Raw genomic sequence first — 144,179 nt, 5'->3', positions numbered from 1 at the left:
CAAGCTCCTCAAGGAGAAGATGTTCCCCAACCTGGCGAAGGAGAAGTTATGGTATTTACAGACCATCTTCTCAGAGGTTTCTCTCCGTTCGGGTCAAAAAAATTCAGGGACGTCTTAAATTTCTTCAATCTTCACCCTCAAGATCTTGCCCCAAATTCCATCTCTAACCTGTGCCAATTCCAAGTTCTTTGCGAAGTGTATCTACAAATGGAGGCCATTGTTCTTCTTTTCAGGGAATTATTTTACCTTAACCGCCAATCTAAGTGTGCTGATGGCCCCAGCCTAGAACTTGGCGGGGTCTCGATTCAGAGGCGAAGAGATGTTTCCTTCCCTCCAGTTACTCTGCCAAGTCACCCTAAAGGATGGGTCAAGACCTGGTTCTACTGTAAAAACACAGCTCCTGCTGATGAGAACCCATTGTCAGGTTATAGACTCCACCGTCTAGCGACCACCTTTGGACTCCCTGGCTAGGCTCCTCCAGAAGAGCACGCTCAAGTAACCTCCATATATCCAAAGCTGAGGGCTTTGCTGATGAATGGCTTAACCGGAGTTGATCTAACCCGGTGCTGGGTTTCCTGGAGGATCCCGCCGTTAAGCCGCCGAGCTGGTTTAATGTGCAATTACTCGGGCGACTCAAATGACGCACAATGGTATAATCCTACTGACTTGGAAGCTGATGACATAAACAAGATTGTGAAGAAACTACTTGGGGAGACTCAAGAGAGCTCGACCAAGACGGGGCTGAAACCATTCTATGCCCTTAACTCAGCTCCTCCAGTAAGTACTCTTGTAATTAACTGTGCAGCTCATTACTCTTCAACTTAAACTCACTTGTTGGACTTGTTTAAAACTGTGCAGGCCAACTCTCTATTCTGGAATAGGAAAAGGAGAACATAGGCGAGCAAGTCTAAAGCTGTGCTGGCTCAAAAGAGGAATAAACCCACTGCTATGAATGAGCCGACAGCTAGAGGCAAATCACAGGTAGCTGATAATTAGTCGGAGGTAGAACTTGACTCCCTTGGCTGTCTTTTTATTGAGCTTGCTAACGCCTCTTATTCTCAGGGTGATGCTGAAATGTGCCAGGCTGATCATGTTGAGGTAATTTCAATTTCTTATGGGTCAGAGCCCTTGTCTCCGTGGAAAACAAGGCGGGTCGTGTTGAAAGTAATATTTTCTCATCCATATGCTCATTTGGATCCAAACTTTATTTTGAAGAAATACCAGCATGAATCAAGGCGGCAGACTCGGATCAGCTCTGGAGAACTGGTGGCCAGCTTATCTGACAAAACAACCGCCCACAAGCGGTGTAATGAGGCGCCTCATAGTCGAACCTCTTCTCTTCCACAAGTCGGCCTTATTAGGCAACCTCTTAACCCTTCGGATTCAAAATATCAGGAGTCACCACCTTCGTCTGGAGACTCGACTATGTCAAAGCTGCCACCCCTCGTCATCAACCAAGGGTAAGTGTTGTTTAACTGAATCATACTTTATCCTGATCATTACCGCATATATTTTAACATGATTATCTTGTTTGCAGGGCCAAAGCCAAAGCCAAGAAGAGAAAGGTTGGCGAGTCATCAACAACTCCTGAAATTCCAGAGTCAGGGGACCCAAACTTGGTGACCCCGGAGACTCATACTGAGACACTAGAAGGCCGTCTTCATGATCAGACTGAGCTGCCCCCAGAAAATGAACCAGAGACTACTGAAGCAATGGACACCCAGGCTAATCTTCACGACGCAGTAGATAATATTAACCCGCCAAGTCCGGCTCAAGCTTTAAGCCGCGCTAAGGCGACTCAAGACATCCCTCCTCCTGAGAAGAATAGTGATGAAATTACCATTACTGGGGAGGCTTATAAAACTCCAAAAGTCTCCAATGTGCTGACCAAGCTCACAACAAAAGATGAGATGCCCTTGTCTAAGAAGGGAAAAACAAAGCTTGAACTGCCCAATTATGAAGACTTCAGCGCAGAAGAACTACACGCGGGCTACCTGGCTCGCCTTTCTACCAGCCACGACTTGGAAGCCGAAATGGTAAATATGTTGAGGAGGAAATATGAGGTATGAAGGCACTTAATCCTCTTCCATACTATATACCCTCCCGTAGCCCCCAAGTTTTAAACATAGGAAACCTTGAGTATGTAGAAGACTTAGATGTAGAATCTTCAAATCTTGTAATGTAGTCCCCAAGGGACGGGTTATCATGTCAAAGATAAGCCAGTTCTTCAAATATATGTGTTAAAAGAAAATCCATGTAGCCCCCAAGGGCCGGCTCATATTTCTGAGATGAGTCGAGTCTTTCAAATAAAGAAACTTTGAAGAAATAACATGTAACCGCCAAGGGCTGACATATTTTTATGAACTGAGCCGGGTCTTCTTGTTTTATTATAAGGAAGAAAAAATGGCATGCATTAGCCCGAAGGGCTAAGCATATTGCTTGCAAACTGCTAGGGACTTCCCAAATAAAATTGAATTGTCATAACCCCCAAGTACTAGGTTGTACATTGTTGCCGGCTTGGTTCAAAAATTTGTAAGTAAATTACCTCATTATCTTGCGAGAAGCTTTGAACATAGTCGAGTCAAATTTGACTGGCTTGAAAATTGAATTTGAATCTGAACAAGCTCTATGATGCAAAGTTGAATCAAGCCTGCAGTCTTCTTTGGAAGAACTGGAAAAAAATCAAGGCGGCTTTCGAAACAGAAATGACCACCTTTGAAACTGAAAAGGCGGCTCTGATCAAGCATGCAGAAGCCACCGAGAGCGTACTGAAACCAGTTACGAAAGAGTTGACTGGGCTAAAATGCCACATCTCCCAAATGACCCAGGCTATATTTGGTAAGTGATTCCATGAGCTCATGCTAATAACTCGCCTGACGAGTCATGTATAAGTAATAACTCGCCTAGCGGCTCACACGTTGTTAATGTTGTAGGCAATAGAAGTCAGAACCTTCAAGATGACAACATTAAGAAATTGAAAGCGGTATACTCTCTTGTGGAGAAGTTATATGCTGGAAGCATGTATACTCTCAGGGTTGTAATGGGTGAAAAAGACCTTCTGCAATTCATAAGAGATGTGTTGAGGCGACTGTCGACCATCCCAAAGCAGATCGAAGAGCTGAAGAGATCAGCCGCCCAAGCAGGAGCAATGACCTCGCTAAGCCGGGCAATAGCTCATGCACCAGAATTGGATCCTTTGGAGATGGCCAGCGGGTTCCCACAATATAGGATGATGGGACAACATTTTCATTAGCTGACTATACTCGTTGTGTGAGGGAGACTCGAGTGTTGGCGAGTCAACTTCTCGCGGAAATGGACTTGAAGAAATATCAGGCGGCTTATGACGACAACAACACGCGGATTCATCTGCCAGCATTGGAAGCTTTTGATTTGACTCCACAATGGCATAAGCATCTCTTTGCACCTGATGTTGACCCGTCTCCTATCCAGCATGATGAAGCGATCTTTCAAGCCTTAACCGATGTCAACTGGAATCTAGACAACCTTTAGATCAAAGATGTAGAAGAGTCGCCATGGGATAACCCAGAAGCATCAGCTGCTAGGGCCCAACAAGGAGCTAACCTGGAGGAAAACAACCTAGATGGCACAGACGCCAGCTTGCAGGAGTAGTGTATACTCCATAAAAACATTATTAAATATGTTGAGATCAACTAGAGCTTTGTAATAGGCCTTAGCAAACACTTCCTGCGCCGTCATGCCTTCGTGCATTTTTTACTTGTGACCCAAGACTGGTTTATCATTTGTAGCAACTTTGTTTATGCACCAACTTTATGTGGCTACACAAATTGTACCAAATAATAGCTAGTTGTGAAGTATACCCGACATTTTTTCCATCAGTGACTTTTTAGTCATGATTTATTTTGAAAAAAAATGTGGATTTATAACCCCCATGACCCATGGTCGATTAAAGCTCAATGTTGATCATAAGTAACCCGTAGACTCATCGTTATTGTAATAATGTGATCAAGAGCAGAAAATTCCTGCAAAATTGAAATAAACAATAACCACATATATAGTGAATGAATTATAAGTCGACTTTTGAGGCTCGACAAAAAAGACTGGCTTTCAAGGCTCAAGTCTTGCTTCAATGAAGCTGGCATGATAGCCTTGGTTTATCCTTACTTCCTGTAAGCCGGTTTTCACATGGCTTAAGTCATCGTTTTAACCTTGACAAGTTTAGGGTCATAAAGATTGACTATCAAGAGTACAACGGGTCATCTTTTCGGAGTAGCATCAAGCAGACATGAAGGTTTAACCAACATATTATGGCGTTTTTGTCGGGTCAAGAGGGTGAGAAAGCTAAAATCGGTGAGTTGGAAGCCCCCAAGTGACCTATGACCAATAAATAAAAGACTCATGCACAATATATGAGATGAAATGACAGAGGGACCAAGTTTCGAGGATGCCGACTTTATTATACTTGATCATAAAAAGGTATATAGATCATATAGATATGTACAATGACTGGAGCCAGTGGCTCAAGTGTAGTAAGGCCGAAGATGAGCAATGTTCCAAGGCCTGTTGGTCTCCTCCTCAAAGGTACGTGACTTGTTGTGTTCACGTATGTTGATGAACTAATATGACCCATGTTTGAGGTTTTTTCTAACCACAAAGGGCCCTTCCCGAGGAGGTGAAAGCTTATGCATGCCTGTCTGATCTTGAATCAAACAGAGCACTAAGTCACCCTCATGGAAAGTGCGGCTTCGAACCCTACAGCTATGATAGCGATGCATATCTTGTTAGTAAATTGCATATCGAGCCGCCGTGAGATTACGTTCTTCGTCCAAGGTGTCCAAAGAATTTTGATGAGCCGTCTCATTGTCCACTTCAACGTAAGCCGCCACTCGAGGCGAGTCATGACTGATATCACTTGGAAGAACTGCCTCTGTGCCATAAACCAAGAAGAACGTCATGTACCATGTTGATCTGTTGGGGGTAGTCCTTATGCTCCAAAAAACTATAAGATCTTCAATGCAACAACTCGGAGTGCGCTCCAAGGGAACCATGAGTCGATGATTGATCCTCATAATATCTCCTGGTTAGCATGCTTGGCCTGGCCATTGGACTGTCGATGAGCCACTTATAAAACAGCAAGTTGGATGTGTTCCTTCTGACAGAACTCCTTCATAGCTCCTTTTAACAGATTTGTCCCATTGTCGGTAATAATACTATGAGGATAAACAAAGCAGAAGATCAGCTTTTTCACAATGCAGTCGTTGCTTCGCAATTGCTGACTGGCTCTGCTTCAACCCACCTGGTGAACTTATCAACTGCAACCAAAAGGTGAGTCTTTTTATCTTTAGATATCTTGAACGGCCCGACCATATCAAGCCCCCAAACTGCAAATGGCCAAGCTATCGTGATCATCCGTAATTCTTGAGCAAGCACATGAGCTTGTCATGCAAATTTCTGGCAACCATCGCACCTGCGAACAAGTCCTCTGCATCAGCATGAGTGGTTAACCAGTAAAAACCATGTCTGAAAGCCTTTGCCACTAGATATCTTGACCCGGCATGATGACCACAGTCTCCTGCATGAATTTCTTGCAAAATTTCTCAGCCTTCTTCGGGGGAAACACAACGTTGAAACACGCTAGTCACACTGCATTTGTGTAACTCGCCATTGACAATTTTCATGGACTTAGATCGTCGAATGATTTACTAAGCAAAGATTTCCTCCTATGGAAGCTCACCCCGAGTTAAATAAGCCAGATAAGGCACTGTCCAATTTGGAATAGCATATAAAGCTGCCACCAACTGTCCTTCCCGGTTAAGGATAGCGAGATCCTCTTTTGAAGGTAACTTAACAGAAGGATTATGTAGCACATCAAGGAACACATTGGGGGGAACCGGCTTACGTTGAGAACCCAACCCTGAAAAAGCATTAGCCACCTCATTATGCCCGGTCTATGTGATCCACTTGATATCCTTTGAAGTGACTAGCAATGTTAGTAACTTCTTGATGATAAGCCACCATGAGCGCGTCTTTAGAATCCCAAGTCCCTGAAACTTGCTGTGCAATGAGATATGAGTTGCCCAGACATCTAACTTGGCTCAAATTCATTTCCTTAGCCATACGAAGCCCAAGTAGCAAAGCTTAACACTCAGTTGCATTGTTAGTACAGGGAAGCATAAGGCTTAATACATAACAAAAAAATTCACCTCGAGGGGAAGGTAAACTAACTCCAGCCCCGAGCCTTCCAATTGCCTGGATCCATCAAAGTGTATTGTCTAGTACATGTTATCCAGCCTCTCCTCACGTGTTTGCAATTCTGTCTAATCATTGACAAAATACACTAAAGCCTGAGACTCGATGGCGGTCCTGGGCACATATTTCAGATGGTGTGGTCCAAGCTCAATTTCCCACTTAGCAACCTGATACGTCTCCAATGTATCTATAATTTTTCATTGTTCCATGCTGTTATACTATAATTCTTGGATGTTTTACAATCATTTTATAGCAACTTTATATCATTTTTGGGACTAAACTATTGACATAGTGCCCAGTGCCAGTTGCATTTTTTGCTTGTTTTTTACTGCGCAGAAAATCAATACCAAACGGAGTCCAAACGCAGCGAAACTTTTTGGAGATTTTTTCTGGATAAGAAGACACATGTTGGGCCAAATAAGTACCAGAGGGGGGCTCTGAGGGGAGCACAACCCACCAGGGCGTGCCTGGTGCCCAGGTGGGTTATGCCTACCTCGATGGCCTCCCGCACCACCTCTTTGCTTTATAAATACCCCAATATTCCAGAAACCCTGGGGGAGTCGACGAAAATCAATTCCAGCCGCCGCAAGTTCCAGAAACAACAGATCCAATCTAGACACCATCACAGAGGGGTTCATCATCCTCATTGGTGCTTCTCCGATGATGTGTGAGTAGTTCATTATAGACCTACGAGTCCGTAGTTAGTAGCTATATGGCTTCTTCTCTCTCTTTTGATTCTTAATACAATTGTCTTTTAGAGATCTATTTGATGTAAATCTTTTTGCGGTGTGTTTGTTGGCATCTGATGAACTTTGATTTTATGATCAGATCTATGTTTTTATCCATGAAAGTTATTTGAGTCTTTTGATCTCTTATATGTGTGACTACTTATAGCCTTGTATTTCTTATTCGAATCTTTGGTTTAATTAGGTTGACTAGATCGATTTTCCTTGCCATGGGAAGAGGTGCTTTGTGATGGGTTCGATCTTACGGTTCTTGATCCCAGTGACAGAATGGGAAACGACACGTATATATCGTTGCCATTAAGGATAATAAGATGGGTTCTATTTCTACATAAATAGATCTTGCCTACAACATGTCATTGTTCTTATTGCATTACTCCGTTTCTCCATGAACTTAATACACTAGATGCATGCAGGATAGCGGTCGATGTGTGGAGTAATCGTAGTAGATGCAGGCAGGAGTCGGTCTACTAATCTTGGACGTGATGCCTATATAATTAATGATCATTGCCTGGATATCGTCATGATTATTTGGAGTTCTATCAATTGCCCAACAGTAATTTGTTTACCCACCGTATGCTGTTTTTCTCGAGAGAAGCCACTAGTGAAATCTACGGCCCCCGGGTCTCTTCTTTATTATATTTGCCTTCGAGATCTATTTTTATTTGCTTTTATTTTCAGATCTATTAATCCAAAAATCCAAAAATACCTTGCTGCACATTATTTTGTTTTGCATTTATTCAAGATCTATTTATCCAATCTATCATATTTTTATTCCGTCAACTCGACAATTTCTGGCCCCGTTACCCGAAAGGGATTGACAGCCACTTTAACACGTCGGGTTGCAAGTATTTGTTCTTTGTGCGCAGGTACTATTGACGTAGCATTGCGTGATTCTCCTACCAGTTCGATAACCTTTGTCTCATCACTAAGGGAAATACCTATCGTTGTTGTGCTGCATCATCTCTTCCTCTTTGGGGAAATACCGACGTAGTTCAAGCCGCATCTAATGGGGTTTCTGGCGCCGTTGCTAGGGAGACATCATAACCATCTACTAGGTTTCTAATCGGAAATCTCATCTCCTTGCAATTTACATTGTTTGTCATTTCCTCTCATTTTCATCTCTCCTACTTCACAAAATTTGACGTTTTCTTCGTCCTCTTTCTTCTTCGCCGTTTTCTCGTCAGATCTATTCTTTGCTTTTTTTGCTTGTGTTACCAAGTGCCTTCTATTTGCTTGCATCTTCGCTTGCTAAAAATCTATTGATATGGATCCTCATCCACTTGCTAATCTTTTTAAAATATCCAATTATGATGAACCAATTGCTAGTGATTTGAGTGCACTAGATTATCTCTATGAGGTTTTGCTTGAAATTCATGAATCTGAAAATTGTGATGAAGTGCTGAAAGAAGAAATTTATGAAGTGATTGAAGATAGCTCCTTGAATGAAAAGCATGATTACAATGGTGTTAATATAAATTATATTATTGTCAATTGTGCTAATAATATGCAAAACCCCAAGCTTGGGGATGCTAATTTTGCTATATCCACTACTTGTTGCAATGATCATGATTGGGGTGATATTGATTCTTATGATCTTGAAAATTTATTTAAGCCTCATGATGAATATGTTTGCGATAATATTGAAAGCGGGTTTGGAAGAGCGCCAACTTTAAGTAAAAATAATCCCACATATTTGGAGAGTGTTCAATCTTATGAAATTGTTGATAAAAGTGGGTTTGGAGAGGTCATGACTTTAGTTGATGAGAATCCCACTATATTGGAAGAGTGTCAACTTTGCATGCATGTGGATCATGTAGAGAATATGTTATGTGATATCTATATTGTTGAATTTGAGTATGATCCTACATGTAATTATTATGAGAGAGGAAAATATGGTTGTGGAAATTTTCATGTTACTAAATTACCTCTCGTTATGTTGAGATTTTCAATGTTTTATTCCTCTCCTTTTGATATGCTAGATATTTGCTGTCTTAATAATTTGTTTGCCTATAAAATTCCTATGCATAGGAAGTACGTTAGACTTCAATGTGTTTGCCACATGTTTTATGATGCTCTCTTTATGTTTCAATTATTATCTTTCATGTGAGCATCAATAAAATCTTATGCCTAGTTAATGGCATAAAACGATAGCGCTTGTTGGGAGGCAACCCAATGAATAAAATTTATTTTTCGTATTTTCCTTTCTGTTCTTGAGTGTTTGCACAATTATTCTACTGTCAAGATTGTGTTTTTCTTATGTTTTAATTAGTGTTTGTGCCAAGCAAAGCCTTTGGGATCATGTTGGGTGATAGTTGATTTGATCTTGTTGAAAAACAGAAACTTCCGTGCCCAGAAAAATAATTCTCATTTTTAGCATAAGCATGATATAATAGTGATTATTTTTATATAAGATTAATATACAAATTGCCTACGTTGTCCTAATTTTTCAGAATTTTTGGAGTTATAGAAGTATTCAACATTTTCAGATTGCTACAGACTATTATGTTTTGATAGATTTTGTTTTCTTTGCGGTGTGTGGTTATTTCCATGAGTCTATGGTTCGTATTGGAGGGTATAAGCTATAGCAAAGTTGGAATACGGTAGATATATGGAAAAATAAAATATTAATGGGTTTGCAACAGTACTTATAGTAGTGATTTGCTCTGTTATACTAACGGATCTCAGGAAGGTTTTGTTGAGTTTTGTGTGATTGAAGTTTTCATGTTTTGGGTGAGATCATGATGTATGAAGGAATAAGGAGTAAGAAGAGCCTAAGCTTGGGGATGCCCATGGCATCCCAAACCATTATCTAAAAAGAGAAGCAAGCAACTAAGCGTGGGGATGCCCCGAGTGGCATCCCCTCCTTCTATCGACCATCGGTATTTTACTTGCAGCTATATTTTTATTCGTCACATATCATGAGTTTTTGTCGGTGGGAACGACACCTATGGGATCACAAGAATCCCTACTACGGTTGCGGGGCGCGGGGTCATGAGAAGAGCGGATCAAACAGATAGCACACGGTTTGTTTATCCAGGTTCGGGCCACGAGGATGCATAAAACCCTACTCCTGCTTTGGTGGATTGTATATCTGTGTTCTTGAGCTAGCTATGGGGCGTGAGGAGCTCCAAAAAGCCAAATCCTCCTCCTGGTCGCCTCGGGCCTCCTTTTATAGGAAAGGGGTTGCCACAGTGGCACACAGGAGGTGGAAAGGGTACAGTGATGTGAGGTTATCCCTTGCATTACATGACAAGGCACATTTAATGCGTCTTGCCTAGGTGTCCTTACTTTATCGGGGACGGGGGAGAGCCCTGTCTCATCCGTCGCTGCTCCCTCTCGTGTCGACACGCGCCCTGGCCAGCGGCGCCCGCGGTGCCATGTAGGCAGGCAGGCAGCTGAGGTGGCACAGTGGTGGGTCTTCACGAAGATCCGCATGCCGCCACGTAGGTGCCTGCCCAGTTGGGTTGGTCGGAAGCTGCATGCGAACGGTGGTGGAGGTTTGACTGGCGTGGGCCTGATGGTGGCCCTACGGGTGTCCTTGGCAAGGGCCTTGCCGGGGCCCCGGCAAGGGTCTTGCCATGGCGCCTGCTGTCATCCCCGGCAAGGCTCTTGCCGGGGGCCTTGTGGTCCTCCTTGGCTGGGATGCCGCCAAGGATCATCATCTTCTAAAGGGTGTATCTGATCTTGAATGTCTTCACAAAGATCTGGATGCCACCACGGGGATGTCTCCCGAATCCTTGCCCCATGGGGGCAGTGGACTCAAGGGTGACTTACTCCGTAGGTGTGGGGCGAGATGCCACGGCAAGGGTCTTGCCGGGTTTGCTAAAACCACCTCCCGACAAGGATCTTGCCGGGGGGGGGGGTCCGCTTCATCCCCTTTGCTCGTTGTGGTCTTGGTCTTGGCGTCGTTCTACTTCTCCTGAGCTTCGGCCTTACCTTGGCTCACCTCCCTTGCCTTGCTCAGTGTGGTGGTGCTCGTGGCTCCGACTGCCCGTGAACAGTTATAGGGGTACAAAAAGTGTACCCCTCTTTTTATACACCGACAGGAGCTCCCGGGCCTGGGCCACACGTAAGCGCAATCTCGTCGTTGGGCTAGGCCCAAAAATGGTGCGCGGGCAGGCGGGGCAGTTTTTACCGCGGTAAGTCTCTTCGCACGCTGCGCTTCCCATGCTTCCCGCATGTGGCGTGGCGTGGGGAGGCATGTGTGACGTGGGCGGCGTGCGTGGGGCTGAGCTCTGCATGCATGCGTCACGTCGTAGTAAAGGGGGTGGTTCGCGCCTTCCCCATAAACGGAGGGAGGCGTGGAGGCGCGGCCCATTTACTGAACGGGGCAGAGGCATGGTCTTCAAGGCGTCCACTCCCCATGATCACGGGGTGGGGAGAGGTCGCCTCACCCATTGCCTCGGTCCTGCATGCCTGCCATGTGGCTCTCATGCGCTTGGGGTGGCGAACGGTGGAGGCGGGAAACCGGGCCGCCGCGGGCTGGGGCGGCGGGTCGGTCCCAGTTCCCTGCGCCTTCCGCGTCTTGATTGGCTGAGCGGGGCGGCTGAGCCCCCACCCCGTTCCTTTATAAAGAGCGGGAGGGGGGGATGGCGTCCCGCATTCCTTCATCTCCTCCTTCCTTCAGCTTCTGCTCCCCCCTCCATCCGCCATGGAGAGAGGGAATCCTGGTCCTTCAACGGTGGCGGCGAGGGTCACCGCTCGACAATGCGTCCCTCCTTCTCCTGCACCCGTGGTGGCAGAGCCAGCCGCGAGGGGAAGGGGGAGGGGGCGAGGCCATGGGCGAGGCCGAGGTGCTCGGGGAAGAGGAGGACGGGGCGGCGCGCCGGCCTCGCCTCCACCAGCAGTTCCTCCCCCCATGGAGGGCCACGTTGGGCATGACCCTTGCGAGTTCTTCGTCAGGCTACGCCGGCCGCCTCGCCGTCGCCTTCGTCTCCCTAATCCATTCGCGCGGGAGATGGAGTTGGATCCGCCGGAGTCGTTGTGGCTGCAGATGAGGGGCTGCGGGATCAGTGGCCCGCGGGCCCGCGTCGACTTCCCCGCCCCTCACGTGATGTATCTCCGTCGGGGATGGAAGACGTTTGCCCATATCCACAGCTTGACAGAGGGGATCACTCTCCATTTTAAGCTGATGGAGGGTGGCCTTCTCTCCGTCAAGGTCTTCGGGTGCCTTGGGACCCGTGCAAGGTGCTGCGTGGAGAGCTCTTCTGATAGTGAAGACTCCTCCTCGGGCGGGAGTGACGAGGAGGACAGCGGCAACAACGACGAGGGTAGTAGACGGCAGGATGACGGGTCCGATTAGGTGTCGGGTGCCGCTCCGCGCGGCACCGGCGACCCCATCATCCGCGTCGCCGGCTCCCTGAACTTGTCGGGGTAGTCTCCTTGGGTGGCTGGCGTTGGGAGGCTGCGGAAGAGGAAGAGGGCGGGTGGCAAGGCCGTCAAGTCGGAGTACGCGGGCACCGACACCTTCGACGCGTGCTGACGTCTTGCCGCCTCGTCTTCGAGCTCTGCTTTCGGCACCGCCATCACCATCCAGCCTTTGGACGGCCACCAAGATGTTCTCTTGGTGTCTTCTGCCACCCGTAGCTCGCCTAGGCGCCCCTTTTGCCCTTTTCACCTCCTTGACCTGCCTCCCGAGGAGAGGGACAAGAAAGGGATTACGGGCACCTTATCTCTTTTTAGTTTGTAAGCCTTCGGGCCTTAGCTGAATTTAAAACTTGTAATCCCATCATTCATGTTTTTCATTCCCTATGGACTGTACCTGAGTGGAATGTTTTTAATGAAAAAGGGATGCTTGCCGGGTCATTTGTTTGTGGGTAGAACCCACAACAAGGAGTAAATCCTTGATATCTTTAAGATAAACATTTCCTTGCCCGGCAACAGGCCTTGCCGTCTCCCCACTTCGCTCGACCTTTCTCACACCTTTGGCGGAGGCAGGGATGAGGTGGGTTCAGGCTCCTTGTTTCATCCTCTTGCTGCCACGACTATGACCAAACCTGGCCCCAGGAACGAGCCCTAGGGCCTAGAGTTAGGGGAGCACGGTAGCTTTAGGAAAAAACAAGGTTTCACAAACCTCAGTCCATAAGGGAATGCATGATAAGGGATGAAGAACTTATCTGAAGCTGTAGCCCCCGGCAACTCTGGTTTGCCGTGGGTGAATCTTTGCTCTTGCAGCCCCCGGCAATACTGGCTTGCTGGGGTCTAGATGCTGGTCTGTCCCTCTTCTCTTTTTCGTCCTCAAGTGATCCAACAAGGATATCTGTGAGTCCTGCGAACCAAAGAAGACGAAAGAACGACAAAGAGACGCACACTCGACCTCTAAGCTAGGGGTTAGTCGCTGCTAAGCACTATCAACCCTAACCAAGGACGAGACTCGACCTAGCATGCATGCTATAAATTAGGGCGCCAACGCTTCATTTATTTATGCTAAGGGTCTGCGCCTGGCTTTGTACAAAGGGTTACATGCATCATCGGCAATGCTTGTACAAAAGGTGGCTTGGCGGGGGGCCCGACAAGCCGCGCCTCATGGGTAAAACTTGCGAAGATACTCAATGTTCCAGGAGTTACTCATCGGAACGGCATATTCGGTCTCCAGGCGGACTGCACCGGGCCTAGCGACTTGTATTACCCGATAGGGGCCTTCCCACTTTGGCGTCAACTTGTTGGAATTCTTGGCCGATTGAATGCGCCGAAGGACAAGGTCACCTTCCTCAAGGCTTCGGGCATGAACCTTGCGGCTATGGTAGCGGCGCAAGGCTTGCTGGTAGCGTGCTGCTCTCACAGCCGCCCGAAGACGATCTTCCTCAAGGAGCATTGCGTCATCTTGCCGCAGTTGCTCTTGCTCAAGCTCATCATAAGCGAGCACTCGAGGTGACCCGTATATGAGTTCAGTGGGGAGAACTGCTTCTGCCACGTATACTAGGGCAAAGGGTGTCTGGCCGGTGGCTCGATTTGGCGTTGTCCTGATCGACCAAAGAACCGTCGGCAACTCATCAATCCAGTGCCTTCCACTCTTGTGCAGCCTGTCAAAGGTCTTGGTCCTTAAGCCTCGCAGTACTTCAGTGTTTGCCCTCTCAGCTTGACCATTGCTTCATGGGTGAGCAACGGAAGCGAAATAGACTTTGCTGCCGAGGTCTTGGATATATTGCATGAAGGTGCGGCTTGTGAACTGCGTGCCATTGTCGGTGATGACCCTGTTGGGTGTGACCTTCCTCACTACCTCCACCTCCGGCCACTTTGTGAACTTGTCGATTGCAACGTACAAGTACTCAAAGCCCCCGACAGCGCGGGGGAAAGGGCCCAGTATGTCGAGCCCCCAGACCGAGAAGGGCCAGGAGAGAGGAATGGTTTGAAGGGCTTGAGCTGGCTGATGAAGCTTCTTTGAATGGAACTGACACGCTTCACACCTGGTGACTAGTGTCGTCGCATCCTGGAGGGCGGTGGGCCAGAAGAAACCTTGCCGAAATGCCTTGCCGGCAAGGGCCCTTGACCCGATGTGGGATCCACATATGCCTCAGTGTATCTCCGCCAACAGCTCCAGTCCTTCCTCCCAAGGGATACACTTCAATTTCACACCGTTCGGCCTCTTTCTGTACAGGACGTCATCGACGAACTGGTACATGGTGGAGCGACGGGCTACTTTTTCCGCTTCTTCCTGCTCTTCAGGAAGTTCCCCTGTTTGGAGGAATCAGACGGTATGCTGTGCCCACGCTGGATCCTGGGGCTCGGTGGCGAGGACTAAAGGCATTTCCTCCGCTATAGGAGCGGCTATCTCGACGGCAAGAGCTTGACGCTCCGCCGGAGCTAGCCGTCCCGTGGCAGGCTCAGTGTCCCCGGCAACATCCTTGCCGGCGGCTCCGGGGAGCTCGGCGGGAAAGTACTAGCTGGGTCCTGATTTCCTCCTCTTGTTCTGCTCTGTTGATGGATCAACGGATGGCTGAGTTAGATGGAGCACAAAGGTACCTGGTTCCACATGTAGCTTGAGGGAAGCGCGTTTTGACAGGTAATCGGCGATATCGTTCTCCGCTCTGGGAACATATTCAGCTTGTATACCATCGAAACGCTCTTCCAGCTTTCTCACTTCATCGACGTAGGCCTTCATCAACGGGCTCTGGTAGTCCTTGTTGACTTGCTTGACGATGAGCTGCGAGTCGCCCCTGACGATGAGCTTCTTGATTCCGAGGTCTGCCGCGATCCTAAGACCGGCAGGCAGCCCTTCGTACTCTGCCGTATTGTTTGTTGCCACCTCCCTAGGGAAGTGCATATGGATCATGTACTTGAGGTGCTCCCCGGTGGGCGCGACAAGCAGTACGCCAGCCCCGGTGCCGTGTAAGGAGAAAGCTCCATCAAAGTACATGATCCATCTGCAACTTGCCTCCTTGCCGGGGAGAGCAGTCTCTTGGGCTTCTTCGTCAGGCGTTGCGGTCCATTCTGCAATGAACTCCGCCAGGACTCGGCTCTGAATCGTCCAAGTACTTTCAAACTTGAGGCCAAAGCTAGACAGCTCCAGTGCCCATTCCACAATTCTTCCCGTTGCATCTGGATTGTGCAATATCCGTTGCAGAGGGAGGCGAGTGACGACAGTGATCTCGTGTGCCTGGAAGTAGTGATGCAGCTTCCTCGAGGCCATAAGAAGGCCGAAGAGTAGTTTCTGCACGCCGGAGTACCTTGATCTATCTCCCTGCAGGAGGGAACTAACAAAGTAGACCGGGTGCTGCATCATTTTCTTCTTCGGTGGCACTTCAACTGGCTGTGTCGTCTCTGCATTGGTGGTGTCGGGCTCTGTCACTGCCATTACCTCGTCGTCAACCTCTCTTTGCGCCACTAGTGCGGCGCTGGCCACCTGGTTTGTTGCCGCCAGGTATAGCAGCAATGGCTCCTGTGGCCTAGGCGCAACTAGTATTGGCGCGGAGGAGAGGTACTTCTTCAAATCTTGCAATGCTGCTTCGGCTTTTGGCGTCCACTCCATTGGGCCCGCCTTTTTCAGGATCTTGAAAAAGGGAAGGGCGCGCTCGGCAGACTTGGAAATGAATCTGCCCATGGCGGCAACGCAACCAGCAAGCCGACGCACATCCTTGATTCGCTTGGGGGCTTCAATCTGCTCTACAGCTTTGATCTTGTCCGGATTGGCCTCTATCCCACGCTGTGACACAAAGAACCTGAGAAGCTTGCCGGATGGGACACCAAAGACGCACTTCTCAGGGTTCAGCTTGAGATTGATCTTGCACAGGTTTGCAAATGTTTCTTGCAAATCCGATATGAGGGTTGCCCTGTCCTTGGTTTTGACCACTATGTCATCCATATAAGCTTCCATATTTCTATGGAGCTGGGGTTCAAAACCAATCTGGACCGCCCTTGCAAACGTCGAACCAGCACTCTTCAGCCCGAAAGGCATCCGCATGAAACAATACGTACCACATGGGGTGATGAATGCTGTTTTCTCTTCGTCTTCTCTTGTCATGAAGATCTGGTAGTAGCCGGAGTAGGCATCGAGGAATGACAACAGATCACACCCAGCTGTGGAGTCAACAATCTGGTCGATGCGCGGCAACGGGAAGGGGTCCTTAGGACAAGCCTTATTGATATCTGTGTAATCAATACACAGCCTCCACTTCCCATTAGCCTTGCGCACTACGACCGGATTGGCCAACCACGTTGGATGGAGCACTCCCCTTACCAAACCCGCTGCTTCTAGTTTCCGGATATCCTCTGTGATGAACTCTTGTCGTTCCAAAGCTTGCTTTCTGACCTTCTGCTTGACGGGCCGCGCATGAGGACAGACATCAAGGTGGTGCTCAATCACCTCCCTGGGAACGCCGGGGATGTCAGAAGCTTTCCATGCAAACACATCGACATTCACCCGTAGGAAGGTGACGAGCGCGTCTTCTTATTTGTCGTCAAGGGTGGAGCTTATGGTGAAAGCCCCTCCCGTGCCGTCCTCATTGACAGAAACCTTCTTGGTTCCCGACGGTATGGCCCTAGGCTTCTTGTTTCTACCGGTGGAGCTCTCTGGCACGTCCTCGACGGGAGCGCTACACTCCGAAGAGGTGCGCTTGCCGGAGTGGGTGTCCGAGGTCTCACCGGTCTTCTTCTTCTTCTTCCCTCCCGAGGTCCCAGCGGCAGGAGCAAGTGCCCTAGTGGCGGCAGCTGCTGCAACTGCTTGCTGGTATAGTTGGTCAGCGCAAATCAGCGCATCTTTCTTATCGGAGGGGATGGTGATGATCATCACAGGTCCTGGCATCTTCAGGGTGTTGTAGGCGTAGTGTGACGCCGCCATGAACTTGGCCAGCGCTGGGCGGCCAAGGATCCCGTTGTAGGGCAAGGGGATCTTGGCAACATCAAACACGATCCTCTCTGTTCTGTAGTTCAGATCACTTCCAAAAGTCACGGGCAGCGTGACCTTTCCCTTAGGTTGGCTTCTTCTTGGGTTGACCCCCTGAAACGTGCCCGTCTCTTCGAGGTCTCCATCTCGAATCTGCAGTTTCTCGATCACGACAGGCGAGATCAAGTTCAGACCGGCCCCGCCATCGACTAGCATCTTTATCACCTTGAGGTTGCGTATTGTTGGTGAAACCAACAATGGCAAGCACCCGACCACAGTAGTGCGATCAGGGTGATCCTTAGTGTCAAAAATGATAGGTGTGCTGGACCACTTCAGCGGCCTTTGGGCATCAAACGACGGCTCTGCCGCTGTAATCTCTCCTGCCCACTGTTTAAGCTGGCGGTGAGAAGTATGCAGCGAGGCGCCGCCGTCGACGCACATGGCCTCTGTAGCTTTCTGAAACTCTTGGTCGCCGGATTTGTCGTCCTCTTCATGATCGTCGTCTTGCTTTTTGTCACGGCCCCGGGCGGGCCTCTCCTGTTATTTATCCTTGCCGCAACGGCCCGCCTGGCCGTCACGCTTCTTGCCGGACCCCCTAGCACCATCTTGGCCCTTCTCCTTGTCCCGCCTCTCATATTCAGCCCTCTGCTTCTCAGCGAGGAGCTCAACCTGTCGGTAGTCTTGGAGAGCATGGCCTTTGGTGCGATGGATCTTGCAGTATCGCTTGTCGGAGTTTCCTGGCTTCTCGGCAACCGCCAAGGCCCGGCAGGCGACACATCCGGCAATTTCCTTGCCGGGGTCATCTGCCTTGGTTTTCTTGGTGGAGCCGGTGTCATCAGATCCCTCGACGGCATGCACGGCTTTACCTTTGCGCTTCCTGTTGCCGTGCTGGCCCTTCTTCGCTGGGGCGGCAGTATCTTCATCTGAGGAGTCGGTTTCCACGCCGGCGTCTTCGCCGGGGTACTTCCTTCCCTCTTTAGCCCGGGCACATCTGTCAGCAAGAACATAGAGTTTTGCTACATCTTTCACCTTGTTCATTGCCAGCTCTTCGTGCATCTTGCGGTTACGCACGTTCTGATGGAACGTGCTGATGATGGCGGCAGGGTGAACATCAGGGATATTGTACTGTATCCGGCTGAAACTCTGTATATACTTGCGGAGACTCTCGCCTCCCTTCTGGGGAATGACGTGCAGGTCGCTCGCTTGGCCATGGGCTTGGTGGCCTCCAGTAAAGGCGCCCACAAACTCATGGCACAAATCCGACCAGGAGGAAATAGAGTCTATCGGCAAGTGCATCAACCATGACATGGCATTGGGTTAAAGAGCCAACGGAAAGTAATTCGCAAGCACCTTATCATCGCGGGCTCCGGCAGCTTGCATCGCAATGGTGTAGATGCTGAGGAACTCGGACGGGTGGGTCTTGCCGCTATACTTTTCGCCCACGTCAGGTTTGAAGGTGTGGTGAGTGGGCCACTGGAACTGCCGCAGCTCACGGGTAAAAGCCGGACAGCCTACCTCGTAAGGTAGGCCTCCAGGGCTCTCCGGTGCTGGGTGGTTCACAGCAGGCCCTGCTCGCCTGTCTGACTGGTGGCGCACTCCGCGCCGGCGCTCGATAGTGGTTCGAGCATCTTCATGTCCTCATTCCCGAAGGACTTGGCGCTGGTCATAGTGGGTCCGCGGGTCGGACGACGCTATGGAGATTTCGTCGCTGGTAACGTCGCGACAAGCTGGCATCTGCGGTAACGGGCAAGGAGGAGGCGAGTGCACCGTGGTCGCGGCGCCGCCGGCTTTCCTGCCACTAGTGCGTGGGACTCCATCGGGGCGTCGACCCGGGAGCTCCACCGGACTCGGTTCGTCTTTGTTGGCCACCGCAACAAGGCTTCGGATAGTGGCTCTCCATTCATCGAGTTTCCCCGTAGTGGGAGGAAAATCGAGGAGCAACTGCGCACGCGCCAGGGCTTCTACTGGCGTTGGTGGCAGCGAAACCTGCACGGATCGCGACGCGCTTCGACTTCTGACCATGTCAGAAGGAGCTCTATCACGACCCCACGGTCGCATGCCATCTTCACCAGCGCCTCGGCGAGCGGGCAGGTCTTCTACCTCCCAGGAGTGGCGCTCGGGGCTCTTCCCGCGGCGATGCCCGGGGTCTTCGGCGTGATTACGCCGTTCGTCGCGCGCCGCTTGAGAGGAGCACGCCATTGGCGCCGGCGTGGGAGTCTTGGAGGCCCTCGCATCGCCTTCGGGCGGGGTAGCAGCGATCTTGGAAGGCCCCGCGCCACCCGCGGAGGGCCTGGCTCCGTCTTTGGATTTGGCGGCGTGCGGCCCGTTACCAGGCACACGAACATCGCCGCCTCCCAAACTCCGGCTGCTGGGACGGTGTTAGTGTTCGTGAATGGCGCCCCGGGTCCTTTCTGCGACCGGTCCGCTGCTCGCCCGCGTCGGGGCGGGATGTCCGGCTTCCGACGGGCCAACCGCCACCGTCGTCTTCTTCTTGGGCGCCATGACGATGAAGAAGCGTCGAACTAACTGCTAAAGCCGATTCTCACAACTGCGCCCCCTACCTGGCGCGCCAAAGATGTCGGTGGGAACGACACCTATGGGATCACAAGAATCCCTACTACGGTTGCGGGGCGCGGGGTCGTGAGAAGAGCGGATCAAACAGATAGCACATGGTTCGTTTATCCGGGTTCGGGCCGCGAGGATGCGTAAAACCCTACTCCTGCTTTGGTGGATTGTATATCTGTGTTCTTGAGCTAGCTATGGGGTGTGAGGAGCTCCAAAAAGCCGAATCCTCCTCCTGGTCGCCTCGGGCCTCCTTTTATAAGAAAGGGGTTGCCACAGTGGTACACAACAGGTGGAAAGGGTACAGTGATGTGAGGTTATCCCTCGCATTACATGACAAGGCGCATTTAATGCGTCTTGCCCAGGTGTCCTTGCTTTATCGGGGACGGGGAGAGCCCTGTCTCGTCCGTTGCCGCTCCCTCTCGTGTCGACACACGCCCTGGCCAGCGGCACCCACGGTGCCATGTAGGCAGGCAGGCAGCTAAGGTGGCGCAGTGGTGGGTCTCCACGAAGATCCGCATGCCACCACGCAGGTGCCTGCCCAGCTGGTTGGTTTGGCAGCTGCATGCGAACGGTGGTGGAGGTTTGACTGGCGTGGGCCTGATGGTGGCCCTACGGGTGTCCTTGGCAAGGGCCTTGCCGGGGCCCCGGCAAGGGTCTTGCCGTGGCGCCTGCTGTCATCCCCGGCAAGGCTCTTGCCAGGGGCCTTATGGTCCTCCTTGGCTGGGATCCCGCCAAGGATCATCATCTTCTAAAGGGTGTATCTGATCTTGAATGTCTTCACAAAGATCTGGATGCCACCACGGGGATGTCTCCCGAATCCTTGCCCCAAGGGGGCAGTGGACTCAAGGGTGACTTACTCCGTAGGTGCGGGGCGAGCTGCCATGGCAAGGGTCTTGCCGGGTTTGCTAAAACCGCCTCCCGGCAAGGATCTTGCCGGGGGGCGGTCCGCTTCGTCCCCTTTGCTCTTTGTGGTCTTGGTCTTGGCGTCGTTCTGCTTCTCCTGAGCTTCGGCCTTACCTTGGCTCACCTCCCTTGCCTTGCTCAGTGTGGTGGTGCCCGTGGCTCCGACTGCCCGTGCACAGTTATAGGGGTACAAAAAGTGTACCCCTCTTTTTGTACACCGACAGTTTTGCTTGGAGCATCTTGTATGATATGAGTCTTTGCTTGTTTTGCTTTATTTTTTAAGTCATCTATCCTTGCTCGACACACCTATTTTAGAGGGCCAAAATTATGCTATGACTTGTTACAATTGCTCTCTATGCTTCACTTAAATCTTTTTGAGCTATGGAATTACTCTAGTGCTTCACTTATATCTTTTTAAGCACAGTGTGCTTTATTATTTTTGGAGAAATTCTCATGCTTCACTTAGATTTATTTGAGAGTTAGTAAATTTTGAAGAAATTCTCTCATGCTTCACTTAAATTATTTTGAGAGAATAAAATTTTTATGCTCATGTTCTTCACTTAGATTTGTTTGAGCAATCAAAGCAACATATGAAATTAGTCCCAAGTGATAGATATTCAAGAGGGATATAATAAAAACTTTCATGAAGATCATTGGACAAAATAAACTTGATTCCTTGTAATAGTTTTGCGATATGTTTGATATAATATGTGAGTCATGTTGATGAGTAATTGTGCTTTAGTAAGAATATTGGTGTTAAGGTTTGCGATTTCCTATGCAAGCATGAAAATCTATAGTCTTGCTATGAAATTACATCCTACTTATGGTGCACTATTCGGTGTTATTTATGCTTAATGCTTGCTTATGAGATTTTTTGTTTCTTGGTTGGATGCTTGTCAATCTTTTGCTAGCCTTCATTTGCACTAAGTATGATCACTACTTGTGCATCCAAAATCCCTAAACCCAATTTCGCCACATGAGTCGGTATTCTTCTGCCGTTCTAAGCAAATTTGTATGTGCTATCTATAATTTTCAAAATAAATTTCTCTTTTGTGTGCTTGTACCGCTCATGAAACGGTAGGGGTGGCGGATATATTTCCATGCTAGATGTGTTATTCTCAAGAAGAGTGTTTATTCACTTGCCATTGCCCGAGAGTACGACAAAGGTATTATGGATGCCCAGTCCTGAAATGAAAAATGAATTCACTTTATGTTGTCAAATAATAAATTCCTTGGAAAGTGTTGGTATGGACGGCACCTGTGGATTCGGTTAGCCGTGGAATGTGAAAGTATGGTGGAAAAAGGAATAAACTATATTTTCTGTTTGGGAACCGCCTATGATATATCTTGCATGGAAAGTATTGGGAACTACTCGATCATTTTCGTTGGCAGGAAAAGCATGCCACCCAAAATGTTTTTATCTCAATCTTTTTCGCTTTGAACTCTGGCACCTATACAAATCTCAACTTCCCTATACGAAGGGCCTTTCTTTTACTTTATGCATTATTTATTTTTACCCGAGTCTCCATATTCTCTTATAAAGCACCAACTAAGGGGCACTATAACCGTACATAAGCATTGGGTGTAGCTAATATGCGAGTGTTTTTCATGAATGGATCAATGAATGAGCATAATGTGCTAGGGATAACTTGCTTTAGTGTTGATATTTTGAAATACATGGTTGCTTGTTGATATACTTGAGTATTGAAATGTTCATGTCAAAATTAGACTATTGCTTTGAAGCATATAAAAGTCCAAATGTCCATGCTACAAAGAAAATAATATGTGATGAACATGTTAGGTAGCATTCCACATCAAAAATTCTATTTTTATCATTTACCTACTCGAGGACGAGCAGGAATTAAGCTTGGGGGTGCTGATACGTCTCCAATGTATCTATAATTTTTGATTGTTCCATGTTGTTATACTATCATTCTTGGATGTTTTACAATCATTTTGTAGCAACTTTCATTTTTTAGGACTAACCTATTGACATATTGCCCAGTGCCAGTTGCTATTTTTGCTTGTTTTTTACTTCACGAAAAATCAATACCAAACGGAGTCCAAACACAGCGAAACTTTTTGGAGATTTTTTCTAGACTAGAATACACATGTTGGGCCAAAGAAGTACTAGAGGAGGGCTCTGAGGGGAGCACAACCCACCAGGGCGCGCCTGGGGGCCCAGGCACGCCCAGGTGGGTTGTGCGCACCTCGGTGGCCTCCTGCACCGCCTCTTTTCTCTATAAATACCCCAATATTCCAGAAACCCTAGGGGAGTTGACAAAAATCAATTCCAGCCGCCGAAAGTTCTAGAAACCACAGATCAAATCTAGACACCATCACGGAGGGGTTCATCATCCTCATTTGTGCCTCTCCAGTGATGCGTGGGTAGTTCATTGTAGACCTACTGGTCCGTAGTTAGTAGCTAGATGGCTTCTCTCTCTCTTTTGATTCTTAATACAATGGTATCTTGTAAATATATTTGATGTAACTCTTTTTGTGGTGTGTTGGTTGGGATTGGATGAACTTTGAGTTTATGATCAGATCTATGTATTTATCCATGAAAGTTATTTGAGTCTTTTGATCTCTTATATGCATGATTACTTATAGCCTCGTATTTCTTCTTAGAATCTTTGGTTTAGTTAGTCCGACTAGATAAATTTTCTTGCCATGTGAAGAGGTGCTTTGTGATGGGTTTGATCTTACAGTGCTTGATCGCAGTGACAGAAGGGGAAACGACACGTATATATCGTTGACATTAAGGGTAACAAGATGGGCTATATTTCTACATAAATAGATCTTTTCTACATCATGTCATCATTCTTATTGCATTACTCCATTTCTCCATGAACTTAATACACTAGATGCATGCTGGAGAGCAGTCGATGTGTGGAGTAATAGTAGTAGATGTAGGCAGGAGTCGGTCTACTAATCTTGGACGTGATGCCTATATAATGAATGATCATTGCCTGGATATCGTCATGATTATTTGAAGTTCTATCAATTGCCCAACAGTAATTTGTTTACCCACCGTATGCTGTTTTTCTCGAGAGAAGCCACTAGTGAAATCTACGGCCCCCGGGTCTCTTCTTTATTATATTTGCCTTCGAGATCTATTTTTAGTCACTTTTATTTTCAGATCTATTAATACAAAAACCCAAAAATACCTTGCTGCACATTATTTTGTTTTGCATTTATTCGATATCTATTTATCGAATCTATTATATTTTTATCCCGTCAACTCAACAATTTCTGGCACTGTTACCCGAAAGGGATTGACAACCACTTTAACAAGTGGGGTTACAAGTATTTGTTCTTTGTGTGCAGGTACTATTTACGTAGCGTTGCGTGATTCTCCTACTGGTACGATAACCTTTGTCTCATCACTAAGGGAAATACCTACCGTCGTTGTGCTGCATCATCCCTTCCTCTTTGGGGAAATAACGACGTAGTTCAAGCCGCATCCAATGGGATTTCTGGCACCGTTGCCGGGGAGACATCATCAACATCTACCAGGTTCCTAATCACAAATCTCATCTCCTTGCAATTTACATTATTTGTCATTTTCATCTCATTTTCATCTCTCCTACTTCACAATATTTGACGTTTTCTTTGTCCTCTTTCTTGTTCGCCGTTTTCTCGTCAGATCTATTCTTTGCCTTTTTGCTTGTGTTACCATGTGCCTTCTATTTGCTTGCATCTTCGCTTGCTAAAAATCTATTGATATGGATCCTCATCCACTTGCTAATCTTTTTAAAAGATCCAATTATGATGAACCAATTGCTAGTGATTTGAGTGCACTAGATTATCTCTATGAAGTTTTGCTTGAAATGCATGAATCTGAAAATTGTGATGAAGTGCTGAAAGAAGATATTTATGAAGTGATTGAAGATAGCTCCTTGAATGAAAAGCATGATTACAATGGTGTTAATATAAATTATATTATTGTCGATTGTGCTAATAATATGCAAAACCCCAAGCTTGGGAATGCTAATTTTGCTATATCCACTACTTGTTGCAATGATCATGATTGGGGTGATATTGATTCTTATGATCTTGAAAATTTATTTAAGCCTCATGATGAATATGTTTGCGATAATATTGAAAGCGGGTTTGGAAGAGCGCCAACTTTAAGTAAAAATAATCCCACATATTTGGAGAGTGTTCAATCTTATGAAATTGTTGATAAAAGTGGGTTTGGAGAGGTCATGACTTTAGTTGATGAGAATCCCACTATATTGGAAGAGTGTCAACTTTGCATGCATGTGGATCATGTAGAGAATATGTTATGTGATATCTATATTGTTGAATTTGAGTATGATCCTACATGTAATTATTATGAGAGAGGAAAACATGGTTGTGGAAATTTTCATGTTACTAAATTACCTCTCGTTATGTTGAGTTTTTCAATGTTTTATTCCTCTCCTTTGGATATGCTAGATATTTGCTGTCTTGATAATTTGTTTGCCTATAAAATTCCTATGCATAGGAAGTATGTTAGACTTCAATGTGTTTGCCACATGTTTTATGATGTTCTCTTTATGTTTCAATTATTATCTTTCATGTGAGCATCAATAAAATCTTATGCCTATAATGGCATAAAACGATAGCGCTTGCTGGGAGGCAACCCAATGAATAAAATTTATTTTTTGTATTTTCCTTTCTGTTCTTGAGTGTTTGCACAATTATTCTACTATCAAGATTGTGTTTTTCTTATGTTTTAATTAGTGTTTGTGCCAAGCAAAGCCTTTGGGGTCATGTTGGGTGATAGTTGATTTGATCTTTTTGAAAAACAGAAACTTCTACGCCTAGAAAAATAATTCTCATTTTTAGCATAAGCGTGATACAATACTGATTCTTTTGGTATAAGATTAATATACAAATTGCCTACGTTGTCCTAATTTTTCAGAATTTTTGGAGTTAGAGAAGTATTCAACGTTTTCAGATTGCTACAGACTATTATGTTTTTGATAGATTTTGTTTTCTTTGCGTCGTGTGCTTATTTCCATGAGTCTATGGTTTGTATTGGAGGGTATAAGCTATAGAAAAGTTGGAATACAGTAGATATAATGTAAAAATAAAATATTAATGGGTTTGCAACAATACTTATAGTAGTGATTTGCTTTGTTATACTAACGGATCTCAGGAAGGTTTTGTTGAGTTTTGTGTGATTGAAGTTTTCATGTTTTGGGTGAGATCATGATGGATGAAGGAATAAGGAGTAAGAAGAGCCTAAGCTTGGGGATGCCCATGGCATCCCAAACCATCATCTAAAAAGAGAAGCAAGCAACTAAGCGCTCGGCCTCCCTCTAATGACCATCGGTATTTTACTTGGAGCTATATTTTTATTCGTCACATATCATGAGTTTTGCTTGGAGCATCTTGTATGATATGAGTCTTTGCTTTTTTTGCTTTATATTTTAAGTCAGATATCCTTGCTGGACACACCTATTTGAGAGGGCCAAAATTATTCTATGACTTGTTAGAATTGCTCTCTAATGCTTCTTAAATCTTTTTGAGCTATGAAATTACTCTAGTGCTTCACTTATATATTTTTGAGCACGGTGTGATTTATTATTTTTGGAGAAATTCTCTCATGTTTCACTTAGATTTGTTTGAGAGTTAGTAAATTTTGAAGAAATTCTCTCATGCTTCACTTAAATTATTTTGAGAGTAGAAAATTTTTATGCTCATGTTCTTCACTTAGATTTGTTTTAGCAATCGAAGCAACATATGAAATTAGTCCCAAAGTGATAGATATTCAAGAGGGATATAATAAAAACTTTCATGAAGATCATTGGACAAAATAAACTTGATTCCTTATAATAGTTTTGCGATATGTTTGATAAAATATGTGAGTCATGTTGATGAGTAATTGTGCTTTAGTAAGAATATTGGTGTTAAGGTTTGCGATTCCCTATGCAATCATGAAAATCAATAGTTATGCTATGAAATTACATCCTACTTATGGTGCATTATTCGGTGTAATTTATGCTTAATGCTCGCTTATGAGATTTTTTGTTTCTTGGTCGGATGCTTGTCAATCTTTTGCTAGCCTTCATTGGCACTAAGTATGATCACTACTTGTGCATCCAAAATCCGTAAACCCAGTTTTGCCACATGAGTCCACTATACCTACCTATATGCGGTATTATTCTGCCATTCTAAGCAAATTTGTATGTGCTATCTATAATTTTCAAAATAAATTTCTCTTTTGTGTGCTTGTACCGCTCATGAAAGGGTAGGGGTGGCGGATATATTTCCATGCTAGATGTGTTGTTCTCAAGAAGAGTGTTTATTCACTTGTCATTGCCCGAGAGTACGACAAAGGTATTAGGGATGCCCAGTCCCGAAATGAAAAATGAATTCACTTTATGTTGTCAAATAATAAATTCCTTGGAAAGTGTTGGTATGGACGGCACCCGTGGATTCGGTTAGCCGTGGAATGTGAAAGTATGGTGGAAAAAGGAATAAACTATATTTTCTGTTTGAGAACCGCCTATGATATATCTAGCATGGAAAGTATTGGGAACTACTCGATCATTTTCGTTGGCAGGAAAAGCATGCCACCCAAAATGTTTTTATCTCTATCTTTTTCGCTTTCAGCTCTGGCACCTATACAAATCTCAACTTCCCTGTACGAAGGGCCTTTCTTTTACATTATGCAATATTTATTTTTACCCGCGTCTCCATATTCTCTTATAAAGCACCAACTAAGGGGCACTATGACCATACTTGAGCATTGGGTGTAGCTAATATGCGAGTGTTTTTCATGAATGGATCTATGAATGCGCATAATGGGCTAGGGATAACTTGCTTTAGTGTTGATATTTTGAAAGACATGGTTGCTTGTTGATATACTTGAGTATTGAAATGTTCATGTCAAAACTAGACTATTGCTTTGAAGCATATAAAAGTCCAAATGTCCATGCTACAAAGAAAGCAATATGTGATTAACATGTTAGGCAGCATTCCACATCAAAAATTCTGTTTTTATCATTTACCTACTCGAGGACGAGCGGGAATTAAGCTTGGGGGTGCTGATACGTCTCCAACATATCTATAATTTTTGATTGTTCCATGTTGTTATACTATCATTCTTGGATGTTTTACAATCATTTTATAGCAACTTTGTATCATTTTTTCGGACTAACCTATTGACATAGTGCCCAGTGCCAGTTGCTATTTTTGCTTGTTTTTTACTTCGCAGAAAATCAATACCAAACGGAGTCCAAACGCAGCGAAACTTTTTGGAGATTTTTTCTGGATCAGAAGACACATGTTGGGCCAAAGAAGTACTAGAGGAGGGCTCTGAGGGGAGCACAACCCACCAGGGCGCGCCTGGGGGTCCAGGCGCGCCCAGGTGGGTTGTGCGCACCTCGGTGGCCTCCCGCACCGCCTCTTTGCTTTATAAATACCCCAATATTCCGGAAACCCTGGGGGAGGCGACGAAAATCAATTCCAGCCGCCGCAAGTTCTAGAAACCACAGATCAAATCTAGACACCATCACGGAGGGGTTCATCATCCTCATTTGTGCCTCTCCGGTGATGCGTGGGTAGTTCATTGTAGACCTACTGGTCCGTAGTTAGTAGCTAGATGGCTTCCTGTCTCTCTTTTGATTCTTAATACAATGGTATCTTGGAAATATATTTGATGTAACTCTTTTTGTGGTGTGTTGGTTGGATTGGATGAACTTTGAGTTTATGATCAGATCTATGTATTTATCCATGAAAGTTATTTGAGTCTTTTGATCTCTTATATGCATGATTACTTATAGCCTCGTATTTATTCTTAGAATCTTTGGTTTAGTTAGTCCGACTAGATAAATTTTCTTGCCATGGGAAGAGGTGCTTTGTGATGGGTTCGATCTTACAGTGCTTGATCGCAGTGACAGAAGGGGAAACGACACGTATATATCGTTGCCATTAAGGGTAACAAGATGGGCTCTATTTCTACATAAATAGATCTTTTCTACATCATGTCATCGTTCTTATTGCATTACTCCATTTCTCCATGAACTTAATACACTAGATGCATGCTGGATAGCAGTCGATGTGTGGAGTTATAGTAGTAGACGCAGGCAGGAGTCGGTCTACTAATCTTGGACGTGATGCCTATATAATTAATGATCATTGCCTAGATATCGTCATGATTATTTGAAGTTCTATCAATTGCCCAACACTAATTTGTTTACCCATTGTATGCTGTTTTTCTCGAGAGAAGCCACTAGTGAAATCTACAGCCCCGGGTCTCTTATTTATTATATTTGCCTTCGAGATCTATCTTTATTTGCTCTTATTTTTAGATATATTAATTCAAAACCCCCAAAACACCTTGCTGCATTTTATTTTATTTTGCATTTATTCGTGATCTATTTATCCAATCTATCATATTTTTACCCGTCAACTCGACAATTTCTGGCGCCATTTCCCGAAAGGGATTGACAACCCCTTTAACACGCCGGGTTGCAAGTATTTGTTCTTTGTGTGCAGGTACTGTTTACATAGTTTTGCATGATTCTCCTACTGGTTTGATAAACTTGGTCTCATCACTAAGGGAAATACCTACCATCGCTGTGCTGCATCATCCCTTCCTCTTTGGGGAAATACCGATGTAGTTCAAGCCGCATCACAACCCAGCTTGTGGCTTCTCTGTTTTGGTTAATATCCCCCAGAGGAGCTGAACTGACCATAGTTATTCGATGCCCGCGGAAATATTGCTTCAACTTGCGGCTAGCCATGAACACCCCAAACATCAATTTCTTCCAATGTGGATATCATTATTTGGACTCCATCAAGACCTCACTGACATAATAAACCAGCTGTTGGACTGGATACTCCTTTCCTTCCTCCTTGCGCTCCACGACAAATGCCACGCTCATGGCTTTATTATTAGCCACCACATACAGGAGCATAAGCTCTCTGTCTATCGGAGCGGCCGAGATGGGTGGCTCAACCAACTGCTTCTTAAGTGTCTCAAAAGCCTCATTAGTAGCATCGCTCTAGACAAAATTATCAGTCTTTTTTATCATCTGGTACAAGGGAATCGCTTTCTCACCTAGGCGGCTTATGAACCGGCTCAAGGCTGCAATACGACCCGCCAAGCGCTGAACGTCATTAGTATAGGCCGGCTTAGACAAAGAGGTGATAGCTTTGATCTTCTCCAGGTTAGCTTCGATGCCCCTCTCTGAAATGAGAAAACCTAGTAACTTTCGTGCAGGTACACCAAAAACACACTTAGCTGGGTTAAGCATCATCTTATATACCCAGAGATTATCAATGGTTTCCTTCAAATCATCTAGCAAGGTTTCTTTCTTCCTTGACTTAACCACCATGTCATCAATATAAGCATGAACAGTGTGTCCAATCTTCCCATGGAAGCAATTCTGAACATAGTGCTGGTAAGTCGCCTGAGCAGTCTTGAGCCCAAAAGGCATAAAGACATAACAGAAAGCTCCAAAAGGCATGATGAAGGTTGTTTTCTCCTAATCCTCAACTTCCATCTTAATCTGATGATAACCAGAATAAACATCCATGAAACATAAGCTCTCGCAACCCACCGTGGCATCAATGATTTGGTTGATACGGGGGAGAGCGAATGGATCAGTTGGACAAGCCTTGTTAAGATCTGTGTAATTAATCAACACACATACGCCAAGTGCCATTCTTCTTGAGCACAAGCCCAGGATTTGCCAACCACCGAGGGTGAAAAACTTCAACTACGAACCCAACAGCAGAAAGCCGGGCCACTTCTTCTCTATTGGCGTTCTGGGAACCAGGGCACCCAGACTTGCCTGCCTGCGGCCCATGGTGTGGCTCCATCGACGGCCTTGTACGGCCCATCTACGACACCTCCAAGACAAGACCCTCTTGAGCACTGCGTTGGTTTTCCCTTGAAGAGGAAAGGGTGATGCAGCAAAGTAGCGTAAGTATTCCCCTCAGTTTTTAAGAACCAATGTATCAATCCAGTAGGGGTCCACACGCAAGTCCCTCGTACCTACACAAACAAATAAGAACCTCGCAACCAACGCGGTAAAGGGGTTCTCAATCCCTTCACGGTCACTTATGAGAGTGATATCTGATAGAGACGATAAAATAATATTTTTGGTATTTTTATGATAAATATTAAAAGTAAAGATTGCAAAATAAAATGTAATAGAAATATCTTGTTGACGGAAGATTAATATGATGGAGAATAGACCCGGGGGCCATAGGTTTCACTAGTGGCTTCTCTCAAGATAGCATAAGTATTATGGTGGGTGAACAAATTACTGTCGAGCAATTGATAGAAAAGCAAATAATTATGAGAATATGTAGGCATGATCATGTATATAGCATCACGTCTGTGACAAGTAGACCGACTCCTGCCTGCATCTACTACTATTACTCCACACATCGATCACTATCCAGCATGCATCTAGAGTATTAAGTTCATAAGAACAGAGTAACGCATTAGGTAAGATGACATGATGTAGAGGGATAAACTCAAGCAATATAATATAAACCCCATATTTTTATCCTCGATGGCAACAATACAATACGTGGCGTTTCCCTTTCTGTCACTGGGATCGAGCACCGCAAGATTGAATCCAAAGCTAAGCACTTCTCCCATTGCAAGAAAGATCAATCTAGTAGGCCAAACCAAACTGATAATTCAAAGAGACTTGCAAAGATAACCAATCATACATAAAAGATTTCAGAGAAGAATCAAATATTGTTCATAGATAGACTTGATCATAAACCCACAATTAGAAGATCAATGAGAACTTTGTATTGAGATTCAAAGAGAGACAAGAAGCCATCTAGCTAATAACTATGGACCCGAAGGTCTGAAGTAAACTACTCACACATCATTGGAGGGGCCATGGAGTTGATGTAGAGGCCCTCCGTGATCGATGCCCCCTCCGGCGGAGCTCCGGAAAAGGCCCCAAGATGGGATCTCTTGGGTACATAAGGTTGCGGCGGTGGAAATAGGGTTTCGTGGTGCTCCTTGATGTTTTCAGGGTATATGAGTATATATAGGAGGAAGAAGTAGGTTGGTTGAGCCACGAGGGGGGAGGGCGTGCCCAGGGGGTAGGCGCGCCCCCTGCCTCGTGGACTCCTCGTTTGTTTCTTGACGTCCACTCCAAATCCTGTGGATCACGTTTGTTCCAAAAATCACGTTCCCGAAGGTTTCATTCCGTTTGGATTTCATTTGATATTCCTTTTCTGCGAAACATTGAAATAGGCAAAAAACAACAATTTGCACTGGGCCTTGGGTTAATAGGTTAGTCCCAAAAATAATATGAAAGTGTAAAATAAAGCCCATTAACATCCAAAACAGATAATATAATAGCACGGAACAATCAAAAATTATAGATACGTTGGAGGCGTATCAAGCATCCCCAAGCTTAATTCTTGCTCGCCTCGAGTAGGTAAATGATAAAAACAGAATTTTTGATGTGGAATGCTACCTAGCATAATTCTCAATGTAATTCTCATTATTGTGGCATGAATATTCAGATCCAAAAGATTCAAGACAAAAGTCTAATATTGACATAAAAATAATAATACTTCAAGCATACTAACTAAGCAATTATGTCTTCTCAAAATAACATGGCAAAAGAATGTTCATCCCTACAAAATCATATAGTTTGGTCATGCTCCATTTTCGTCACACAAGAATGCTCTCATCATGCACAACCCCTACGACAAGCCAAGCAATTGTTTCACACTTTAGTAATCTCAATTTTTTTTCAACTTTCACGCAATACATGACCGTGAGCCATGGATATAGCACTATGGGTGGAATAGAATATGATGATGGGGGTTATGTGGAGGAGACAAAAAAGGAGAAAGTCTCACATCGACGCGGCTAATCAATGGGCTAGGGAGATGCCCATCAATTGATGTCAATGCAAGGAGTAGGATTGCCATGCAACAGATGCACTAGAGCTATAAATGTATGAAAGCTCAACAAAAGAAACTAAGTGGGTGTGCATCCAACTTGCTTGCTCACAAGGACCTAGGGCATTTGAGTAAGCCCATTGTTGGAATATAAAAGCCAAGTTCTATAATGAAAAATTCCCACTAGTATATGAAAGTGACAAAACAAGAGACTCTCTATCATAAGGATCATGGTGCTACTTTGAAGCACAAGTGTGGAAAAAAGGATAGTAGCATTGCCCCTTTTTATTTATTTTATTTTCTCTTTTTTTGGGACAATGCTCTATTAATGATGATCATCACCCTTCTATTTATTTACAACTCAATGGTTACAACTCGATACTAGAACAAAGTATGACTCTATATGAATGCCTCCGGCGGTGTACCGGGAAGGGCAATGAATCAAGAGTGACATGTATGAAAGAATTATGAAGGTGGCTTTGCCACAAATACAATGTCAACTACATGATCATGCAAGGCAATATGACAATGATGAGGTGTGTCATGATAAATGGAACGGTGGAAAGTTGCATGGCAATATATCTCGGAATGGCTATGGAAATGCCATAATAGGTAGGTATGGTGGATGTTTTTAGGAAGATATAAGGCGGTTTATGTGTGACAGAGCGTATCATATCACGGGGTTTGGATGCACCGGCGAAGTTTGCACCAACTCTCAAGGTGAGAAAGGGCAATGCACGGTACCGACGAGGCTAGCAATGATGGAAGGGTGAGAGTGCGTATAATCCACGGACTCAACATTAGTCATAAAGAACTCACATACTTATTGCACAAATCTACAAGTCATCAAAAACCAAGCATTACACACATGCTCCTAGGGGGATAGATTGGTAGGAAAAGACCATCGCTCGACCCCGACCGCCACTCACAAGGAAGACAATCAAATAACACCTCATGTTTCAAATTTGTTACACAACGGTCACCATACGTGCATGCTACGGGACTTGCAAACTTCAACGCAAGTATTTATCAAATTCACAACTACTCAACTAGCACACTCTAATATTACCACCTTTATATCTCAAAACAATTATCAAGTATCAAACTTCTCCTAGTACTCAATGCACTTTTTATGTAAGTTTTTATTATACCGATCTTGGATGCCTATCATATTAGGACTAAATTCATAACCAAAGCAAATTACCATGATGTTATAAGGGACTCTCAAAATAATATATGTGAAGCATGATAGATCAATATATTCTATAAAATAAAACCACCACCGTGCTCTAATAGATATAAGCGAAGCACTAGAGCAAAATTATCTAGCTCAAAAGGTATAAGTGAAGCACATAGAGTATTCTAATAAATTCCGCTTCATGTGTGTCTCTCTCAAAAGGTGTTTACAGCAAGGATGATTGTGGTAAACTAAAAAGCAAAGGCTCAAATCATACAAGATGCTCCAAGCAAAACACATATCATGTGGTGAATAAAAATATAGCTCCAAGTAAAGTTACCGATGGATGAAGACGAAAGAGGGGATGCCTTCCGGGGCATCCCCAAGCTTAGGCTTTTGGTTGTCCTTGGATTTTACCTTGGGGTGCCTTGGGAATCCCCAAGCTTGGGCTCTTGCCTCTCCTTGTTCCATAATCCATCAAATCTTTACCCAAAACTTGAAAACTTCACAACACAAAACTTAAAAGAAAATCACGTGAGCTCCGTTAGTAAAAGAAAACAAACCATCACTTCAAGGTACTATAATGAAATCATCATTTATTTATTTTTGTGTTAAACCTGCTGTATTCCAACTTTTCTATGGTTCATAAACTCTATTACTAGCCATATATTCATCAAAATAAGCAAACAACACACGAAAAACAGAACAGTCTGTAGTAATCTGTAGGTTTCGAATACTTATGGAACCCCAAAAATTCTAAAATAAATTTATGGAAGCGAGGAATTTATCTATTAATCATCTTCAAAAAGAATTAACTAAATAGCACTCTCCAGTAAAAAATGGCAGCAAATCTCGTGAGCGCTAAAGTTTCTGTTTTTTACAGCAAGATCGCAAAGACTTTCCCCAAGTCTTCCCAAAGGTTCTACTTGGCACAAACACTAACTAAAAGCATAAAACCACATCTAAACAGAGGTTAGATGCATTATTTATTACTAAACCGAACCAAAAAACAAAGAACAAAAATAAAATTGGGTTGCCTCCCAACAAGCGCTATCGTTTAACGCCCCTAGCTAGGCATAAAAGCAAGGATAGATCTAGGTATTGTCATATTTGGTATGCAATCCATAAGTGGCCCTCATAATAGATTCATAAGGTAATTTAATTTTCTGTATAGGAAAGTGTTCCATGCCCTTCCTTAACGGAAATTGGAATATAATATCCCCTTCTTTCATATCAATAATTGCACCAATCGTTCTAAGGAAAGGCCTACCAAGAATAATAGGCCATGATGGATTGCAATCAATATCAAGAACAATGAAATCTACGGGCACATAATTCATATTTGCAACAAAATTCCTAGTTGCGGACCAAAGGATAGAAGCGTGTGCGCTTCCAGCTCCACCGCGTGAAGACCATGTGCCACCAGAGGCGATGGCGTGCGGGCGTCAAAATCAGGCTCCTTCTCAGCGGCTGGCTCCCGTGAGTGCAGCAGGCTGCCGTGCATTTACCTCAGAGCTGCACCGCGTCGTCTGGCCCGGCAAGTTCAAGCCGAATCTTCCTCCATGCTACGATGGCACCCCTGACCCCGCTGAGTTCCTCCAGCTCTACGACCTGAGTATCAAGGCGGCCAACAGTGACGAGAAAGTCATGGCGAACTGGTTCCCCATGGCGCTCAAGGATGGCGCACACTCATGGCTCCTGAACCATCCGGTGGGGTCGATCTCCTCCTGGTACGAGCCCCGCGAGCTTCGCGAGAGCTTCATCGCCAACTTCCTAGGCACTCGTGACCATGCTCCTATGGTAGGCGACCTGCGGCGCATCAAGCAGTAGTCGGGAGAAACCCTGCACAAATACATACAACGCTTCACCAATGTTCGCCTCAAGATCCATAAGGTGTCGAACGAGGCCATCATTTTGGCATTCACTGACGACATCTGGGGCGTCAAGATGAAGGGAGAGCTCTCCATACACGAAGACATGTGCTCGGCTCTGGAGATGTTCAACATGGCAACCAGATGTGCCAGGGTCGAGGAAGGTCGCCTCTCCCACGTGGAGCTCCCGGAGGCCAATCCTGAAGACAAGAAGGTCAAGGCCAAGGACATGAAGCACAAGGGCCCTGCGGTGCTCGCAGCCAAACCTGAGATGAAGCACGGATACGACCATGCTAAACCCTCCAAGGGCAGCCGCCCCTTCTGCATCTTCCACAACGTCCACAACCACAACACCAACGGCTGCCAGGAGCTCAGGGCTATCTGTGATGGGCACGTTGGCCACCGTCTCGAGCGCAATGACCATGGCTATGGCTACGGAGGAGGCCGCGGTGGAGGTCATTGGGACAACCGCGATGCCCGCTAGGACTGGCGTGGTCAGCTACATGAGGACCGCTCGCAGGGCCAGCCTCGTGATGGCCCCTGGAGGGACCAGCCTCGTGAGGATCGTCCTCAGGGCAATGATGGCCTCCCTCCGCCACCGCCACCACCAAGGAGGAGTGGAGATCACCGCCAGGATGATGGGGCTGGGGGCTTCTAAGAACCTCGCACCATTGCCTGCATCCTGGGTGGCGGTCAGGCCCCCGCCTCCCATCGCGTCTTTAAGCAGTTTGCCCACGAGGTGAATGCAGCCCTCCCCAAGCTCGAGGCGTCGCGTCCCCTCAGGTGGTCCAAGTACGTCATCACCTTCGACTCTACGCACCATCTCAAGTGCTCAGCTGCCATTGGCGCGCTCCCAATGCTCTGCTCGCCGACCATCAGCAGTGTCCTCGTCACCAAGACACTCATCGACGTTGGCGTGGGACTCAACGTCCTCTCTTTCGAGACATACGAAAGGCTCCACCGCCCTACGACCAACTCCTCCCCACCAAGCCTTTCTCATGGGTGACTAACGGCTCCACCGCCCCCCTGGGGCAGATTCGTCTCCCTGTCACCTTCGGCAAGCACGACAACTACCGCACCGAGCTTATCGACTTCGACGTAGCTCATATTCGCCTCCCGTACAAAGCCATCCTCGGGTATCCGGCCCTCGCCAAGTTCATGGCAGCGACTCATCACAGCTACAATGTTCTCAAGATGCCAGGAAGTGGCGGCATCATCTCGCTCGCCTGTGACGAGAAGCATGCATTGTGCTCCCTCGAGCGTGCCTACCAGGCCGCAGTGCTCGAAAACTCAGATGACAAGGGCGCCATCCGCCCTCCTGAGGCCATCTCCAAGAAGAAGAAGTAGCTCCTCCTCAGGGCCCTCAGGAAGCTAGGGCGTCCTACGACCGTGCCTCGGGCCCCATGCCCACTGCTGGGGAACCTTTCCCTCTCGCATAGGAAGGCATGCCCGGCGCCCCTCTCAAGACGGGCTGGGGGGCTCTCATCTGGAGGGCCTCTTACATAACCAGCTCCACGTCTGTGTCAATATCCCAAGCCTCAACAGGGCTGCTTCTCAGGAGCTCTTCTGGCCGTCCCGCGTCAGCCAGAGTGGGGGCTGCCCTCGCAGCTATGTGTGCAAGCCATTTGGCCTGCTAAACATGGCTGCCACGCACCAGCGCTTCATGCAGGGCGTCCTGACAGCTCATGAGGCCAGGCACCAGGCGGTCCTGACGGAGGAGATTCCTGACCCTCGCGAGCCTCCTGGACCTCCGGAGTCTCCCAGGACTCAGGAGCTGGCCGACTCGTGAGGAATGACCTATGTAGCGTGCATCTTCAGCTACTCCAACACTTCTACAATGACGGTGCCACGTGACTTTTTGGTTTGTTCATTTGAGGGCGCCCCTCAGGCTGCATCATCCTCAAGCTGCTAGGGCTAGCCGCTGCAGCTGCATCATTTTGATTCGTGTATTCCAGACCAGTTATGCATGCTCAGGTTATTATGGTTGTTAATGTTACTCCTGCCGTCTTGTTATCTATGGAGTTGCCCATCGTGGCCTCTGCACATAGCTAACCCGCCTCTTGCTCATCCCACAATGGGAGCTGCTGGCACGACGCCTATCCTGTTGACATCGCCCCAGTGATGGCCCCCACCGAGGATGAGGAGATGGCCCCCAGAGGGATGGGATCCCCGGTGAGCTGCACAAGGTAAAAATAATGGCCTACCATAGTTGTGGTTTTTGATTATTTGCAATGTGCTTGCTAATATGTTAGGGTTGTGCAGGTGCCAGTGGACGTCCTTGATGATTCCGATGTCGCGGCCCGTCCTGTGGACAACACCCCAGAGATCGTTTTCGATGTCGCGGTCCGTCCTGTTGACATCGCCCCGGAGATCGATTCCGATGCCGCTGTCCATCTTGTGGACATCGCCCCAGAGATCGATTCCGATGTCGCGGTCAGTCCTGTGGACATCGCCCCAGAGATCAATTCCCATGACGTTGTCCGTGCTATGGTCATTGCCCGAGAGATCGATGACAAGAAATAGTTGCTCGCGCTAATCCTTCAGGGTAGTTTGCATTGCACTGTGCTTAATTACCAGAACGATGCGTGTTATCAAACCATCTTAGGGCTAGTGCACTGTCTTGTGTGGGCGGTACTTTCTACTTTTATTTTATAGTGAATCATGCGAACCCTCTCCGAGTTATGGAACCAGATGTATCATCACCAGCTTTTGATGTAATATATCGCATTCTTAGATGTAGGTTCGAACTGTTTATCATATCAGCAGGGCTTGTTTGATGATTCTTGATGTTCATAGGCTAGCTACTGTGCCAGCTATAGTACTTGCAAAACACTCACCGAAGAGAAACGTTGGGCTGATGAGCTCGTCGTACGCTTATACTTATCCGTCGTCGATCGGCCAATAGTCCAAGCTCCTAAAATTGTAGGCTTAGCGATCGATCAGACAATAGGCGACACAGATACATTCATGCCTCATTTGGTTCATAGGGTAGGAAAATCGTAGCAAGAGTACAGAGACGTACAACACAAAATCATAGCAGTACAGAGACATACTCTCTCCGTTCCAAAATAGATGACTCAACTTTGTACTACTAACTTTGAAATGGAGGGAGTACAAATCCTAGGCGGGCTAGTTTGGCCTAGTGGGTTTCAGTGATATGACGTGGTACAGTGCCGTCCAGTCTTCGCGTGTGGTAGCAGTATTAAGGGTACAATAAGTTTTCTTGAAGAAGCGGAATTCAATGAAGTCATGATGGTTCCTTCGTCTGACCAACTTACAGCAGGAAAGGTTGGGCCTGCGCTACGACCGGGGTGGACCAGGATAATTTTGTGCATGGCAGGTGGACCAGGATGGTCGACGTCCCACATGTCGGTGAATGGAAAGTATTCTTTTACGATATAGAGGACAAGCAACGGGTATTCATTGTTTATTTTTGATGAAAGCTATTGTCTCCACTGTTACGATGGAGGACTGTGAAACATGGCAGCCCAGTGAACTTGGCATGTGCACCACTCCCTCCTTCCTCATGTAATACTACCATAGTGTTGACTATAAGGTTGGCTATAAAGGTTACAACTTTTTCTCACTTTCTCTCTATCTATTTCCTCTCAAATGTTTTTTACCTTTCTTTTTTAGACACAATTGTTTCTTATGCCTCTTTTTAGAATTAGTTTTTTATACCTAGGAGCACGTGCAGAGACAGGCTCTTGCAGAGCCCACTCCATGACTTTGTCAATGCCTCTCTCTCCTCCACATAAGTGGGCTCATAGGCCAGTATTTTACTAGTACTAGTTGCTATGAATGCGGGCATCTAGCGTCTAAGGGGGGAGGGCTTGGAAGCGGTCCACACTCCCGCATGGCCCACCTCACATTATCACCATATATTTCTTGGAGTCCGTGTGCGGCGGGCGGGCGATCTCCTCTCCCTCCCCCATCTCTCTCTTCTCAGCTGACGCCCGCCGAGTGATTAGATTTTGGCTATCGACGGTTTATTCAATTGCATCCCGCATATCAGTGAAATTGCAAGACAACGCGTCTCCCTTCTGGTGAGCGGCGTGCGAGCGGGACTGTCGGGGGTGCAACCCGTACGAGTCGTAAGTGTGCCGCCTTTTCTTTTGAACTTGCAAAGCAAAACATTTTTGTGCGATCGATCGATATAAATCCAAAACAAAATGACGTGGGCGGTCCTTTCCTGCGCGTTAGGCGGGCTAGTTTGAGTGATATGACGTGCTACAGTGCCGTCCACTTGCTCCATTTTTATGTAAGCAAGAGTTTACACTCTTACGTGGGAGGAGTGCGAAACAAAGCGGATCTGATTTTGATCGAGGGATAACTGTTCCCTGCCAAATAATGGAGCACTGTTAATCTCTAGCGCTGGCCCACAAATTTACACCGACATCTGTCCGAGGACACTGCTGGATGCCATCCAATGCTGCCCGCATACCTTTCGACAACTATATGAACTAACCGAACGAAATTCGTGCAAACAAAGCAAATTTCAAATTAACCGGATGAGATTCATTACATTTCGAAAACTTTTCCTACAAACTGGACGAAATTCATTACATATTTCACACAAACCGTACTAAAACCTACTGTAAACCTAATCCAAACGATCGCCGGCGCTCGACCACCATGTCCGGCCATGAACCCGAGAAAGCCGGCCATTGCCTTTGCCTCATCCTCATCTGCCTCGATAACCTCCTCCTCCGGAGCATAAGGTTCTGAAGATTTCCGCCTCCACATCGCCGTCAAGCGGCTAATCGACCGCTGATGTTTATCCCACCAAGCTTGGCGTCGATTGAGTGGAGGAGCGGTGGCCTTCCTGGGACCAGAGCAGCGGTGACCTACCGTTCACTACTCTTCCTCGCTACCGGCAGCGCCCGCACACGTGCGCCGGCTTCGTGGTAGTGGTGGTGGAGGGCGGATGGGGGGAGCTGGCAATCTCCTTCGTCTACTCCTGCGACAGTACGTCCAAGAGAGCTTTGAAGCGCGACCGGAGCGGAGCCGCCGATGTCCTTCGTCTGCTCCTGCGACAGTACGTCCAAGAGAGCTTTGGAGCGCCAGGAGGCCATGGTTGGAGTGGTGCCGACAGAAGGAAGGGACCGGAGGAGATTGAGTGTGGGTCTTTGGCTATGGTTGGGAGCTGGGGCCCAAGTTAATTTAGTGGGTGAATGGCAATGAGCCGCGACAGCCAGATGGACGACTGAAGCCGGAGTAGGTTCATCGGGCGTGAATGCGGACGCTGCTTCAGTGACTTAACTGCAGGTGCGTTGGGTCACCGACATGTGGGCCCAACGGGTATCTGGCCCGCATGTGAGTGACACGTCAACTGCACCTATAGTTAAGTCCAGTGAATGCGACATTGACGTTCTGTAGAGATGGTGACCGTTTCAGGCGGGAAGCGCGCGCTAGCGATGGAAGGGGTTTCGGTAGGCCAGGTCGGTCAGACGTTGGCGTGGTGGTAAAATGTGAACTCATGGATGACGAGCCTTTGAAGTGTATGCGGCACGTATTGACTACCTGACGTCCATGCAACTGGTCTTGTCGCAAGCTAGCCTTCGACGACCACCATTAGACACCACACAACCATGCATAACTTACGAATATTGGACGAATCGATCAGACACACACTCGTGTGCAGTGGCACTATGATCGGTCACTCATGATAGTACATACTCCGTACCATAGTACCATCTCTAGCTAGGCTGTTTTATATATTGTCGTTGAGATGGACGATATACATGAGCAAGGCGCCGAGTCCCGAGTATGACCGTTGGTGTTGAGCCAGGTGAATACATGCTCGGCATTCCCGGAGGCCTCCATCAAACATCTAAACAGTAATGTTAGGCACCACCGGGGCGCGCAGGTGACGGGCTTGCTGTTTGCGTTGCACCATGAGCAGGAATTTGATTGAGAGGGCGACGTGCATGCATTAGCATGGTTTGACAGTGTGAGCGTGAGTGTCTGCACGCGTACATGCTACTTGCCTCTATGGACGGTGTGCGCTAATGTGTGCATCACGTCTATAATATAATGACCAAAGTGAGTTATCAACACAAGTTCGATGACCACCAATGCATTTTACTCGGTAATAAATGACTAGGATTGAAGGGGAATCCAAATTTCCTTCGTCTTCTGTCCTTGAGCTCTTGACAAACCAATGCACTATACAGTTGTCCGGCCACTCCACCCTAGAGCTCTGACCAAGCATCGTTCGTTCATGCCACCGCGCCACACACTAACCAGTAAGGAAGCGATGGCATCCCGCCGCGCCTTGTTCCTCGCTGCCCACGACCGCACACAAAATGGTAGGGAAGTGATGACATCCCGCCGTGTCGAGTTCATCACCGCTCGCGACCTCACACCTATGTGGGCGGAATTTGAAGCTGCCAAGGCTGAATGGGTGGTAGAGAAAGAGGCGGCCAAACCCGCACAGAGGGAGCAGAGAAGTCAGAAAGCACTCAAGAAAAGAGAGGCCCGCCGCCGCAAGAAAGAAGAGGAAGCCCGCGCTGCCACGAAGAGGTTTGCGAAGATCCAAGCACGGTGGGATGTCGCCGACAAAGCCGGGAAGGAGAACGACAACATCTGTCCAGCATGTGAGAAGTAGTAGTACTAGTAGTTAGTGTGTGTGTCTGTGTCTGAGTACGAGCATGTACCAGTACTACTATTTACTACTGCAGTTTTTAGAGCAAATTGCCAGTACATTAGCCCAGACTCGATGGAAAATTCCTATCCTATGCATCAAATGGCATCTCTTTCTCTATAGAAATTGAGATGCATGTCATCTCACTTCCTATGATTTTCATATTCCTATAAAATTCCTATCCTATGAACGAAAGGAGGCCTCTGCTGGAGTAACTACTGTAGCTAGCAGTACTATTGGTACAGTAGTTTTCTTCAAGAAGCGGAATTCAACGAAGTCATGATGGTTCCTTCGTCCGAGCAACTTCACAGTGGGAAAGGTTGGGCCTATGATTTGACGGCTCATTAGTCATTATTACTGCGGCGCGACGATCGGGGTGCCTCTTCCTTGGAGTTCAGCGTGCATGGCAAGTGAACCAGGATGGTCGACGTCCCACATGTTGGCGAACTAAATTATTCTTTCCAATATCGAGGAGCAAGGAAAACGTGTGGTATAGTATCACTGCCGATTTTTTTCCTGATGAATGCTAGCGTTTCAACTCTTACGACGAAGGAGTGCCAGACACGGCACGTGCTGGATGTCCCACATGTAACCAAAAGGAGTGGGACATGAACATCATGGTAGAGCGTCTCCACTTCTTCAACTTCTGGGTCGGAGACCACACGTAGTAGTACTAGTGGTATGAACGATACAAAGTGTGACCCGGAGAGAAAGACACGTCTAGTTGGAAGGTCTCGGGGCATACATATAAACAAATACAAAACCTAATATGTGCCTCCAATTAATATAGTAGTAGTAGAGTACTTAGGCACGTACTCCATAACATCACCGTGCATTACACGTGCAACATTTAGTGGTACGTAGTAAGAGACAAATGCCTATATGCCACACATGTTCATACTATTTGTGCCTTCCTACTTCACTTACTGCGCTACATTACTCAGGTTCGTACGTCCACTCCTGGGTACATGTCCGTCTCATAGTTCCAGTCCCACGTGTACTTCATAGATGGAACGACCCATGTCATCACGGTTAGTGTGGCTCCCCACGATGGAGACTCATCCAAACTATGGCCAGCCTTGACGCGGAGCAGTCACATGCACCGGGAAGCGGCGCTCTCTCGGCCGTCGTGCTGCTTCAAAGCCAGCGCCAGTGAGAGGTCACCTCCGCTCTGGCCGGGCATTAATGCGGCACTGACGCTCCAGGGCGACGCTGACTGTTTCACGCGGGAAGCGTGCGCTGGCAAGGGACTATTGGTTTTGAACCGTTTGAGGTGTAGTACTGGTAGTTACAAAACTATTCAATTATTGCACTTAGTTTCCTAAGAAATTGTGGTAAAAAACGTTACTCCACAGCCCGCTTCCCTTCTCCTTCCTCTTCCACTGCCCGCGCACGTCCGCGGGAAGCGACCGGTCAACCCTTATATGGGAGTGCTAGCACAAAAAGATGCATGCATGACCACTAAAATTTCCAGATTAAAGCGCCATGCCGTTACCTTCGGCTGGGCCATGCCTACTGGGCGACGGCGACCAGAGAAGAGGCGGCGGGAGGGGAATGAATGTAGATACTGTTTGGGTTTGCCATCTGGCTTAAATAAATGCGCACCATCATGTGTACCCGCGGGTGCACAAATTGTAACATACGTGTCTGCTTAAGTGGGTGTCACGAAACTGGTGTGTGTGTGAGATTCTGAGAGATAGAGTGCGTGTGTGTGACTCTACTCTTCGGACATGTACTCAACCTTTTGCATCAGGATATAAGTATAATGGTATTACACTTTAGCTAGTGATTTATGTGGCCATGTTAACATGGTTGTGTAAAAAAAATGTCACTTCCTGCTCGTGATTTGCATTATATAATTACAAGCAAGATGCTCGTGCATTGCACGGAACGTCAATATGCATTTTTTACAAAACACCTGTTGTGATTAACCCATGCAGGAGTAATCCCATGTGTAAAAACTAATGATATCTCGAGAATTTTATCGGAAAACTGGTATCTCAAGAATGTTATCGAAAAAAATGAAAGATGAGAGATAAGGTGAGGAGGAGTGGAGCGTGGTGGTGACTGGTGGTCGGACTGGGCGGAGGCATGGGGATGGACGGCGCCGGCAGGCAGCAGCGGCCACCATGCTAGATTGTTCTAGAGACTTCCTTTTTTAATTGCTCAGCAATGAGGTTGTGGGAGATAAGGATGTGGAGAGAGGTGCGGGTATCTTTTGTAAAATTATCATAGTTTGCTTTCTATCCATCAGATATAGATCGGACGGTCTATATTACAAGATGGCAGGCACACCATCATCACCAACTCGTTTTTCTATAAGAGTAGAGATGATAAGTTTGCTAACTACTAAAGTAAAGTGGAATTTGTCCATGTTATACAAGTAAATTAAGGTGATTGTTTATCATAAGGGTAAGGTTGGACGATGGGTGGTAGGAACAAATGCTCCGCCTAGAGGATGTGTGTGTGAGATGGAGTCTTAGTGTGTGTGTGTGTCTGGGGCGTGGGTGTGTGTGTGTGATGGAGTCTTAGTGTGTGTATGGGGGTGGGTGGGTGCGTGCATGTGTGTGTGTGTGGTGTGTGTGTGCGACGCGGGGTCCTTGGTGGCGGATGTAATTTAAGTGTGTGTGGCTTCATCATAGAGAGGTGATGTGTATGGCAGAGGCCACCAACGATGAGGTGCGAGAGAGAAAAGGCCCGTAGAGAGGGAAGAGAAGGTGTGTGCGTATGAGAGGAGTCAACATCGAGAGAATGTGTTTGTTCGGGAGACACCGAGGAAGACTCTCGATGTCGACTCCTCTCACGCGCGAGGGATGGTCTTATTAGTTTCGGGGATATAGGGGAAGAGTGAGAGGGGGTAGCTAGTAGGAGATTGTTAAGTGTGAGTGTGTGTTTTACCCATCCGGACGGAAGTTATGTGCACACAAGAAGAGAACGATTCGATGTGGCATTAGGGTTGAGGGTAATTAACTATGTATGGAGACATAGAGACCTTGAATGTGCATGTGCGAGAGGTATACATGTATACGCGGGTCTATGTGTGTGCGCGCGCATGATCGAGATAAAAGAAAGAAGACATAAGTCATAAGATCAATGGCAGGGGGAGAGACGAATCTGTATGACAATATGCATGCATGTGAGAGTGCATGGAAGAAGGCCCGACAATTGAGCATGTGTTTTGTCTTTAAGAGATAGTGGTGTGGGCTGGAGCATGCATCTATGGCGAGAAGAGGGAGTGAGACACGACGATTGTGCAAAGGAGATCAACCTATAAATGCATGTATGGTGAGACATATATAGTGTGGGTGATAGGAAGCAATAGTGCGTGCGAGAAAGAAATGTTGACGGAGAAACTGCAGATAGATACAGAGATGGAAATGCTAGATAGAGGGACATCGGCTAGTTTGAGTGTTGGAGATGACCGCCAGGTGGTTCAGAGGGTGAAGTTATGTGTGTGAGAGAGAAAGAAAAAAACAGGGCACTTGATTGCATGTAGAGAGAAACATACACAGTGTGCGTGATAGGAAGCAAGAGTGAGGGCGAGAAAAAAGGTTGATGGAGAAACAGATAAATAGAAAGATAAAGATGCTAGCTAGTGTGCGTTAGAGATAGGAGTTGAGTGGATCAGAAGGCTGATTTATGTGTGTGGGTGTGAGAGAGATGGAGAAAGGGTGCATGTGACTCACATACAAACAAATATCGGAGAGAAATGAGATCCCGAGAGACGGAGTTTTGTGCCCGCGAGAGAGAAAGATATTTCACAACAAGAGTGATAGCTAGAAAGACATATAAGGGAACACAAGATATCTCTAGGGAGAGAGAGTGTGTGTGAGCGGCATACAAGAGAATGGTGGAGAGATATGAGACCCTGGGAGACAGAGTTTGTGTTTGTGTGTGAGAAAGAGATATTTAAGACATCTCTGTGTGACAGGCTGTGTGCGAGTGGCACACAGGGGAATAGTAGAGAGAAATGAGATCCCGGGAGACAAAGTTTGTGTTTGTGTGAGAGAAAGAGATTTGACATGGAGAATCATAGTTAGAGACACATAGTAGGGAGCGAGATATACTTAGAGAGAGATAGAGTGATGGAGGTCAAGGGAGAGAGTACCGTCAGTGTGTTATGAAGATAAAAGATCATTGTCTACATACAAGTAGCACGAGAGATACTCGAGAGACGATGAACATGTACAGGTCTAGAGAGATACTCTCCTATAAGCATGAGTAATAGCTATGTGAGACGAATATCTGGATTAAAGAGGATTCAAATATTTAAACTAGAGATCACGACATCGATAATATCATAACACAAATTGGTGTATCAAACATGCATATTGATTTGAATTTATGGACACGTGTAATGTTATATAGTTTATCAATATTAGTGATCTATAGATTCTTTAATTAGAGACAATGCATGGTTTATATGCAATTAATGTCTAAATGGGATTACACTATATGTTGCGTGTGTGAAACACATTATACATGTTTGAGAAGTAAAAAAATAAAAACCCGCATGAAACACCCATTAATTGGAGACAGTTGGCGAGGAATGCATACATTGGATTTCAACATAAAGTGGTTTCAAATATTTGAAAATCCAAATTAAGATGGATAGAACCTTATGAATCTGAGATCATGCCATTTGTAAACCATATTTATGTATAAAGTGTGTTGTGCTTTTGAAAGTATATATATATAAAATGATGTATATAGAATTTTATTTCAATCGAAACTGGATCCTGCCCAAAAAAAATAGAATACAAACTGGATTCGAATTGAGTTGGCACGGTAAACGTGCACTCTTGCTGTGCAAAAATTTGAACGAAGCGGGGAAAGTTGCAGTAACCGCCCGAAACCAAAATCCGTGAGATGGAAATTACTGCCTATGCCTGCCACGCAAAGCCTATCAACTCAATTTTTATAGGTTTCGATAGGGGTAGGTTTGTAATTTCACTCAAACGAGACATAAACGCCTCTCACCTGGATTCATACACGGTGGGTGCCAAAACACAGTGTCTCCTCGGCCGAAATTGACTCCCTCCTCGATTCATACACGGTGGGCGCCAAAAACAAACTCCCATCGGCAAATATTCGGTGTATGTGAGATTACCGTCCTATCCCCAACCGACTAATATTGCTGTGATGTAGGAAATTTTAAACGGGGGCTAAGTTTGTTAATTTCCTCGCATTTGAGACAAGCGCGCCCTGAATACATGGTTCCCCTTCCTCTCTCCCTCCATTTCCCCATTCGTACTCCGTGTGCGCCAAAATACCCTCTCCACCCCAGCCTCCTCTGTCCGCCACCCCATCCACCGCTGTCCTCCTCCACCATGCCGGAGCTGATACCCCGACGTCGTCGGCCATTACGAGAGATCGACCTCTCTCATCCACAGCTTCGGACTGGGATCCTTGCATCCTGTCCTCTTGCATCATCCCCGCCATCGTCCACCTTGCCTGCGCCGCTCCCATGACCATCTCGTCCACCGCGCCCCGCCGCCAGTGTCTACCCTCCTAGATCTGCTTCCACGCCACCGATAGCCATCGCTACCGTAGCACCGTCAAATGCTCAGCAAATGCATACACGGCGCCGCACCAGAGGCGGTACTCTTTCGTATCTGCTCAACTTATTTATCGCAACAAGAAAATAGATCGCCACTGCTTTACTCTGATTTCTTGTCCATCACTTACTTGTTAGTTGAAATCAAACATTGGTTGCGAAGTTGCCTTTGTCCGGTTTGCACCTTCAGATCCGCCATGGCACACTCAACACTATACTCGCAATGCTTATGGTTTTCCGCTTTTATATTCCACACTAGTTAAATGACAGTGGACTAAATTTCAAAATTGGGTCAGTCGAGTTTTGAGAGCTCGCCGGAGTTCGCCGGTGCGAAGGAAGGGGCTCGAGTGGGGACGATGGTTGTGGGTGGTGGTGGTGGGACCTCACCAAACAAAGAAAACTCGACATGGGTGGGGGCGGGGGTGGGGCTGGTGGAGGGACACAGGCGGTGGGGGCCGGTGTTTCGGCGGCTCGTGCGGTGTTCTGTATGGGAAGAACAGTATGTTCCTTGTCAGGAAAGCGAGCAGGGACATCTTCAGTCGACACCTCTATTGGGCTGGTTCTCCTAAATGATTTCGCACTTCGAGTTGGTCTGCCATAATACCCCGGAAATGGTGGGAGCCGCGCGGTCTTTGATAGACTAAACTGATAGTAATAGTTGTGCGCCTTCAGATGAATAGAGCTAGCCTGTAGGTGGTCGATAGGCTGCATATTAGTAGCGGCAAAACCCTATGTTTTCCAGCCAGTTCCGCTTTCCCGATTTATTTATGGTGGTTATGATGTACCCCTATTATCTACACTACGATCTGCCTACTGGCTCTGCGCTCTCGTTATCATGGTTTGGCAATAAATTTTCTATACGGTATATTATGAACCTATCATCTACCAACTATCCTTACATCCGGGGGCCCCAACAGGGAGCCTATTTTTTTGTGTAGTTGTGCTAGATTATATTAATCTACTCACCACATTACAGCACACATGGGCTCTCTCATCAGAATTCAGTGATAGTACACAAGGGTTTACAGGGAGCCTCTATTATATTACAATATCCTCTACATTACAAAGATAATCTCACTACTATTTGTGTTTTCATGCCTTATATATATTGTACGTAATCACAACGAATATAAGAATGCACACATCAGAAGAATATTGCGGAAAAGGTCAATGGGTAACAAACTTGACATCAAGGGATTGAGGTCCATTGTGGATGCAATGAAACCCATATGCTCCCGACCTATAGATTCGTATTCAGAATATGATCCTAATGACTATTCTGAGCTCAAAGAGTCAAAGGCAGATGGCCTATCCTGTTCACCCAGTAAGGTGCATGTTCAACTTTGGCAAGGTTTTATTGGTTGCACATATCTTGCATAAGGTGTCTTCCATTTCTTTTGCTTCGTTGCACCGCCATCTGCTTAGTTTACTCATGATATATGTGAAGATGCCATGCCCATCCATTATCAACACCTATTCCATTTGTCACCATACTATGTTTTTCCATTCAAATGTTGTTAATGTGTTTCAGACATCCAAAAGGAAGAGGGTGATTGCAGAACCTGAACAGTACAAGCAAAGTTCTTGAAAAAAGTGGTGCTACCAGAGAAATCACATAGCACCCAACGTATATTGGCGATAGAACCAGCGCCGCAAAACCTAGGATATCACAACTATGTTGGTCGCAGCTTTGCTCTTGTGAGTACCTATTATCCTATTGCTGTCCTTACATTCATACCTGGTGGATTATGTGACATCATTGTGCATTATAGATTGCTTATCCATTGTTCGCTCCAAATTATCAAATCTATATTAATGCTTAAATTAATGTAGAATAAACCCAATGCCTATGAAGAAATTTTGTTCTGCGTTGTTCTTGTAAGTATCTATTGTCCTTATATTTGTCAGCTAGTTCTTCATGTACACTTTGCAGCTTATTTTCCCTTGTCCTCCATTTTTCTACACATCAGATCTACGTTTACTCTTGCCAAAATATTGAATAAAACCAATGTTACTGAAGAAGTTTAGCTCCGCATTTCTCTTGTCAGTGCCTTCTGCATCTTAAGTTACTGAATAAAACCAATGTTGTATTTACATTTGTACTCTGCATCTTAAGTTAAATAATCACCATTTGTTCCTATATTTTCACATCTATATTTACTCTTAACAAAATGTAGAATAAATGCAATACTCGTGAAGAAGAGTGTGAGGTAAACTTCTTGAATCCCCCCCATCAATATGGACAAGGCCTTTATAGAGTCTGTCTTCACTACTAATGTAAGTTTGTTCTCCTCGAGCCTTAAAACTTTGTTGTTTATATTTGGATAGCTATGTGTGAAAATGCTGTTTATTTTTGTCGTCTGCATCAAATTACGTGTTCAAAGTTTATAAAGTAGAAGTACATAAACATAAATTTGTCGTTCTCAATTTCAGTCTTTAGTTGTACAATCTAGTTCCTTATTCGTACCATGTAAATTGAACTAAACATAGCAAGTTATCTTCTTTAGCACTATGTGTATGCTTGTGTTCTTGATTTGTAATCCAGTGGTGTGGTGAGAATACCAACAACAGCACAATGTCATATCCTGCTATGTCTCAACTATGAACAATGCCATATTATATTAATGTTATTTAAATCGTGTCTCTTTATTTACCAATCTGAAATGGTATAAATTGACAGTACACTCACCATTCATGCTTATACGTTGTTTAGAACTACATCTATGTTTGTGTTCTTGATCTGTAATCCAGTGGTGTGGTGAAGCTGGCCGCTCCTGCATAATGCCATTTCCTGCCGTCTTAACTATGAACAATGCCTATTGTGTTAATGCTATTTTAAACCGTGTCTCTTTATTTCTGACAAAGAAATGAGATGAATTGACAACGCTGATGCTTATACGTGCAAAACCTGTTATCTACCTACTTGTTTCTCTTTCAGGGTGACAACACTATTGCTAGGAAGAACTGCCACAAAGATAGTGAGACGAACCCATTGTTTGTCCCTCTAACATATATTCTAGAGGAGAAGGAAAAACATATTGAGGGTAGGGATACAACCACAAAGTCACATCTTGATGTAGTGTCAAACTTACTCAGTGACACAAGCTCGACGAAGTTGCTGCCTGAATCTGTTCGACTTCTTCAGTCTGAAATTCAAGCAGAAATACATGCTTTCGCTCAAATATGACTGGAACTCCAATCTCTATGCAACATTAACCATAAGTACATGACGTTTATTGATGCTATGCAGCTTAAGTTGGTGGATATGAGCGCCAAAGAAGCATAGTCTCATCAGGTTGCTAAGCTGCTTGTGCTACAGCTGCTGGGCCGGGCTAACCTTTCTTGAACTGTGTTGAAGTGCTGTCGGTTCTGTCTATTATTTTGTCCACCTGTTAACTTCCACTGGTGGCGACCTGCCCAGTTTATGTAATCTGTTGTCTGGTTGCCCTTTATTATCACTGGCACCGAACTTTGATGCCGAGGGGATGTAAATGATGTAATTTCTTTGTTGTATGGTCTAGGTTTATTCTTGGTCAGTATGCTGTAATTTAGGCGGAAGGTTCTGTGGATCTCAGTGTTGTCGGCCTTCAGGGTGGCCCATTACACATATGGGCCAGAACGTGGGCCTATAATCATCTTGGGCCATTAGCAGGTCTAAACCTTATGGTTGTTTCCCGCTTTTAACAGGCCGAGTAAAGTTCTGGCCAGCTGGGCCAGAGAATACAATGGGCTTTTAAGAGGCTAAAACCTAGATTGGGCTAGCGTTGAGCTGAAAAATTCACGGGCCAATACAGGACGAAACTGCCTAAGGCCCATGTTTGGCCCAAATAGGACGAGCAGTTAACATGCCAAAATATATCTTAGGCCCGTTTGGCCCAATAAAATTATGGGCTTTAAGCAGGCCGGTATCTACGCAGGCCATAGGCCTAAAAGTGTCACGAGCCATTATCAGATGGGCTATAAGCAGGCCGTATTCAACGCGGGCTGTAATTAGGCCCAACTGTTACACGAACCATTAACAAGCTGGTAGGCCAGTTGGGCTGCAATTTATCCACGAAGACTACGAACCATTAAGAGGCCTAAAGTTACGTCGGACAAGAAATAGCCCAGTGCTTGCATGGGCCATTTAATGGCCTAAAGTTAAACCGGGCCGACAACGTCCCAGATGCACCACAGGCCGCTAATAGGCCAAAACTATTATCGGGCCGAACTGGTAAACGTGCATTTAACAGGCTGAAATACAAAGCTATCTTGAAATGGGCCCAAAAGAACAGTGGCCTGTTAACGGGCCTGATCCGATATGGGTCATAATTTGGCCCAAAACACGGTAGGATGTGAACGGGCCTCATCTGGTATGGGCCTCAATTTGGCCTAAAACATGGCAGGCTATTAACGGACCAGCCGACTAGTGCCTGAAAAAACATGGTGGGCCTTTAGCTGGGCTGGCCTTTTCACCGGAATGGGCCTCTGTTGGGCCATGCCACGTGTCGACGTATCATAGGCGCCTCCTATCCAATGAGTGGATGACATCTGTCCCAACGGTGAGCAAACACGTGTTTCCTACGGCCAATGAGTATTTTACACGTGGAAAATCCCCATTGGTCTGGGCTATTAACGGGTTATCGGATCCAAAATCGGACCCGATAGCTTAACGGCGTTCCGTTATGGTGGATGCCGCGTGTCAGTCACCCTTGACGAAAGCACTTCTATGACACGCGATTTATCATCATGGAAGTGGACACTTCCGTGATGATAATTTTGGTAATGTCATGGAACACTTCTACGACAACACAGGTATGACTATCTTGATTCTGTCATAAAATTGTCATGGATGTACATGCATGACAGAAAACGTGACCTACTGTGACAAACACGTATCATCACGGAAGTGTCTTTTTTTTTGTAGTGCATATCATGGAACTATGTACTTATGGTTGAACTATGCTTGTGTACATGTACGCTTATTATCTATGTCTGAGTATGTTAAATCTATGTTTACTTATGTCTAACTGTGGGATATGGATGCAATCAGTTTGGTTGATGGAATCTACCCCCATCCTCGTTTATTGGTCCCCTTTGTAATTTGTGTTAAATTTTTACCAAAGATTTAACTCACAAAATGTTAGTGCAGGTCAGCAGAAATTATACCGTTGGATGCATATTTGAACATAGTTCAATGATATAATTTTTGGTGACATGCATAAACATTTCTTAGCTAAATATTTGGTCGAAATTTGACACAAATTACAAAGGGGGCCAATAAACCAGGACGGAGGTAGTTCGTCAATCACACACAGTCCCCAAAATTGGAACCGTGTGCAATGACTTTCATTTTGCGTGTTGTGTCAATCACACACGGTTGGCACTAGCAAATTGTTACCTCTGAAATTCTTTGTGGGACAGAAAACCCTCACCACCCAATTCAAAAAAAAAACTCACCATCCCCAAGCCAGAAAAACCCTCACCCCGCCTGCCACCTCCTCCGGGCCCCATTCACACCTGCACAAGCTCCTCCGTGTTTATGCATGGCACCGCCTATCGCAGTGGTAACCACTTAGCTCGCCGCCTACCGCCGCCGCCAAGCTGCCAGCAAACCCCACCACATTTCGAGCTTTTGTGGTATAATCGTTGAAATGGCATCATATGAGACTCGTATATTGGTAGCACTATTTTTACCTTAATATGCAATGGTCTTAGATTTTATTAACCATTCTCGAATCTGTTTACCTTGTCGATCTCATAGCACATGATCTGTATGGCTAACTCGACTGCGATATTTGACATTATTACACACCGTTGGTTTCTTCAACCGTGTGCCATGTAGAGCGCAGCATTAATTATCGCACTCGAGTGTCCATCATCACCCTTCTATGTAACTTTGATCTCATCACCCATGGGTAAACTTATGACTGAAGTCATTCAACACAATTCGTTTTAAAAAAGCTTTTTGCCAACAAACGCCCATGATTTGTCCCTCTTCTAGCCGACGCAGGGCCAAACTAGCCGCGCAGGAAGCTTGCATGGTAAACTACGTGGTAGCGCGGGAACAGGCTCACTGATGATACATTTGGCACCTCTTCGAGCCCACCCGTGGTCAAACGAAACGCTTGCGGTGCGGTGTTGTCAAGCATGCACTAGAATCCTCTGATATGAACGCCGTGACAAGACGTGACGATTACAGGCCGGTCGGCCCCCATTTATTACAACAGCCATTTAACCCTTGTGTCTCTTCAACCTTTCGATCGCACCCCCCATTGCAAGAAGCACACCCACCACGACAAATTCTTAGAGGGTATCCCGCGCGGCTCCAATGGCGCTCCAAGCGGCTGCCGACGACGAGCAACAGTTCACCATGCATGCCATGGTGGACACCCACAGAAGGTTCACGGACCTTGGTGTACACCAACAACCCGGTCTGGGTGGAGCACTCCATCAACATCATGGAGATGTTGCTTGCCGAGGAGAAGTACAAGGTGGTCGGGTTCGACCTCGAGTACACCCGCGCTCGTGTTTGGTCTCGTCCCAAGGTCGCCGTCGCCCAGATGTGTGTGCACAACCACGTCCTCGTCTACCACTACTGCTTGGCCACAAGGCCTTGCGAGCATTTCGCCAAGTTTGTCAACAGCCCGCACTACATGTTCTCTACGGTGGACATCACCAACGATGTAAAGGTGCTCGAGAATTTGGGCATCACCTGCCAGAATCTTGTCGACATCCAGGGCCAATACAAGATCTGCGGCAGCAAGGAGCATGAGAAGGACTCACTGGTTCACCTCACTGAGGCCATCATCGACCCCTATTACATAGACATAAAGGATTCTTGCAACAAGGACAAGTGTGCATGGCACTCGGCCTAGATGGAGAAACTCAACAAAGCTCACGTCGTGTACGCGGCCAAGGAGGCATACACAAGCTACGACATGTACAGGCGGATCGTTGACTTGAGGAAGTGCCTCCTTGCCCCAAACATCCAGGGATCCAGTCGGAAGCAGAGAAATGGCAAGCGTCGTTGCAACAATAAGCAGATGATAAATCCTCGTTTCTCCTAGTTTAGTATGCATCTAATTGTTTACTTCGGTGTGTGGAAATGTTATGTGTGTAGTCACTTGTGTAGTTGTATGCTTAATTTGGTTTTGCAATGCTACCTTTTTAAGTATATATGTTGCTGCTCTGTAGACAGAGCAAATCACATCGCACACGGACTAAACAATGGAACCCGTCGGTGATGATTTCATCAATCACTGACAGTTGTATACCAGCAATCTTTTGCTCACAACACACATGGCTTGTTAACAGAAATCGTCTGTGTTGTTATCGGTCTTGCCACACATTTCCGATTACAGACAAGTTTGTTGTGTATCACACACATCTTCTTAAGTTGAACCGTTTCTGTTCTCTTGGCTCAACGCAAACAATTCATCCGAGTGAACTGTATCTCGTATATCGCACACACCTTGATCTGGCTGACCATTTCTTTTGTGTTGCCTAATCACAAACAGTTCATCCGAGTGAACCATATGCTGTATATCGCACACACCTTCATTTGGCCGCCCGTTTTTGCTCTTCTACCTCATCGCAAACTGGTCATTAAACTGAACCGTTTGCCCCTCATCACACACACAACTGAATTCTGAACCGTGTTTGATGCATCCATCATCGCAAATGTTTTGCATCTTTTTTGACGGGTTTCTTACATCACCGTTTGCGATTATTGCATTGCACACAGTTTCTTCGAAGGGTCTCTGATCGTAGTGTCGCGTTAGCACCATCCTGCAGTAGTGTTATGACCACCGTAGGGGTAGCCAACCGCCCTCTGCATGCCTCATAGCGCCATCTGCTCGCAGGGGCGGCATGTGTGGCGTCTGAGACGTTGTATGGTGGGCATCATGCAGGCATTCACCCAGGGTCCGGGACGCTATAAGGTGGACATGGCATCATGCAAGCATTCACCCAGGCAGAAGGTCGGAGCGAGCGTCCGAGCCGCCGCCACCGTCTAGTCTCTCTCTCCCTTATCGGGGATGTTTCCCTGCTATTGGGCTCTCTCACTGGGATTGAATTGAGATGCTATTTGCTAGCTTTCAGTTTAGGTCGATTTCCTTCCATATTTATTTTCTCTTGTCACCTCATGTTTGTTCAGCGGCCCACTTTCGGGGTTAATTCTATGTTCGGTTTCCCTCGATTTCTTGTTGACTTCGGAAGTTCTAATATAGTAAGGCTGTTGTCAGTGTCAAAACCGGCAGATCTCGGGTAGGGGGTCCCGAACTGTGCGTCTAAGGTGGATGGTAACAGGAGGCAGGGGACACGATGGTTTACCCAGGTTCGGGCCCTCTTGATGGAGGTAAAACCCTACGTCCTGCTTGATTTATTCTTGATAATATGAGTAGTACAAGAGTTGATCTACCGCAAGATCGGAGAGGCTAAAACCTAGAAGCTAGCCTATGGTATGATTGTATCTTATCCTATGGACTAAAACCCTCCGGTTTATATAGACACCGGAGGGGGCTAGGGTTACACAAGATCGGTTACAAAGGAGGAGATATCCATATCCGTATTGCCTAGCTTGCCTTCCACGCCGAGTAGAGTCCCATCCGAACACGAGACAGAGTCTTCAATCTTGTATCTTCATAGTCCAACAGTCCGGACAAAGGATATAGTCCCGCTGTCCGGAGACCCCCTAATCCAGGACTCCCTTAGTAGCCCCTGAACCAGGCTTCAATGACGATGAGTCTGGCACGCAGTATTGTCTTCGACATTGCAAGGCGGCTTCCTCCTCCGAATACACCACAGAAGAGTTTGAATACAAAGATAGTGTCCGACCCTGCAAAATAAGTTCCACATACCACCGTAGAGAGAATAATATTTCCACAAATCTAATCTGCTGACACGTTTTGGCAACATGACATCATTCCATGGCCCAGTAATTATTTGAACCATTTTTCTTTAACCAGCCCCGCACATAACGTGAGGCAATTTCTTGACACCTCTTGTCAAAGCAGAGATCGTGTCCCCCTTATTACGGGATTCTCATCAATACGGGCGCGGGTAACCCAACCGTGCCCAGGACCCCTAGATCTTAGGAAAGTCCCGAACGGCCACGAGGAGGACACTTGATATTCACCCTTTTTATAAAGGGACAAGGCTTTTACTTTTTCCCCTCCCGTGCTCAATCGAATCCTGCCCCCTCCTCGAGTTCTAACACCCAAAGCCCAAGTCAGGTGCTTCGGACCTTCAATCATGTACGGATCCAGCCTTCAAGGCCAGTGGATGCCTTCCTCTGTCATGGAGGAGGATATCAAGAAGTTGAGGGAGACCAGATACCTGACCGCCGAAATTTCACATAGGCTGCCCGCTCGAGGGCAGGTCATCCCTACTCCTGAACCCAACCAGAGCATTGTGTTTGTATCCCACTTCCTCCGAGGACTAGGCCTTGCTTCGGATCCCTTTGTTAGGGGTCTTATGTTCTATTACGGCCTGGATTTTCACGACCTAGCCCCGGATTCCCTCCTTCACATCTCGTCATTTATTGTTGTTTGTGAGGCCTTCCTCCGCATTACCCCTCACTTTGGCCTGTGGCTCAAGACCTTTGATGTGAAGCCGAAGATGGTCGAGGGGCAGTACGTAGCGTGCAGAGGTTCTCTAATAAGCAAAATTGCTGGCGCTCCATGGACGAATGGTTCCTTTCCAGAGGTGTCCGGATTGTGGCAACAAGAGTGGTTTTATGTCATAGCTCCCCGAAGTGCCAAGTGGGTAGCTGCCCCTATTTTTCGCTCGGGCCCTCCACCACAACTGATGTCATGGATCAGCAGGGGGCTGAGCTGGGGTCCAGCCAAGGACGTGCCCATACTGCAGAGCCGCATCCGAGATCTCTTCGAGGGAGATTTCAGTCTGGTTATGGTAATGCAAGTTATGCTAGTTCGTTGAGTCCAGCCTTGCAAACGTCGGCCCCTCCGCATGTGGGAATTCAACCCGGAAGGACTGCCCACTATTCAGAATTTCCTCGGCCTGACGCACGAGGAGATGTACAAATCGTTATTCGGAACCCAAATAGAGTGTCCGGACACTACCGAGGACGTGGGCCTGAGCAGCAACCACACCGCGGCCCAAGTAAGTAATCCCATGGCTGAACACACTATCCTTTTATTTATCATTACATCATTCTGAAGAATCGCTCTTTGACCAGGACTGGATAACAAAGGCGAAGATGATCCGGTGTTCGACCCCCCTTCCTGAAGGCTTGGACAATTCGGTGCTGGAAAAGATGCTCGAGCCAGCACCTTCCTGGTGCCCTCAAAGGAAGATGAAGGGGGAATAAAGAGGGCGAAAGCGGGCATCCACCGCTACCTATTCCAACCGAGGGAATGAGCGCCTCCGTGAAGGAGGATAACCAAGGGGAAGAATCTGACATTCTCTCGCCCCGGGGAAGGAAGAGGACTACCTCTGAAGATCCGGAAACCAAGGTTTCCAAACGGGAGAAGAAATCTCCACCAGAGAGTCCTGCCTCGGAGGGTGCTCTTGCCGCACAATGTCCATGCCGGGATCAGCCCTCTAACGAGCTGTAAGTAATCAAAAAGTACTTAATAGTGAAGATATCCTACCTTACTTCTGAGGAAAATAACCGAAGTGTTTATCTTGCAGTTCGGATCTTAGCCCTTCTCAGCAGAGCTCGTCTTCAGGGGATCTTCTTTCGGAGATGATGGAGAGCGAAACGCCTCCCCCGGACTCCCCAGCTCAAGAAGCGGGCGACCATGAAGTATTGTTGCGGAGGGTTTCTCCTGATCCGGTAAGGCTAGAAGGTAATCCTATGGCCACCCGAAGTCCCCAGTATCCGGCTCTTGAAGAGAGCAATCAAAAGAATCCGGCACCATCTGTTGTGCGGTCGGACGTTGTCGGTGTCAAAACCGGCGGATCTCGGGTAGGGGGTCCCGAACTGTGCGTCTAGGCCGGATGGTAATAGAAGGCAGGGGACACGAAGTTTTACCCAGGTTCAGGCCCTCTTGATGGAGGTAAAACCCTACGTCCTGCTTGATTAATATTGATGATATGGGTAGTACAAGAGTAGATCTACCACGAGATCAGAGAGGCTAAACCCTAGAATCTAGCCTATGGTATGATTGTATGTTGTGATTGTTGTCCTACGGACTAAAACCCTTCGGTTTATATAGACACCGGAGAGGGTTAGGGTTACACAAGGTCAGTTACAAAGGAGGAGATATCCATATACGTATTGCCTAGCTTGCCTTCCACGCCAAGCAGAGTCCCATCCGGACACGAGACGAAGTCTTCAATCTTGCATCTTCATAGTCTAACGGTCCGGCCAATGGAGATAGTCCGGCTGTCCGGAGACCCCCTAATCCAGGACTCCCTCAGTAGCCCCTGAACCAGGCTTTAGTGATGATGAGTCCGGCGCGCAGTATTGTCTTCGACATTGTAAGGCGGGTTCCTTCTCCGAATACACCGCAAAAGAATTTGAATACGAGGATAGTGTCCAACCCTGCAAAATAAGTTCCACATTCCACCATAGAGAGAATAATATTTTCGCAGATCTAATTTGCTGGCTTGTTTTGGCAGTACGACGTTATGTCATGGCCCGGTGATTATTCGAATCGTTTCTTTTAACCAGCCCCGCACATAACGCGAGGCAGTTTTTCGACACGTCTTGTCAAAGAAGAGATCGTGTCCCCGTATTACGGGATTCTCATCAATACGGGCGTGGGTAACCCAACCGCGCCATCAATTGCGGCGCTTGGGGGATAAGCGAGTTTTACCAGGCAAGTGGGGACGCTTAGTTTCGTCCGCCCATATAAAGGGATAAGGATTCAACTTTCTATCCACGCCTTCTTCCTCCTTTGCTCATCCGTTTTCGCACACTCGAGATCCAGCGGCCAAGTCCGCACTTCCACGTCAACCTTCTCCAACCATGTCCGGAGCGGGAGGCAAGTGGATGGTCTCCTCCGTCACGGAGGGAGACATCAAGAAACTAAGGAGAGCCGGATACCTGCCCGACGACATCGCGCACCAGCTCCCAGATGAGGGGCAGCTCATCCCCACCCCCAGGCCCCACAAGAGGGTGGTATTCCTCACCCATTTCCTCCGCGGACTGGGATTCCGTCTCCATCCCTTCGTCCGGGGGCTCATGTTTTATTACGGCCTGGATTTCCATGATGTGGCCCCGAACTTCGTCCTCAACATCTTGGCATTTATCATCGTGTGTGTTGACACACGAACACGTCACGTGTACCCTCGACGCCGGGGGTGATGCACCACAGCTCACGTCGAAGGAGACCCGACCGACAACGCGATACGCAAGACAGTCGACATGCGCTTTTGCAGACCCGAAAACCCCACACCCCAGGAGGGACCCCGTCAGGGAGTGCGGCTTCTATGGGCTGCCCTAGGTCGATTTGCTCGCCCCTAGAGCCTCGGGATTCGCAGCTCTCAAACACGAAGAACAGCGAAGAACGAGATAGAAAAACGGTGGAGAGATAAAACGTAGATGAAAACGTAGTATATTGATTTGTTCGATTCTGTGTTGTTCAATCGGACATCACCCCCAACATATGTAAGAGGCGGCTGGACTTCCCATACAAGCAAACGATTCATCTAGGCTTTCCTTACAAAAAATTACATCAATTCACGTCCTAGAGTCCTAGTTCTATTCCAACTCGGATTCAGTTTGAATCTGGCCCAACTTCTGTCTTCCTCCTTGCGCGGGCCGCCGAGCTTGCATATGACCTCCGATCAAGATGGCCTAAATATGAAACGTGTGCGCCTCGATGGGATGAACAATTCTTATGTTGAACACTTTTCCAAATAAGACCATCTTGAATATTCTACGAAGCCATCTTTAATATCCAGTCGGACTCGGTCATGTAACGGACTGGATTGTCCGAGTCTCATAGTGAACTTACAGGCCGTATACTATCTCATATGATAATGAATCCAAATCCAAAGTTCACCGTTTTGACGATGCACACAACTTCCGCGTTGATCACTTTTCCATCCGAGGTCATCTGGATTACCTTTCGGGCACATCTTCAGTTTCACTCGGATCCGAGCTCATCCACTCGGATATTAGAGTTTTTCGTCCGACTGGACCTTTTCACTCGGATGTTAAGTCTTTCACTCGAAATACAATCTTTCACTCGGATGACTATAATTTCACTCGGAAGACAATCTTTCACTCGGATGACTATATTTCACTCGGAAGGCAATATCTTACTCGAACGTCAAGTTTTCATTCCGACGGTAATCTTTTCACTCGGAATAACTTCACTCGGATGATAATTTCACTCAAATTACTATATTTTCACTCGGAATCCAATCTTTTACTCGATCGATAAGTTTTTCACTCGACCTTTTACTCGATCGGTAGGTTTTCACTCAGATGGTAAACTTTTCACTCGGATTTCCCGACTGAAAACACAACCTGATCTTGATTTGCCTCTCCAGGTTGCATACGACCTCGTATTGAGACAAATTTTATATGAAAAACAATCAGCTCGACGAGACAAAACTTTTTCATGTTGAAGGTTTTTCGATTCAAGGCCGTATTGATGGCCTAATTACTCGCGCAACCTATCAGACAAGTGTGTGGCACCTCGTGCCATATTTCCGTTGAGGATCGGTCTGCAATGTATTGCCTCTAACTTTTGCATATGAACTCGGATTGAGATGATTTATATATCAAAATCAATTGCTTCGATGAGACAAAGACAATTCCTTAAGAGTGCTCCTTTATCTGAGGTCATATTGAAGCCGTGATTGGCGAAAAACCACTCGGAACATTGAATTATGCCACTCGGAGTATAGTTTCGGTCCGTAAGATAACGTCGAATGAATATAACCGAAACATCAAAGTGGTTCCACTCGGTGATGTGAATATTTTCATGCTGAAAACCCGTTCACTCGAGACCATCTTCATTGCAATCTGTATCTTGCCAAAATCAGGTGTCAACACATGCCCCCCTGTTTTTCGGCAAAGCTTGCACGCCGAAAAATAATATGCATAGTGTTTGTTCTAAGGACGATATCAACACTCCATCGGCCATTTATTTTTCTCAGGGCAATAATTATGTATCGGCCATGTTTGTGCTAAGGGCGATAATCGTATATCGGCCATAGCCTACTTAGGCTTCCTGCCAGACACTCGGGTGGTACTTCTTCAAATATTTGCCATTGAGAGCTCGAGGTAACAATGCCCCTTGTATTGATTCCACCAAATATGAATTTCTGGGAAAAACTCTTGTAATTCTAAAAGGACCTTCCCATCTTGGAGACCACTTCCCGAATTTTCTATCTCTTGAACCAATCGGCAGAATCACTTTCCAGACGAGATCACCAACTTGAAAATTCTTCAACTTAACTTTCTTATTGTAAGCTCTCGCAACCCTCAACTTGTCTCTCTCTATGGACTTCAAAGCAACCAAACGTTTATCGGCAACCTCATCAAATTGTCCATCATCAAGTTATAAAAGTCTACTGCCGATAAATCATTTTGTTTGGCTATTCTCAAAGCATTCAAATTTACTTCCACTAGTAAAACGGCCTCTTGACCATATACTAGCTCATATGGGGTCACCTTCGTAGCACCATGCCTTGAAATTCTATGTGCCCACAAAGCTTCAGACAACAACTCGTGCCATCTCCTTGGATTATCTTCAATCTTTTTCTTGATGAGTTTGATTAAAATTTTATTGCTAGACTCAGCTTGTCCATTAGCTTGGGCATAATATGGAGAGGAATTGAGCAACTTTATGTTATAAGATCCGGAAAACTCTCTGACTTGGTGTGACATGAAAGATGAACCTTGATCTGTTGTTAACGTTTGAGGAATACCGAATCTATGAATAATGTGCTCGGTTATGAATTGAATTACCTCTGTATGTGTCATGTTCTTGAGAGGTACTGCTTCAGACCATTTAGTGAAATAATCAGTTGCCACCAATATGAAACGATGCCCCTTTGAGGAAGATGGATGAATCTGCCCAATAAAGTCTAAACCCCATCCTCTGAAAGGCCACGACTTGATAATAGGATGCAACATAGCAGCAGGAGCCAATTGAATATCAGCTTCACACCCTTTATAATATCTGAAGCAATCATTAATCATAGTCGGCCAATAAAACCCAGCACGTCGCAATAACCATTTCATCTTGGGAGCCGACTGGTGAGTGCCACAAATGCCTTCATGTACATCTCCCATAGCAACTCTTGCCTGGTCCTCATCCAAACACTTTAGAAGAACATCATCGACTGTTCGGCGATAAAGACCATCATCTCTCATTGTATACTTGAAAGCCATACGCCGAACAACCCTGTCCAGCCTTTCACTCGGATTGCACAAGTAATCAACAATGGGCTTCCTCCAGTCGGGATTGTCACCTGCACTAGACTTTTTGTTAATGGCCGAATCAGTGGGTTCAGGTTCGGCCCTCCCATATTGGCAAGACAAGACATCGGTCTTTGAGAGATATGAAACATGCCATGATCAACATGATATCCGGATGCTTGTTGTGCCAATTCATTTGCTTTCCAATTGTCATGTCTAGATATATGAGCAATGCTAAAGCAATCCAAAATATAAATTATATCTAGACATCTATCAAGATAAACATTAAGTGATTCGCCCAAACACTGAAAGACTTTGGATATTTGCTGCACCACTAGTAACGAATCACCATAAGACTCAATATGTGTAACACCTATAGCAAGTAACATCTCTAGGCCGAATAATAATGCTTCATATTCAGCTTGATTGTTTGTACAAAAATATTCTAAGCGGCATGAGGCTTCAAAAACAGCACCATGAGGAGATATGTAAACAATACCAGCACCTTGGCCATTGGTACAAACTGAACCATCAAAATATAATCTCCATGGTACTATTGAGACAAGGTTTATATCAACATCATGCTTGTCATCAATCCGATGTTCATCAATAAAATGAGCAACGATTTGGCCTTTCATGGATTTTAGAGATTCATAGGCCAAATCATATTCAATCAAAGCATAAGCCCACTTGCCAATTCTACCACTAAGAATTGGTCTATGCAACATGTATTTAATGACTGCGGTCTGACAAGCTACTATGCAAGCACTCGGTACTAAATAATGTCTCAATTTTGTGCAAGCATAATATAAACATAGACATAATTTTTCAATAAATGTATACCTTGTCTCTGCGTCCAATAGGCGGCGGCTCAAATAAGTGATGGCATGCTCTTTTCCTTCGGTCTCTTGAGTTAGAACAGCACCAATAACTCCTTCCTCTACTGCAATGTAAAGTCTGAAGGGTTCCCTATGCTTGGGTGCTTTCATCACCGGAGGAGTGCACAAATAATTCTTGATCATATCAAATGCTTCTTGCTGTTTTGCCCACCAAGTGAAATCAGCATCATTCTTTAACCGAAGGGTAGGAGTAAATGCATCAACTTTCCCTGATAGATTAGCTATGAACCTTCTCAAATAATTGACCTTGCCAAGAAACTTTTGCATATCTCTCTTGCATGTTGGAGCCTCCACTTTATGTATGGCCTCTATCTTTTTGGGATCAATCTCTATGCCATCTTCATGAATAATAAAACCCAAAAACTTGCAAGCTGATACACCGAATGCACACTTTAAAGGATTCATATTCAGTCCATACTTTTTCATTCTTTCGAAAGCTAAACGCAAATCGGCCAAGTGAGATTCAAAAGCATCCGATTTGACAACAATATCATCAATATAAACTTCAAGCATGACACCGAGTAAATCATGAAAAACTAAATTCATAGCCCTTTGATACGTGGCTCCAGCATTTTTTAATCCAAATGTCATCACTGTCCACTCAAATAAACCAAGGAAACCAGGACATCGGAAAGCCGTTTTGTACATGTCCTCTTCGGCCATAAAAATTTGATTGTATCGGCATTACCATCTAGAAAGCTAATAACCTTATGTCCAGAAGCATCATTAATAAGCATATCGGCTATTGGCATAGGATACTCATCTTTGGGTGTAGCCCTATTCAAATCTCTGAAATCAATGCACACCCTCAACTTGCCAGATCCTTTCTTCTCTACTGGGACAATGTTAGAAATCCACTCGGCATACCTACAAGGTCGAATGAAATTAGCTTCAAGCAGTTGACCGATCTCTTCCTTGATCCGGTCATATGTTTTCGGATTAAATTTTCTGGCCGGCTTTTTATAAGGTCTAAAACCGGCCTTTATAGGCAACCGATGTTCCACTAGCTCTCAGCTTAACCCTGGCATCTCATTATATTCCCATGCAAAGCAACAAACATATTCTTTCAATAGCTCGATTAACTTAGCCTTACAATCGGCTTTCAAATTTTTGTTTATAAATGTCGGTCGAGTGACTGAACCATCTCCAATATCTACCTCTTCTAATGGATCGGCTGATGTAAAACCTTGTCCAAGTTTATCCATCTCATCCAACTCCTCTATAGACTCATACATATCGTTCTCATTGGACCGATACTTTACAAGATGTTTTTGTAACCACTCGGAATTAGGATCCATTTAAACATATCATACCTTGGAGCCGATTGCATTCACTCGGCTTTGAAGAGACGGGCACAAAACCATTCTTGGTTGCGCTGAGAAAATCAAATTCTGATAAGTCACGTCCCGTCAAGCAAGTAGCATTGGGATGTTGCCAATCCACCGATGCATCGGCCAAAGCAACACAGGACGAGTTATCCGCATGAATAACTTCCACTTCATCATCAACCCACTGAATCAAAAACTGGTGCATAGTGGATGGCACGCACTGGTTTGCATGAACCCAATCGTGGCCTAGTATGACGTTGTAGTTACCTTGCACCTCAGCGACAAAGAATGCAGTAGCCAAAGTTTTGCTTCCGACTGTAAGCTCCACATACATCACACCTTTGGCTTCAGTTTTCTCTTTGCCTTCAAATCCGTTGAGCACCATATTGGTCTTGATCAATTCTTCATCAGGCAAACCCAATTTCTTGAAGACCGAATAGGGCATAAGATTTACCACAGCACCACCATCAACAAGCATCCGAGTGAGCGGCGACCCATTGATATGACCTCTGAGATATAATGGTTTAAGATGCGTTACTGGTTCTTTTGGCTTCTCGAATATTGCGTTTTTAGGGCCAAAATCCAGCTGAGCCACCTCCCCTTCTTCATCTACAGCACGAAACTCAGCGGGTAAGTAATACAACATATTGATATCCATACCTTCATGAACCGGCGTAGACTCATAGTCCAACATATCAGCCTCCTCCTCGAGTGCATCCACAGATTCTGAAATTTGTCCGAGTGAAGGAGAAGTAAGAAGTGTCGCAGACGATGTCATATATGTTGCATCATCCTCCTTTGGTGATGTAGGTATTGCTGTGATAGATGTAGAAGTTGCTGTCTCTTGTATTTTTTTAGGCCTCCACACTTGTTTTGGTGGAACCATGGGTCGAGTGTCATTGAACAACTTATCCCTTTGTTTCTCGGCCTCCTGTTCTGCCATCTCTTGACTCCTTAACCTCTGTACTTTCCTCTTTTGTGTCTTTGTTAGCCCTGGAGGACACCACTTTGGCTGAGTGTATTTAGGATCTCTCGTTTTTACCTGGCTGGTGCCTGCCTCATGGTCATTAGCCGAGTGCTTTGGCGCGATAGCAAGTATCGGCTCAGTCGGATTGCTATGCATAATCGGCTGCTATATGGCGAATGTTTCGGTGCCCAAGATAAGTGAGTCGACATCCATTTTCTCCTTGCCTTTTCCCGACTCAACTGCTGCAACACTTGGTGATTTAACACACCATTCTTTTCGACTTTCTAGATGCATGAAATTTCCACTCGGGCGCACCTTTTTACTCTGATGGAATCCACTCGGATGGATATCACTCGGATGGAATTCAGTCGGATGGAATCTACTCGGCCACATTTTTTCACTCGGATAGCCTCCACTTGGGTGCATTCTTACACTCGGATAATTTCCATCCGGTCGCATGTTTTGACCAGCCGACCAATAGTTACCGATGTTCAGTCGGCCATTATATGAGTATTCAAGTCGACCCCAAACAGTTTGCCTTTGCTCTTCTGGAAACAACGCCTTTGGTCCACTCAGTTTCATATACTGACTGAACATATCATCTGATGGTGACCTTGGTCGCTTCAAGTATGATGGCCGGTTAGAGCTGGGACCAGCCGACTGATTAGCATATTTGGATAGCAACATATCAAAAGTTGGCTTGATCCGCTTGCGTTGCATTTTAGCTTCATTCCTCTTCCACTTGCCAACTTCTGGACTCTTGGGTTTGACAAATTTAACTCGAGTATTTTCTTGCACTTGCGGTTGCCTCCCGAGTGTAGGATTCTTGATGGTGATTTTGATTACTTCCTTGCCATCGGGCTGCTTATCAAGCACAACATGTCTCCCCAAGACCGTGCTGCCTTCCTTGTCTTTCTTGGGCTCACCAATAATGATATTAGCTTTATTAGCAGATTCGGCTACCTTAGGCCGAATGAGTAGCTTCTTCCCCTCCAAATCCATGGTATTCATTGGAAAAGGTTGTTTATCAACTTGCATCTCAAAAAAGTTCAATCGTCCGTCATTAATGGCCGATTATATCTGTCGTCGAAAAACATTGCAATCGTTAGTAGCATGAGAAAAAGAATTATGATACTTGCAATAAGCACGCCGTTTTAGCTCTTCAAACGGCGGTAAGTATGAGATATTCTAATAATCTTAGCCTGCAGCAAAGCATCAAATATTTTATCACACTTAGAAATGTTAAAAGTAAACTTCATCTCTTCATCATGATTCTTATGAATCGGTTTCAGATCATTGCAAGTAAAGGGTTTGGCCTTAGATGGCCAAACAAATTCAGTAGCAAAAACATCACCCTCATCGTCCGAGTGATCACTATCATATTCCACCATATTCATCTTTGGACGACCGGCTTTGTATCTATGCACTTCTTTGAGATCTTTGCTTCGGCTTTCCTGAGCCAAAGCCCTTTGTAAAACTTGGTTGATATTTAAGAACTCATAACCTTCTAGCTTTTCTCTAATGGGAGTTCTCAAACCACTCAGCACTAGGTCTGCCAAGTCTCTCTCGGTTATCACCAAACTAAAACACCGGTTTTTTGTTTCTCTGAATCTCTTGACGTAATCAGAGACCGATTCATCATGCTTCTATTTAACCGATGTTAGATGTCGCTGCTATAAAAGTGATCATGAAATTTCTGCTCTAGCTGCGACCAAACCCGAATGGAACCATGTGGTAAAGAAGAAAACCATGAAAATGCAGTATTAGTTAAAGATAAAGGAAACAAATGTACTTTCAACTCATTTAGTGAGCCTGCTTCACCTAGTTGTGCTAAGTATTGACTAACATGCTCCCATGTCGTTTTTGTGCCCTCTCCATTGAACTTAACAAAATCTGGAATCTTATATCCCGGAGGGCACTGGATGGCATCAAAGTACTCGGGGTACGGCTTTTGGTAAATCCGATTCCGAGGTAACTCAACTCCAAAATTCTCTCTAAGCATCTTAGCCATCTCCTCTCTAAGATTAGCTGGACCATCATCCGTAGTGGACGATGAAGCTTGTGGCAGTGACATAGGAAGAGTATGGCTACTAGTTGTAGGTAGGAATTGTGGCATGTATGTCGACCCATAATTTGGTAGTGGTCGAGTGGTTGTAGCTGTAGGTAGAGTTTGGTTCGGCGTTGCCACCGAACCTGTCATGCTCATAATAGGATTAATGGGTGTAGGCACAATCTGATTTGTTTGGGTAGGATAATAAGTCATCGGCACGGGAGGCACTGATGCAATAGGTAAAGCCAGATTAGGGTTTTGCACACTAGCAGCTACACCATTATTACCACTAGACGATTGAGATATATTCTTCTGAGCATTAGTATTTTTTATAAAAGTTTGATAGACTAGATTGTTACCATCAGCAATACAGCTTTCAATCTCAGCCCACCGCTCAAGAGAAAAGGCAGTACTTATAGAGGGTTTAACCTGTTCAGTTTGAAGAGGAGGGTATTTGATTTCTTCAATTGGAGTGATGTTGCCTTGGCGATCTTTCTTGAATTTTGCAAGGAACTCCTGCAGGTCCTCCTCCTCACGTGCCTTCTTGTACTCCTCATAGACTTGGCGATGATCGGCCGATATCTCATCAAGACTGGGCTTAATGATGTTATCGACGTCTACCTCAGATGGCTTGGGAAGATCAGACATGGTGGATGATGATGATTGATCTTTGATCCCCAGCGGAGTCGCCAAAAAGTGTGTTGGCACACGAACACGTCACGTGTACCCTCAACGCTGGGGGTGATGCACCGTAGCTCACGTCGAAGGAGCCCCGACCGACAGCGCGATACGCAAGACAGTCGACGGGCACTTTTGCAGACCCGAAAACCCCACACCCCCGGGAGGGACCCCGTCAGGGAGTGCGGCGGCTATGGGCTGCCCTAGGTCGATTCGCTCACCCCTAGAGCCTCGAGATTCGCAGCTCTCAAACACAAAGAACAGCGAAGAACGAGATAGAAAAACGGTGGAGAGATAAAACGTAGATGAAAAAGTAGTATATTGATTTGTTCGATTGTGTGTTGTTCAATCGGCCATCACCCCCAACATATATAAGAGGCGGCTGGACTTCCCATACAAGCAAAGGATTCATCTAGGCTTTCTTGACAAAAAAATACATCAACTCACGTCCTAGAGTCCTAGTTCTATTCCAACTCGGATTCAGTTTGAATCTGGCCCAACTTCTGTCTTCCTCCTTGCGCGGGCTGCCGAGCTTGCATACGACCTCCGATCAAGACGGCCCAAATATGAAACTTGTGTGCCTCGACGAGACGAACAATTCTTATGTTGAACACTTTTCCAAATAAGACCATCTTGAATATTCTACGAAGCCATCTTTAATATCCAGTCGGACTCGGTCATGTAACAGACTGGATTGTCCGAGTCTCGTAGTGAACTTACAGGCCGTATACTATCTCATACGGTAATGACTCCAAATCCAAAGTTCACCGTTTTGACGATGCGCACAACTTCCGTGTTGATCACTTTTCCATCCGAGGTCATCTGGATTACCTTTCGGGCACATCTTCAGTTTCACTCGGATCCGAGCTCATCCACTCGGATATTAGAGTTTTTCGTCCGACTGGACCTTTTCACTCGGATGTTAAGTCTTTCACTCGGAAGAAAATCTTTCACTCGGATGACTATAATTTCACTCGGAAGACATTCTTTCACTTGGATGACAATATTTCGCTCGGAAGGCAATATCTTACTCGAACGTCAAGTTTTCATTCCGACGGTAATCTTTTCACTCGGAATAACTTCACTCGGATGATAATTTCACTCAGATTACTATATTTTCACTCGGAAGCCAAACTTTTACTCGATCGATAAGTTTTTCACTCGACCTTTTACTCGATCGGTAGGTTTTCACTCGGATGGTAAACTTTTCACTCGGATTTCCCGACTGAAAACACAGCCTGATCTTGATTTGCCTCTCCAGGTTGCATACGACCTCGGATTGAGACAAATTTTATATGAAAAACGATCAGCTTGACGAGACAAAACTTTTTCATGTTGAAGCTTTTTCGATTCAAGGCCGTATTGATGGCCGAGTTACTCGCGCAACCTATCAGACAAGTGTCTCGCACCTCGCGCCATATTTCCGTTGAGAATCGGTCTGCAGTGTATTGCCTCTAACTTTTGCATATGAACTCAGATTGAGATGATTTATATATCAAAATCGATTGCCTCAACGAGACGAAGACAATTCCTTAAGAGTGCTCCTTCATCTGATGTCATATTGAAGACATGATTGGTGAAAAACCACTCGGAACATTGAATTATGCCACTCGAAGTATAGTTTCGGTCCGTAAGATAAAGTCGAATGAATATAACCAAAACATCAAAGTGGTTCCACTCGGCGACGTGAATCTTTTCATGCTGAAATCCCGTTCACTCGAGACCATCTTCCTTGCAATCTGTATCTTGCCAAAATCAGGTGTCAACAGTGTGCGAGGCCTTCCTCCGCATCAAGCCCCACTTCGGCTTATGGCTGAAGACCTTCAATGTCAAGCCAAAGGTGGTGGGTGGCCACCAGACGGAGTGCGGAGGCGCCATGGTGGGCAAGATGCCCAACATAACATGGCTCGAGTGATCCTTTGTGGAAACCATAAAGGGGTGGCAATCGGGGTGGTTCTATATCACCGAGCCGCGCGATCCCGCGTGGGTAGCGGCCCCCGAGTTCCGATCTGGCTTCCCCATGCGGCTCACCTCCTGGAAAGAGAAGGGCCTGTCCTGGGGTAATTCGAAAGAGCTGACCAGACTCCAAACATGTATTCAAAACATGGTGGACAAGAAGCTCAAGCTTGTCAACATAGTCCAGGTTATGCTCATCCGCCGGATACTCCCGTGCCAACAACGGGAGTTCACCTTGTGGGAGTTCAATCCGGAACAGCACCGGACTCTGAACAGGCTCTTCGACACGACTCATGAAGACGCCTGGAGGGTGCTGTTCAAAAGTGCCGAGGTCCCTCCCCCTTTTAATGAGGATCGCGGATTCAGCGCGAAGCGGCAAGCCAGTGCGGTAAGCTGCTTTACCTTTCAAAGGATACTTATTTTTTATATAGATTGACTCTATGCGGGATCTAAACTCCCGTACCTTTGACAGGACTGGAAGAAGGTGCCGGAGAAGACCAAGAAGGCCAAGGGAGCTCGAAAGAGTTCCCGACGCCAGGCATCGTCGGACTCACCGTCCGATGACTCTGCGGCGCACTCTTCCCCCGAAGACGATGAAGAAGAAGAAGATGCTCCCCCACCGACTGGGGGAGACAGAAAAAGGAAGGCCGCCCCAACTGGGGGGGGGCGAAGGGTCCAAGAAGGGAAGGACTCTCCTTCCGGACAGCTCCATCGCCGCCGACGAAGGCGAAGACGAGTGGTTGCCCAGGGCTAAGCCCCAGGGGAGATCGTAAGTGTTCGGATACCAAAGTAACCCATAAGATTCCTTGGTCGCACTGCTTTCCCTAATCGCCAAACATAATTACGCAGGCCGCCACGAGCCAACATCGAGGTATCATCGGACGGTTCCATGGGCTTGTCGGACATGGATAGCGATCCAGTCTCGACCGCCACCTCCCCTTATCTTGCCGACGACGCCGAGGTGTTGTCTCAAGAGGCTCCGGATCGAGGGGAGACAGTCCCGGAGGCGCCTCAAGGCAGCCTTCCGGACTCCGGGAGCCGAGGGGACGGGGCCCCCGAGAGCTCCGAGTTCGGCCCTCAGCCGAACACCGCACTGGACCCTCCAGCGGTTCCGGGCTCGAGCAGGCGGCCTCCTTCCAAGAGGAGCAAAATGCATGTGCCGGTGACCTCTGTCCATCCAGAGGCGCCGGACAACCTGCTGGAAGCGCTTCGCAGCGCTTCCATCGACGAGGAGCACCGCGCCATCATGAGTGCGGTGATACAGAAGGTTCAGTCCGCCAAGAGCGAATTGACTGAAGCCTGTGCCAGCCTTCTAACAGGCTTCGAGGTAAGTGTTTTAAGATGTAGTAGAAATATTACCGCATAGACAGTAGCCCCTGATGCCTTGTTCGGTGTTCACAAAGAAAAGCCGAATAGAGGTCAAATAATATCGCAGGAGTCTAATATAAGTATGTCAATATGCATATGCAGGCTTCGCTGTTGGCATCCGCCGCACTAACTGCGGAGGTCGTCGTACTGAAGCAGGACCTCGATGGGTCCAAGAAGGAGCTCGGCCTTGCCAAGAGGCAGCTCGAGGAGAACAAGGGTAAGTAATACCCCTTCTATAGATATGTATATAAAAAAGACGCAATTGCAAAATGACAGGATCATTGTATGTTTGCCAGGGGCCACGACTGAGGTGGCGACCCTGAAGCAAGCGTTGACCAAGGCAGAAGATACAGCGCCCAAGGAGCGCACCGAGCGAGAGAAGCACGAGGCTCGGGTGGGCGAGGTGCAGCACGAGCTCCAGGCTCTCATGACGAAGCACGAGGCGTTGGAGCTTGACTTGAAGACGCGAGATTCTAAGCTTGCCACAGCCCGTGAGAGCGTAAAGAGTGCCAAGGCTGAGGCCCTGAAGGCCCTTCAGGAGATCGATGCGATGAAGAAGATAGCGGCGGGTAAGGCTTTCTATATGCAAAGCAAGCATGTAAAAGTAATTACCGATTATTTATCCGGATCCGGAGCTCTTCAGGAGCATTCGCAGATTTGCCCCGCAGTGTGTCCGATGCCGCACAATTTTACCAGGCCGAGGACGGAAGCTCGACGAAGAAGTTGTTCTGGTCTCAGTATGCTGAGGCCGAACATCTGGTGCCGATGAGCGACCAGCTGAAGCAGATGGTCGAGCTACATAAGGCGGCCGATCAGGCCATGAAGGGCTTTTATAGTCCGGATGTGGCCTGGTGACGCCCTTTCGAACAGCTTCTTCGGCCTGGTGAGGCGGCTTGTGGATGCCTGCCCACGGCTGGAGGTCGTCAAGCGATCCGTCTGCATTGAAGGTGCACGCCGGGCTTTCGCCCGTGTAAAAATGCAGTGCGTCAAGCTAGACGCCGTGAAGCTGATCAAGGAGGGGCCGTCGGAGGGCAAGGAGCACCGCCACCCCGAGATGTACTACGAGGGTGTTCTGTCGGGTGCCCGTCTTATCTCGGATGAGTGTTCGAAAGATGTAATATTTGAATGAGACTTGCTCGTTTTATCCTGCATGTATGAAAACTTGTTTCATATGCGCTATGCAACGCTTGTTGGAATTTAAAATATTACCTTCTGTTTGGCTGTTTATCCAATCTGAGAGATGGCTAGTCCTCGGCTTCTGCCCCCATGCCACGTGTGCTGGGGTGTTTGGGATAAACCTGAGCACTCTTGTTCCCATGTTTGGGTCCTTCGAGGGAGGTTCTCAGCACAATGAACAACGCAACCGGACTAATAATGCTTTATCACTCTCACTTAGCCATAGAATTCTATAATTTTAAATTTCGGCGAAGCCCCTGGTATTCGGAAGACCGAATTCGGGGCGCGATACACGCCTGTAAGCCGGACATGGCCAACCCCTCGCCCTAAGCGGCACAAGTCTTTAGGGACTCGAAAAACCTCGCCAAACAGCGACCAGTCTCTCGCCTTATCATGACACTCAGTTTTAGCTTTCTCTACTGAGGTGCTCAGCCCGACAGAACCGGGGCACAATCGCAGTAGTTCTCCTAGTGCTACCTTAGCTGATAGAGCGGAACGTAAAGTCACAAAACATAGGAGCCGGGTAAACCCAACATTTGACCAAAGACATGATTCGGAGATGATGCATATAATGCTATAAGTTCGGGGTGCCGCACTTGTGAAAGTGTTCGGACTTTTCACACCGCATGGTGGGGTACGTAAGCCCCTGGTGTATTGGCCGTACCAGAGTGTACGGTTGCAAGGCGTCATTAATGAACACACACACACACACACACACACACACACACACACACACACATATATATATATATATGTATGTATATATATATATAGGGTCGCGCTATTCGTCACCCTGGATGAGGAATAGTTATTCTTCACCCACCTCTATTTTAACATCAATGCACCGTAATTTTACGTTTCTTAAATTTTGTCTTATTTCGAACATAAAAAGAGAACGTAATAAAATATATAATCACCGTAAAAAATATATTATGTTACATAAATTACAAATGTAAAAACGTAGTGTAAAATGTACATAAAATGTAATTTTTCCGGTCTTCTGACCTTTTTTATGCCAAATTTTACAAAGTGAATCAATATGACTGTAACTATTTGTATTTGAAACATAATTTATTTATGAAATGATCATAATATTACCTCGTGTGAAGAATAAATTATTCTGCACTCTGGGTGATGAATAGTAACACTATATATATATAACAAGAATGTAATAATAGTCGTAATGTCATGCATTGTTTATTGCAAAATTGCGTTAAAGCGAAGTGATACAGATAGTGCGATAAGCAAAGAGTAGGACTATGTCCCTTCCAAGGGCGGGCTGAGGAATGATATGAAATCTGTAATCAACATGGGAATTCTGTTGTATAATGTAGCTGTCTGCCTCCTTGGTTGCTGCATGATGTGTTCGGCAATAGTGCTGCCGGACAGTGTTTCCCGAGATTAAGGTCCTGAAAGAAAAAGAAAAATAACCAAACGGGAAGCCCCTAGTGCGGTTTAGGCCGTGTTTTGGGGCGTGCCGTAGTTGTGCCCCCCTCCCCAGCTGTGCCCATGGTATTTTTAATGCGTAATTATGGACGCGCGACACGAATATCGCCGTTGGGCTGGGGTTGGGGTGGCCGCCGTATTACTACACGAGCTCAGATCGCGCCAGGCAGTCTATTTGCCGATTGCCCCGAGCGCGCTTGAAGGTGCCCGGGCTTTGAAACGCCGAACTGGTTGATTGCCTTGAGAGGCTGCTTTGCGCTTTTGCTACGAGGGCCGCGGTGTGCTCCTCTGTTCGAAGGGAGCGCTCTGTGTTTCCATTGACTGTAATAACTCCGCGAGGTCCTGGCATCTTGAGCTTGAGGTATGCATAATGCGGTACCGTATTGAATCTAGCAAATGCGGTTCGCCCGAGCAGCGCGTGATAACCACTACGGAATGGACTATATCGAAGATTAACTCTTTGCTTCAGAAATAATCCGAGGATCCGAAGACCACTTGCAGTGTGATTGAGCCTGTGCAATGGGCCTCTACACCTAGAATGATGCCCTTAAAGGCTGTTTTTGTGGGTTTGATCCTCGAGGGGTCTATACCCATTTTGCGCACTGTGTCCTGATAAAGCAGGTTCAGGCTGCTGCCGCCGTCCATAAGGATTCGAGTGAGGTGAAATCCGTTGATGATTGGGTCTAGGACCAGTGCGGCGAATCCGCCATGATGAATACTAGTGGGGTGGTCGCTGGCTCAAGGGTTGAACTTTGGGGCGACTGGCTCCAATCCATATACGTCCCTGAGCGCACGCTTCCGCTCCCTCTTGGGGATGTGGGTTGCGTATATCATGTTCACCGTCCCCACTTGTGGGGGAAACCTCTTCTGTCCTCCAGTGTGGGCTGCCGGGGTTCCTCCTCGTCATCGCTACGCGGCCCCTTGTCCTTGTTTTCGGCAATTAACTTGCCGGCCTGCTTGAACACCCAACAATCGCTGTTGGTGTGATTGGCTGGCTTGTCTGGGGTGCCGTGTATTTGACACGAGCGATCGAGTATACGGTCCAAGCTGGACGGACCCGGCGTACTTTGTTTGAATGGCTTTTTTCGCTGACCGGGTTTAGAGCCTTTGAATCCGGCATTGACTGCCGTATCATCAGTATTTTCGCTGTTAATGCGGCGCTTATGCTTGTTGCGACGTGAGCTGCTATTGCCGTCCTCGGTATTTGTGGTACCATGGTTCTTTGATATGTTATTACAGCGAGCCAGCCAACTGTCTTCTCCCGCACAAAAGCGGGTCATGAGCATCGTGAGAGCTGCCATAGATTTCGGCTTTTCCTGACCAAGGTGCCGGGCTAGCCACTCGTCTCGGATGTTGTGCTTGAAAGCCGCTAAGGCCTCCGCATCCGGACAGTCGACGATTTGATTTTTCTTTGTAAGGAACCGAGTCCAGAATTGCCTGGCCGACTCTTCTGGCTGCTGAATTATGTGGCTCGAATCATCGGCGTCTGGTGGTCGCACATAAGTGCCCTGAAAGTTGTCGAGGAATGCGGCTTCCAGATCTTCCCAACAGCTAATGGAGTCTGCTGGCAAGTTGTTAAGCCAATGCCGCGCTGGTCCTTTGAGCTTTAGTGGGAGGTATTTGTGGATGTGGGGGAGGAAGTACTCAATCCATACTGCGGGATCTGTTGTGTTGTCGTATGATTCAATGTTTACAGGTTTAAAACCTTCTGGGAATAGATGTTCCATTACTTCGTCTGTGAAGCATAAGGGGTGTGCAGTGCCTCTGTATTGGGCTATATCGCGACGCAGCTCCAATGGGTCTTGCCCGCTGTGTTCGGCCCGGCCGGATTTGCTTTCACTGTATCCAGCGTGACGTTTGTCGTCTCGCAGAGTGGTGCGCCCTCTTGATCCGTAGATCGATCTTGAATGCTTTGCCTTGTTCTCCAATATGTCTCGCAGGTCTGGCGTATCTCCCCATGCCTTTTTATTTGAACGGCATTGGGTTGGAGGCCGAGCTTTTGGCTGGAATGCCTCTCTATCTCGGCCACGAGGTGGCCGATCAGCCGTATCATATGCTTCTTCCTCCAGTCGGGGTAGTAACCTGCGCCTTGGGTAACTCTTGGAGGGGCGCTCGAGTTTATATTCCTCGGTCACGAGGACTTCAGTCCATTTGTCAGCTAGCAGATCTTGATCAGCCTGAAGGTGCTGCTGCTTTTTCTTCAGGCTGTTTGCCATGGCCATAAGCCGCCGCTTGAAGCGCTCTTGTTCGACGGGATCCTCTGGTACGACGAATTCATCGTTGCCAAGGCTTGCCTCGTCTTCGGAGGGGGCATGTAATTGTCATACTCCTACTCTCCGTCTGCCGCTCTCTCAGGAGAGCTGGCCCCTTCATCCTCCTGCTCTAAATCTTGCTGGAGGGGATTGTTGTTGTCTTCGGCACTATCCGGAGTGTTATTATCTCCTGTGCCGGTATCACCACTTTTGCTTTGGCGGGACTTAGAGCGGTGCCGCTGACGTCGGTGCTTGGGTTGCTTCTTGGAGGGGTCATCCTCCGCTATCTCATCGCCATTGCCTTCGTTGGGTGTATCCACCATGTATATGTCATATGATGAGGTGGCGTTCCAGTGCCCTATAGGTGCTGATTCATGTTTGTCTCCTACATCGTCGTCCATACCATCGATGTCTTCGGAGTCGAAGTCGAGCATGTCGGTTAAATCATCGACAGTGGCTACGAAGTGGGTGGTGGGTGGGCGTCGAATTTCTTCGTCATCCGCATCCCAATCCTGTTGGCCATAATCCGGCCAGGGCTCTCTTGACAAAGAGAGAGACCTTAGTGAATCCAGGATGTCGCCAAAGGGCGAGTGCTGAAAGATATCTGCGTCGGTGAATTCCATGACTGGCGCCCAATCGGATTCGATTGGCAGGGGCGTGGATGGTTCGGAGTCAGAAAAAGGGTCCGGCACGTTGGAGTCACGGGCTGTGCAGAGGATTATGCTGGTGTTTGGCTCGATTGCCATTGAGACTACAGCCCCTGAGGCGGTGTCTAACCACCCGTCCACGATTGGTGCAGTTGGCTCCGAGCTAAGGGTCGGGGCTGATGTGGGCGTGGCCTCTGGGGTACTGTTCGGCGGTAGAGCTAGGTCATACCCATCGCGATAGTGCGGCGTGCCCGGCGGTGGCTCAAATCCCTCGAAGATCAAGTCTCCGCGGATGTCGGCCATGTAGTTCAAACTTCCAAATCTGACCTGATGGCCAGGGGCATAGCTTTCAATCTGCTCTAGATGGCCAAGCGAATTAGCCCGTAGTGCAAAGTCGCCGAATACGAAGATCTGTCCAGGGAGAAAAGTCTCACCCTGGACCGCATCGCTATCGATGATAGTAGGAGCCATCAAGCCTAACGGCGACGACACAGAGGAACTCTTAATGAAAGCACCAATGTCGTTGTCAAAACCGGCGGATCTTGGGTAGGGGGTCCCGAACTGTGCGTCTAGGCCGGATGGTAACAGGAGGCAGGGGACACGAAGTTTTACCCAGGTTCGGGCCCTCTTGATGGAGGTAAAACCCTACGTCCTGCTTCATTAATATTGATGACATGGGTAGTACAAGAGTAGATCTACCACAAGATCAGAGAGGCTAAAACCCTAGAAGCTAGCCTATGGTATGATTGTATGTTGTGATTGTTGTCCTATGGACTAAAACCCTTTGGTTTATATAGACATCGGAGAGGGTTAGGGTTACACAAGGTTGGTTACAAAGGAGGAGATATCCATATACGTATTTCCTAGCTTGCCTTCCACGCCAAGCAGAGTCCCATCCGGACACGAGAAGAAGTCTTCAATCTTGCATCTTCATAGTCTAACAGTCCGGCCAATGGAGATAGTCCGGCTGTCCGGAGACCCCCTAATCCAGGACTCCCTCAGACATACTGAAGGATCTGCTAGAGCGAGCGACTACCTTAGAAGAGCACCATTCGTTGATGAGTACGGTGATTGAAAGGATTTCGTCCGCCGAAAGCGGGTTGCATGAAGCCTTTATGAGTCTACTGACGGGTTTTGAGGTACGTGAAATGATGTACATTTTTGACAGTACCGCACATATTTAGGTGTGCCCTATGTAGATAGTAGCCCCTGAGACTCTGGTTGTCGTCAAGAACGGCGGCAAACAGAGGATCGTAGTCCCAGGTAATAACCAGACCGCCATTATGTGCAGGTGGTTGAAGCTCTGGTAGCTAGCCGGACTGATGGGTTTGCTGAACTAAAGCGGAAACTGGATGCTGCAGATGCCAACATCGTGCTTGTTAACAAGCGGCTTAACGAGGCACAGGGTAGGTGATTTTTCTGGTGAATATCACATAGTAAGAGCAGCATGATGCCAGTATCTTTAATATGTTGTGACTGCAGATGGAGCTGCCACCGTGGATTCCCTTTGGGCGAAGCTTGCCCTAGCCAAGGAGCAAGCAAGGTGTAGCAATGCGGCGGCTTTGAAGGGGACGAAGAGTTAAGAGCCGAAAAGGCCGCGCATTGCAAGAGCAAAGAGAAGATGGCCAAGATGGCTGTAAAGTTAAAAGATACTGCCGACCGTTGCCAGCTTCTTGAACAAGAAAACCAGGCGAAGGCAACGGACCTGGAAAAGGCCACGATGGCGACCAAAGACACCCGCTCTGCAATGAGAGCGAAGAAGGAGCTACGTCAAGCCGGGGATATCGCGGCTAGGAAGCCCTTTATGCTGCGGAGGAAGTTTGGAGATCCTCAGTATGCCCCTCTGGACCGGCTGTGGAGTTCGGCGGACGCATATCTAGATTTGGCGGCGCGTGCTGTCGATGCGGCCGAATACTTCTGAGATCAAACAGATCGTGAAGTGGACAAGCTATTCTGGTCACAATTTAACATTCCAGAGCGTCCGCTTCCATTGAATGATCGGCTTGCCGAATGGGCCAAGCTGAAAAGATTGCCCGGACTCGCCATGAGGTCTATTGTGGATCATCTATGGCCGGAAAGGCTAAAGCCAAACATCTATTTTAGTTTGGTGCAACAGTTCCTTGGTGCGGTGCCGCGCATTAATGTGATGAAGGGGTCGGCGTGCATAGAAGGCTCGCGGATGGCCCTTGCCCGTGTCAAAACATACTGGGCGGAGATGGATGCCACCACTGTTGCGGCGCAGGGTTCGGCCATAGGCCGAGTGGCTGCCGAGCACTATTTTGAAGAAGTTCTTGAAGGCGCTCGTTCGATAGAGGCCCAGTGCTCGAAGAATATTATGTTTGAGTAACATGTATTCCTGTTGTAAAAACAATGTTTTATTAGTTTATCAAGGCTGTATTTATACTTTTGCCTAAAAGTACTATGACGCCTCCTGTGCGGCCATTTATGTATATATGTATATAACCTGAAAGATTGCAATCGTCGGCTTCAGCCCCCATGCATATAATGCGGGGGTGTTCACAGAAGACGCGTGTTCACACTTGATCCAACGTCTTGGTCCATTAAGGAGGTGATAGCGCAGCGAACTAGGCAACCAGACTATAATGCTTTAACACTTTCACTTAGCCAGAGGAGTTTGACAGTGGGGCTACTATATAGCCCCTGGTGGCTCCGCGCTCATCCGAATTCGGGGTGCGTACATGCCTGGCCAGGAAACGGCCCTTCGTTAAGGTAAAGGAATCCCGAAGATTTCGATAGGCCATCGAGTGGTTGACCAGTCTCACGCTATATCATGACAGTCAGTTTTCGGCTTTCTCTACTGAGGTGCTCGTCCGGATGAACCAGGGCACAATCGCGGTAGTTCTCCTGGTGCCGCCTTAGCCGATAGAGCGGAACATAAGGCGGCAAAACACAGGAGCCGGGCAAACCCAACATTTGACCAAAGACATGATTCGGAGCTGATGCATATAAGGACAAACTCGCGACGCCGAACACTCCCTAAGGTATTCGGTCTTTATGGTGTAAACCGGGGCTAAACAGTGCCCTTTGTAATAAGCCCATGGCGTCCAGGTATGTGCAATATTCTGACGTGGCCACATGCCAATACGTCAGCATCCTTCTCAATTGTATTGAGAATCCGGGGGATGTTTATCAACAAGAGACAGTAAAAAAGGTTTACGCAGGGTCTTAATCTAAAAAGAATCCTTGGAACGGGTCCCTGCTGCATGTCTGCGCCTGTGTCTCTGTTGTGCCATATCCTGGACGGGTGTAGCATGATGGCCATCTGTTAAAGAGAGGAACTTAGTTGAAAAGTTGTCGTGCAAAAAAGGTAGGTTGTACTAAAAAAAACTATGTACAGTTCAAGATGAGGAAAGTTGAGCCTAATTGCCACTTGTTTACGCCCATTCAGCCCATTGTATTGTAATAAGGGTATAGCCATCAAACATGTATCAATTACATATAACTTCGCCAGAATCATCAAACCGCGTCCGTGGTCTTAACGACCTGTCAGATGCTTCAATTGGTGAGGCCGTTTAGTGTGTGGCTGCCAAGGCAGCCACACGGTCTTCCGCGCGCAAGGAGCGCTCAATATTTCCATTTACTGTAATGATGCCACGTGGAACGGGCATCTTAAGCATGAGAGAAGCATAATGCGGTATTGCGTTAAAGCGAGCGAAGGCTTCGCGTCTGAGTAGAGCATGATAGCCACTTTGGAACGGAGCAATGTGGAAGGTTAACCTTTCGCTGTGGAAGTTATCAGGAAAGCCGAATATAACCTCTAGTAGCAGGGAGCCCACACAATGGGCTTCTGGGCCTGGCGTTACTCCTTTAAAGGTAGTATTGCTATGGCTAATTTTTGCTGGGTCTATCCCCATGTTGCGGACTGCGTCCTGATATATCAGGTTTAAACTGCTGCCACTGTCCATCAGGACTTGTGTGAAGTGGTATCCGTCAATTATTGGGTCTAATACCAAGGCAGCCCATCCTACACGCCGGACACTTGCCGAGTAATCTTGATGGTCAAAAGTGATCGGTTGGGACGACCAGTGGCAGAACTCCACGGTGATAGGCCCTGGGGCATGTGTCTCTGGGAGTGTCGCTTTGTTTCTCCCCTTTATCACGTGTAAAACATTGACTACTTGACTTCTGGTGGGAATTTCTTCTGTTCCCCAGTGCTTTGCTTGCGAGGCTCATCCTCGTCTTTGCTTGGTGTATCATGCCCCTTATGTTCAGCGTTGAGCTTGTCGGGCTGCTTGAAAACCCAACATTCTCTATGGGGTATGATTTGCAGGCTTATCGGGGGTGCTGTGGATCTGACATATTTGGTCCAGAATCTTGTTTAGGCTAGACAATTCGTCTCTATTGCCTTTGGAGGGTGGCTTTTGCTGACCTGGCCGAGAGCTTCTGAATCCGGCGTTTACCTCCGTGCTCTTCGGGCTTTCTTCTTTATTCCGGCCCTTATTTTTGCTGCAACGTGATTTCCCGTTTCCATCCCTGACTTCGGATGTACTTGGGTCGCTGGTGCTGCATCGGGCTAACCAGTTGTCCTCGCCCGCGCAAAAGCGGGTCATGAGGCTTGTTAATGCTGCCATTGTTCTCGGCTTTTCTTGGCCGAGGAGTCTGGCAAGCCATTCATCTCGAACGCTATGCTTGAAAGCTGCTAAGGCTTCGGCATCCGGATAGTCGACTATTTGGTTCTTTTTAGTGAGGAACCTGTTCCAAAGCTTTCGGGCTGACTCTCCGGGCTCTTGAGTTATATGACTTAAATCGTCTGCATCCGGTGGTCGGACATAGGTCCCTTGAAAATTTGCCCAAAAGCGTCTTCGAGCTCTTCCCAGCTTCCAATGGAGTTCTCGGGGAGGCTTTTAAGCCAGTGCCGAGCTGGCCCTTTGAGCTTGAGGGGTAAGTACTTGATGGCATGGAGATCGTCTCCTCGAGCCATATGGATATGGAGGATGTAGTCCTCAATCCAGACCCCAGGGTCTGTCGTTCCGTCGTACGCTTCTATGTTTACGGGTTTGAATCTCTCCAGAAATTCATGGTCCAGCACCTCATCGGTGAAACATAGGGGGTGTGTGGCACCCCTGTATTTGGGTGTACCGTGGTGTTCAGATGTTTGTTGTGTTGTATTGCATATGCAGCGCGCTTGCGTGGTCCGTAAATGGATCTGGTTGCGCCGTCCTTTTGATGCAAGCCCTCACGCAGATCGCGTACTGGCTTATGTGCGGCGTCGTTTGTCGTTCTATGTTGGTCACGAAGTCGTTTATTCGACCGAATGGCCATTTTGTTTTTTTAATTTCGGGGGATCTAAGGCCTCCTCATCGAATTCAGGTAGCAACTTTCGCTTCGGGTAGCTCTTGGTGTGGTGATTACCGCCGTGCTTTGCTGCAGTGTTAAGTACTTCACTCCATCTGATTCTGAGTGTGTCTTGTGCAGCCCTGAGCCTTTGCTTCTGCTTTTTCAGACTCCTCGCAGTGGCAACAAGCCTTTGATGGGCATTCTGTTGCTCCGGGAGCCTGTCTGGTGTGATGTCGTCCGGACTGTTATCTTCGATGGAGTCGGGTTGTTCGGTTTGATTCTACGTGTTGCCGTGGTCGGGCGATGGTTCACCCTGCTCTAACGCTGGGTCTATATGATCGTTGTTTTTGCCGAGGCGAGATTTGGAGCGGCGCTTACGCCGCCGCTTTCACTGCTTCTCGAGGGAACAACCCTTCACTACGTCCTTCCGTTCCTCGTCGCGTTTTCTTTCGGTGTGTCCACCATGTATACGTCATATGATGAAGTGGGCGTCCAGTGCCATGTGGGCGGTGGTTCCTGTTCGTCTCCTGCATCGTCGTCCATACCGTCGATGTCTTCGGAGTCGAAGTCGAGCATGTCGGTCGAATCGTCAACAGTGGCTACTAAGTGGGTGGTGGGTGGGCGACGAATTTCTTCGTCATCCGCATCCCAATCCTGTCGGACATAGTTTGGCCAGGACTCTCCTGACAAGGAGAGGGACCTTAATGAGTTCAGTATGTCGCCGAAGGGTGAGTGCTGAAAGATATCCGCGGAGGTGAACTCCATGATCGGCGCCCAGTCGGATTCGATAGGCACGGGCGCAGGCGGTTCAGAGTTTGTGGCCGGGGAAGGATCCGGCAGCTTGGCATCACGGCTCTCGTGAAGGGTAAGGTCGATACTCGGCTCGATCGCCGCTGAGGATACGACCTCCATGGCGGGGTCTATCCACCCGTCCATGGATGGCGTAATTGGCTCCGAATTGAGGGTCGGAGCGGCTGCCGGTACGATCTCCTGAACACTGTCCGATGGTAGAGCTAAATCATGCTCATCATGACTGTGTGGCGCACTCGACAGGGGCTCGAATCCATCGGAGATCAAGTCTCCACGGATATCGGCCATGTAGTTTAAGCTTCCAAACCTGACCTGGTGGCCAGGGGTGTAACTTTCGATCTGCTCTAGATGGCCAAGCGAGTTGGCCCGCAGTGCGAAGCCGTAGAATACAAAGATCTGTCTGGGGAGAGAAGTCTCACCCTGGACTACATTGCTATCGACGATCGAAAGAGCCATCAAGCCTAATGGTGACGACACAGAGGAACTCTCAATGGAAGCACCAATGTCGGTGTCAAAACCGGCGGATCTCGGGTAGGGGGTCCCGAACTGTGCGTCTAAGGCGGATGGTAACATGAGGCAGGGGACACGATGTTTTACCCAGGTTCGGGCCCTCTTGATGGAGGTAAAACCCTACGTACTGCTTGATTTATTCTTGATAATATGAGTAGTACAAGAGTTGATCTACCGCAAGATCGGAGAGGCTAAACCCTAGAAGCTAGCCTATGGTATGATTGTATCTTGTCCTACGGACTAAAACCCTCTGATTTATATAGACACCGGAGGGGGCTAGGGTTACACAAGGTCGGTTACAAAGGAGGAGATATCCATATCCGTATTGCATAGTTTGCCTTCCACGCCAAGTAGAGTCCCATCCGTACATGAGATGAAGTCTTCCATCTTGTATCTTCATAGTCCAACAGTCCAGACAAAGGATATAGTCCGGCTATCCGGAGACCCCCTAATCCAGGACTCCCTCACCGTCGATGTATAAAAATTGGTCAGACTGGGTGGAAAGGAAGGAGGCGGGACTATTATTGCAGGAGCAATGTTGTTTTGCAAAAGAAACAGACCAGGCGAGTTGGCTGCAGCCTTTCGGGCTTACGTGATGCGTAGTGAGTTCAAAACCCATGTTAGGTATTTTTGGCACCTTTTCAAATCGACTTTTTTTTAAAAAAAAAGGTGTGGACCATGCCCAGTTCAGCCCATCCGGGAGTCATGGTCAGATAAAACGGACAAAATCTTGGAAAGAATGACGATGGACCGAAATGGACAAAATTATGGGAGGAAGAAGAAATCACCGCTTTATTATTAGGTAAAGATATTATGAATATGTGTATCACTACGATCGAGATTCAAGAAGAATAGACCATTCATCAAAGGTGCATGACCATAAAAGATATTACTCATATAAATAGAACAACCATTATTCTCTGACTTAAATGAATAATCGTCTCACAATAAACAAGATCCAGATATAATGTTCATGCTCAACACTGTCAGCAAATAACAATTATTGAGGTCTAAAACTAATCCCGAAGGTAGATGTAGAGGTAGTGTGTCGACGGCGATCACATCAACCTTGGAACCATTCCCGACGCGCATTGTCACCTCGTCCTTAGCCAAACTTCATTTATTCCACAGATCTTGTTTTGAGTTACAAATATGGGAAACCGAACTAGTATCAAATACCCAGACGCTACTACAAGCATTAGTAAGGAACACATCAATAACATGTATATCAAATATATCTTTGTTCACTTTGTCATCCTTCTTATCTACCTAGTACTTGGGGCAGTTCTACTTCCAGTGACCATTTCGTTTGCAGTAGAAACACTCAGTTTCAGGCTTGGGTCCAGCTTTGGGCTTATTCACGGGAGCGGAAACTTGCTTGTCATTCTTCTTGAAGTTACCTTACTTTCCCTTGCCCTTTTTTCTTGAAGCTAGTGGTCTTGTTAACCATCAACACTTGATGCTCTTTCTTGATTTCTACCTCCGCCGATTTCAGCATCCCGAAGAGCTCGCGAATTATTGTCGTCATCCCTAGCATATTATAGTTCATCACGAATTCTTTGTAGCTTGGTGGCAGCGACTGAAGAACTCTCTCAATAACACTCTCAAGTGGAAGATCAATTCCTAGCTGAGTCAAGTGGTTATGATACCTAGACATTTTAAGTATGTGTTCACTGACAGAACTGTTCTCCTCTATCTTACAGCTATAGAACTTATTGGAGACTTCATATCTCTCAACCCGGGCATTAGCTTGAAATATCAACTTCACCTCTTGGAACATGTCATATCCTCTGTGTCATTCAAAACATCTTTGAAGTCCTGGTTCTAACCCGTAAAGCATGGCACACTGAACTATCGAGTAGTCATTAGATTGAGCCTCCTAGATGTTCATAACATCTGCATCAACTCCTTGATATCCCACAAGTATAGGGGATCAATTGTAGCCTCTTTCGATAAGTAAGAGCGTCGAACCCAACGAGGAGCTAAAGGTAGAAAAAATATTCCCTCAAGTTCTATCGACCACTGATACAACTCTACGGACGCTTAACGTTCGCTTTACCTAGAACAAGTATGAAACTAGAAGTACTTTGTAGGTGTTGTTGGATAGGTTTGCAAGATAATAAAGAACATGTAAATAAAAGCTAGGGGCTGTTTAGATAAAGGCACAACTAAATTAGTTCTAGTAGAGAGCTTGTTGTCACACAAGAAAGTTATTTGTCCCTAGGCAATCGATAACTAGACCGGTAATCATTATTGCAATTTTATTTGAGGGAGAGGCATAAGCTAACATACTTTCTCTTCTTGGATCATATGCACTTATGATTGGAACTCTAGAAAGCATCCACAACTACTAAAGATCATTAAGGTAAAACCCAACCATAGCATTATAAGGCATCAAGTCCTCTTTATTCCCATACGCAGACAACCTACTTACTCGGGTCTGTGTTTCTATCACTCACGCCACCCACCATAAGCAAATCATGAACATATTGCAAACCCTACAACAGGGATCCCTCACGCTTGCGTGACACAGAGAGCACCGTAGGACAACACCAGTAATAAAACATGCAACTCAAACTAATCACGATCATCAATTAACCCATAGGACAAAACAGATCTACTCAAACATCATAGGATAGCCATACATCATTGGGAAATAATATATAGTGTTGAGCACCATGTTTAAGTAGAGATTACAATGGGTAAAAGAGGGGTTACACCGCTGCATAGAGGGGGGGAGTTGGTGATGATGACGGTGAAGTTGTTGGTGTAGATTGCGGTGATAATGATGGCCCCGGCGGCGTCCCGGCGCCACCGGGAGAGAGGGGGAGCGATCCCACCTTCTTCTTCTTCCTTGACCTTCCCCCTAGATGGGAGAAAGGTTTCCCCTCTGGTCCATGGCCTCCATGGCGCCGGAGGGGCGAGAGCCCCTCCGAGATTGGATCTGTCTCTCTGTCTCTCTATGTTTCTACGTTCCCAGATTCTGCCCTTATGGCCATCAACATCTTGTGCTTTTGATCTCCCGGAGATCCCTAACTCCGATTGGGCTTAAATTTTAACACGACCTCTATCCGGATATTGGCTTTCTTGCGGCGAAGGAAGGGCACCAACCTCCTTACGGGGTGGCCACGAGGGCCCATGGCGCGGCTGACCCCCTGGGGTGCGCCCCTGCCTCGTGGCCCCCTCGAGCATCGTCTCGCGTTGATTCTTCTTCCCAAAAATCACATATATTCCAAAAAAAATCTTCGTCTACTTTTATCCCATTTGGACACCGTTTGATATGGATATTCTGCAAAACAAAAAACATGCAACAAACATGAACTGACACTGGGCACTAGATCAATATGTTAGTCCCAAAAGTATATGAAAGTTGTATAATATTGGCATGAAACAATAAAAAATTATAGACACAACGGAGATGTATCACTCCTCTAGTAGGTCTGTCACCTAGCGGTGCATCAAGGACATAATTCTTCTGTGCGGTAATGAGGATAATCCTCAAGTTACGGACCTACTATGTATAGTTGCTACCATCATCTTTCAACTTTGCTTTCTCTAGGAACCCATTGAAATTCAAGGGAATGGTAGCATGGGCCATCGATCTACACCATATGTATTCAAAAACTATTAAGACTAAGTTCATGATAAATTTTAGTTCAATAATCAAATTACTAATGAAAGAACACTTAAATCAACATCCCTCAAGTTTTCTAAGTGATAGATGATCCAAATCAACTAACCCATGTCTGATCATCACGTGAGATGGGGTAGTCTTTAATGGTGAACATCTCTATGTTGATCATATCTACTATATGACTCACATTCGACCTTTCGTTCTCCAGTGTTCTCAGACCATGTCTGTACATGCTAGGCTCGTATAGTTTAACCCAAGTATTATGCATGTGCAAAACTAGCTTACACCCGTTGTATGTGAATATAGAGTCTATCACACCCGATCATCACGAGGTGCTTCGAAACGATGAACTTTAGCAACGGTGCATACTCGGGGATAACACTTTTATCTTGAAATTAAGTGAAGGGATCATCTTATAATGCTACCGTCGTTCTAAGAAAAATATGACGCATAAAGGATAAACATCATATGCAATCAAAATATGCAACATGATATGGCCATCAACATCTTGTGATTTTGATCTCCATCTCCAAAGCGGCATGATCACCATCTTCATCGGTGTGACACCTTGATGTCCATCATTGCATCGGGGTCGTCTCGCCAACTATTGCTAACGTATATGGATAAAGTAAATCAATTACATGGTGCTATTGACACGCAGGTCATACAATAATTAAAGACAACCCTAAGGTTCCTGCCGATTGTCGTACTCATCAACATGCAAGTCGTGAACTTATTACAATACATGGTCATCTCACACATCAACATATATCAAATCATGTGTTGACTATATCATATCACAACATACCCTGCGAAAACAAGTTAGACGTCCTCTACTTTGTGGTTGCAAGTTTTACGTGGGTGCTACGTGCAACTATCAAGAACCGTTCATACCTACGCAAAACCACAATGGTGATTATCAAGTTGCCTATTAACCTTCTGCAAGGACCTCCGTAGTCAAATCCGATTCAACTAAAGTAGGAGAATCAGACACCCGCTAGCCACCTTTATGCAAAAAAGGTTGCATGTCAGTCGGTGGAACCGATCTCATGTGCGTGGACATGTGAGGTTGGTTCGAGCCGCTTCATCCCACAATGCCACCGAATCAAAATAAGACATTCATGGGAGGCAATATGAACCTCACCGCCCACAACTCCTTTGTGTTCTACTCGTGCATATCATCTACACATAGACCTGGCTCATGACGCCACTGTTGGGGAACATTGCATGCAAAACAAAACAAAAATTCTACGCACACACAAGATCTATCCATGGAGATGTATAGCTATGAGAGGGGGAGAGCATCTACCCTTGTAGATTGGTAAGAGGAAGCATTTATCAACGTGATTGATGTAGTCATACACCTACACGATCCGCCCCGATCAAGTACCGAACGTACGGCACCTCCGCGTTCAGCACACATTCAGCTCGATGACGTCCTCGCCTTCTCAGTCCAGCAAGAGAAGTGAAGTAGTAGATGAGTTCCGGCAGCACGACGGCGTGGTGACGGTGGTGGTGAAACTATCTCCGCAGGGCTTCACCAAGCACAACGGATTTAGGACAGAGGACAAACTAGAGACAGAGGGGGCATCGGCACACGGCTTGGTGGACCATGGTGTCCCCCAGGGGCTAGCCCCACTCCTCTATTTATAGGTTGAGCCCTAGGGTCATTTCTTGGAGAAAGAGCCTCCTCAAAGCCAGTTTGGAACGCAAGGAATAATCCTTCTCAGTTTCCAGTACCAGACGCTAGGGTCCCTGGCGTGTGGTCCCTAACCTCCACAAAACTTCCTTTTGCACCGACCTAAATCCTCGTGGGCTTTACCCCTTGGCCCAACCATATCATCCTATATATCATTCTTTACCTCCAGACCATTTCGGAGCTCCTTGTCATGTTCGTGATCTCATCCGAGACTCCAAACAACATTCAGTTACCAACATAGATAACTCATATACTATTATATTATCAATGAACGTTAAGCGTGTAGACCCTACGGGTTCGAGGATGATGTAGACATGACTGAGACGCTTCTCCGGTCAATAACCAATAGCGGGACCTAGATGCCCATATTGGTTCCAACATATTCTACGAAGATCTTTATCGGTCGAACCTTTATGACAACATACGTAGTACCCTTTGTCCATCGGTATGTTACTTGCCCGAGATTCGGTCGTCGGTATCTTCATACCTAGATCAATCTCGTTACCAGTAAGTCTCTTTACTCGTTCCGTAATACATCATCTTGTAACTAAATCCTTAGTCACTTTGCTTGCAACCTTCTTGTGATGATGTATGACCGAGAGGGCCTAGAGATACCTCTCCGTCATACAGAGTGACAAATCCCAATCTCGATGCATGCCAACTCAACAGACACCTTCGGAGATACATGTAGAGCATCTTTATGATCACCCAGTTACGTTATGACGTTTGATAGCACACAAGGTATTCCTCCGGTATCTCGGAGTTGCATGATCTCATGGTCAAAGGAATATGTATTTGACATTTAAGAAAGCAGTAGCAATAAACTGAACGATCATATGCTAAGCTAACGGATGTGTCTTGGCCATCATGTCATTCTCCTAATGATGTAATCCCATTATCAAATGGCAACTCATGTCTATGGTGAGGAAATCTTAACATTCTTTTGATCGACGAGCTAGTCTAGTAGAGGCATACTAGGAACTTGTGATATGTCTCCAACATATCTATAATTTTTGATTGTTCCATGCTGTTATATTATCATTCTTGGATGTTTTACAATCATTTTATAGAACCTTTATATCATTTTTTGGACTAACCTATTGACATAGTGCCCAGTGCCAGTTGTTGTTTCTTCTTTTTTTTTACTTTGCAGAAAAGCAATACCAAATGGAGTCCAAACGCAGCGAAATTTTTTGGAGATTTTTTTCTGGACCAGAAGACACAAGATGGGCCAAAGAAGTACTAGAGGGGTGCCCCAAGGGGGCACAACCCACCTGGGCGTGCCTGGGGGAGCAGACGCGCCCTGGTGGGTTGTGCCCACCTTGGTTGCCTCTCACGCCACCTCTTTGATCTATAAATACCCCAAAAATCCAGAAACCCTAGGGGAGTCGACGAAACAAAATTCTAGCCGCCGCACGTTCTAGAACCCCGAGATCCAATCTAGACAGCATCACGGACGGGTTCATCATCCTCATTGGCGCCTCTCCGATGATGTGTGAGTAGTTCATTGTAGACCTATCGGTCCGTAGGCAGTAGCTAGATGGCTTCTTCTCTCCTTTTGATTCTCAATACAATGGCCTCTTGGAGATCTATTTGATGTAACTCTTTTGTGGTGTTTTTGTTGGGATCCGATGAACTTTGAGTTTATGATCAGATATATTTTATCCATGAAAGTTATTTGACTTTTCATCTCTTAAATGCATGATTACTTATAGATTCATATTTTTTCTTTGAATCTTTGGTTTTGTTAGGCCGACTAGATCAATTTTTCTTGCCATGGGAAGAGGTTCTTTGTGATGGGTTCGATCGTGCGGTGCTCTTTCCCAGTGACAGAAGGGGCAGCAAGACACGTATTGATTGTTGCTATTAAGGATAACAAGATGTGGTCTATTCCTACATGAATAGGTCTTGTCTACATCTTGTAGACGTTCTTATTGCATTACTCCATTTCTCCATGAACTTAATAGACTAGATGCATGCTGGATAGTGGTCGATCTGTGGAGTAATAGTAGTAGATGCAGGCAAGAGTCGGTCTACTAATCTTGGACGTGATGCCTATATAATGATCATTGCCTGGATATCGTCATAATTATTTGAGGTTCTATCAATTTCCCCACAGTAATTTGTTTACCCACCGTATGCTATTTTCTCGAGAGAAGCCACTAGTGAAATCTACGGTCCCCGGGTCTATTTTCTCATCATATATTATCAGATCTATATTGATATTTGCCCTCTTTCTTTATTTATATCTTTTATTGAGTCCTATATTATCAAAAAAAACCAAAATCTCGCTAAATTTTATTTTCCGTTATTTTATTTGCATCTACCAATCTATATCTTTACCAATCTTTTACCTGAGAGGGATTGACAACCCCTCTTATGCCTCGGGTTGAAAGTATTTGTTCTTTGTGTGCAGGTATCGTCTACATAGTGTTGCTTGGTTCTCCTACTTGTTCGATAACCTTGGTTTCATAACCGTAGTTGTGCTACATCATCCCTTCCTCTTCGGGGAAATACTGACACGGACGCGAGCCAACAACTTGGTATTTGCTTATGTATTCACACATGTATTTAAGTTTCCAATCAATAATTCTAGCATGAATAATAAAATTGTTATCATGATTAAGGAAATATAATAATAACCACTTTATTATTGCCTCTAGGGCATATTTCCAACACTTGCCGCCATGTCCTTCTTTCCCTTGCCAAATCTATCATCATCAGAGCTGGGATCCTTTGTACCGTTAGAATCGGTATATCTGGTAAGCACATCCATGAGATTACCCATATCCGTGCACTTGCATTTCAGCCGCCCTAGCTTCTGCACAAGAGGCTTAAAGTGACAGTTCTTCTCCAAGATTGACATAGCTTGAGCCACCCCAATGATATCTGAAGAGTGGATAATGCTCGCGACCCGGCGAGCCCAATGATGGGACGACTCATCTTCAAGCTACACACAATGCTGCAAATCAACAATTGTCATCGGCCGCTTGCAAGTTCCTTGAAAATTCTTGATGAAGCGCTCCTTAAACTCTGCCCAGGTGTAAACAGAATTGGGGGGCATGTTCTTCAACCATGTGCAAGTCGGCCCCTCCAACATCATAGTGAAATACTTGGCACATACCGCATCGCTGACGTCCAACACGTCCATGGCCAGCTCATAGCTCTCAATCCAAGCAGTCGGCTCAAGATCTGCCGTGTAGTTTGGTACTTTGCGAGGACCCTTAAAGTCTTTAGGCGTGCGCTAATTATGTAAAGCCGACACTAGGCACGACACTCCAATGGTTCTGGCGCTCGTCCCAGCTCCCACCGAGGCTGAAGGAATAACCAGGGTGGCTGATAAGCCCCATGGCTTGCCGCCTCTGCCTCGCGACGGGCCCTCGCCCCATCCACAATCAATTGAGCATCAGTACGTGTGTTATGGGGTAGGTTATCTTGGAGCGGGTTACGGTGGTGCTCACTTCTGGAAACTGTCAGCGACTCAGCATGCCGACTGTAACTATGACATGGCAGCGGGGTTGAGTGTACCCGATGCCAACTATAAGAGTAATTAGCCTGCTCGGCAATTGCTGTCTCCAATAATTCAATGGTGTTCTGGGTTTCAATCGCAACCGGTGACTCACCAGTGATAGGAACCGCAGTAAGCCAGGTTGCTGCTGCTACCATATTATCAATCGTGTTGGAGAAGTGACCTAGCGGTGTTAAAAGACATCGGAGTGGTGACTGGACAAGGGGAGGGTCTGGGACCGGTCATCCCTTCGGGCCGGATTTGGCCGGCGAGGTTGAGCCATCCCTTGTTCCCAGGTACATCAAAGGTTAATTGCTATATAACCGGTGCTCTCGGAGTACTCGGCCCTGCCCCTCGCATGTTGAACAAACATGCGGGATCATAATTCAGAGTGAAACATCTCTGGTATCTCCTCAGGTAAACTGCATTAGAAATGTTCTGATCGAGGTTTAGACGCCAAGCTTATGTCTTCAAGTGCCTCGCCTCTACATTGACCTGAGCCTACAATGCGGCTATCTGGGTGTTTTCGGCATTGATATCCTCCTAGACCTTGGTCATCTGTTCTCGAAGTTTTGCAATCTCCACATTGTGTTCCACTTGGTTTTATGCAGTGACTTCAGTCCCCAACAAGGTCGTCAGGCGGTCACTAGCTCAGATAGAACTTGAGCCGGAGGCCAGTTTGAGCCAAACGCCGTAGGGTCCATCGTTGCCGTCGCTCTAGCTGTTGACGAGTTAAGAGCCGACGCCGTCCCGACCATGAAGATGCAAGCCTGGCACGGTGGCTCGTAAGGGTCTGGAATAATGTTGCCATCGGAACAGCCCCCGAGCCTGCTGTCATGAAGTGGGTAGATTGACTCAATTTCCTCGGTCGAGGACTCACCATCTTAGTAGAAGAGAGTCTCTCCTCCAGACGCGGAATTTTACGCAAGTTCCACACCTTGTGTGAAGCCAATGAAGACATGCTTCCGGCGGGATTGGATCCAGGTGGGTTGTGTGCGCAGAGCCGGCTCGACGAGGTCGGTGCAGATGTCCGGCTCAGGTTCGGATTGGCTGATCTTTCCGATGAAGACATGGATTCCGTCGAAGGGGACCCGGTACCTATTCATGCGGCTTGAACTACGTTGGTATTTTCCCAAAGAGGAAGGGATGATGCAGCATAGCTACTGTAGGTATTTCCCTCGGTGATGAGACCAAGGTTATCGAACCAGTAGGAGAACCACGCAACAACACGTAAATAGCTCCTGCACATAAAGAACAAATACTTGCAACCCAACGTAAGAGAGGGGTTGTCAATCCCTCACGGGTAAAGACATAGGTAAAATTGTAGTAGATTGGATAAATAGATCTCGCAGGAATGCGAGATAAAATAAATAATAATAAATTGCAGCAAGGTATTTTTGGGTTTTGGTTTTATATATATATGAAAATAAAGGAAAATAAAAATAGACCGCAAAGGCAAATATAATAAAGAAGAGACCCAGGGGCCGTAGATTTGACTAGTGGCTTCTCTCGAGAAAATAGCAATGGTGGGTGAACAAATTGCTATTTGCCAATTGATAGAACTTCAAATAATCATGACGATATCCAAACAATGATCATTATATAGGCATCACGTCCAAGATTAGTAGACCGACTCCTGCCTGCATCTACTACTATTACTCCACACATCGACCGCTATCCAACATGCATCTAGTGTATTAAGTTCATGGAGAAACGGAGTAATACAATAAGAACGATGACATGATGTAGACAAGATCTATTTATTTAGAAATAGACCCCATCTTGTTATCCTTAATAGCAACGATATATACGTGTCGGTTCCCCTTCTGTCACTGGGATCAAGCACCGTAAGATTTAACCCATCACAAAGCACCTCTTCCCATGGCAAGAAAAATAGATCTAGTTGGCCTAACTAAACCAAAGATTTGAAGAAGAAATAAGAGGCTATAAGTAATCATGCATATAAGAGATCAAAAGACTCAAATAACTTTCATGGATAAAAACATAGATATGATCATAAACTCAAAGTTCATTGGATCCCAACAAACACACCGCAAAAAAGTGCTACATCAAATAGATATGCAAGAGACCATTGTATTGAGAATCAAAAGAGAGAGAGGAAGCCATCTAGCAACTAACTACGGACCAGAAGGTCTACAAAAGGCTACTCACGCATCATTGAAGAGGCACCAATGAGGATGATGAACCCCTACGTCATGGTGTCTAGATTGAATCTCGTGTTTTTGGAACTTGCGGCGACTGGAATGGAATTTCGTCGACTCCCCTAGGGTATCTGGAATATTGGGGTATTTGTAGAGCAAAGAGGCGGTGCAGGAGGCCACCAAGGTGGGAACAACCCACCTAGGCACGCTTGGGGGTCCAGACGCGCCCTGGTGGGTTGTGCCCCCCTTGGGGCACCCCCAGGTGCTTCTCTGGCCCATTGGTTGTCTTCTGGTCCATAAAAATTTCACAAAATGTTTCGCTGCATTTGGACTCCGTTTGGTATTGATTTCCCGTGATGTAAAAAACAAGCAAAAAACAGGAACTACCACTTGGCACTATGTCAGTAGGTTAGTACCAAAAAATGATATAAAATGATTATAAAATGATTGTAAAACATCCAAGAATGATAATATAACATCATGGAAAAATCAAAAATTATAGATACGTTGGAGACGTATCAGCATCCCCAAGCTTAATTCCTGCTCGTCCTCGGGTAGGTAATGAAAAAAATAGAAGTTTTGATGTGGAATGCTGCCTAACGTGTTCATCACATATTCTTTCTTTTATAGCATGGACAACTGGACTTTTATATGGTTCAAAGCAATAGTCTAGTTTTGACATGAGGACTGACGGTGTCCTGGACTAGGGGGTACTGACCACGTCGTCTCCCGACCAGGTGGATCGGGCCAAGGATCGCCTTGGCGGTTTACTCATGGGCCACTTCGGGCAACCCATGTCGTATTCCAGGAATATTCCACAAGACTTGATGATCAAGACAAGGACTCCTCTCCACCAACGTATTCGACTAGGACTCTTTTTATCCTAGGCCCTCGACGACACCGATGCCCATCACCGCATCGAGCAGCTTGTGCTCTTCCTCGAGGTGGAAGAGGACAACGTGGTCGGTCCGGCTTGATTCGGCCCATGCATCTGGGATGAGCCCTTCGCCAAAGGGTTCACGCTTCCCTGCGACACCCCCAAGTACAACGGGACCGTCAAGCCGGAGGACTTGCTCATCGACTACACCACCGCCATAGGCATCGCGGGCGGAAACCGGCGCCTTGCCATACTCGACGCGCCGCTCATGCTCCAGGACTCGGCTCAGACATGGCTGAACAGTCGCCGGCTCGCAGTGTCAAATCGTGGGTTGACTTTGAGCAGGCCTTCATCCGCAACTTCATCGGCGCCTACAAGCGTCCTGGCTATCCAAGTCAGCTCGCCATGTGCATGCAAGGCCCGAGCTATTCTGTCCATGAGTACTTCGCACACTAGACCGAACTTCAGAATAGCTGCGAGGGGGTCCATGAAGTCCAGGCTATCTAGTACTATGTGAATGAGTGCTGGGATGGCACCCTCCTCAAACACAAGCTCCTGCGCTCTGAGCCGACCACCATGGCCGCACTCATGGTCATGACAGACAAGTACGTCACGGCCGACTCCGCCATGAAGATCCAACTTGTGTGTTGGATGAAGCCGACAAAGCGTTGCTGGCACCACCTCCCAAGATGGCTGGTGAGAGCAGCCGCCAGCAGAACAACCAGCAGAACAACAATCGCAAGGCCGATCAGCAGGCCCCTCGCTACGACAACTGCCTCATCGCGGCCACCGACCAGGAGCCCACGGCCAAGCCGGCCGGCAAGCGCCCGCGAGCCGGAAAGACTGTATGGCAGCCCGCCATGAGCTTTGAGGAGATGCTCGACGCCCCCTGCAAGCACCACAGCAGCGCAAGGCCGTCCACGCACACGCTCCGGCAGTGCACCATCACCAAGCGCATCATGAGGGGCGACATCCCACCACCTCCAGCTCCAGCTCCAGGTGCAGGGCAGCCGCCTCCATACCCGTTCCCTGCAAACAATGCCATGCGTGACAAAGTGTACCCCAACCAGAACGCGAGCTACGTCATCTTCACCAGCTTTGGTGACGACAAGCGTAGCGAGCACCTGCTCCGGCAGGAGGTGAACACCGTCATCCCGGCCATGCCGGAATATATGCACTGGTCGGAGGGCCCGATTAGTTGGACCCGGGAGGACCACCCGGCCATCATACCCAACCCGGGTGGCTATGCCCTCGTCCTCAACCCACCATCGTCATTGGCAAGCACACCTGCAAGTTATCATGAGTCCTCATCAATGGCGGCAGCAGCATCAACATCCTCTACCGCAACACCATGACCAAGCTCGGCATCGAGGCCAAGGATCTGGAGCCATCCCGTATGGTGTTGCACAACATTGTTCCGGGCCTCTCCTGCTCCGCCATCGGCCGAATCTGGCTTGATGTCTTGTTCAGCACAAGCAATCATTTCTGGCGCGAGCCTATCTGGTTCTAGGTGGTGGACCTGTTCAGCGTGTACCATGCATTGTTGGGCCGGCCTGCACTCGCCAAATTCATGGCGGTCCCCCATGACGCCTACCAGAAGATGAAGATGCTGGGTCCCAAGGGCCTCATCACTATCGTCGGCGACTACATAAAGTCCCTAGAGTGCGCCCAAGCCGGCGCCAAGTTGGCCGAGTCGCTGGTCATAGCCGAGGAGCGGCGCCAACTCGACCGGATTGTCGCACTGGCCGGCGAGCAGTCGGCCATGTCGACTTCGGCAAAGGAGTCGGCTGGCGAGGCCTCATTCCAGCCGTCCAAGGACATCAAGAAGATCAAGCTAAACCCGGAAGACCCCAGTTGCAGCAAGTACGTTGTTGTGGGCGCCCCGCTCAACAACAAATAGGAAGGCGAGCTCGTCGACTTCCTCCGTGAGAATCGGAATATCTTTGCATCGTCCCCAAAGGACATGCCTGGAGTTTCGAGGAAGTACGCTGAGCACAAACTTCACGTCTGCAAGGACGCCAAGCCTGTCTGTCAACCCTTACGTTGCTTTTCAGAAGAGAAGAGAAGAATCATTAATTGGTGAAGAAGTCGCCCGGCTCCTCGCAGCCGGCTTCATCATGGAAGTTTTTTTATCCCGAGTGGCCAGCCAACCCAGTCCTTGTCCTAAAGAAGAACTACACCTAGCGCGTGCATAGACTACACCAGCCTGAACAAGGCCTGTCCCAAGGATACTTTTGCTCTCCCGCAGATAGATCAAGTGATCGACTCCACGGCCTCCTATGAGCTCCTGTCCTTCCTGGATGCTTACTCCGGCTATCATCAGGTCAAGTTGGACCCGAAAAACGCCTTGAAGACGTCCTTCATCACACCCTTTGGGGTGTACCAGTACATCACCACGTCATTCGTCTTGAAGAATGTCGGCGCCACCTTCCAGTGCTGCATGCAAAAATCCCTGCTGACGCAACTCGGCTGCAACATTCACGTCTACGTCAATGACATCATGGTGAAGACCCAGCAGCACCTCACGCTCCTTGACGACCTAAAGGAAACTTTTGCCAATCCGCACCAGTACCAGATCAAGATCAACCCAGAGAAGTGCGTGTTCGGCATGTCGGCCGGAAAGCTGCTCGGCTTCCTCGTCTCAGAGCACTGCAATGAGGCAAACCTGCAGAAGATCAAGGCCATCGAGCGCATGCACGGGCCAACTCGGCTACGGGATGTCCGGAAGTTCACAGGCTGCTTAGCCTCGGCCAGCCGATTTCTCAGCCGGCTGGGCGAGAGGGCATTGCCCCTGTATCAACTGATGAAGAAGATGTTCTCGTTCGAGTGGAATGACCAGGCAAATGAAGCGTTCCGGGAACTCAAGTGCATGCTCTCCACCGCACCCGTCCTGGCCGCGCTGACCGACAAGGAACCGTTGTTGCTATACATCGTCGCCACCTCGCGGTCGGTCAGCACGGTGCTGGTGGTCGAGCGACCAGAGAAGGGCAAGATCCAGTCTGTCCAACGCCCGGTCTACTACTTGAGCGAGGTACTTTCCGCCTCCAAGCTGAATTACCCGCACCACCAGAAGATGTGCTACGACATGTACCTCACCGCCAAGAAGCTGAAGCAGTACTTTCAAGAACATGTTGCCACCGTGGTCAACACAAACCCCATTAGCGAGATCATGGGTTGCCGGGATGCCTCCGGCCGGGTTGCCAAGTGGGCCATCGAGTTGGCCAGCCACACTTCGAGCCCCAGGCATTGGCCAACTTCCTCGTCGACTGGACGGAGACCCAGTACCTACCGCCGCCGCCCGATTTGATGCACCGACGCATGCACTTTGACGGCCCCAAGATGCGCTCTCGCTTGGAAGCCGACATTATGTTGTCTTCCCAAAGGGCGACCCGCTGCGGTACGCATTCCAGATCCACTTTGCTGCCTCCAACAACATCGCCGAGTACGAAGCCCTAGTGCACGGCCTCCGGCTTGCCAAGGAACTCGACATCCGACGCATCATATACTATGGAGACTCGAATCTAGTGGTGCAGCAATGTTCTGGCGAGTGGGACGCCCGGGATGCCAACATGGCTAGCTACTGCTTCTTGGTCCAATAGCTCTCCGGCAACTTCGACGGTTGCGAGTTCCTTCATGTCCCATGCACGGAGAATTAAGTTGCCGACACGCTATGCAAGATCAGCTCCTCTCAGCAAGCCATCCCATCCGGCATCTCCCTCAAGCACGTGTGCAAGCCATCTATCAAGCCGTATCCAGATTCCGAGTCCATCTTCATCCCGGATGATCCTGCAGCGCCTCTCCCCAAACCCGAACCCGGTGGCTGCTGATCCCGGCCCAGGGGATGTCGTCCCCAACCCAGTCCCGGGGGCTGCTGATCCCGGCCCGGGGACTGCTGATCCCAGCACGGGGGCTTCCGTCTCATCCCCAGCGAACATCGACCCCGGCACGGGGGCTGATGCGCTTAACCCGGCCGCCTCCATCCCCGACCCGGGGGCTGTCGGCCCCGGCTCGGGCGCTGCCGCCCTGGAACCCACCTTGGTGGCCATTTTCACCATGGTGACGGCTCCATCATGGGCCCAACCAATCCTAGCCTTCCCTGAGAGAGCGGTGCACTCCCGCCTACAACATCATCAACAATGAGCTTGTCAAGCGCAGCGCGACGGACATATTCTAGCACTACGTCGAGCAAGACAAGGGCATAAAGATCCTCCTCAATAAACATCAGGGTGACTGCGGGCACCACGCCGCCTCCAGGTCCCTGCTGGCCAAGGCTTTCCGCCATGGTTTGCACTGGCCCATGGCCCTCAAAGATGCTGAGTTGCTCATACTCGAGTGCAAGGGTTGCCAACACTTCAGCAAGTGCAGCCACCAGCCGGTTTCAACCCTCCAGACCATCCCGATCACATGGCCTTTCGCCGTCTGGGGACTGGACATGGTGGGGACCTTCAAGACCGCTCGAGGCGGCATGACGGACCTGCTGGTGGTGGTCGACAAGTCCACCAAGTGGATCGAGGCATGGCCGATCAAGAAGCTGGACGAGACGACGCCCGTCCAGTTCATCAAAGACATTGCGGTTCGCTACGGCATCCCGCACAACATCATCACGGATTACGGCACCAACTTTGCCATGGGTGCTCTGGTGCAATACTGCTCCATCTCCGGCATTCGGCTTGACTTGGACTCCGTCGCTCGTCCTCAATCCAACAGCCAGGTCGAGCGGGCCAACGGCCTGATCTTGTCCAGCATCAAGTACGACTTGTCGAGCCCCTCTTCCGCTCACCCGGCAGCTGGCTCGATGAGATGTCGGCCGTCCTCTAGAGTCTCCAGACAACGCCAAACCAGTCGACCGGGTTCACCCCGTTCTTCCTCATCTACGGAGTCGAAGCCATCATCCCAACCGACATCGAGTTCGACTACTGCTAGTCACAATGTACACATAAGCTCAAGCCAAAGAAGCCCGTGAAGACGAAGTCGATCTACTCGAAGAAGCACGCCTATTGGCCCTCGGCTAATCGTCCATCTACCAGCAAAGCCTGAGGCACTACCACAGTAAGAAAATTAAGCCCCTCACGTTCTACAAGGGAGACCTCGTCCTCCGTCTTGTCCAGCAGCAAGCCGGCCAGCACAAGTTGGCCTCCCCATGGGAGGGCCCCTTCATCGTCAGCAAAGCCCTATGTGAACACAACGCCTACTACCTCATCGACACACGCAAGCCGAACAAGTGCAAGAGAGACACCTTCGGCGAGGAAATGAGCCGGCCTTGGAATGAAGAGCTCCTCTTCCCGTTATATAGTTAGTTGTATGTGCGTATGTATCACTACCTTTTGTGGTTCAATGAATCATAGCAGGACCCCCCAATGACACTCAGGGGCCACTACTGCAGGATGCTGCTAACGCGACACTACGATCAGAGACCCTTCGACGAAACTGTATGTGATGCAATAATAGCAAACAATGGTGTAAAAAACCGTCAAAAGGGTGCAAAACATTTGCGATGATGGATGTATCAAACACGGTTCAGATTTTGGTTGAGTGTGCGATGCAGGGCATACAGTTCAGTTCAATGAACTATTTGCGATGAGGAAGACGAATGGAAACGGGCAGCCAGATGAAGGCATGTGCGATATACGACAAACAATTCACTCGGATTAACTATTTGTGATGAGGCGGAACAAAAGAAACAGGCAGCTACATAAACGTGTGTGTGATTGAGGGCATACACTTCAGAAGGATTAACTGTTTGCGATTAGGCAACATAACAGAAACAGTCAACCAGATCAAAGTGTCTGCGATTGATCGCATACACTTCACACGGATGAACTGTCTGCGATTAGCCACAACAAACAGAAATAGTTAGACCGATCAACGTGTGTGCGCTAGAGGGACACACATTCTAATTAAAATAAGCATGCGTGATGGTAATAACGAGCGCGCATGGTTCTTGGAACAAGATGTGTGCTGACATTGCCTATTGCGGTGCAACCTATGGTGCTAACGCCACGTACGCGACCGAGAAAGCGTGCCCACATTTCGCCATCCAGGAATGGTGCCACACTTAGAAATTATAGAATCGTCAATAAATTTTGAGCCTGCGTCCCGTCACATTCCAAATTGCAAACTTGTTCACACCGATCAAAACCTAAACGGTTTCCCACTTAGGAGCATATTAGTACTCGGTTATAAATACTACTACTCCAAGATGACTGCACATTCCTCCTCAACTCCTCATCCACAAAAACAAATAAGTCATTCATCATCGTTCCCTTGCGTCTGCCATGGCCAGCGTGAGTTTTGGGTCGAGAGATTGCCACCAGGGAGAGGCGAGCATGGCAGCGGAAGCACGAGAGATGTCCCGCCTCATCGCGAAAGCAGCCGACATGTCCTGTCGCACGGCCGTAGCAGCACAGAGGTCCCGTCGCGCCACCGAAGTGGCACAGAGGTCCCGCCGCACCGTCGATGCGGCTGACTGGTGCGGCCGCACCGGGGAAGCAGCAGAGATGTCCGGTCGTGCCGCGGAAGCAGCAGAGATGTCCGGTCGTGCCGCGGAAGCAGCAGAGATGTCCTCCCGCGCCGCGGCGGCCTAGGAAAATGTCTCACGGGCAGGAGAGGACTCTTACAGGCGCATGCATGCGATCATCCATAGCTAGATGGATCAAATCTCCGGTTGGGCGAGGTTGCAGCATGACATGAAAGCCTCATTTGAACAGGCTACCGGCATCATCCGGTAACTAAGGAAGAGCAATGTGAAGCTCCAAGCCAAGCGCAACCTCCTGAGGGCGAAGATCGTCGGAAGTGCGGAGCAGTAGGAGGAGACCATTGCCTTGTTGAAGAGGACCAGCGTCATCGTCGAGAAACTTATGGACGAGAATGTCATGCTGCGCATGAAGCACAAAAGGCCGATGGAGGAATTCGTGGGTGCTCTCAAGCAGCATATTGAGGACAGGAAAGAGCTCACCACCACTCGCTGCAGAGACAAGTTCCCGCGGCCTGCAGCAACGCATCAAGAATGTAGAGATCAGCGAGCCAGATCGTTGTCTTCCTTCTTATTTTGCCCTTGTGTATTTCGGGCGTTACCGCATGTGGCTTTTTTAAAGACAGTTATTATCCACCATCATCGTCCTTATATTCATGATGCTTGCTATAAGTCGCAGTCAATGCTATATAGGTCCATCGGATCTTACATCAAGATCTATGCAAAACTTTCTTTTCAGGTTTTCATTTTTCTCTCTTAAGTCTCAGTCCAGTGAGACATAGCCACCTCGTGAAATAGGGGCTCGGGCGCCATTAATGGAGACGTTGGGAGGGAGGTGCGCGGCGGATATAGGTCAAAGGGCTCTCCTCCCGATGAGCACACGCAGGGGTCTGATCGCAGCCTCCCGTACTCAAATAGCTACCCCGCACGACACCTCCTAGCCAATAATAAAGGGACGCGTGGCGGCACGTAATTGGTAAGTAGAACGCCTACGGTTTCAATAATAGTTGTGTTTCCAATTTCTAACATGACAGCACTTGTTCCAAAATGACTTTGTTGTTTGTTAATGTGTGCGCCTTCACAAAGCGGACAGAAAAATTAGCACAACATGTTGGTGCCATGTCATGACACCATGTCAAGTTTCATGATTTTCAGGCGTGTTTTGGATTTACAGGAATTAAAAAACCAAGTTTCTCAATCTTTCCGGCCGAGCCACGACGCCAGTTGTTTGAATTTCATTTCCATTTCTTGCATGGGACCTAGAAATTCACCCAAGGACACACATGTGATTTTTCAACCAACTTTGGTGCACTGGAACATGTGCTTGTAGTTCAAATTTGTATTATGCACATAAAATGCCTAGAAAACCCAGTTAATGTATAATAATGTCCAAACGAACCCCGAAGAATTCCAAAACTTAACACAACACTCTTGTTGTTCTATGTTGACACTAGAAATGTTATGAAAGCAATTAGAGGCAACGGATATTGTTTTGTCCCAAAAGGCGGGACATTCCCTACCAAAACCACCAGGCTTGTTCTGAGAAGCTCTGGTTTGTGAGAAGCTTATACCCAAGCCTGCCCCAAATGGGAAAAAATTTACCATGGCATGTTGATGCTACTTCATGATAACATGCCAAGTTTCATGAATTTCAGATGAGTTTTGGATTTACTAGAATTTAAAAACCAGGTATCTCAATGTTTTGCCGGCAATCAACAGTGCCCTGGTGTTTGAAATTCATTCACATTTCTTGCATGGAACCAAAGCATGCACCCAAGGACACATATTTGATTTTTCAACCAATTTATATGCACTGGAGCATGTGCATGTATTTCAAATTTGAATTATGCTCATAAATGCCTAGAAAACCCAGTTAATGTATAAAAATGTCCAAACGAACCCCGAAAATTTCCAAAACTTAACACAACACTCTTGTTGTTCTATGTCGACACTAGAAATTTTTTGAAAGCAATAAGAGGCAACAGATATTGTTTCGTCCCCAAAGGTGGCACATCCCCAAAGGTGGCTCTCGTTTGTGAGAAGTATATACCCAAACCTGCCCCAAACGGGACAAAAAAATGGGACAAAAAATTTAACACGGCATGTTGATGCCGCTCCATGATACCATGCCAAGTTTCATGAATTTCAGACGAGTTTTGGATTACTAGAATTTGAAAAACCAGGTATCTCAACCTTTGCGTCCGAGTGACGGTGGCAGGGTGTTTGACATTCATTCCCATTTCTTGCATGGGACCTAAGCATGCAAACAAGGACATGGATTTGAATTTTTCAACCAATTTATATGCATTAGAGCATGTGTATGTAGTTCAAATTTGAATTATGCACATAAATGCATTGAAAACTCAATTAATGTATAAAACAGTCCAAACGAACCCCGAAAAATTCCAAAAATTAACACAACACTCCTATTGTTCTATGTTGACACTAGGAAAAATAATTGAAATCAAGAAGAGGCAACGGATATCGTTTCGTCCAGAAAGGTGAAACGTTCCCTACCGAAACCATCACACTTCTTGTGAGAAGTTTATACCCAAACCTGCCCCAAATGAGACAAAAAATTACCACGGCATCATCATGCTGCTCCATGATAGCATGCCAAGTTTCATGAATTTTGGACGGCTTTTGGATTTACTAGAATTACAAAAGCAAGTACGTCGACGTTTGCCGAAGAGCCACGGTGCCGTGGTGTTTGAAATTCAGCCCCATTTCTTGCATGGGACATAAGCATAAACCCATGGACACATATATGATTTTACAACCCATGTTGGTGCACCGGAGCAAGTGCATGTACTTTAATTTTGTATTGTGCACCTGAAACGGCTACAAAACCAATTTAACGTATAAAATATCCAAACGAACCCTGAATAATTCCTATTCTTTTACGAGACACATATAGTTGCATGTTCACTGCAGATAGAAGTTCTAGCAATTAAAACATTGTCCATTGCCGCTGTGATCCCATTATGTAATTCAAATCAAGATGAAAAATCAAGTAGATCCCACACAGTTTATTATCACCAACCGTGTGAGATGCAGTACAAAATAACCCGGAGGACCGTCGGTGTATAGTACGCCTATGGCTTACGCGAGAACGTACATCGGCTACAGTCCACAGCTAGCGTATCAAGCACACTAGCTCGCTCCCCAAATACTCCCGCCTCTGCATCCCTCGCAATCTCGAAAATATTACTGCCTCGTAATCTCGAAAATATCTACCCCCTGGAATGTTTTAATATTTGATAGCACACGATTAGTATGTGCGGACCGTGTGCGATGTCTGTTACTCCCGCTCTGCTTCAGTCCCTTGATTCAAATTTTTAGTAGCCCTCGCATTGTACTCCCGCCTCTACATCCCTCGCAATCTCAAAAATATCTACTCGCCCTTGATCCAAATTTTTAGTAGCCACGCCTTGTTACTCCCGCCTAGTAAAATTTCCAATTGCCGTAGTATTTCCTCAAACACCACCTTGCCCCCCTCCACACACACCACACACTCCCCAAAACCTCCGCTCACACAGACACACACCACCCCCGAAAGCATTGGTAGGTCGCAGCCATCGCCGCCGCCTCCATCCTCAACCTCTTCCTGTGTGCGGCGAGCTCCAGGAGCCGATGGTCAAAAGAGGTTTATCGCGGCCTTTTTGCCCGATGCCAGCGAGGTGGCCGCCGAGGTTTCCCCATCGTCCTCCTCGGGCTCGATCTGCCATCGCCGATCCCCTGATCTGCCCGCTGCCGCACCCCTACACCGGTTCGAAGACTTCCCTGTCATCCCTCGGACCCGGCAGCCGACGAGGTCCTACCTCGGGGTCCGGCAACGGCGGTGGGGGATGTGGGATGCCAAGATTACAGATCGGGAGACCCACACCCACCGGTGGCTCGGTAGATTCCACACGGCCGAGCTCGCGGCCATGGAGTACGACCGCTGGCAGGTCCGCTACCACGGAGTGGTGGCTAAGCTCAATTTTCCCTTCATCACACGTCCGGTCGACCTCGTTCCGCCGGAGCTAGGGTGGTGAGCTCAGGACGTGGGAGGACCACGAGGCATGGGAGCGACTCGAGGCCGAGGCCGCCGACGAGACCTACATGCAAGAGCTCCGCCGGCAAGACACGGAGCTCATGGAGGCAGAGCAGGTGATCTTTGCCGGCGTGGAGGGCGGTGAGGTTATCATGTTGTCCTCCGACGACGAGGTCGAAGGCGGCAAGGATGGCGGCGCGGAGGGTGCTACCTCTTGAGCTTGCGTTGGATTTCCCCGAATAGGAAAGGATGATGCAACAGAGTAGCGTAAGTATTTCCCTCAGTTTTTGAGAACCAATATATCAATCCAGTAGGAGGCCACGCTCAAGTCCCTCGTACCTGCACAAAACGATAGCTACTCACAACCATCGCGATTAGGGGTTGCCAATCCCTTCACGGTCACTTACGAGAGTGAGATCTGATAGATATAATATTTTTGGTATTTTTGGTATAAAGATGAAAAGTAAAAAGTAAAAGCAAAGTAAATAGAAAAGCAAGATTAAAGTGATGGAGATTGATATGATGAGAATAGACCCCGGGGCCATAGGTTTCACTAGTGGCTTCTCTCAAGAGCATAAGTATTCTACGGTGGGTGAACAAATTACTGTTGAGCAATTGATAGAATTGAGCATAGTTATGAGAATATCTAGGCATCATGTCCATGAAAAGTAGACCGAAACGATTCTGCATCTACTACTATTACTCCACTCATCGATCGCTATCCAGCATGCATTTAGAGTCTTAAGTTAAAATAGAGTAATGCCTTAAGCAAGATGACATGATGTAGAGAGATAAATTCATGCAATATGAAATAAACCCCATCTTGTTATCCTCGATGGCAACGATGCAATACGTCCCTTGCTGCCCCTTCTGTCACTGGGAAAGGACACCGCAAGATCGAACCCAAAGCTAAGCACTTCTCCCATGGCAAGAACTACCAATCTAGTTGGCCAAACCAAACGGATAATTCGAAGAGACTTGCAATGATAACCAATCATACATAAAAGAATTCAGAGAAGATTCAAATATTATTCATAGATAGACTTGATCATAAACCCACAATTCATCGGTCTCAACAAACACACCGCAAAAAGAAGATTACATCGAATAGATCTCCACGAGAGATGAGGAGAACTTTGTATTGACATTCAAAGAGAGAGAAGAAGCCATCTAGCTACTAACTATGGACTCAAAGGTCTGAGGTAAACTACTCACAATTCATCGGAGAGGCTATGATGATGTAGAAGCCCTCTGTGATGATGGCCCTCTTCCGGCGGAGCTCCGGAACAGGCCCCAAGATGGGATCTCGTGGATACAGAAAGTTGCGGCGGTGGAATTAGGTTTTTGGCTCCTATTCTGATCGTTTGGCGGTACGTAGGTATATATAAAAGGAAGGAGTACGTCGGTGGAGCTCCGAGGGGCCCACGAGGCAGGGGGCGCGCCCTAGGGGGGCGCGCCCCCCACCCTCGTGACCGCCTCTTTTGTTCCTTAGAGCAGGGTCCAAGTCTCCTGGATCACGTTCGGTGAGAAAATCACGTTCCCGAAGGTTTTATTCCGTTTGGACTCCGTTTGATAATCCGTTTCTTCGAAACACTGAAATAGGCAAAAAACAACAATTCTGGGCTGGGCCTCCGGTTAATAGGTTAGTCCCAAAAGTACTATAAAAGTGGAAAATAAAGCCCAATATAGTCCAAAACAGTAGATAATATAGCATGGAGCAATCAAAAATTATAGATACGTTGGAGACGTATCAGGCATCCCCAAGCTTAATTCCTGCTCATCCTCGAGTAGGTAAATGATAAAAAGAGAATTTTTGATGCGGAGTGCTACTTGGCATAATTTCAATGCAAATCTTCTTAATTGTGATATGAATATTCAGATTAGAAAGATTCAAGACAAAAGTTTATATTGACATAAGAAATAATAATACTTCAAGCATACTAACAAAGCAATTATGTCTTCTCAAAATAACATGGCCAAAGAAAGTTATCCCTACAAAATCATATAGTCTGGCTATGCTCTATCTTCACCACACAAAATATTTAAATCATGCACAACCCCGATGACAAGCCATGCAATTGTTTCATACTCTAACCTTTTCAATCTTCACGCAATACATGAGCGTGAGCCATGGACATAGCACTATAGGTGGAATAGAATGGTGGTTGTGGAGAAGACAAAAAGGGAGAAGATAGTCTCACATCAACTAGGCGTATCGACGGGCTATGGAGATGCCCATCAATAGATATCAATGTGAGTGAGTACGGATTGCCATGCAACGGATGCACTAGAGCTATAAGTATATGAAAGCTCAAAAAGAAACTAAGTGGGTGTGCATCCAACTTGCTTGCTCATGAAGACCTAGGGCAATTTGAGGAAGCCCATCATTGGAATATACAAGCCAAGTTCTATAATGAAAGATTCCCACTAGTATATGAAAGTGATAACATGAGAGACTCTCTACTATGAAGATCATGGTGCTACTTTGAAGCACAAGTGTGGTAAAAGGATAGTAACATTGTCCCTTCTCTCTTTTTCTCTCATTTTTTTATTTGGGCCTTTTCTCTTTTTTTATGGCCTCTTTTTTTATTTGGGCTTCTTTGGCCTCTTTTATTTATTTTTCATCCGGAGTCTCATCCCGACTTGTGGGGAATCATAGTCTCCATCATTCTTTCCTCACTGGGACAATGCTCTAATAATGATGATCATCACACTTTTATTTTTCTTACAACTCAACAATTACAACTCGATACTTAGAACAAAATATGACTCTATACGAATGCCTCCGGCGGTGTACCGGGATATGCAATGAATCAAGAGTGACATGTATAAAAGAATTATGGATGGTGGCTTTGCCACAAATACGATGTCAACTACATGATCATGCCAGCAATATGACAATGATGGAGTGTGTCATAATAAACGGAACGGTGGAAAGTTGCATGGCATTATATCTCGGAATGGCTATGGAAATGCCATGATAGGTAGGTATGGTGGCTGTTTTGAGGAAGGTATATGGTGGGTGTATGATACCGGCGAAAGGTGCGCGGTATTAGTGAGGCTAGCAAAGGTGGAAGGGTGAGAGTGCGTATAATCCATGGACTCAACATTAGTCATAAAGTACTCATATACTTATTGCAAAAATCTAGAAGTTATCAAAGCAAAGTATTATGCGCATGCTCCTAGGGGGATAGATTGGTAGGAAAAGGCCATCGCTCGTCCCCGACCGCCACTCATAAGGAAGACAATCAATAAATAAGTCATGCTCCGACTTCATCACATAACGGTTCACCATATGTGCATGCTACGGGAATCACAAGCTTCAACACAAGTATTCTTTAAATTCACAACTACTCAACTAGCATGACTTTAATATTATCACCTCCATATCTCAAAACAATTATCATGCTTCAATCTTTTCTTAGTATTCAACACACTCAGAAGAAAGTTTCACAAATCTTGAATACCAAGCATATTATTATTAAGCAAATTACCATGCTATTAAGAGACTCTCAAAATAATTTAAGTGAAGCATGAGAGATCAATAGTTTCTTTAAAACAAATCCACCACCGTGCTCTAAAAGATCTAAGTGAAGCATATAGAGCAAAATTACATAGCTCAAAAGATATAAGTGAAGCACATAGAGCAAAACTACTTAGCTCAAAAGATATAAGTGAAGCACATAGAGCAAAACTACTTAGCTCAATAGATATAAGTGAAGCACGTAGAGCAAAACTACTTAGCTCAAAAGATATAAGTGAAGCACATAGAGTATTCTATCAAATTTTAGTTCACGTATGGCTCTCTCAAAAGGTGTGTACAGCAAGGATGATTGTGGCACACTAACAAACAAAGACACAAATAATACAAGACGCTCCAAGCAAAACACATATCATGTTGGTGAATAAAAATATAGCTCCAAGTAAAGTTACCGATAGAAGTAGACGAAAGAGGGGATGCCTTCCAGGCCATCCCCAAGCTTTGGCTTTTAGGTGTCCTTAGATTATCTTGGGGGTGCCATGGGCATCCCCAAGCTTAGGCTCTTGCCACTCCTTGTTCCTTAATCCATCAAATCCTTACCCAAAACATGAAAACTTCACAACACAAAACTTAAGGCAGAAAACTCGTGAGCTCCGTTAGCGAAAGAAAACAAAAGACCACTTCAAGATACTGTAATGAACTCATTCTTTATTTATATTGGTGTTAAACCTACTGTATTCCAACTTCTCTATGGGTTATAAACTATTTTACTAGCCATAGATTCATCAAAATAAGCAAACAACACACGAAAAACAGAATCTGTCAAAAACAGAACAGTCTGTAGTAATCTGTAGCTAGCGCAAGATCTGGAACCCCAAAAATTCTAAAATAATTTTCTGGACGTGAGGAATTTATCTATTAATCATCTGAAAAAATAATTAACTAAATATCACTCTCCAAATAAAAATGACAGCAGTTCTCGTGAGCGCTAAAGTTTCTGTTTTTTACAGCAAGTTCAACAAGAATTCCCCCAAGTCTTCCCAACGGTTCTACTTGGCACAAACACTAATTAAACACAAAAAACACAACCAAAACAGAGGCTAAATAATTTATTTATTACTAAACAGGATCAAAAAGCAAGGAATAAAAATAACATTGGGTTGCCTCCCAACAAGCGCGACCGTTTAACGCCCCTAGCTAGGCATAAAAGAGAAGATAGATCTAGGTATTGCCATCTTTGGTAGGCAATCCATAAGTGGCTCTCATGATAGTTTCATATGGAAATTTTATTTTATTTCTTGGAAAGTGTTCCATGCCCTTTTTTAATGGACATTGGAATCTAATATTCCCTTCCTTCATATCAATAATCGCACCAACCGTTCTAAGGAAAGGTCTACGAAAAATAATAGGGCAAGAAGGATTGCAATCTATATCAAGAACAATGAAATCTACGGGCACATAATTTCTATTTGCAACAATAAGAACATCATTAATCCTTCCCATATGTTTCTTAATAGTAGAATCCGCAAGATGCAAGTTTAGAGAGCAATCATAAAAATTACGGAAATCTAGCAAATCACACAAAATTTTGGGGATAGTGGAGACATTAGCACCCAAATCACACAAAGCATAAAACTCATGATTTTTAATTTTAATTTTAATAGTTGGTTCCCACTCATCATAGAGTTTTCTGGGGATAGAAAATTTCAACTCAAGTTTTTCTTCATAAGATTGCATCAAGCCATCAACACTATGTTCGGTCAAGGCTTTATTTTGACTATAAGCATGTGGAGAATTTAGCACGGATTTCAACAAGGAAATACAATCAATTAAAGAGCAACTTTCATAATGAAATTCCTTGAAATCCAATATAGTGGGTTTAGCAACGTCTAGATTTTTATTTCTTTCAATCCCACTTTCATCAATTCCATCACAAAGATCTAAATACTCCGAATTTTTAGAACGCCTTCTAGGTAAAGGAAGATCATAATAAGTTTCATCAAGATTCATATTGCAAAACAAAGATTTAATAGGAGACACATCAATAACTTTTTGATCTTCATCTTGATTTTCATAGGAATTCAGTTTAGTGGCCATCTTATTGACTAAGGTGGCCTGCATATCTGAAAATTCAGCAGTCATCTTTTCTAGACGAGCAATTTGGGATCTTATACCATCAAATTCTTTAGACATATCATGAAGCTCTTTATTCATATAACTCATAAAACTTTTTTGTTCCTTAAGCTTATTTCTAAAGAAATTATTATGCTCAAATTGCAAAACCATAAACTTCCTAACGTTGTTTTCGATCTCTTCTTACCTTTTAAGGTGAAGATCACCAAATCTCGGTTGAGTCATCGCGACAAACAAGCAAACAAACTAGCAGACGAGCAAACAAGGGAAAACGGGTAAAAGAGGCAAATAGAGAGGGAGGATAGAGAGAGAGGGCGAATAAAATGGCAAGGGTGAAGTGGGGGAGAGGAAAACTAGAGGAAATGGCAAATAATGTAATGCGAGAGATAGGGATTGTGATGGGTACTTGGTATTTTGACTTTTGCATAGACTCCCCGGCAACGGCACCAGAAATTCTTCTTGCTACCTCTTGAGCTTGCGTTGGATTTCCCCGAAGAGGAAATGATGATGCAGCAGAGTAGCGTAAGTATTTCCCTCAGTTTTTGAGAACCAAGGTATCAATCCAGTAGGAGGCCACGCTCAAGTCCCTCGTACCTGCACAAAACGATAGCTACTCGCAACCAACGCGATTAGGGGTTGTCAATCCCTTCACGGTCACTTACGGGAGTGAGATATGATAGATATAATATTTTTGGTATAAAGATGCAAAGTAAAAAGTAAAAGCAAAGTAAATAGCAAAGCAAGATTAAAGTGATGGAGATTGATATGATGAGAATAGACCCGGGGGCCATAGGTTTCACTAGTGGCTTCTCTCAAGAGCATAAGTATTCTATGGTGGGTGAACAAATTACTATTGAGCAATTGACGGAATTGAGCATAGTTATGAGAATATCTAGGCATGATCATGTATATAGGCATCACGTCAGTGACAAGTAGACCGAAACGATTCTGCATCTACTACTATTACTCCACTCATCGACCGCTATCCAGCATGCATTTAGAGTCTTAAGTTAAAAACAGAGTAACACCTTAAGCAAGATGACATTATGTAAAGAGATAAATTCATGCAACATGAAATAAACCCCATCTTGTTATCCTCGATGGCAACGATGCAATACGTGCCTTGCTGCCCCTTCTGTCATTGGGAAAGGACACCGCAAGATCGAACCCAAAGCTAAGCACTTCTCCCATGGCAAGAACTACCAATCTAGTTGGCCAAACCAAACGGATAATTCGAAGAGACTTGCAAAGATAACCAATCATACATAAAAGAATTCAGAGAAGATTCAAATATTATTCATGGATAGACTTGATCATAAACCCACAATTCATCGGTCTCAACAAACACACCGCAAAAAGAAGATTACATCGAATAGATCTCCACGAGAGATGGGGAGAACTTTGTATTGAGATTCAAAGAGAGAGAAGAAGCCATCTAGCTACTAACTATGGACCCGAAGGTCTGAGGTAAACTACTTATACTTCATCGGAGAGGCTATGATGATGTAGAAGCCCTCCGTGATGACGGCCCTCTTCCCGCGGAGCTCCAGAACAGGCCCCAAGATGGGATCTCGTGGATACAGAAAGTTGCGGCGGTGGAATTAGGTTTTTGGCTCCTATTCTGATCGTTTGGGGGTACGTAGGTATATATAGGAGGAAGGAGTACGTCGGTGGAGCTCCGATGGGCACACAAGGCAGGGGGCGCGCCCTAGGGGGGGCGCCCCCACCCTCGTGACCGCCTCTTTTGTTTCTTGGAGCAGGGTCCAAGTCTCCTGGATCACGGTCGGTGAGAAAATCACGTTCCCGAAGGTTTTATTCCGTTTGGACTCCGTATGATATTCCGTTTCTTCGAAACACTGAAATAGGCAAAAAACAGCAATTCTGGGGTGGGCCTCCGGTTAATAGGTTAGTCCCAAAAGTAATATAAAAGTGGAAAATAAAGCCCAATATAATCCAAAACAGTAGATAATATAGCATGGAGCAATCAAAAATTATAGATACATTGGAGATGTATCAGAGGGCAGCGAGGTTATCACACTCTCCTTCGATGACGAGGTCAAAGGCGGCGAGGACGGAGGCACGGAGGGCGTCGAGGTGGGCCCCGAGGATGAGAAGATCGACGTCGACGAGTGGAGGAGTGGCTTCCCCAACAACCCCGACGACGGCACTAGCCCGGACCCGGATCGCGGCACACCATACATGACGAGGAAGGATTGGCTCGACCTCTAATTCGATAGAAAGTAGTTTAGCTTGGTTTAAATTTATGTTTTATGTTCGGTTATGCAAAACTATCTATGTTTATGTTTGAATGCATGCTACTTTCAGTTGAACCTACTTTGAACTTGATCAAATTAAAGTTTACAACGTTAATTTTAGGGGATCGACTAGAAAAGGCCAAAAATTGTTGGAGTATATATATATATATACATATATCCACTAAGGGTTTTAGTCCTTTAACTTTTAAAGGATCGGCTAGAGATGGCCTTATGACTTGTTTATTTCAGTTCTTCACAATGTGATGCTCTATATGTGTAACTATTTGTCATGCAGTTCAATTTCATCAATAATAGTTTCAACAATACCACTATGAATTACGATATTTGGTTGCTGTTAAGGATATTGCAATTAACATGCCTTTTCGTTTTTTCAACAATAACTAGTGTACTTTAGACCTGCACAATACCAGTTTGAATGACTATTTGCTTGTTTTTAAATGTGATGCCAGATGCAGTTAACACACCTTTCCACTTCTTGTTTTGCTTAACTAACATGCTTAAGCCTGCACACTGAAGCTACATGGCAATATGCATTGTACTGAATGACTAGATATGCAATCCCAGGCTACATGGCAACAAGAGTGTTACCTTAATGTTCTGATGATGTCTAGATATACATGTAATAAAATCTTCTATAATGGGATGGAGGGAGTGTTGTACTACATCATTTTGCAATTTGTTGTTTAGCTTCTAATGTTAACTTGGTGCTTTTAGGTACATATGTCATTGCCAAAGATCCACACATCGACCCTTTCTGCGTATGGGGCAATGGGATATTCATGAACCAGCATCAAGTGATGAAACTGATAAAGATTGTTATTAAAATGGGTTAAAAGATGTCAATCAAACTATTTGTTTACACTTTATGCAAGACAACAATGAACTGCAGGATGGTAAGTAAGAACCATATAGCCTTCTTTTTACTACCCGTAATGAGTTATATTAGATGACAATGTGTGAATCTTTTTTCCTTTGCAGTGGATCCCTAAGCAGTTTACTCAAGATTACCTCTCAAACTACATGATTGGCGGCCGGCCATCACAAGGGGTTGGACTAGAGTCGTGCGTGCCTTCTGCATCCAGGAGAGCACAATAGGGCCATTCCGCTTCACCTTGTTCAGCAACCAGAATGTCTGTCGCCTCTTTCTTTTCCATCTGTGATACTACAAGTATAGAAACCTCATTCATCATTCTTAATTTGGTTCTTATGTAATTCTTAGACAGATGTACCTGTGAATCGAATAATGCATTGCTTGTTTCAACCTGATGGATATGAATAAAGCTATAGCCTACTTTCAAGTTTAAATTAGGTAAAATTTTAAATAGAAGCAATTAAATTAGTGCAAAATTACGGTGTGCAGGTCATTACGGCGCACACAGTTAATAAAGCATAGCATGTGCGATATACATCATAGTTCGACACGGTTCATGGAGAGGAAACCTGTGTAACAATGCACACAGTTGCCATTTGCAAAGTGTGTGTGATGTCAAACACTATCTTATACGGTGCAGGAAAACTAAATGTGTGTGATTGTCTACCTATCGTACACGGTTTATAATCATGAACTGTTCATGATGTGCCAGGCATCGCAAACATAGAGCTAGTTTGGTACATGCCTGAAATCTGCCTGGTTTTAGGTAAAACCACAAAACTCCGACTGCGATGGCAATGCAAGCACAAACTAGCAGCAAGGATGAAACGTTTGGGATATTCGAGATATCGGAAACGGTTATATAGGGACAACTGTATGCATCAAGGCACTCTATCCTGATGGTTTCTGGGTCGTGTGGGGAGGACCCCCGTATCGCCCACACTCACTTGGCGATGGTTCCAAATGACGTCGCGGAAAGGGGTTAAAAACCGTTTGTATAGCAGCGATGCGTACCAGTGGGCTACCCTTTCCTATTAAACTATTATGTCTCGCACATGCTTGTAAATTTCCTTAACCTCCACCTCCGGGTCGGCTTGTCCGGACCGGGGGTTAGCCCGCTTGACCGCAACCCACCATCCCCCTTAGTGCATCCCGGCGTGTCCGAGTTGCCGAGGCCCTCCACTTCGCCCTAAGCCACAGTCCGACTTTGGCTGTTGGCCGGTAAGAACCATGGTCCAAAGTGTTGGCACGCCAAAAAATGCTAAGTTGGATCGGTCGGATCGGTCAATCCGGCCTCAACGCACTAAGTTGCCGCACGACCGGTTGCGCGCCAGCTGGCCCAGTGGTGTTTCGCTCGCACTGAACGTTCGAAAGGCCTAAGTATTGCATAGTCCTTTCTAAGGCCGAACTCCTTGTCACAGACCGGAACCCAGCTGACTGACTTGTGGGGGGGGAGGTCCAAAGAAGGAGCAAGCAAGGAAACATCTTAAGAGCAAAAATCAAAAGCGCAAACACTTGCGAAAATATTTACATTACAAAATTAAGGGCCCAAGGCCAGAGTTCATTACATTCACCCTTCACCCCAGTGGGTGGGTGGACCTATCACTTAATAAAATGTGATAAAAAGTAAAGTAGGGCGGCTTCAGGTGGCTCCCGCGTCGGATTGTGTGACCGCCAGCTCCTCTGTGGTGACCTTCGGGTTCTCCGAGGTGCCGGTGTCATCCAACCCGGCATCATCATCCCCGTAGGGGACCGACTCCTCGGAGCTGCCCGCCGGGTCATTGAGCGCCAGGCCGAAGTCGTCGGGCAGCACCTCCCCGCCGTCGTTGGTCCGCTCCACCTAGAAATCGTCGTCGACGCAAATGAGGTGAGGTAGTCGGCCTGTGCAGCAAACCGGCCCACCTCAGCCTCCAGCTGGGCCTCCGCACCAGCTCGCTGGGCCGCCAGCCGATCCAGGTTTAGACCTGTATACCAAGACATAATGAACCTGTCGACATTCTGGGAATGGGGGTACCCAGACTTGCCTGTCTGCGGCCTGCGGCATGGCTCGAGTGGGGGCCCAGTGCGGCCCAGCTTCATCAGCTCAAGCTCAAGACCCTCGTAAGGGGCCAAGCCTTGCGGGGCGGACAACGGGAGGCTTCCTCAGGAGCAGCCTCATCAGGCAGGCTCGCGAGGAGGCGAAGATATCAAGGCAGGGGTGCTTCGCGAGGAGCCCATGATGCAAGCCATGACGATCGAGATTAGGCGGGCGCCAGGCGGGCACCGGCCTGTGCAGTGTCCTTGTTTCCCCCTTGGTGCAAAGGGAGCAAGAACTTGCCAAGGCATTGGGCAAAGGTTAACATTCCGGTGCAACGAGACCAAGACCAGCAGAGCGACAGGACAGAGGTCACCTTGGAGCCCAAGACGGCGTCATCACCAGTACTTTTGGCAGCCGAAGACCACCTTTGGTCAGGATAACTTGTACTAAATGTTCCCCTTCAAAATGGCCAATTGTTGGCGCCCTTCCCGCTCATTATTTGGGAAGAGGACTAGGCCCTCTATAAATAGGACTAACCACCATAGAAGGAAGAGGGGGTAAAAGAGAGAGAGAAGAGAAAGAGAGAGAGGGATCCAGACCAAGTAGAACACACCGCACCAGCTCAAGAACACCTCTCGTGAGGCCGTTCTTCCCCTGTATTGTTCATCATCAGCCCCTGAGGCAATCCACTACACCACACACTAGAGTAGGGTATTACACCACATTGGTGGCCCGAACCAGTATAAACCTCGTGTCCTTTGTGTGTTCTTTTTTCCGGCCTAGATTTCTTATGAGCCATAGAAGCGCGAGTCGATAGGGGAAAGATCTCCGTGCGCACCCGAGAGTTCGAACCTTAAGGGTCTGCCGGAACCCGAAATCCGACATTTGGCGCGCCAGGTAGGGGTGTGCCGGAATATTTCCTCCGCTGTTCGCGTGTGATCTTCCGTCGTGTCCATGGCTGACGCTCGTCGGGCTCGCGCCGAGCGCCGGGCTGCTCTCGCCACCCGCGTCGCCCAGACGGCGCCTGTCGGCGGACGCCCTCATCGTTCCTCGTCGCCTGCCGCCAATGCCGCCACCGGCCCAGCGAGGAATGAGCAGCAGACCTCGTCCCAGCATCCTTCGGTGCGGCGGGAGGGCCGCACCGCAACCCCGTCACTGACTCCAGCCGGTTCGTCGTCCCACGCCCGTCGCGCCCCCACGGACGCGCACGCCGCGCTGCTCCTGGCAAGAGAGCTCCTGCACTACCGCCCCGTCGACGACCTCTACGAGGACTGGCTCGCCCGCATCACCGAGCTCGTCAGCGCCGCAGGGGGCTCTCCTTTGCCGTCCCTCTCACTGCCTCCCCCTCCATTCGGCGCAGGGGGCGAGGATCAGGAGGCGCCTCCGCCACCTCCTCCCCAAGAAGGCGCCCTGGCTCCAAGGCACGCAGCCCCAGGGCGAGACCCTCCACGTCTGGCGCCTGCGCGGCAAGAAGGGAGCTGCCAAGAGATCCCTCGTCCCCAAGAAGGTGCTCGCGCGCTCCCAGCATCGGCGCGCCAAGATCGCGTCCCTGCGCCTCCACGCCAAGACCCCCGCTGCTCCAAGAGGTGGCGCGTGGTAATCACCAGGAGCAGGCTCAGCACCACAAAGGGTGCCGGTGGCCACAGCAGGCTGCCGCGCCTTCACCCCCGAGGTACACGGTGTCACATGGCCAGGAAAGTTCAAGCCTGATCTGCCCCCTCGCTACGATGGCACGGCGGACCCCGCGGAATTCCTACAGCTCTACGAGTTGGGCATCGAAGCCGCCAACGGAGACAAAAAGGTCATGGCGAACTGGTTTCCCATGGCGCACAAGGACGGCGCCCGCACCTGGCTCCCAGCACGATCTGCTCCTGGGACGAGATGCGCACTCACTTCATCGTCAACTTCCAGGGCACTCGCGATCGGCCCCCGGCCATAAGCGACCTGCGCCGCATCAAGCAACAGCCAGGGGAAACCCTGCAGAAATACATCCATCGCTTCAACAACGCTCGCCTCAAGATCCCCAGGGTGACTGAGGAAGCCATTATCTCAGCCTTCTCCGATGGCGTGCGCGACATCAAGATGAAGGAGGAGCTGGCAATCCATGAAGACCTGTACACATCCCTGGAGCTGTTCAACTTGGCGACCAAGTGCGCCAGGGCTGAGGAAGGACGCCTCTCCCTCCTCGAGCTCCTGGCTGCCGACCCAGAAGAGAAAAATCCCAAGGCCAAGGACGTGAAGCGTAAGGGAGCTGTCGTGCTCGCAGCGGAACTAGACACCAAGCGAGGCAGGGATCAACCTGAGTCATCCAAGGGCAGCCGATACTGCGTGTACCACGACCTCCACACCCACAACACCAACGAATGCCAAGAGCTCAGGGCCGTGCGAGATGGGCGTATCGGCCGACGCTCCGAGCGCAATGACAAGGGCTATGGCCGAGGAGGAGGAAGAGGTGGAGGACGATGGGAAGACCGTGGCCCTCATCAAGGGTGGCGTGACCGACCTCGCGAGGATCGCTGGCAGGACCAGCCTCGCGAGGGAGGTTGGAGGGATCAGCCTCGTGAGGATCTCCCGCACGGCAACACAGGCATCCCTCCTCTACCGCCACCACTAAGAAGGAACGAAGACCAACATCAAGACGAGGGGGCTGGGGGCTTCCAGGAGCCGCGTGCAATCGATTGCATCTTGGGTGGCGCCCAGGCCCCAGCATCACAGCGCATCTTCAAGCAGTTTGCTCGCGAGGTGAATGCAGTCCTCCCCAAGCTTGAGGCCATGCGCCCTTTCAGGTGGTCTGCATGCGCCATCACGTTCAGCTCAGCGGATCAGCTCAAGTGCGCGGCAACGGCCGGGGTCCTCCCGATGCTTTGCTCCTAGTCATAAGCAATGTGTAGGTCACCAGGACCCTCGTTGATGGCGGAGCAGGACTCAACGTCCGGTCCGTCGAGACGTTCGACAATCTCTAAGTGTCGTATGATCAGCTCTAGCCGACCAAGCCTTTCTCAGGAGTCACTGACGGTTCCACTGTTCCGATAGGGCAAGTTCGCCTGCCAGTCACCTTCGGGCAGCGCAACAACTACCACACCGAGCTCATCGATTCGACGTCGCCCACGTTCCCATTCAAAATGGCCAATTGTTGGCACCCTTCCCGCTCATTATTTGAAAAGAGGACCAGGGCCTCTATAAATAGGACTAAGCACCATAGAAGGAAGAGGGGGGAAAAGACAGAGAGAAGAGAAAGAGAGAGAGGGATCCAGAGCAAGTAGAACACACCGCACTAGCTCAAGAACACCTCTCGCGAGGCCGTTCTTCCCCTGTATTGTTCATCATCAGCCCCTGAGGCAATCCACTACACCACACACAGGAGTAGGGTATTACACCACATTGGTGGCCCGAACCAGTATAAACCTCGTGTCCTTTGTGTGTTCTTCTTTCCGGCCTAGATTTCTTGCGAGCCATAGATGCGCGAGTCGGTAGGGAAAAGATCTCCGTGCGCACCCTAGAGTTTGAACCTTAAGGGTCTGCCGAAACCCGAAATCCGACATAACCACAACGCCAAGTTGGCGGAGACATGCCACGCGTGAAGCCACGCCGGTCCGGCTTCCAGCCAACGCGCCAACTGCGTAAAGCTGTTGGCGGCAACGGCGCCATACCAGAGGGCTACCGCCATCCTCAACCAGGCCTCGGACAGCTGTGCCGTTTGCTTGTCAAGGGCCCTCAGGCGAGCCTCGGTAGTGTGCATAATCTCCGTGAAGCTCCAAGCAACGTTTGGATCAAGCCCGGCACCCGAGTCTGCCTGTGCCGACCAGTCGGCAAGCACGGTCACCTCCACCGTCTCATGCGTCTCCGGCTAGTACTCTGTCAAGTGGAAAAGGGAAACAGTCAGCCACGAAAAAGCTTGGCCGGCTCGCAACCCAGAAACGTCAATAAAGAAACACTTACTAATGAGGAGCTCTCCATATGCTGCGCCTCGCACAACATACCGTGCCGCTCCAAGGCCCCGGCGTGATCGCTGGCTTCGAGCTCCTTCTTGAGCTCGGTGACCTCATCGACAATCGTCTTCAGCTCATCACCCCTCACGGTAGCCGCCTTGTCACGCTCGTTCCTGAGCCGGATGAGCCGCCTGGTGGGCCTCCGCCGCCTTGGCGGCCTCCGCCTTCAGCCGCTCCACCTCGGCCTGGAGATGGCCGTTGCCGGCGACCGCCTGCTCACGCTGCTGGACGGCTTCAGCCAGCCGGGCTCGCAGATCTGGTACCTCAGCCGTGGCAGCTGCGTGGCAAAATTCCAAGTCAAGACACCGGAAGAAAAGAAAAACACTTTAAGATTAGACCCAATTATTTCATAGTTGGCCTGAATCTCGGGGGCTACACCAAGTGGGTGCGCTAGCATGCCCCCACTAAGAGCATGCAAGGCGTACCTTCGGCAAGGCGGAGCACCTCCTCCTTGGCAGTGAGCTCTGTTGTGACCTGGCGGTGCTTCTCCAAAATCTAGTTATGAATGCCGACTCGGAGGCCGCCCAGGTGCTGTGGGAAAGCAAGGATTAACACAAACCGCAAAGGCATTTTTTAAGATTCGACCAACCTACTTCATAGTTGGCCCGAATCTCGGGGGCTACAACTAGTGGGTGCGCTAGCGCGCCCCCACTAAGAAGCCGGAAAGACAAGCAAGAAGACTTACGATCACGGAGCGCTCCACCTCCGGCTCCCGCCCCAGCTCGCTCCGGGCGAAGGCCTAAACCTGGTCCGTGCGCGCGCGTGAAGATGTTGGCGCACGACGTCCATCATCGCCTCCTCATGCGTGCGTGGCCCGAAGACGGCTTCGCTGGACCCATCCCAGGCTTGTTGTGACCCGATGACCGGGCCACATCCCGACACCTGCTCTGGGTTCACGACGACCCTTGGTGACGGAACCACCAAGGCGCGCTCGCTTCTCACCGGCTCCTCCGCAACTGGCGTCGACTTCAGCGCGCCTCCCGGGGCCACATCCCTGGTGCTCCCCTCCTCCGCCCGCTCGGCCATGTCGTTTCGGGGTGGACTGTCTACGATTATCTCCTCCAGCTCTGAATCATCAATGGCTGGCTCCAGGTCATGCCCTCCATCACTGTCGGCTTGACGACCATCTCCTCTAGCGGCCAGCTCCCTCGCTTCTGCGGCCCTGGCCCAAGCCTGGTCTGAGCTCGCCGCCAGCTCCTCCTCAGCTTTGTTCCGAGCGCACCAAGGCACGCCCTCGGTGTCCGCCGGATCCAAGTCGAGGTCCTCCTCGGAGGTATGCTCCTCCCGGTCGATGGCGCTGCTCCGGGACTTCCAGAACGAAAACCCACCTTCGAACACGGAATCCGTTACTGCCAGTGGAAAGTCGAGAGACATCCGGGACCACACAAAGAAAATATATGAAAGATACAACCAAGCAGCTGGCACGGAAATCAGCAAAGGGAATTTACTCGATCGCCGTCGGGATGGTCTACTTTGTTAGTGGCGCCGGCATGACCCGGCGCACTCTCTTGGCGGTCGTCTTTCCGCGCGTGGCCGGTCTCTCCACCGCGCGTTTCGTGGCCAACTATGGCGGCGCGTCGCCCTTCCCATGCGGCCAGCTTGCCATAGCCAGCGCGTGGGACGACCCGGCGACGACCGTATTCTTCTACCATCTTGGTGGGTCAACGCTACCATCTCCTCCCCAGTCGGTGTTTGATGCGGCTTGAAGCTATGTCGGTATTTCCCCAAAGAGGAAGGGCTGATGCAGCACAACAGCGGCAAGTATTTCCCTCATATGTGAAACCAAGGTTATCGAACCAATGGAAGAACCAAGCAACACAACGTAAACAACACGTGCACACAGATAACAAATCCTCGCAACCAGACATGTAAAAGGGGTTGTCAATCCCTTCCGGGTACGGCGCCTCAAGATAGGCAAACGGACGTGAGATAAAATTGTAGTAGATCTATAGATCGAACGCCAAATAAAACAAATAAGATTAAATTGCAGCAAGGTATTTTTGTATTTCTAGTATAATAGATATGAAAATAAAAGCAAAGGAAAATAGATCGCAAAGGCAAATAATATGAGAAAGAGACCCGGAGGCCGTAGGTTTCACTAGTGGCTTCTCTCGAGAAAAATAACAAATGGCGGGTGAACAAATTACTGTCGGGCAATTGGTAGAACTTCAAATAATCATGACGATATCCAGGCAATGATCATTACATAGGCATCACGTCCAATATTAGTAGACCGACTCCTGCCTGCATCTACTACTATTACTCCACACATCGACCACTATCCAGCATGCATCTAGTGTATTAAGTTCATGGAGAAACGGAGTAATGCAATAAGAACGATGACATGATGTAGACAAGATCTATCTATGTAGAGATAGACCCCATCGTTTTATCCTTAGTAGCAACGATACATACGTGTCGGTTCCCTTTCTGTCACTAGGATCAAGCACCGTAAGATCGAACCCACTACAAAGCACCTCTTCCCACTACAAGATAAATAGATCAAGTTGGCCAAACAAAATCCAAATATCGGAGAAGAAATACGAGGCTATAAGTAATCATGCATAAAAGGGATCAAAGAAACTCAAATACTTTCATGGATATAAAAAGATAGATCTGATCATAAACTAAAAGTTCATCCATCCCAACAAACACACCGCAAAAGAGTTACATCATGTGGATCTCCAAGACACCATTGTATTTAGAATTCAGAGAGAGAGAGAGGAAGCCATCTAGCGAGTATTTGTTATTTGTAGATCTTCGGGTCCGTAGTTAGTAGCTAGATGGCTTCCTATCTCTCTCTGAATTCTCAATACAATGATCTCTTGGAGATCCATATGATGTAACTCTTTTTGCGGTGTGTTTGTTGGGATTGATGAACTTTGAGTTTATGGTCAGATCTATCTTTTTATATTCATGAAAGTATTTGAGTTTCTTTGATCTCTTTTATGCATGATTACTTATAGCCTCGTATTTATTCTCCGATATTTGGGTTTTGTTTGGCCAACTTGATCTATTTATCTCGCAATGGGAAGAGGAGCTTTGTAGTGGGTTTGATCTTACGGTGCTTGATCCCAGTGACAGAAAGGGAACCGACACGTATGTATCGTTGCTACTAAGTACAAAATGATGGGGTCTATCTCTACATACATAGATCTTGTCTGCATCATGTCATCGTTCTTATTGCATTAGTCTGTTTCTCCATGAACTTAATACATTCGATGCATGCTGGATAGCGGTCGATGTGTGGAGTAATAGTAGTAGATACAGGCTGGAGTCGGTCTACTAATCTTGGACGTGATGCCTATGTAATGATCATTGCCTAGACATCGTCATGATTATTTGAAGTTCTATCAATTTCCCAACAATAATTTGTTCACCCACCGTTTGCTATTTTTCTCGAGAGAAGCCACTAGTGAAACCTACGGCCCCCGGGTCTCTTTCTCATATTATTTGTATTTGCGAGCTATTTTCCTTTGCTTTTATTTTCAGATCTCTTAAACTAAAAACACAAAAATACCTTGCTGCAATTTATTCTTATTTACTTTATTTGGCGTTCGATCTATCAATCTACTACAATTTTATCTCACATCCGTTTGCCTATCTTGAGGTGCCGTACCCGGAAGGGATTGACAACACCTTTAACACGTCGGGTTGCGAGGATTTGTTATCTCTGTCCAGGGGTTGTTTACATTGTGTTGCTTGGTTCTCCTACTGGTTCGATAACCTTGGTTTCACATGTGAGGGAAATACCTACCACTGTTGTGCTGCATCATCCCTTCCTCTTTGGGGAAATACCGACGTAGCTTCAAGCCGCATCAAAAGGAATTTCTAGCGCCATTGCCGGGAAGGATCTTCAACATATACTAGGTTCCTAATCACAAATCTCATCTCCTTGCAATTTACATTGTTTGCCATTTGCCTCTCATTTTCCTCTCCCCCACTTCAAAAAAAATCGTTTTATTCGCCTCTCTTTTTCGTTCGCCGTTTTCTCGTCAGATCTATCCGTGTTTTCGCTTCCTAGTCTTAATGGCTAGCGTTCCTACTCCTCCTTTGCCACCAGATTTGGAAGTTCTTTACTTCAAACAAAGGCAAGGAGAAAATTTGAAAGATGCTTGGTATAGGCTTATGGAATCCTATCATATTTGCAATTTAAAGGGGGACGCTAAGATCTTGCTTCGTAATTTTTACATAGGATTGGCTTCGCATCATAGGAAACTCCTAGATTTTGCCGCTAAAGGGAATTTTATTGAGCTGGATGCCAATGCTGCCTATGAAATTTTAGAAGGAATTTTGGGAGTTCCACCTCAAAAGAAGGGGTTTTCCTTCACCCCTGAGGGAGTTCAAATGTTGGACAAACTTGGTGATTTGCATAAACATATGGTTGAAATATATAAATATAATGAACCCCTCAAACACCTCAATGGTAGTATCAATCGCATGAATACCTTGATTACTCTTTGCAATAAGCGATTGGATATTTTGGATCTAAAGATGGTTTCTTTTCTAGAGAATTTAGGGAAGCGTAAAGAGCCTCCCAGGTTTGAGAAAACCCTTACAAAAGTTGCCAAACTAGGAAGACGAAACTTAGATCCTTGCTTTATGCGTAGCTAAGGGTAACCCAATGAATAAAATTTATTTTTGCATTTTGCTTTCTGTTCTTGAGTGTTAGCAAAATTATGCTACTATTATGATTGTGTTTTTTGTGTTTTAGTTAGTATTTGTGCCAAGTAAAGCATTTAGGGTCTTCTTGGGTAATAGTTGTTTGATCTTGCTAAAAAACAGAAACTTCTGCTCTCTCAAAAACAATTCTCATTTTTTACCAGAGCTTTATAAAATGCCAACTCTTTTTGCAGTAGATTAATATACAAATTCCTCAGGTCGTCCTAATGTTTCAGATTTTTGGAGTTCTAGAAGTTTTCAAAATAGTCAGATTGCTACACACAGTTCTATTTTGACACATTCTGTTTTCTTTGTGTTGTGTGCTTCTTTTTATGCCTCTATGGTTTTCTTTGATGACTTTTTGCCATAGAAAAGTTGGAATACAGTAGATATAATGCAAAAACAAAATATGAATTGGTTTGGTATAGTACTGATAGTAGTGATTTGCTTTCTTTTACTAACGGATCTCACGAAGGTTTTGTTGACTTTTGTGTGATTGAAGTTTTAAAGTTTTGGGTTATCTTACGATGGATGAAGGAATAAGGAGTAAGAGGAGCCTAAGCTTGGGGATGCCCCGGCATCCCAAGCCATTATCCAAAAATGAGCAAACAACTAAGCTTGGGGATGCCCCCGAGTGGCATCCCCTCTTTCTTCTAACGACCGTCGATATTTTACTCGAAGCTATATTCTTTATTCGTCACACACTATGTGTTTTGCTTGGAGTGTCTTGTATGATATGAGTCTTTGCTTGTTTTATTTTGTGTTTTAAGTCTTGATTCCCTACTGCACACACCAATTTGAGAGAGCCAATATTATGTCATGACTTGTTAGAATTGCTCTCTATGCTTCACTTAAATTTTTATGAGCTATGGACTTGCTCTAGTGCTTCACTTATATCTTTTTGAGCACGGTGTGCTTTAGTATTTTTTTAAGAAATTCTCTCTTGCTTCACTTAGATTTATTTGAGAGTTAGTAAAATTTCCAAGAAATTCTCTCTTGCTTCACTTAAATTAATTTGAGAGAAAGAAAGGAAAATTATGCTCATGATCTTCACTTATATTTGTTTGAGCTTGTCAAAAGCAACACATGAAAATTAGTCCCAAAGTGATAGATATCCAAGAAGGGTATAATAAAAACTTTCATGAAGATCATTGGACAAAATAAACTTGATTCTTAGTAATAGTTTTGAGATATGATGATGTGATATGTGAGTTATGTTGATGAGTAATTATGCTTTAGTAAGAATATTGGTGTTAAGGTTTGTGATTCGTTATGGAAGCACAAAACTCAATAATTATGCAATGAAATTATATCCTACTTGTGGTGCATTATTCGGTGTTAATTATGCGTAATGCTCGCTTATGAGATTATCCGTTTCTTGGTTGGTCGCTTCTCAATCTTTTGCCAGCCTTCATTTTGCACTAAGTATGATCTCTACTTGTGCATCCAAAAACCTTTAAACCAGTTTTGCCACATGAGTCCACTATATCTACCTATATGCGGTATTCTTTTGCCGTTCTAAGAAAATTTGTATGTGCCATCTCTAATTTTCAAAATGAACTTCTCTTTTGTGTGTTCGTTTCGCTCGCGTAGCGGTGAGGGGTGGCTAATATTTTCCATGCTATAGATGTGTTATTCTCACGATGAGTGTTTATTCACTTGTCATTGCATGAGAGTAAGGCAAAGGTATTAGGGCTGCCCAATCCTGAAATGAAAAATGAATTTACTTTATGTTGTCAAATAATAAATTCCTTGGAAAGTGTTGGTATGGACGGCAACCGTGGATACGACTAGCCATGGAAAGTAAAAGTATGGTTGAAAAGGAATAAACTTTATTTTCTGTTTGGGAACCGCCTATGATATATCTAGCATGGAAAGTGTTGGGAACTCTAAGTCGTTTTCGTTGGTGGGAAGGATACACCTCCCAAAATGTTTTTATCTCTAAGTTTTTCGCTTTGAGCTATGGCACCTCTACAAATCCCTACTTCCCTCTGTGAAGGGCCTTTCTTTTATTTTATGCAATTTTTATTTTTGAATTTGAGTCTCCATCTTCTCTTATAAAAGCACCAACTAGGAGGCAATATGCTCGTACTTGAGTATTGCGTGTAGCTAATATGCGAGTGTGTTTCATGAATGGATCAATGATTGAGCATAATGGGCTAGGGATAACTTATTTTAGCGTTGATATTTTGAAAGACATGGTTGCTTGTTGATATGCTTGAGTATTTAATTTTCATGTCAAAACTAGACTATTGCTTTGAACAATATAAAAGTCCGAACGTCCATGCTACAAAGAAAAGAAATAAGATATGACATGATAGGCAACATTCCACATCAAAATATCTGTTTTTATCACATACCTACTCGAGGACGAGTAGGAGTTAAGCTTGGGGATACTGATACGTCTCCAACGTATCTATAATTTTTGATTGTTCCATGTTGTTATATTATCAATCTTGGATGCTTTATAATCATTTTTGGTACTAACCTATTGACATAGTGCCAAGTGTCAGTTACTGTTTTCTGCATGTTTTTACATCGCATGAAATCAATACGAAACGGAGTCCAAACACAATGAAACATAATGGGCCCTAGCTGCGCCTGGGGGGGTGCTCCGAAGAGAGCACAACCCACCAGGGCACGCCAGGAGGCCCAGGCGCACCCTGGTGGGTTGTGCCCACCTCGGGTGCCCCCCGGACCGCCTCTTTGCTCTATAAATACCCCAATATTCCCAAAAACCTAGGGGGGTCGACAAAATATTGATCCAGCAGCCGCACAGTCCAGAACCACCAGATCCAATCTAGACACCATCTCGGATGGGGTTCACCACCTCCAGTGGTGCCTCTCCGATGATGCATGAGTAGTTCTTTGTCGACCTTCGGGTCCGTAGTTAGTAGCTAGATGGCTTCCTCTCTATCTCTGAATTCTCAATACAATGGTCTCTTGGAGATCCATATGATGTAACTCTTTTTGCGGTTTGTTTGTTGGGATCGATGAACTTTGAGTTTATGATCAGATCTATCTTTTTATATCTGTGAAAGTATTTGAGTTTCTTTGATCTCTTTTATGCATGATTACTTATAGCCTCGTATTTCTTCTCCGACATTTGGGTTTTGTTTGGCCAACTTGATCTATTTATCTTGCAATGGGAAGAGGTGCTTTGTAGTGGGTTCGATCTTACGGTGCTTGATCCTAGTGATAGAAAGGGAACCGACACGTATGTATCGTTGCTACTAAGGATAAACGATGGGGTCTATCTCTACATAGATAGATCTTGTCTACATCATGTCATCGTTCTTATTGCATTACTCCATTTCTCCATGAACTTAAAACATTAGATGCATGCTGGATAGCGGTCGATGTTTGGAGTAATAGTAGTAGATGCAGGCAGGAGTCGGTCTACTAATCTTGGACGTGATGCCTATGTAATGATCATTGCCTAGATATCGTCATGGTTATTTGAAGTTCTATCAATTTCCCAACAGTAATTTGTTCACCCACCGTTTTCTATTTTTTCTTGAGAGAAGCCACTAGTGAAACCTACAGCCCCCGGGGTCTCTTTCTCATATTATTTGCCTTTGCAAGCTATTTTCCTTTGCTTTTTATTTTCAGATCTATTAAACTAAAAATACAAAAATACATTGCTGCAATTTATTCTTATTTATTTTATTTGGTGTTTGATCTATGAACCTACTACAATTTTATCTCACGTTTGTTTGCCTATCTTGAGGCGTCGTACCCGGAAGGGATTGACAACCCCTTTAACACGTCGGGTTGCGAGGATTTGTTATCTGTGTGCAGGGGCTGTTTACGTTGTGTCGCTTGGTTCTCCTACTGGTTCGATAACCCTGGTTACATATCTGAGGGAAATACCTACCGCTATTGTGCTGCATCATCCCTTCCTATTTGGGGAAATACCGATGTAGCTTCACGCCGCATCAGCGTGTCGCGCCGTCTTTGGTTCACGCCCGGTCTGTGTCCCGGAAAGGGTCTCCACCTCGTCCAACCCGGTTTGCCGGATGGCCAGTACCTGCCCCCACATCCCATCATGCATTTGTTTGGCGGTATTCAGCGGCACCTCCTTTGTCGCATCGGGACGGAGAAGAAGTTGGGACATTGCGAAAAATGAAGACCAAGGACTCACCGCCAGCGTCGAGTGGTCGTGGTTGTAGCGCCTTCTCGAAGCGCCAGTCAGCCACCATCCCGGCCTTCGAGATGTTGTTGACCCGGTCGGCGACCTCCTCCGTCGACAACCCGGCGGACGACATCGGTGTGGTGTCCCGTCGGTCCCCCATCTGGCCAATGGCATGCACCGTTTAAAGTGTGTTATGTCGACTAGGGGGGTGAATAGGCGATTTTTACAAATTCGTCACTGAGGAATTTTAGGGTGATGAAATTCCCAATTCACGAACGACTAGCAGTGGAATAACTACTCAGATGCAAACATAATAGAATAGAAGCACAGTCATCGTGATGAAATGAAAACAAGCACGAAGTACAAAAAGTGTAGACACAGGATAAGCAGGCTCAAGACAAACTGACTGAAGAAATTGAACTGAGGAAATTGAGAAAGTCTTCAGTCAAAGTCTTCAAACAGTAGCGATCAAGTACACAACACAGTAATGAGGAAATGAAAGGGTTGAGGAAATAGAACCAGTTAGCTCGGTGAAGACAATGATTTGGTAGACCAATTCCATCTATTATGATAGTCATATGTCTGGTTGGAGCGTCTAGGTATTTAAATCTGAGGACACACAGTTCTCACCGTATTCTCCTTGAGCTAAGGTCACATAAACCTCACCCAATCACTCGTGGTAAGTCTTTAGGTGACTTCCAAACCTTCACAAACTCGGTCACTCGGCGATCCACAATTTTCTCTTGGATGCTCTAGACCATGACGCCTAACCGTCTAGAAGATGCACAGTCTTCAAAGGTAACAAGTGTCGGTTCCACACAGGAACAATCTCTTCAGTGATGCTCAATCACTTTGGGTTTGTAGGTGTTTGGGTTTGGGTTTTGGTTTTTCCTCACTTGATGATTTTCGCTCAAAGTCCTCGGAGGATGGGATGCTCTCAATGACAAGTGTCATTTTCTCACGGAGCAGCCAACCAGCTAGTGGTTGTAGGGGGCGGCTATTTATAGCCTAGGGAGCAGCTTGACATGATAAGACATAAATGCCCTTCAATGATATGACCGTTAGGTGGGTAGATATTTTGGGACAACTAGCGCATAGCACAACAACAGTTAGAAATTTGACTATAAAATTCCTCGGGGCTATCTTGTTCCTCACTTGTAGGCAATCCGCACTGGCGAATTCCTAACTCCTGAGTCAAAACAAATTCCTCAGAGACCAGAAGATCTTCGTCTCTGTCACTGAAGAAATTGACTGAACTGCATGAGATTTCAAATGGCTTCACTCGAAGGGATTGGTAGGTGTACGAATTTGAGATGAGCATCACTTGGAAACTTTTCCTTAGTTTTACCTCAACCCCCTTTAACAGTATGGTGTTTCCTATGACTCAAGAAGGAGAAAATGAAACTACGAAAACAAAAGTCTTCACGCTTCATATTCCTCGCATCAATATCAAGTCTTCACGGTCACACCAATTTCTTCATTTTCAAAGTCTTCAGAAAGCCAAAGTCTTTAGTTGAAGACATTCATTTTTAGGGGTCGACTTTCTCTATAAATATCAAACTCCTCATAGACTTATAGACCTGTGTACACTCACAAACACATTAGTCCCTTGACCTATAAATCTTCAATACACCAAAATCACTAAGGGGCACTTGATGCACTTACAGTCTCCCCCTTTTTGGTGATTGATGACAATATAGGTTAAGTGTTCAATGGGGATAAACATGTGAAGTGTAAATACTGATATTGAAGAATTTGATTGCAATATATAGAAGAACTCCCCCTGAAGATGTGCAAATGTGAGGAATTTGCTTTTGAAGCAATGCACATTGAAGAGTAGAATCATGGAGATCTCCCCCTATATCTTGTAATTCATACACGCATTTAACATATGATATGAGAAATTTGAAATGCATGATGAAATATGGTGACTGGTGTAATTCAGCATGCGTGCATTAACATATAAGAAGAAATATCATGCAGAAGAACATAGCGAAAGGATCAGACCACCATCGGAGTTAAGTTTACAACTCGATCCAACAAATCTTCAGAAGAACGAGAGTTGTAACTTAGCAAAAAAACGCCCATATATAGACCCGCTTGAAGAGTAACTCAAATTTCTCCTCCTTTGTCATCGAATGACCAAAAGGGACGAAAAATGAGGACTAACGCCACTGAAGAATATCATCACAAACTCAATGGAGGAGCGCCAGCGTTGTTGGGGTCGTCTGTTGATGGAGTAGGGCCTACCGCAGTGTCGTTCAGGTCTTCATTTTCATTAGTCTCGCGCGATGAAGAATAAGAGCTAGCTACCAAGTGTGTAACTTTGACCTTCTTGAATTTCTTCGAAGGTGGCTGAAACCAGTCAAAGTCCTGCTTGAAGCCCATCTTCTTGAGATCATCTTCACCGTAGAGATCAGTACAGCCCAGGTGCGATCAAAAACTTCATGGAGGTAGTAATGGTTCTTCTTCACTGAATTCCGAGTGATGGTCATGTTCTGAAGAATTGAACCTAACTGGCGCTTGACCGACTTGTGGTTGTGATCGACCTTCTGATGAAGACTAAGGAGCAGCTCACGACCAGTCGGCACCCTGGGAGCTGTGCTTTGAGGAGTTTGAACAAATGAGTTCTCTGAAGAGGTATGCAATTTGTCTTCGAGGAACACTGCAAATGAGTTAAGTTGATGAGAACCTAGTGATTCAGCAGCGGACACGTGTACCTGTGAACAGAGTATAGATGCAAAGAATTTGGAGAGGTCATATGCGTTCCCAGAAGTTTTTGCAAAAATAACAAGTTTGAGGAATTTGACCAGAGGTGTCTTGAGGAATTTCACTAAGCGTTCTTTGACTTAGGTTCTAGAGTTGTATAGATTGAAAATCCACACAACTGAGGAATCTTGAAGAAAAATGTTGCTTAGAGAAATAGACCAAGAACATATGCTTGTGTGAGGTGTTTAAAGTGTGGAAGTTGAAGACTAAACACATTTTGAATATTTTGTAGAAATCATCAGAATCAACAAGAGCAGTAAAAGGAACTTTCAATTACCCTTGACGAAGAACACAACGAACTAGGAGTAGTAGATTGGAAGTTCGTCAGTCCAGATCTTCCACGCCCTAAATTGGCAGAGGAAGACATCTACAACAGAGGCAAGGAGAAAAAATCCGTGGCCGACGCGAGTACGATGGCGATGAGGTCGAGGCAGTGAAGCTCTTCCTCACCGTCGATGATGGAAGTAGCAGCGGCGCTAGGTCTGGAAGCTTGAGCGGGGTAAATGCAGTCTAAGGAGGGTGAGGGGTATATATAGCCGAGGTGAAAAACCGCTCGCCCGAGGAAAATGGACGAACGTGCCCCTGACTCTTCTCATCCTAGCGATATGTGTCACCCATGTACAGAGCGATGGCGATCATGTGAGATCGTGGGTGAATAGATAAATCCTATCGTGGGATGTGGAACGGTTTAGGCGGCAAGAGCCGAAAATTCATATAAGAATATTTTAATGGTTCGTTCGCAAATTCTTCAGCTAACAAGGACATAGTAAATATTTTGAACGGGTTTCAAATAGAACGCACATGAAGAATTTGTGAAAAGATTGGGTTGAGTTTAGCATAGAGGGGGAAGGGTCCGATCACATTCACTTAGCAGAAAAGGCAACTTGAATATTTAGCAATAAGTGAATGCTGTAGAGGACTAAAACTCAAATATATATATATATATATATATATATATATATATATATATATATATATATAATCAATGAAGAACAACGACGGAAAGAGTGAAGACTATGCAAAGTTGAAGAATTTGAACAACTAAGGAAATTCAAAACTGAAGAAATACTCAAATTGAAGATTTTCAACTTTTGTTGGTGGCGTGACCCACCGTATAAGAATGAGGATTTCAGACGCCGCGTACAATTGTCATAGGGCTCTGAGAATCAAATTCTTCGTTAAATTCTTCACACTTAGAGGGTTAGTCTTCATTGATTGAAGAAAAATGTTACTTCGTGTGTTGCACATCTAAGTCATCAATTTTGCATAAGTGTTAGGACGTGTGTCGTTCTCAAAGAACATTCGAAGATTCTAAGATATTTATCTCACACCGCAACTTGCTAAATCTCTTCTCATCTAAGGGCTTTGTGAAGATATCGGCTAGTTGTTCTTCAGTCTTCACGTGCTCAATAGAGATGTCGCCCTTCAACACATGATCATGAAGAAAATGATGACGAATATGAATGTGCTTTGTCTTCGAGTGCTGAACAGGGTTATGATCAATCTTGATGGCACTCTCATTGTCACCATAGAGAGGCACATTCTTCACATTGATGTCGTAGTCCCTGAGGGTTTGCTTCATCCATAGCAATTGAGCACAGCACGAACCAGCAGCAAATGTACTCAGCTTGAGCAGTAGAGGCTGATACGCAGTTCTGTTTCTTCGATGATCAACATACCAAGGATCATCCGAGGAAATGGCATGTGCTTGATGTTGACTTGTGGTCCACACGGTCACCAGCATAGTCAGAGTCTGAATATCCAATGAGATCAAAAGTAGAGCCCTTGGGATACCATAATCCAAGTGTTGGAGTGTGAGCTAGATATCGAAGAATATGCTTCATAGCCTTATGGTGTTATTCCTTCGGTGTAGCTTGAAAGCTGGCACACATGTAAACACTAAGCATAATATCTGACCTAGACGCACATAAATACAATAAAGAGCCAATCATGGAGCGATATACCTTGTGATTGAAGTCTATACCATTTTCATCAGTGCATAGATGGCCATTTGTGGGCATAGGGATTTTGACACCTTTGCAATCTTGCATGCCGAATTTCCTCAATACATCCTTGAGGTATTTCTCCTGAGATATGAAGATGCCATTTCGTTGTTGACGTATTTGAAGACCTAAGAAGAATTTCAATTCTCCCATCATAGACATTTGATATTCTTCACTCATCATATAGGCAAATTCATCACTGTAACGTTGGTCAGTACAGCCAAAGATGATATCATCAACATATATTTGGCACATGATTAATTCATCATCATAGGTTTTGGTGAAAAGAGTTGGGTCAAGTGAACCGGCTTTGAAGCCTTTCTTCATGAGGAATTCCTTCAAGGGATCATACCACGCCCGAGGGGCCTGCTTGAGGCCATAGAGGGCCTTATTGAGTCTGAAGACTTTATCAGGATGCTTTGGATCTTCAAAACCTGGGGGTTGAGCAACATATACTTCTTCCTCAAGCTTACCATTAAGGAATGCACTTTTCACATCCATTTGATATAACATGATATTATGATGGTTAGCATAAGCAAGTAATATGTGAATAGCCTCAAGTCTAGCAATAGGTGTAAAAGTTTCATCGAAATCAATTCCTTCAACCTGTGTGTAGCCTTGAGCTATAAGTCGTGCCTTATTCCTCACCACAAGGCCATTTTCATCTTTCTTGTTGCGGTAGATCCATTTTCTGCCGATGATATTGTGCTTGCGAGGGTCTGATCGCTTGACAAGTTCCCACACATTGTTGAGCTCGAACAGATGTAATTCCTCTTGCATTGCTTGAATCCACTCAGGCTCCAGAAATGCCTCATCTACCTTAGTGGGCTCTGCGATAGAGACAAAAGCAAAGTGCCCACAAAAGTTAGACAAATGTGAAGCTTTTGAGCGTGTGAGAGGACCTGGTGCTTTGATATCGTTGATGATTCTCTCAATCTGCACTTCATTAGATACGCGAGGATGAGCTAGTTGATGATGTTTAGGGGGCTCAGCATTTTCTTCAGAGCCACTTTCCTCAGGTGCACCAACATGATGTTCTTCACGTTTGGGAATGACTTCTTCAGTAGATTCTTTCGTAGGAATAACATCCTCAGTTGCCTGGAACTTAATGGATTCCTCAGGTGGTATTTCATCTAGCATAGGAGGAAGGTGCTCTCTTTGTGAGCCGTTAGTTTCATTGAACCGCACATCTATAGTTTCAACAACCTTGTGGTGATAGGTGTTGAAGACTCTGTAGGTGTGCGAGTCATTTCCATAACCAAACATAAAACCTTCATGTGCTTTCGGTGCGAATTTAGAATTGTGATGAGGATCTCTAATACAACATTTAGCACTGAAGACTTTGAAATAACTCACATTGGGTTTCTTGTCAGTGAGGAGTTAATATGAGGTCTTTGTGAAGAATTTGTGAAGATATACCATGTTGATGATGTGGCACATAGTATCAATTGCCTCAGGCCAGAAGCGAGGAGGCGTCTTGTATTCATCAAGCATAGTGTGAGCCATCTCAACAAGTGTTATGTTCTTGCACTCCATGACGCCATTTTGCTGAGGAGTATAAGGAGAGGATAACTCGTGAGTAATACCAAGTTCATCAAGATAGCCATCAAGACTAGTATTCTTCAACTCAGTTCCATTGTCACTTCTGATGTGCTTGATCTTCACACCAAAGTTGGTTGAAGCCCTTGAGGAAAATCGTTTGAAGATTTCATGCACTTCAGTTTTGTAAGTGATGATATGCACCCATGTGTAACGATAATAGTCATCAACAAATGACAAAGCCATATAAAGATGCAGCATTAGTGAATGTGGCAAAATGAGTAGGGCAAAGATATCCATGTGAAGCAATTCAAATGGACGAGTGGTAGTCATGATGGTCTTTGAGGGATGCTTGGCCTTGGTCATCTTTCCATCTTCACAAGCTCCACACAGATGGTCCTTGAGGAATTTGACACCTTCGGTGCCAATGGCATGCTTCTTCTTTGCTAGAGTGTACAAGTTCCTCATGCCAGCATGACCAAGTCGTCGATGCCATAGCCAGCCTTCTGAGGCTTTTGCAAGTAGACATGTAGCAGGTTGTGGTTCTGTAGAGAAATCAACAATATACAAATCTCCTCTCCTAAAGCCTACGAAGACTTTGGAATTGTCAGCTTCCATGATGACAACACAACAATACTTGCCAAAGACAACAACCATATAAAGATCACAAAGCATTGAGATAGACATGAGGTTGAACCCTAAGGACTCGACAAGCATGACTTTGTCCATGTGTCAATCCTTTGAGATCGCAACCTGCTACCTCTGGAGCATGCGTTGGTTTTCCCTTAAAGAGGAAAGGGTGATGCAGGAAAGTAGCGTAAGTATTTCCCTCAGTTTTTGAGAACCAAGGTATCAATCCAGTAGGAGACTACACGCAAGTCACCTAGTACCTGCACAAACAAACAAGAACCTCGCAACCAACGCGATAAAGGGGTTCTCAATCCCTTCACGGTCACTTATGAAAGTGAGATCTGATAGAGATAACAAGATAAATATTTTTTGTATTTTTGTTGTATAGATTGAAAAGTAAAGATTGCAAAATAAATAGTAAACTAGAATTGTAGATCAGAAACTTATATGATGTAAAGTAGACCCTGGGGCCATAGGTTTCACTAGTGGCTTCTCTCAAGATAGCATATATTACGATGGGTGAACAAATTACTGCCGAGCAATTGATAGAAAAGCGCATAGTTATGATGATATCTAGGCATGATCATGAACATAGGCATCACGTCCGTGTCAAGTAGACCGATACGATTCTGCATCTACTACTATTACTCCACACATCGACCGCTATCCAGCATGCACCTAGTGTATTAAGTTCATAAGAACAGAGTAACGCATTAGGCAAGATGACATGATGTAGATGGATAAACTCAAGCAATGATATAAACCCCATCTTTTTATCCTCGATGGCAACAATACAACACGTGCCTTGCTGCCCCTGCCATCACTGGTAAAGGAGACCGCAAGATTGAACCCAAAGGTAAGCACTTCTCCCATTGCAAGAAAGATCAATCTAGTAGGCCAAACAAAACTAATAATTCAAAGAGACTTGCAAAGATATCAAATCATGCATATAAGAATTCAGAGAAGAATCAAATATTGTTCATAGATAATCTTAATCATAAACCCACAATTCATTCGATCTTGGCAAACACACCGCTAAAAGAACTACATCGAATAGATATCCAAGAACATAGAGGAGAACTTTGTGAGATCCAAAGAGAGAGAGAAGAGGACATCTAGCTAATAACTATGGACCCGAAGGTCTGTGGTAAACTACTCGCACATCATCGAAGAGGCTATGGTGTTGATGTAGAAGCCCTCCATGATCGATTCCCCCTTCGGCAGATTGCCGGAAAAGGTCCCCAAATGGGATCTCACGGGTACAGAAGGTTGCGGCGGTGGAAAAGTGGTTTTGTGGCTCCCCTGGATGTTTTCAGGGTATAAGAGTATATATAGGCGAAATAAGTAGGTCGGTGGAGCTGCAAGGGGCCCACGAGGGTGGGGGCGCCTGGCCCCCCTGGGCGCGCCGCCCTACCTCGTGGCCTCCTTGCTACTTCCTTGACGTCCACTCCAAGTCTCCTGGATTGTGTTTGTTCCAAAAAGATCCTCGCAAAGGTTTCATTCTGTTTGGATTCCATTTGATATTCCTTTTCTGTGAAACACTGAAATAGGCAAAAAAAACTTCAATTTGCATTGGGCTTTCTGTTAATAGGTTAGTCCCAAAAATAATATAAAAGTGTATAATAAAGCCCATAAACATCCAAAACAGATAATATAATAGCATGGAATAATCAAAAATTATAGATACGTTGGAGACGTATCAAGCATCCCCAAGCTTAATTCTTGCTCGTCCTCGAGTAGGTAAATGATAAAAACAGAATTTTTGATGTGGAATGCTACCTAACATAATTTTCAATGTATTTCTCTTTATTGCGGCATGAATATTTAGATCCGAGAGATTCTAGACGGAAGTTTAATAGTGACATAAAAATAATAATACTTTAAGCAATGCTAACCAAGCAATCATGTCTTATCAAAATAACATAGCCAAAGAAAGCTCATCCCTACAATATTATATAGTTTGGCCATGCTTCATTTTCGTCACACAAAATGCTCCCATCATGCACAACCCCAATGACAAGCCAAGCAATTGTTTCATACTTTAGTCTTTTCAAACTCTTTCAACTTTCACGCAATATATGAGCGCGAGCTATGGATATAGCACTATGGGTGGAACAAAATATGATGATGGAGGTTGTGTAAGAAGACAAAAGGGAGAAAGTCTCACATTGACGCGGCTAATCAACGGGCTATGGAGATGCCCATCAATTGATGTCAATGCAAGGAGTAGGGATTGCCATGCAACAGATGCACTAGAGCTATGAATATATGAAAGCTCAACAAAAGTAACTAAGTGGGTGTGCATCCAACTTGCTTGCTCACGAATACCTAGGGCATTTGAGGAAGCCTATTGTTGGAATATACAAGCCAAGTTCTATAATGAAAAATTCCCACTAGTATATGAAAGTGACAACATAATAGACTCTCTATCATGAAGATCGTGGTGCTACTTTGAAGCTCAAGTGTGGAAAAAGGATAGTAACATTGCCCCTTCTCTCTTTTCTCTCTCTTTTTTTCTTTTTTTCTTTTTTGGGGCCTCTCTTTTTTTATGGCATTTCTCTCTCTTTTTAAGAACTTTCCTCACATGGGACAATGCACTAATAATGAAAATCATCACACTTTTATTTACTTTACAACTCAAGAATTACAACTTGATACTTAGAACAAAATATGACTCTATGTGAATGCCTCCGGCGGTGTACCGGGATATGCAATGAATCAAGAGTGACATGTATGAAAGAATTATGAAGGTGGCTTTGCTGCAAATACGACGTCAACTACATGATCATGCAAGGCAATATGACAATGATGGAGTGAGTCATAATAAACGGAACGGTGGAAAGTTGCATGGCAATATATCTCGGAATGGCTATGGAAATGCCATAATAGGTAGGTATGGTGGCTATTTTGAGGAAGATATAAGGAGGCTTATGTGTGATAGAGCGTATCATATCATGGGGTTTGGATGCACCGGCGAAGTTTGCACGAACTCTCGAGGTGAGAAAGGGCAATGCACGGTACCGAAGAGGCTAGCAATGATGGAAGGGTGAGAGTGCGTATAATCCATGGACTCAACATTAGTCATAAAGAACTCATATACTTATTGCAAAAATCTACAAGTCATCAAAACCAAGCACTAAGCGCATGCTCCTAGGGGGGTAGATTGGTAGGAAAAGACCATCGCTTGTCCCCGACCGCGACTCATAAGGAAAGCAATCAAAGAACACCCCGTGCTTCAAATTTGTCACACAACGTTTACCATACGTGCATGCTACGGGACTTACCAACTTCACAAGTATTTCTCAACTCCATAATTACTCAACTAGCACAACTCTAATATTACCACCTTTATATCTCAAAACAACTATCAAGAATCAAACTTCTCATAACATTTAATGCACTCTATATGAAAGTTTTTATTATACCCATCCCAGATGTCTATCATATTAGGACTAATTTCATAACCAAAGAAAATTGCCATGCTATTCTAAAAGACTCTCAAAATAATATAACTGAAGCATGAGAGATCAATAATTTCTATAAAATAAAACCACCACCGTGCTCTAAAAAGATATAAGCGAAGCACTAGAGCCAAATTATCTAGCTCGAAAGATATAAGTTAAGCACATAGAGTATTCTAATAAATTTCGATTCATGTGTGTCTCTCCCAAAAGGTGTGTACAGAAATTATGACTATGTAAACTAAAAAGCAAAGACTCAAATCATACAACACGCTCCAAGCAAAACACATATCATGTGGTGAATAAAAATATAGTCTCCAAAGACCAATTTCTCTGCAACAAAGCACGAGTATATCGGAAAACCCTGCCGGTCAGGGGAACGGTGCCGAAGTTATAGGGATAGCTTGCCAATTCACATCATCGCCGCCCACATTGCGCCAATCCCCCCTCCTCTTCCCAAAGAAAACCCCATCTCCTCCCCACAGCTTTCGGCCATGGCGAACTTCGAGCTTGATCCACAGCGCTTCCTGCCGGCAGGCCATCACATCATTGATGGTGGGGACAGGCGTCTTCCACGCACATTCATCACACCGGCTGCTCGTCCTCCTTGCCGCCATGAGGATTACATGGTCATTGAGGACGTGCCTGCTTAGGAGGGACCGCTCGGGCCGGTCAGGGAAGAGATTGTTCAGTTCCTTCAGAACAGAGGTACTCTGGTTCGCTCTACTCAGCCTTGGTTCCATGGGGTTGGGCTATTTCAAGTCAAGGATCCATCTATCAGATATACGTTGATTCAGCATGCCCCCATTTCCTATGGGTGATGATCGTTTTGTTAGAATTATGAAGCATGGTGAGGGAGAGAATTTTAAGGGGAATCATGGGTTCCATAAGGGTTGGCTCATGTTAATTGGTATTCCTCTTGACTATCGCAATACAGAGTTCATATCACAGTCGGTAGGCACCTTTGGGAAATTTCACTCTTGGGATAGTGAGGATCCATATTTGGTTCGTACTTTAGTAGAGGCAAGTTTTCCGGACACACCATTGGTGTCATGGGATGTGGTCTTTGGAGACTATGCCGAATGGGGAGGACCTCAGGTCTCATGGACCGCTGCTTGCTATGTATTGGGCGTTGACTTTGTTGGCCACATGCCAAATGATGAAGATCCAATGCCTCTGGATGGTAATCCTCGCCCATTGCCTGGAAACCTGCTCCAAGACAATCTGATGTTTGTTCTTCCACCATATGAAATGTTGGGATGGAACGATGCGCCTGTAGCCCCTCCATTGCCTCTGGAAAATAACATTGGGGGTGCTAGATGGGGAAATGCCAACTGGGGGACAATGAGGATGAGCTTCAACAGCTGCCACAGCCTGAGGTGTAGGACCAGGTCTCTATTGTGATTGATCAGCCTGAGGGTTCTGGGTCTGTTGAATAGCATGTTGAGGATCGGTTTGAGGAGCAACATCAGTTTCAGCATGACCAACAGTTACAGGACAATGTGCAGCCGGCCGTTTTGGAAAATCCTCTAGCAATTGTGACATATCAACCTCCTATCATTCAGCAGCATCAGATCTTCATTGGCATGGCAAGGATTGTGGCTGGGCCATCGCTTCCTCCAGAGATGATCTGGAAGAGATTGTTTGAAAATCTATTACCTAAATTTGCTGTCACGGAGGTGCCTAGACCTATCTTCTTTAAACCATTTGGGACAGTGACATACTCCAAGTGCACGTGGACCATTTCCTTTGATGATTCTTAGAAGATGTCTTTGTTGGTGCCAAGCCTGCCTAGCAGCCTTGCTCTAAGGAAATCTATTGTGGCTAAACGCCCAGTTGCTAGAGCTCTTTTTGGAGGTTTACCTGAGGAGGTTCACGGTACTAATGTTAATGCAGTGTCTGAACCTGTCATGTATGGAGAGGAATTCACTGAAGATGTTGTGTCTGGCAGTCTGGAGGAGAACTCTGTTTCCTCTTCTGTTGTTTTTTCTTCTGCGCAGGCCAAGGAAAAGAAGCAGACAAGAAGAAGGAAGACCGTGGCTCCTTTAGTGGATACTTCTGTACGGAGATGTACAAGAAGCACGGCAAAACTAGATGGGTTTAAGCCTGTGAGTTTTGAACAACTTTCTCTCTAGCCCACTAAAAGGCGTCCCCGGTCCAAGCCATGCATGTGAAGGCCCAACCAAATACTGATGACGTTGGCGGCAATGGCAAGTTTGAAGATGCCCCTCCATCCACGCCTCTCAACGTGTTGCAAGCAATTGGAGCGGAGCTGGAGATCGAACCCAACATGCTGTCCAAGGATAAGCTTATGGCTAATCCCAAGGACTCCTCCTCCTCCAATGGTGTTCAAATGTTGCAATTTCAAACTTTATCTAGGTGTAGCGAGCCTGTCAAATTTGCTGTCATTTATGTCGTGATAAACTTTATGCCATGTGGTCAGAACTGGATGTCTTATGTTTCCTATGATGTGGGGTGTATGGCATTGTATGTCATGCCGTTTTTGCTACTTTGCTTCAGGTTATCTCATGAATCAAATATCTTTGCGTAATTGGAAGGTGCTTTGTTGGAATGTTCGTGGTCTCAACTCTGAAACACGACAGGGTTCTATTAGAGAGAAAATAACTGAAAGTCAGTGTGCCATTGCTTGTTTGCAAGAAACTAAGTTATCAGATTGTCCTGTTCATTAATTAAGAGCATTTGCCCTAGGGTTTTTGATCAGTTCATTGAATCACCCTCGAGATGAGCCTCGGGAGGTATTCTGACAGTGTGGCATTCAGATGTTTTTAAGGGTGTCTTAATTGAAGTAAAGCCTTTTGGAATTGTCATGAGTTTCACATTGGTGCATAATAGTGACCAGTGATTTCTAGTAAATGTTTATGGGCCTTGTCAGGGTATAATGAGGGATGAGTTTGTTAACTGGATGTACAATCTTCAGGTGGAACCCGAGCAAGAATGGTTGTTATTGGGAGATTTTAATTTCATTAGGTCCATGGACAATCGTAATCTTCCTGGTGGGAATGTTAATGAAATTTTTATCTTTAATGAGATCATTGGTCACTTAGGACTGCTGGAACTTCCTTTAAAAGGTCAAAGATTCACCTGGTCAAGCATGCAGGATGTTCCACTTCTTGAGCAATTAGACTGGTTTTTTACTTCTGCCAGTTTGATTAATCAGTACCCCATGACACAAGTTGCACCTCTTGCTAGAA

Source organism: Triticum aestivum, chromosome 6A, assembly GCF_018294505.1.
Source record: "Triticum aestivum cultivar Chinese Spring chromosome 6A, IWGSC CS RefSeq v2.1, whole genome shotgun sequence".
Classification (NCBI taxonomy): Eukaryota; Viridiplantae; Streptophyta; class Magnoliopsida; order Poales; family Poaceae; genus Triticum; species Triticum aestivum.
The sequence above is the reverse complement of the archived record's forward strand: the minus strand, read 5'-3'. Positions refer to the sequence as shown.